General features: G+C 30.2%; 2 protein-coding genes across 3 annotated transcripts; both read right to left on the bottom strand.

Moving 5' to 3' along the window:
- Positions 1-72,885: 72,885 nt before the first annotated feature.
- On the bottom strand, positions 72,886-98,180 carry LOC141535267 (otoferlin). The gene is made up of 27 exons (XM_074255125.1): positions 98,013-98,180; positions 97,788-97,929; positions 97,441-97,594; positions 97,135-97,306; positions 94,884-95,073; positions 94,613-94,818; positions 93,519-93,687; positions 92,012-92,205; positions 90,821-91,135; positions 90,392-90,730; positions 89,518-89,661; positions 89,293-89,427; positions 88,975-89,136; positions 88,519-88,782; positions 88,222-88,438; positions 87,752-87,996; positions 87,506-87,577; positions 87,079-87,213; positions 86,205-86,349; positions 85,027-85,156; positions 84,117-84,451; positions 83,827-83,957; positions 83,026-83,213; positions 82,624-82,859; positions 78,066-78,238; positions 74,025-74,125; positions 72,886-73,066 (listed from the first exon to the last, which is right to left on the bottom strand). The coding sequence occupies exons 1-27, from the start codon at positions 98,178-98,180 to the stop codon at positions 72,886-72,888; spliced, it is 5,043 nt and encodes a 1,680-aa protein (XP_074111226.1).
- An 18,705-nt stretch (positions 98,181-116,885) lies between these two features.
- On the bottom strand, positions 116,886-130,548 carry LOC141534660 (LIM/homeobox protein Lhx9). 2 transcript variants are annotated; one of them, XM_074254144.1, is made up of 6 exons: positions 130,243-130,548; positions 125,966-126,286; positions 122,254-122,427; positions 121,977-122,191; positions 118,164-118,399; positions 116,886-117,404 (listed from the first exon to the last, which is right to left on the bottom strand). In XM_074254144.1, the coding sequence occupies exons 2-6, from the start codon at positions 126,262-126,264 to the stop codon at positions 117,129-117,131; spliced, it is 1,200 nt and encodes a 399-aa protein (XP_074110245.1). In that variant the 5' UTR covers positions 126,265-126,286; positions 130,243-130,548; the 3' UTR covers positions 116,886-117,128. The 2 variants fall into 2 exon arrangements, with proteins under 2 accessions (XP_074110245.1, XP_074110246.1); XM_074254145.1 differs by lacking the exon at positions 130,243-130,548 and having other exon boundaries at positions 125,966-126,436.
- Between the last annotated feature and the right edge of the window lie 5,574 nt (positions 130,549-136,122).

The following is a 136,122-nucleotide window of genomic DNA, read 5'->3' as shown; positions in this document are numbered from 1 at the left end:
AAATTTTATATTTTGTTTGAAAAATTCTCGAAATTCAGAGAAAAATTTTTAAATTAATTAATTTTTTTGGCATCTTAAAAGAGTCTTGGTTTGTGTCACGTTTAAGATCTTTAACAAACGATTTTTTTAATACTCTTTTAAGATAATTTTTTTCTACACGAGTGATAATATTAAATACTACTAACAATTATGATCAAAGCTGATAAATCATTCAGAATTTGGATATTCCCAAATGTGCCACAAAAAAAATAATTAGTGAATACAAGCGAAAGTCTACGTTGCGTGTACTGAAAAAAATATAGTTTATCATTTTATTTCAGTAATGTATGTGGCATATTGTCCTCGGGTGTATGGAAAAACATTCCAGTATCCTTTTTCTTTTTTTTTCAATTTTTCATAACATGCATTATTGAATTTAAATAGCAGTTTCATTTTTCACTCATTTATAATAAACTTATGGTTAGTTATTTTATAAAAAAAAAAAAAAAAAAAAAATAAAAATGTTTTTATGTTTGAATTGTTTTCACACATGTCGGAAGCAATCACATACTATCGTATAATAAAATAAAACGAGTTTTAATTTAAAAGTACAATTACCGAGTAGTTTAGTTGGGAGCATAGCTTAGCGAAGTTATTTGCGAGCCAGCTAACTGGAATTTCATCGCAATACATACACTACGATAATTTTATTTTTTTAAAAAATTAAATGTCGACGATTTTTCACATAATGCTATTTCCTAAGCCTTCATTTAAATGCTTAATATTTAAATGCTTAATAATTGTAAGCGACCGTTCCTTTTTTTCATACAACATTATGAATTTGATTTCTTCAAAAAATTACGGAATAAAACGAATCTTTGTTAATTTATCATAAGTTAGTCTATATTGTTATTGTTATTTCTATTTGACAGCTCAAAATAATAATAATAATAATAATAATAATAAACCTAATGATGTAAAGGTGGAAATGAATCAATTTTTTACGTTATGTTATGTTATTTAATTGTTATGATTAAATCATTCCTATTTATTTTATCCCTCAATAGTATAAATCTGTTTAGATATTTTAGAAGATGGATGATGAAACATCCGTGCAATCCAATTTTACCGCTTCTCACATTAATTTCCTCGAATTTACTTAAAAAACAAGAGGCTATTATTGATTGGATTGTTATAGAGAATTAAATAGAAACAAGAGACCAAAAGCGGATACAAAAAACAAAACGAAAATGGAATAAAGTGCGATTCGATATTCGGTGAACATTTTTCATGTCATCGTTTTTGACAATTATTTAAATTCATAAACATTTTATTGATCCTTGTTGACAGATTACTCAAATTCAATTATTTGCTGATATTTTTCTTAAATTTACTTAATTTTACATATTTTATACTGCAAACAATTGAGAGTGAATAAATTTTCTTGGCTCGATAAAATGTGACATTGTTTAAAGGTTTTGACTTAATTAGAGAAATTTTTTGTCTTTTTAACTTTGCCCGCTCAGAAATGAAAATTTTTATATTTTTAAATAACATTGATTAAAATTTTTTGACATAATCAGATAGTAAATATTCTTCATTGTAACGATTCCATTGTAGAGAGGCTTCGTCAGTTTCAGTTTAAAATAAACTTTGATAAAACTTTAGAAGGTTTGATTTAATTTTTCATTTGCTTTTCAATAGCTTCTTCGATTCTATTAATTTAATTTCAGAAAAGTATTTATTAAAAAATTTCCAAGCAATTTTAGATGAAAATTTTTTAACATTGAGAAAGATTGAAACCAACTGAGCTGAAATCTGTTTCAATGTATGCAGTTGCGTTCGTCTAATCATAAGATAAGTCGCCATGAAGATAAAGATAGAACTAATATAAAGATGAATAAAGAAAGAGAAAGAAAAAACAAATGAAATGAGTAACATAACCGTAGGAGATTCTCGTGTCTGTTTGTGATGGTCTAGATGAGGAAAATTGCTCGGCTCTTTCCTGGAGTAGTGAAAACCACGACGAAACAAAATCTCAGGAAATGGTTAATTTTTTTTTTTTTAACCATTTCTGCTATTGTTGTCGTTTTCATTATTATCATTATTATTTTTAAGATTTTTTACTTATTTTCTCTATGCGTATGACGTTCCATTATTGTCTAACCCATATCTCTTAAACTTTTTATCATCAAATTTATCAAATACTCTTGGACAAACTGCTTTTATGCCTGTCTATGCGGACCGAAGTGGGCGAATTAATTCTTAAAACGAAATCAGATAATTATATTGATTTTACAAGGGGAGTATTACATTTTATGTCTTTGAATTTATTACATTTTTTAAGTATTCAAATTTAGTTTTTCATCTCAACTTTTATGACTAAAATAAACATTAATTATAAATTAAAAAATAAAATACAAAGTACACTATGAAAAAAGCTATTCTATCCCAGATACAAATTTTTGATAAAAGAAAATTATTTTTAAGAGAATTGATTCCCATACAAAGTTCGAAAACCGGCCCTCGGATGGTCCATCGACGGGCAAAGGATACTGATTGACTGATTGACGGCCGATCATTGGCGACTTTTAATGGCCCACGGACGGCTGAATGTCCAAATGATAACAACGGCCCATTAACGGCAGTTGATTATCGGCCGATTGTAAAAAAAGTTATCGGGCCGTTAATGGCTTATCATCGGCTGAGTATGTTAAAATAAAAAAAAAAAAAACTAAAAATTTAGCCGATATGCTGTAGAATTTTTTATTCCTATAATCGTATTGGCGTTATGAAGTCAAGTAGTAGAAGATGTAGCACAGGAGCGTCGATCCTAGTCGGATATTCCGAAAAAATTTTAAAGGTTAAGTCGAAGTGGGAATCGAACCTGGTTCGTCTGCGTGAAAGTCTCGATCATTACCGGCTGCGCTGCATGCTGGAATCTAACTGAAAAATTCTACTTAGCTATTTGAATGATTGAAATATATTTTATTACTGCATATAGAGATTATGAAATTTATTAGTACTTAATTTTGTCGATTTTTGTATAAAGTTTTTAAATGTCTGAAGACGATTATTTTTTTTCATTCTAAATTTAATTTGCACCAAACCTATTTAGGCTAATCCCTTATTAGAAAAAGAGATTCAAAAAGATTACCTCAATGTAAAGTGTATATCTATGTAGTAGTAAAAATAAAATCTTTTTCAATTTTTTCAAACAATTTTAATCTTTTTAAATCTCTTTTTCTAATAAGGGACAGTTGATCCTTCCAATAGTTATATGTTTGTTTCAAAAATTATGCCATCCTTTTCTCAAGTCAAACTTCGAAGTCACATTTTCAATTTTTATTGTCTTGTTTTATTTGCTCATTATTTTTGTTTAGATCTACGATAATCTTGTATAAAAGTTTATATATTTTTTTTTATTTATTTATATAAGTTTATATATAACTTCTATTTGGATCAATAATAATCTCAAATAAACATTACAATATCTTTTTAATTTTTTAAATATTATACTTCGCGTAATGCATCTCCGAAAACCCAAATTTGTGTTATTATAAAATAACAAATTGGCCAAGAACAGCCAGACTTTGGGCGATAAATGGATATTAATTGCAAAACATTAATGTCCGCAATAGACGGCGACCAGCGTTTAACCAAGTATGGCCCGTTGACATATCCCTATAACTGGCCAATCGTTGGCTGCCAGATATCGGCCGATGGTTGGGATTGTTTCCATTAACGGCAACTTTGTATGGGTTGTTTTGATTTAAAAAATATTTAAGACTCCGGAATATTAATGATAAAAAAGAGTGTAAAAAAATTTTTTTTGTTCCAATCACACTGAGAATATTAAAAATGTGGAAGTTTGCTAAAAAAATAAATGACATTTTTTTAAGATACGCCCTCAAGAAAATAAAGCTTTGAAGCCAAAAAGGCGTCTATAAAAATAAATTTAACTAAATATTTATAGCCAAAAAGTCAAAAATTTTAATTCTTCAATTTGAAAATTTTTGGAATTCTTGTTTGAAAACAATAAAGTTTTTTATTGAGTTTGTGAAATTTTTAAATGAAAAATTTTTCTACTTTATCATCAATTTTTTTCTTTTTTGATACGCGAATGAATTTTTTGAATTAATTTCGACTGAATATCTCGAAGAATACAATAAGGATTTTTTTTATCAGTTTACCGCAATTGCAATTGATTTTTCATTTTCTTTTTTTTATGGTTGCATTTTCTGATTACGGAGTGAAATATCAGAGTCGAAGTTCGGAAAATGGATGTGATTCATGTTATAGAGGAAAAAAAAAAAAAAAAACGAAGTGCAAAATTATTCATGATATTGGATCGACATCATGGAAAATATTAAAATAAAAAATATGAAGAGATTATCCGTAGTCATGGCCACTGAGGAGTAATCTGGTGGCTTTTATGTACGTTTTCTTATTCTTCTTATATCAGTCCTATCCTTGATATGTTACTTTTTTTTTTTTTTACGAATCCGAACAAGATTCTATCAATTGTTGTCGCAAAATTAATCATCGCGTCGATATTATTTTCTTTTTTTCATAAAAGTGACGTATTAATTTTTTTTATCATATAAAATGACGGTTGAATTTTTTTAGCCATTTATTTTTTTCACCCTGTCATTGGCATTTAATTATTTATGTATTTATTAATTTGAGGATAATTGATTGCAATGTTATTTCAGTTTTCGCGGTTTCACCGCTCAAAATATTGTAACACGACATCGTTATTCCTTTATCGTAAAAATAATTTATTACAGGATTTTAAAATATCTGAATTGTAAAGCTACTTTTCATCAGCGGCGGATATGGCGCTTGTCATATGACAGCAAATCCTGATATCAACAATCCGACCGCATGATATACACGCTCAAATGCTCACTCATCTGTTTAATCTTCTATAAATAAATTAAACTCCTGATAAAAAAAAAAAGATATTTTGTTTTAGTAAAAGATAACAATAATCGCCTCTATTGTGAATTTTTGATAATTAATTTTAGAATAAACGAATTTTTTATCGAGACTGTCAGAATGAAACAGCCAAAAATCAATAAACGTCACAAGTTTAATGAAAGACTATTGATTACTTTTTGTTTTTACTTCTATAACTGAATTATTTTGTTATTTGTAGTTCCTACACTGTAAAAACAAAAAAAAAAGTAGACTTACGGAGTACAGTTTTGAAAAATTAATTTTTTATAAAAAAAAATTATTCTATAAAATTAATTATAAATAAAAATTTTCGACTCATTTTTAATGATGTAGAAAATAACAAAAATCTGAGGATTGTTGGTATTCTTAAAAGTCGGTATGTCTTGAATCGATTTTACCACGATAAAGAAATTGTTGAGTGAATATATTGAATTATATTTGAAAATAGTCAAAAGCTATGTTGAATTCTTAAAATTCTTGAATTGCCAATTTGTTTTCTTTATCATTTTTGTTTGTTTGATTACGTTTGTAAATTTTTTAAATGAATTCGAACTGAATGCTTCAAAGCATAAGAATAAACTTTCGAAGAGAGTATTTTTCTTAAATTGAACAATTTTTTTTCAGTGTGCATTTTTTACAATTTAGGAATTTAAATAATAAAAAAATTCCACAATACTGTTTTAATACGTTCTATCATGAAGTATAATAAAAAAAAAGTTATTTATTTTTCTTATATTTTTATTAAGAATTCACTTTATTAAATTTTTCAAAGCATACGCGAAAAAAAAAACTGAAGGAAAAATTACAAATATCACATAGTAATCCAGGATTAGATTTTAATATCTACTTTCAAAATGTAAAATTATAAAAGTGAAGATATTAACTTTAAATGTCTTATGCCGGATTAAGATGTGACAATTTTTGCAACAATTTTTGTTTCTAAGCACAGTCTTGGCTTGAATCCCGAAATTTTTATAAAAATAAATCAAAATTATTGTATTGTTTGTAGGACACTGTGATTGTTGCCTTTTCGGCAATTATTAAAAAATAATAGAATAACCGTATGAAAATTGCTATTACTCAATTTTTTTAGAACAAAAATAAAAAATAAATTGTTGAATAACGGCTTGCAGGTTTTAGCTTCTGCTGTACGATGTATGTACAAATAGTATAACGAAAAAAAAAAAAAAAAATGTGATGTAAATAAAAATTCAGCGCGAAAAAAAACATGACAAACATAAGATTTGCATTCAAAGTGTTGTATAAAAAAATTTGAAAACAATTGGTCGTTTTTAGTACATGTTTTGACAATTAACTTGTTCAATCATGAAACAACGACATTCTCACTATGAAAATCAATAAACGATGAGGGAATACACAAATTGACGGAATGAGCATGATAGAGTGAATGAAAAGGAAGGGAGAATGCCGGCGGGGGTGCAGTAGAAGCTTATGGGGGCGACACAAAACAGCCAGGGAAGAGAAGAGAAGAGAAGAGATGTCCCATATATATATATATATATATATATATATATATATATATATATATATATATATATATATGGATAGAATAGTGCAGTAAAATTTCAGTGATAGTTTAGTGAAGGCGTATATGTACATAAATGTTCGTATCGGCTTTATATGTAGAGAACATTGTGAAACGCATAGGTGAAGAGACACAAGAGCGCGTTGATTGCAGAATCTGAATTTTCACCAAGGGAGTTTAGAATCCAGCATCAGCCAAACGATTAAATCTATTCTCGTAGGTTGGCAAAATTTTAATCGATCAAAATTCAAGAAATAAAATAAAACTAACGCACGTTTAATTAAGCAAATAAAAGCGTTCTCAATCAGATACAATCAAAGAGGAGGAGCTCTTTTTGAATAAAATTGGGCTGCTAGTTTTGATAATAGTGTGTGCACGCGCGCGCGCGCGTGTGTGTGTGTGTGTGTGTGTGTGTGTGCATTGACATCGAAATAATTGCCGAGGGCAGTAAATTCTCAGTCGCGAAATAGTTTTCTTTGGAAATAGATGATTAATGTATATCTTATTTGTTTAATGCCAATTACTCAGAGAAGTTTATGTTAGCAGTAACCACTTCCTGACTTTAAGCTGTATTGGGTTCGTTTAAGAGCAAATAAATTAAGCGCCGGAAATACTAATTTAGAGGGAAGTTTTGGTAAAACATGATTAATAATTAGTTAAAAAAAAAAAAATATTGAGATTCAATGTTCTTACACTTTTTATTTCTATTGAGGTCTGAAACATTAAATGCTTTTTGAGTTTTTTTTTTTTTTTTTAGAAAATCAAAAATTGTAAATTATTATTATTATCATTATTATTGGAAAATTTCACCAGTTTTTTTTAGTTAGTGATTTTCAGTTTTGAAAAAAATGTAGGATTATCAAAAAATGAAGATTTGCCATATCATGTTCTTCATGAAAATTGTACTTTGTGTACTCGATATTGATTATCATATTTCACCCCCTGTATTACGTTTCAGAGAGTTTTATTTTTATTTTACCAGGAAATTTTTTGCGTGTAACTACGCTGTGAATCAATATTGGCGAAATTTCGTTAGCATACTCGATATTAAAAAATTTTCATTCGATGTATATCCCTTTAATAAATATAAACTAAGAGAAATAGTTTTCTTCATCAAACACATTCACATAATAACAAAGTACAAAAAAAAAAAAATGTGAGACCAAAGGTATTAAAATTTTAAAAATAAATTAATGTAAAATAATTGAAAATTGTACATGAAATGTTCATGATTAAAATATGATTAAAATAAGGGGCATGTAATAAAAAATATAAGCATATGTTGCATGCATGTACGTAAACGTGCAATGAACATATGAGTGTACGTATACATACTTAAAGTTAAAAAGAAACAAAAGTAAAAGAAAGATAAAAAGCGAGACAGTTCAATTTTAGTCGTTTGTTGTTTCCTACACTGCCCATGGGGTATCCCCTTGATTAAAGACTCGCGTCGCTTTGGTATTTGTAATTACCAGGTTTGTGTTACTTGTACTTCTTGAAAAGCTCCCCTTTGCGTCGTATTACTTGTTCATTCTCATTTTAATTCATTCATTTCTCTCAATTTCTTTTTTTTTTTTTATATTTACTTCACTTTCATTCAATTCAAATTTATTATTCAATTTTTATTTTTACTTTTTACTCACGATACGTCTATCATAAATTTTTATTGAAGTAAAAAAACTTATTTAAGTACCGGCGAATATAAATATTAAATAACCAACAGAGGAATTAATAATGAATTTTTTGTTAGAAATATCGGGAGCGCGTTGAAGCATTTCAATGAATTTTCAAGAGAAAATTAATTTACCTTATTTCTTTTATTGAATTCATTTTTGCATGAATATTTTGAACTAAATATTTTACTAATTTAATTTTTGACTGATTATTAATTGGATAAATTTAGTAAATGAGGTTGTTTGGATAAAATCAATGTGAACAAATATTAACGAAGGTTGATTGTTACTCACAAATAGTTTGGTTTAATATTTACAAATATTCCCCGGAGATAAACAGAAATATTTCGGATTATTTTGCTGTCATTAATTTAATTTCAAAAGTTAGTAATGGTTTGAATTATTCAGAAGCTTTGATTCCATCAAAACTTCTGGCAAATAATAATTATGAAATATAATAATTTTGTTATAGAACAATTAAAGAAGTGATGTAATTATTTAAATAATTAATTCATGGACATTGCTATTTAAACTAGAATAATTGAAGTTGGGATAACAAGAAGAGATATTAATGAAGTACAAGACGTTTTTTTTGTACTTCAGAGTCTTCATAAAAAAAGGTAATGAATATTAAAGGTTCATTATTTGCTGTAATTACATTTACGTAGGAAAATTGAATTATTATAAGGCCAAATTTTGCATTGGAAAATAAATTAATAAAATTTTTTTAACTTCATTTTGTTTATTTCTAAAAATTCACGGTCTATTATCCTTCGAAGATCCTGAAATTTTTGACCCATTAATAAGCCACCCAGATTTTTGATGCGCATATCAAATAAACATTTTGTCATACAACTGTCATTGCACATAACACATGCCATCTAAAGCTCGGTTACATCAAAAACATATAAAAGGAAATAAAATGAGCTTGGAATATTTTTTTATTCTATACATTTTTGACAATCACGTGACACTGTAATCGTGCTTAAAAGAATTGAGGTCAACACAAAAGTATCACGATATTTTAGTTTTACAATATATAACATATATAGAAACCGCTAGACTGGTTTAACCTACTGGATTTTATTTTCTTTATTTCCGTTCACTCTATGTTATCGTTTTTTTTTATTTTATTTAGTTTATTCCTTAAGACAACGGAAATTTAATCTTTATTATTTTGGCAATACAATCGCTTCTGGAACGAATCGATCCTTTAAAGTTAACAGAACAGGAAGAGGCTGGACTAAATGGACTAGCCAAGAGCTACTACCAAGAAATTTCAACTCTCTGTGCTCGGATTTTGATTTAAAATTTATAATATAAAGTCGATTTATTTCAATAATTAAGTGCATTATAAATAATTTTAAAGGATCAATAGATTATTTAGAATCGCGTAAACCAAGCGCAAAGCGGGTGTGCTTTATTATCACTGAAGATTTAGTAGAGTATGCTCATCTTAAATCATCTACCACTTTGTACGCTACTAACAAATTCTAAGTACTTTTATATTGAGAGGTATTTGATTTATAAACTGAAAATCGATTTAAGAGAGATTTTTTGAAAAATTTTGCCGCTTTCTTAGGTTGCGCTCTTACTGCACACCTTACAACGCGAAGCGTTTGAAGTTTTGTTTTAGTCTCAGCTTGTCAAGGTTAATTTGATTGATGTTGTTAATTATTTTCATTATGGAACTAAATAAGACCCCAAGACATATTTCTTTGACTCAAAAAACTTTCTTATTAAAAAGTTTTTTTTTTTTTTTTTTTTTTCTAAATACGAGTGTCAGGTTGATTAAAAATTTTTTTCCGTATATATAAATATTCTTTAAGATATCGATTGACAAATAAGTAATAAAAGAAGTATATACCTATTTGTAACGACTAGATATCTGAATACTCCCAGCACCCAACTTAAAAAAAAATAATAATAACAAAACTGTTTTCTCTGTGGTTTATTAAATATTTTTTCCATTCTTTTTATTAACTTGGTTCATTGCTGATAATAACAAGCTGTTTTATAATGTTAATAATCCATTTTCGTTATTTTCATTTTTTATAACAATTTTTGTATTAGTATAAATTTTTCGTCTCCAATATTATAAGATTTATGCTACCCTCATGTCTAGCATACTTTTTGTTTAGTTCATCATTTTTTAGCTTACCATAACTTATGTATCTTGCTTTAATACTATAATATAAAATTCATGACTGAGTTGAAGTTGGTTAGTATCGAAATATATCGAAATATCGAAAAAATATGGTCCCCGATTCCTTATTGGTCGAAATTAAGGCGCGCGTATGCGCGCAATTTGAATTCCTAGTACCTTCTAAACTTAGTGTTGTACGATTGTAAATTCAAGCGGTAATGAGATTCGGGTTCGTTTTATTTTACAACTTGATCCTCTACTCCAAAGTCTTCTAATCCTTCTATTGTAAAATATTTTTTCCCAAAACGCATTTGTTTTTAATTGTTTTATTGCTTTGGTTTTTTCCTCGGTTTGGAGTATTAGTCATTTGTACATCTGTACATCATATTGGCATCTAGTTATCTAAGTCCTTTCTCTCTCTCGATATTTTCTTTTTTGCTTGAGTCCTTACTTGTACACCCACTTTTCCTAAATTACCAATCAAGGGTCTTGTATATCTTTTACTCCACCCTTTACCCCTAGAAGATCTTAGCAGTACGAAAAATTTGGAACTTGTCATCAAGTTCAACTTCTGATCAGAAAATCAGTTCCTCTTAACAGAGCACCGTAATAGCATCTAGTATTTTTGTTCAAGACGTACCGTCTTATTACCGTTTAAATTACTTTATAACTTTGTTAATTTGCCTCGCATTTAATATTTTTATAAGTAAATTTTAACTACATTCTTGTATAAATTCATACAAATAAATTATTAGTAGAACGTTAATTTGGTCTACTAACTTTATCAATTAATGTAACCTGGAGCTTACAACTCCGAACTCCCAATTTTAGTTATACATTTTTGGTAAAAATACACAAGCATCGACTAAAAAGTAATTTAAGTTCTGTTGGGAAACTTTTTCATTCTACCAATTCGATTATTTCCATGGCTATCGAGCGTAGATGACAAATACCTTTTAGTTTATGTCCAAGAAAAATGTCTTTACTAAAGTTTATATAAATAAAATAAAAATCCATCCGCTCGTTTGTAATATGACATATATTATGAGACAGACATGATAAATATGCTCCACGGAAAAGTATGAATATTAATGTATCGCATGTGCTGCGACGAAAAACAGTGTTATTGCATTCTGCGAATTTTTCAGGCATTTAATTTTGAGAAATATGCGAATTTCTGCTGCAATACTAATATTAATATTTATACTTTTATTGATGCAAATAAAAATATAACCTGGAATAAATTTGGTTTCAGATGAGAAAAATGTCAAGAATTCTTCAAGTTCAACGAAAGCGAAAATGTAGAACGTAAAATGTGATGGAGAAATGATGCAAATGCGCTTTTGATTGAAACAGACAAAGAGTAGTGTGAACTTAGCTGTTTCCTCACCACTACGGGGATCAGGAACAAAGCTAACTGATTATTCATGGTCTCTTAAGGACGATGAGAAAACAAGACCGCGATTTTATGTCCTCTAAAGTAACTTTGAATGTATAAATGAATAGTTTTATAGTGAACAAAGGCACAATAAATTGATATTGCTTTCAGTAAATGTGCAGCTTGCTCGATTTTATATTAACATTAGCTGTGAGTTGTAATTAAATTTTATATCAAAATTTTTTGAGTATTTTAATGCCGTTTCGTTAATTTATATTTATGGAAGATAAACTTCTTATAAAAAATTTAAGATTATTTCAATCATTATTGGTTCATAATTAAACATGAAAAAAGAAGATAATCTTATAAATTTGATTCGTCGAGAAGTAAAAAAGTACTGAATTGTAATGAAAATTACGGCAATAAAAGTTTGAATATAAATACGGACATTGAAGACATTAAAAGGGAACAAACACCCTTCTTTCTCCGCGTAATGACGCAATTTAGAAACATTTAGACTCGATCTCCCATTGAAACTTATTTACCTCAATAAACATTTATTTTATTGACCCTTCTTCGCCTGATGTAATCGAAATGTTCCAAGTAATTAAAATTAAAACGTGGTTTTCATTTTTTTTACAGTTATTATAAAATTCTGCCCTGAAGTCATTAAAACTAATTTTATCAAAGTTAACTGATTTTGATTTATATACTCTGTCGTCTGTAAAATTGATTGTTGTGTATCATAATCAATGTCCTGACTGTACGATTAATAGTTTGTTAATTAGTTTAGAGTTTTCTGTGCCTAAATTTGATGTGATTTAATTAATTTTGAAACTAGACGTTTGATTTATTAATTTATCAAAATTAGGAATTAATTAATTATAAAATTTTTCGTGTAGAAAAAAATTGTTTTATAAATTTTATATAAAATTCCCAAACGAAAATAATAATAAAAAAAATAAGATTTTTATAACAATCACAATATATTCAATTTAGTATAATCTGTAATCCGGGTTTAAAGTATAAAAAAAATTTTATAAAATTCGATTCACTATTTTTTATTTTTTTTTTTATACTTTTAAAAAAAATCTATAATAATTTTATGCCAAATAGATTATAAAATATTAAAAATGGAATATTTTAAACATTTCCTAGTAATTTTTTACCGTTTTGAAAATTGTTTCCATCACAATTTTATAAACTAGCCACTTAATGTATCACCAGAGAGTTTACATCAACATGGCATAAAATTTATTAACTGGAGATTCCAAATAGTAAAACGTAAAATTTATATATTTTACCCAGACCGTAAAATTAGAGGTGTCGCTGTTGAACTCCCTCATTTTTGTATTCTGTGGTAAAATCACCAGTTGGTTTTCATTCTAATAAAATAAAAAATGAAATACCGACAATGCACGTTTTTAAAATCATGTAACGCTCTTTAATTATTAATTGCCGAGTAAAAATTATATTGATCAGATAAAAATATTAGTATTCACATTTCATCGCGGAAATTGAAATCACTGTTAGAATAAATTTAAACCTATCATTAATTCTTTCGGTGTAACATTACATAATAATATTATACGGGTGAAGTAGATAATTTTATTCAATTGAAATTTCCAATTTTCATCCCCTGTTTCCCTCATTGTTTTTTTAAATTATTTTCGAATAAAATAAAAATTTTATTTTCTATTAATTTTCCTTCGATGTTAATTTCAGATAATATAGATAATGGTTACATTTAATGCTTAATAAAAACATTTAGTAAATGAAAATGAAATAGATCCATATTAATGTAGATGTAATTTACCTTTGACGTTTCATCTGGGTCACCTACACCTTTTTCAGGTGAAATCGGTGGAATTAGGGGCTGCGTTGCCATTTTTCATAAATATCAATTGTTTATTATAATAATAAATAACACTGTGTTCATCACTGTCTGTTCGATTTTTAATAACATTTAATTTAACCAAACACTTTATTAAATGCATTTTTAATTAAATAATATTTTATATATGGCAGTCTAAAATAATATTTATAAATTATAATATTGTCTTTTATTTTCTATTATTACTATTAATATTTAATTTTATTTATTAGCTAATTATTAATTATTTTAGTAATTCCACTAAGTTAACTACCCAGTAATGAATAAATACTTTTGTTTGTAATGCTGTTAAAGAAATGTATGATTAAGAATTTTCGTTAAAATTCAGAACTTTTTAAGATAAAAATTTTTTGAATTTATTTTTTATAATTAATTTTTCTATGAAAATTTTAATTGTATCTTAACAAAAACTAATGAAAAATTATCCATCAAATTTATCAAAAATTAAAAAATTTTTAAATCGATAAATATAAGAGATAATTAATTAAAAAATTTTTATAAAAGTTAAGAAATTCACATGAAAATTGTCAAAATATAATGACATATCTGTAATCCTTTTCGAAGTACATTATTAGCAGCGGATTATAGTTGAGAGTCTAATGATAATGATGAAAAAAAATAAGACTGTACTATACACTGAGATATAATATATATAATAAGTAACTATAAGGGTAGATTTAAAGGCCAAAGTAACTCTGATTGAGGGTAAAATTAATAAGCAGTAATAAAATATTCAAGCATTGTTGGAAGTTAGATCGATCATTGAATTAAATAGCGTGGATTTCACAGAAATATGTCTAGTGGCTTTCGTGGTAAAAGTTTATAAAAAGAAGTTCCTATCTCTTTATTCATCGGTGGACGTATGATGATTTCACGTAAGAAAATAATTATTCAAATGGGGGTACGGATAATGGAATTTACACAAAAACCTTTTCACAGTAAATACACTCAGTCTATTGGTATAGTATGAATTTCATAGGGACATGCAGACTAGTTTCTGCGGTGCGGTTTCGACACAAAAATCCTCTGAAAAAGGTTTAAGCTTCTCATTTGTCAGCAGATGCACTAAGAAGTTTTCTCACATAAAATTTACACTGTCAAAAAATCGGCTGAGGATTTTCCCAGCGTGAGTTTGTGATTTAAAATTGTTTTTTTTTGCTCAGTTTTTATTTAAATTCAAAAATTTAATTTAATTTTAATTTTAAGGGCAATAATTTTATTAAATGTGTCGGTAAAATTAATTAACATCAACGGATTTTAGTTTGTAGAGTAAAAAATGATTTTTCAGGCATATAATTCAATGACACTCAATAAAAAAATTTACTTTTGCAATTTCACTTGATTGTAGAGCTCTGCAAAGCTTTTCATCTCATAAATATTCAGAAAATTAAAAAACGAATTTTTTTTTTAACGTTTAAAAAAAAGTGCGCTTCAAAAATTTAGTCGAATCAAATTTCTAATAAAATACTAATATTTTAATACTATTTCTTCCTCTTTAAATAAATATACATTATAAGCTTATTGCTGTAATATATATATGCAAGTTTGTAATGCAATTTGTTGGCTATTATACTAACTGAGAATTCTATTGATAGCTTTAGTGACAACTTTAAATACATAAACACTACATAATACTGTAACATTCGCATTTCATTGAACTGACCAATTTATATTTATATTAAGCTTGCATAAACATGCGCATACAAATTGTTCCAAAAGCCGTCAATTTATTTATCATTGGGTTAATTATTGACTATTATCTATTATTCGCAAACGATTCCAAAATTTAATATCCTGTTTCCGAGTTTCTAATCCCTAATCCGGATTGTGATAAAATCCAACATCGGCTTTGTGCTTCAATTAGTCATTATTTGTACTAATATTAATTAATTTTTTACTTCATCCGTAATACTGCAGCCATTATAATATTTGTAATAATAAAAAAATAAGGATAATAATAAAGTCAATTAGACTTAAATAACTAGAATACAGTTAATACAATTATATTACATTACATACATTGTATGTGTATATAATAAGTTTATAGGATTATTAATATGCCGTTTCACTGTCGTATTATCTGTCTTTCTCATTGACTTGCTTTCTTCTCTCTACTCTTATTCTTAGTCTCATTCTCATTCTTATCGAGCTTTATTCGTTATTTTACATACCCCAGTTTTTCTAACGATCCTTAGTCTAACCTAATTTTAGTTTCCATAAAAAATGACGCCGCATTTTATTCTGAATAATGTTATTCAATACATTGTAAATTCAATCCATTTTTTTCGTGTACTAGAATTCAAATTTGCGCGCGCAAGCGCGCGCCTTACTATAGCGTTTACATATATTTTCATGCTCATGATATATTCGACCAATCACGTTACGAATAGTTTGATGCCACATACATTTCATCTCAATTTTATATAAGGATTACACTTGTGAATAATGAAAATTTATATGCATGAATATTTTAGTATGACTTTTTTTTTAAGGAATGAGAAGTTTTGAGAATTTTTTAATTAATTTTGGGTTAATTTGTGAATTTTGGAATTTTTTTAAATTCATTTTTTTTTTTGAGAAAGATCTTTTTTTTATTGTTCGCAAATTTTTTGTCCCCAGAAAAAACATGATGGTATTTTGTAGAATTTTTTATTTTGATAAAAATATTTTTTTTAATTCCGAAAATAATGACTAAAAATTTCTAAAATTGAATAAAATTTTAAACAAATTAAAAATGCAATTTATAAGTCAAAAAATCAATTTTTTGAAAACTTAATTTATTATTTAACAAAATAAAAAACTCGAGAAAAATGATGCTGTTTAAATTATTGAGATAACCATTAATTAATAATGAAATTCCAATCGCAAAAAATCAATTTTTCACGAACTTAATTAATTTTAGCAAGCATTTGCGTTTGACAGACAGAAGATTAATCATAATAGTTCTGTAAATTATATAACAAAGAAAATTATATATAATACACCTGAGTACAGCACAATCTACAGTCAACAGTGCAATAAGAATTAATAGCATGGACGGACTAAATTTCCAATAAGGTATGTGAAGTGTCATGATTAATAAGTCGAGTATTGTTTAATTGAAATACCTTCTCCGTCGACACGGTTTAATAATATTCAAATTATTCATCGATTATTTAATTATATGAAATTTTATAAAACTGTGCCGCAATTATTATTGTTCGTAATTTATTCAATCGTTAAATCCGAGAGCTTTATATTGCTTTTATACAATCTATTGTGGGTGTTGTAAATAATAATAATCAGTACGTATTTTCAATAATTTTACATCCATGAAAATGATTGTTAATGTTGTGTAATGAGATAATTATTCATTAATTGCGTAATAATGAATTATTTAATATTTCAATAAATAATTATAATTTCAAGGTATTGCGGAGGATTTTATTTTTCTATTCAGTAAAAATTTTAAAATGAAATAAAATATTTCAGAGCGTTAATTGTTAAAAGTTAATTACAAAGATCTAAAATGTACACGAAAAAAAGTACTGTCAATTTAGGAGCTCGCCACATCGTTCCATCTTTTAGAATTAACATAACTTCGCACTTTTATTATTCAATCCACTTAGTCCGAAAAAATTCAAAAAATTAATCTGCTAAAACCACGCGCGCTTTATATAGTCGCAATTAATTAATTTATCAAATATTTCACGGATAAATTTTTTAGGGAATTTTTTTTTCTCTCAAAAAGAAATCAAAATTAATCAATTTCAAACATTTTATCATGTTTTACGTAATTAAATCTAATTTCTAGTTTCATTTGCAACTTTGTTAAGCTCAATCGCGTCAATAAGATCTAAGCTCAAGTCCGTCAAGGCAGCCTTAATGGCAAGTCCATTGGCATACTCGAAACTATTACCTATTATAGAACACTACAGTGCATACGAGTTGTTTCAGTCGTTGACAGAAATCAATACATCGAATTGTATCTTTTGTGTATAGCATTGATGTTGGGAATTTGTTTGGAATCATACTTAGTTCGCTTCGTATTAGATGCAATTAAAAGTTATGCAAATAATATCCATAGAATTCAAATCTTGTCTCCCAATTTTGATATTCGTTCAAACAATACTTTTTTTCTGTACATATAAAAAATCTAAATATTCTTGCTTTATTTTTTATATGAAAATCAATTTTTTCCCGTATTAGAATTTCATTTTCCGGGGAAAAAGATTTCAATATTGAAATATTCGTTATTCAAATTATAAAAAATTGGTGTAAAGTCCACAGAACGACTCTGTTATTTCAATATACACAGTTGGGTTGATTTTCATGTTAAAATAACAGAAAATATTGAGTTTAATTACGGATCGAGATTGACAATGACACAATTTATTTAATCGCTTTTTAATGAGAAATGGTTTTAAATTTTCATTTAGTAATTGAATTTTAATTTGTAGTTAATAAATCAATTATCGATCAATTTTATTAGCCAAAAAAAATTGTTAATTTAAGAGTGAAAAGTATATTTGATTTCATTTTTTACTGAACTTATATAGTTACGAATTTTGGTTAAATTGTCAACAATATAAAATAATAAAGAATTTAAGAATTCTCTTATTGAATTTTTTTTCTTGACTATTGTAGTCTATGATAATTTTTTAATTGAGATACAAGGATGCGAGTTCGAATCCCACTTCTGACATATTTTTTTTTATTATTTTTTATTGGTTTATTTATTAAAGAGCCTTAAGTAAAAAAGTAAATTCTTACTGTCAAAAATTCATACAGTGCAATAAAAATTTTTTAGACCATTAAATATTATTTTTCCGTGAATTCTCTACATCACCAAACATTTTATCCTAAGACTGTTATTATTCTGCGAAGGAAATTCATTATATATGTAAATGACAAATATAAACCTCAATAATATTATGAATAGAAATAATAAACAAATAGCAACCCGATGAGATCTAAATTTGAGTAAAATAAATAAAATGAGATAAAAATAAATCTTGGTAAGTGACAGAAAGATCCGTTCTCGGATTGCTAGTATGAGTTGAGTAGAAATGAAAGTATTTGCATCGAAATCACGTCCGTCGGTCAGTCTTAAATGAATATACGTCTGTTAAAATCCCGTAGGAGAGACTAGACCGATCGTTTGTTTTATTAGTTTACACTACTCGACGAAATTAACGTCTGTTTTATTATTAAATATGTGTATTAGTGAATTGTGTAAGATCTAATTTAATTGAATTTGTTTAGGGATTTATCAACATTAACACTGTCCAATTCACTTGATAAAATTCACTCATCACTTTTTGCAACATATTTGAGATCTAATAATAATTAATTATAATTACTCCTCAAACGTAAAAATATATCATGTGTATTAACTACAAACAAAATGAAAATAAAAATCAAACACTATTATTAATTATTTAATGATTTATATTATAAAAATAAAAATAAAAATACCATAACACTTTAGATTCTCGCGAATCGGAAGAACAATTATTACTCGTAAGTAAACATATTTTGCACACTATATTGTCTACTTGAAGGCTTTTAACAGTCGTCAAGTGAAATTTTTTCGAGGCACAACTCTCCGATGGTACCTCGTGCCTCGTTATTTTATTCATTTTCATTTTAATTAATTAATTAATCCACATCATAAATAAAAGAAACAAACAAAAACAAAAACCTATACATTTTATCTTATTAAAAAAATCATTTTTTCCATTTAGTCAGTTTGTACTTGAAATTTAATTTCCACATTATTATCGGAGCTTATAAACAGGAAAAAGGTTCACATTTTAATAATTTACCCGCACAATCATGAGTCGTATCACTTTACTCGATAAATAATTAATGAATATGAATTATTAATAATTAAAAATTAATAAAAATACTGGAGACGGAATAGAGCGTCCGCGAGCATCGACGCTCCCGACAGGACTGCGCTGGCGGTGACTAGTTCTTCCTTTCCCTTCTACCAGACTACTGTACATACTTGCCCACCCTCTAAGTACCCCTCCCTCAGAATAAAACTAGGAGACGAACCTCCCTCGAGTCCCTTTTTATTTCTCAACCCTTTTGCTGGCTTATACACTTTCTTACACCCTACACAACAATTTTTTTCACTGCCATATTATGTTCTCCTCGGTTTATTACTTTATTTTTTACAGATCTTTGTGTGTAATAATATTTCTGAAAGATATTTTTTTTTATAAATACTAAGGCTTTTATTAATATGCTCGTTTAGTGGAAGGTCTTTTTATTGTTTGCTTTTTATTTATGTTGTTAATAATAAAAATTCATATTAACTTTTGTTTTATTTTTATACTACTTTTTTTTTCTTTTTATATTAATATGAAAATAAGTATAGTGAAAATAGCAGATAGCGAACATGCTGTAATTATAGTTGGTACACTATAATTTCATTGATTTTTATTAATATGGACTACAATGTCTCTGCTGTAATTATTAATATGGACTACAATGTCTCTGCTGTAATTATTAAGCATGCTGTACTGTAATTTAAGTTGTAAATAATAGAAACTGTTTCTTATAATTTTGTAATTTTCACGCATAAAATTATTCACTGACAATTTTAACATTTTTTTTCAATTTACAATTTTACATTTAATAAAATTATTTTTTGAAAGGCTTTTTAATTTTTATTTTTAAATAATAATAATAATAAAATTGATAAATGATGAGAAAGAAAATAAAGAAACTTCAACAAATTGTCACATTGTATCCAACAGTAAATAACTGATTGGTTTTTATATAAACTTCGATCTCGGAATAGGCGCCCTAAGCCCTAAGCTAAAGTCTGACCATGTGGGGACCATGACCACTACGATGACGCGCGTGGATGATTAATCGATGCATTGAGTACAAATCTATACTACATACGCTCAATTTCCTGCTTATTCTTTAGAATTTACCTATTTTTGTTTCTTTTATTATAATTTATTTTTTGCCTTTTTTGTCTGCAATGAAACGTATAATTGAACCCGAGCAATCTTTTTTATACACTGCTTTTTTTCTTCGGTTTGCTGTTGGTTTTTTGAAAGTTTATTTTTTATTATTTAAATTAATGTCGAATGAAAAGTAATTGACATTTTTAATAAATTTAAAATAAATTTTTGTAGTTTAAATAAAAAAAAAAAAAAAAACAAAATAATTTTTGTATAAAATTTGGAATAAAATTTTTGACTAACCAAATGGAGGATAAATTACAAATTAAGAGTTTGTAAGTACTTCAAATGATTAAAGCCTAATATTTAACCGTAAAAGTGGTTGGTAGCCGAGGATCTTTTTAATTGGAGACCGGAAATTTGCGTGAGTAAACAGCCAAGTGCTTTCGTGCGGCTGTTGTTTAAAGAGCTAGTAAAAAAGGCTTTAGAAGTGAAATGAATGTATAAAAGTTAAAAGTAACGTCATCACAAAGTCTCCGTGTAAATGTTGATAAAAAAATGAATGAAATAAAGTAAAGCTTTCTTCCGTACATAACCAACCTTTATTGTACTCAAGTTAAGAGTTTAAACATTTTAAGTATTTTCTCAGGATGTACAGCTTTTTAATTTGTCTTGTAAATTACATGTAAAGCACAAATATTCGTGTCTAGTAGTCTGGTAGTAATAATGTCGCTGTACAACGTCTAGTACCTACAATCTATACTACAATATCTAAAAGAAAGACGATCGCGTAAAATGTAATCGTTGCACGATTTTACCATCGTTTTTATTCCGGCAATCGAATCAGTGCCGGGTTCGGATTTTACGTGCAAATGTTTCTGTGTTACTTAAGAATTCTTAGGTTGTCTTTACGTACAATTTAAAGAAGATACTCGTTTTCTATATAATATTAGATTTTTTTATACTTTTTTCCACGATATCTCCTTTTGAAAGCGTAAAAATGATAAGAACCGATTTCATGAATATGAAGAAAAGATCAATTTTAAAGCTCAATAATTTAATATCCTTGAATTTTTTTTCTAAATAGAGTAACACTAAATTTTTCCTAAAATAAATATAATAATACCTTCTGACTAATCATTAATAATTAGTTAAAATAACTTTATTTTCCAAGTATTTATAATTGGCTCGATACTAACGGCTCAGTAATTTTCGGTAAATACATTCTTCCACGTAACTTTTCGTGACTTGAGAAAAAGTAATCCATCGATCGCGTTTTTACCCTCTTAAATTAACGAAAAAAACGTTGTTTGTCTTGAGATTTCCAAAACCTTAATTGAAAAATTTAACACTAACCCTCAGTAATATTTGTTTTTTTTTTTTTTTTGAGACTCAGAGTACTTGAACAACTGCCAGAAGCAGCTTTTCAGCCCGGAGATAGCAATTTCTGTAAATTATAATTATTTGTACCTGACAATTAAACTAACAACCAACTAAATAAATCAAGCTATCATTCGCTGTTTATTGAAGATGATACCCAACACTAATAATATTATTCGTAAATTGGATTAAATAGTTAATTATTAGTGAGTGATAATTAGCAATCAATATAAGCTGTGTATTAGTACAGCTATTAATAGTGATTATTCAAAGTCTCAGCACTCAACTGTTGCATCTTGCGTGTATTGTTGCGATTACTAGAATTCAGTAATCGAGATAGAACTAACTCTCATTGGCATGAACCAAGTTTGATGTTTGCTTCAATAGCTCAATGTTCAATGTTTAATGGTAAATCTCCTGAATTCTGCATAGGAGTACTGCCGAGTACCAAGAATGGTTATATTCTAACTCCGAGGATACATAAATTTTGATCAACGTGACAAAGGTGATTGATTGATTGATTGCTACGGTGGCACTTGATGAAACTATTGACTTTTTTCTCAATAGCAATTCCACGCCTCAAAGTGGCTGTGCTTTACTTTCACAAATTCAAAATAAAAGAAAATATCTGACACTTTCATCATAAATCACAAACCATAAATCATTTCTTGTTTCTGGTATTGTTATTATTTTTGTTACAATGCACTGACTTGTAAAAAATGTCAAGTTGTACAGAGGACACTTCAATTCACAAACTTTGTGCCACTGAAGAATTGTTTATAGAAGAAAGGTTTGAAAAAATTTTAATTGGAAACTTTCGATTTTGACAGAGACGTCACTTGGGCTTTAGTACTGATGGATTAAAATAATCATAATTAAAATTTGAAATAATGAGTTAATTGATTTATTTTGCATGAATCATAATGCATGAGTATCGAACGGAATGCTTGTCAAAATTTTATGGTAGTGGTTGTCATCGAACCCTTTTATGACCATCCGGGGTATAACAGTGCAGCGGCACTTAAATTATTCACCAAGATTGACAATAATTTTTGATCATTGTTATTCGGGAAACAACCATTAATATTACCCGTATGAACGATCTCTCATAATCATAATTATTAATCAGTATTAACTGTTTATGCGTAGTTAGGTGAAATTGAAGATTATATTCAACGCTTCAAAAATGTGAAAAATTGATCATTTTCAAAATGAAAATTTAAAGTACATTTACGATCAAGTTCACAGTTTTTAATTATTTTTGTGAACCAGTAAAAAAGAAATGATTACTCAAGAGATTAATTTTTTTTTTTTTTAATTAAAAAGATGAATTTAAATTTTTCAGCTGAAAATATTTTAAAGACTCTTGAAAATATAACCCACAATTTTTTTAAACAATTAAAAAAAATTTCTGACGGAAAATTCAATGTGAAAAAAATTCCATAAAAGTTTAAAAAAAATTTTCAACAGTATTTGATAATAATTTTTATTATTCATTCCTTTCGCAAATTTAGTTCATCTGAGTTTAAATTTAAATGAGTTCAAAGTTTCAATCTGTTATTTAAAAAAAAATCACATGACAAAAACGCATTCTTTTTTTTTTTTTTGCTGAACATTTTCTTCTGAGTAGCTAATCAATTCAAATGATTAAATCAACTAAAAGGGTGTATCAAGTCCAGTTTTGATTAAATTATAAGATCGATCGAGCTAGTATTGAGCAAAATGTAGCTGAATAATAAAATTCGTACGAATTTTTTTTCTATACAGAGCGCAGATGATTTTTTTTTACACTAAGAATGAGGATCAAAAAAAAAAGATTTAATTTACAATTATATCCGCTTGAATTCGAAAGATATTAAATTTTAAATATACATATGATAAAAAAGTAAATAATGAATCACAGCAATAAATATTGTGCACTTGAAAAATTTTAATTTAACGAAAGTAAATAAAAGTTATTTTAAAATATTGAAAGCGTCAGTAAACAGAATGATAATTTAGTTTGACAAACAACTATATACGATGCAATTTACATATCAAATTTAAATGAAATCGATGAAAACGCTACCTTCAGGCTCATCGAATACTTTTACAAGCTTACCGGAATAATAACTTTAAAAAGCCCTTTGTACAGCTAAAATAAATGGGACGTTATGAAAAAAAAATAATAATCAACACAAAATTAAATTTTGTTTAAAGTTCAATAAAATAGAAAAATTTTTTTTGGTAAAATTATTTCAGTGCTATTTTAAGAAAATATTCAACGTGCATAAAATTGTAGTTGCAAAAAAATAAGTATTCAACATGCATGGAATTGAAAAACTTTTCGGTGAAAAATTTTACTTTTAATATAAAATTTTCTAAACAAATAAGCATAAAATTGATTTTTATTTTAAGTGAAAAGTTTGAAATTTCTGTCCGATATAAATTTTTTCTACTGCAAACATTTCTCTAATGATTGGTATTAGTCATTTAAATCCATCGATATACTCATATCAGAAGCCTGCAGTGTGTAAACGTTGTCTTTACTCAGATTGTAAGCTCCTTAATTTGAATAATCACTCAATATCAATAATCCTCGCTGTCAATGTTTGCTTCATCGGTGTAACGGTAATAGTTACTCTTGTATCTCAAGTCAAGATAAACCAGTCATGTCGTTTAACATAATAAAGCGCAATAAAGATGAAATTTATTCCCAGGGTGTAGAATTTTTTTTTTCAATCTTTTGGTCGGTAATTTTAATGTTTAAAATGTAAATGAAAAATGATGCATACTAACACGGTCAATATCAGTCATAAAGATAGAAGAGATGCTTATAATGTTTGTTTCACAACTATAATTTTTATTGTGAGCAGTAGAAATATACTTGCAACATAATTTGAGATAATTGCAATCTCAAATGAGCTTTTTATTATCGACGTACAATGAACAATGTTAATGTTTTAAAATGTTTATCTACACCGCAATATGTCCTTTTTTTTAATAAAATTTATTGCATCGATGTCTTGTCAGATAATTTCTACGAAAATAAGTTGTCTATACAATTCATATTTTTTAATATATTGTTGTTGCAAAGAAAACGATATAATTTAACATACACTGTACAATAAGTAAATTTCAAATTCTATTTGAAGTCGGGTTTATAGTTCATTTTCTCCAAGAATTTCTCCGACACAAAAAAACTAAAAGTAAAACAAAGAAGATACTTCGATTATTCTATTATCTAGCGAAGTACAGAGCGTTTTCTTTATTTGTTTTAACTTCGTTTGTTGAAAGTCATTTTTGAACAAAGTTTCCGTTTATTGTACAAACGCAACAAGAATACTATTTGTCTAATTAAGTGAGAGAGAGAAAAAAACTGAAAGCCCCGCTGTTAAATAAATATTGCATTTTTCTCAGACCTCGATTTTTATATCTTTGTATAAAATAAAATCAGATGAAGAAAATAGCTTGTATTAAAAATTGAATAAACTGGAACTATTTTCAAAAATTCAACCATAGAAAATTTTAATTTCACTAAAAAAATATCTATGATATTTGCGTACAATAATTTCTATTAAATAAAAGGTTTTACTGTAAAGAAAATCCTCTGGAATGAGATGGAATTCTTGCTTTTTTAGGAAGTAATTTTTTTTTTTTTTTTGTAATAACTGTAACTATCAACGTTTATTTTAACCGAAAATTTTTTCCTGGATCCCTAATAATAATAAATATTCTCCCGTCTAATATAAAGGAAACTATCGCCTAGCAAAAGCTCTACTGTTTAAAAAGCTTAGATTATGTTAATAGTATTATTTAGAAGATAAACATTTCAGATAGAGACAAAGGGAGGATTTTGGTCGTCCTTGTTTTACTCTGTAAAGAAGAGTATATTTATAACGTGTCATTGTCAGAAGCGGGGATGAATTTGTTTTTTGTAGAATTACGCAATATAACAGACTAGACTCTCTGGTAGAACTGAGGGGATAGTATGGCTGGTTGAAAACTAGAAATGTTATATTATAACAAGTTTGAAATATGTGCATTCATTTTTACAAACGCTCCCGTGGATACGCATCTTTTTATGCTTTACTCCCTGGATAGGATTTTTTTATTTTATTTTATTATCATAATAACACATTTCCTCGAGAAAATACCCTCAGAAGATTGGATTTTTATTAAAATTACAGAATGAAACTTTTCCGTTAAATAATTTATATATTGTTCTTCGTAATTAAATGTTATGTTATCTTTCCATTTTAATTAATCCGCGGAGTTATTGAATAATTTTAATTTTAATTTAAAATTCTGGGTTAATTTAAATTTATACTCAGCAATATCTCTGATGAAGACGAAAGTTTCTACTGTGATTTTATAATTTTGCTTTAATTAAATAGTTTTTTTATTTTATCTTTCAACCGCTTGCTTTCGAAATTTTTTGGATTACATTATGTGATAGTAGAAGTTTATAATACCTGACAGTACGATGCAGTAATAATTAAAATAAAATAAAATAGACAATAATAAATAGAAGAAAATGATGTAGCTTCAAAGCCAGTCGTAAATGAAAGCAACGAGCAAGAGACTTATTTCTGAGCCTTCAGTTGTAACAAAAAGGTATAGTAAAGCCGAGATAAATAAAAGTATGAACCTAGATCGTAAACTTCGCGAAAATGTGGATTGCAGGTGTGAAAATGACTTGACTATAAAAAAATTTTGAGGTGAAATTGATCCGCGTTTTTACAAATGTCAGAAAGTTGGCGTAAAATTTGGAATGTAATGATCAAGTACTCAAGTCAACGTGAAGATCTCTTTTTTATGACTACACTGAAAAATTAAGCCATAGGACAAAATTTTTTTTTATTACTCATGCGGAAAAAATAGTACCTTGAAGCTCGCTTAGCCCGATAAAAAAAAACTAATTAATATCAACTACAAAATACAATTTCTTCTCCTAAAAATTTTTTATATTTTCATAAATTGTAATTTTTCAGCGCCCATTTGTCGCGGTAATTGAATCACCTCCGAACAATCTGATGCTTCACCTCTATTTTCGCTTGCGAGAATTTGCTTCTTGTCACATTTTTTTCCCCGTTAAAAACACGTCTACGCCTCCACGCCGGAGACTCGGTAAACGAAGAAGGGTGAGTGGTAAATTGAAGCAGAGATATAGACATAATATAAGACGGAGATAGAAATGGATCGCGGGTTTGCTACCGTACAGATATAAAAGATTTCTTCATTTAGCATTACCGCCACATGACACCATCCTGCTATTGTTATTGTGGGAAGCAAGGCTAGTTAATGTTGAACTCAATACTGTATAATACATAATGTATAATGCATTACATTATCGTTTCGTTAGATCTCATTTGCACGTTTACGCGCTGTCGTCGGCACCAGGTCAAACTATTAACAGAACTTTTGACCCGCTGATTTTCAAATACCGCGATAATGTCAATAGAAAACTCCATTTCGATTACGCTTTGATACCTTTCCTTTGTAGGTTGTAGTTGTTGTTATTAGTTATGACTTTTTTTTCATAAATCATTATTTAAATAACTGTTAATTATTCCTTGTATTTAAAAAACGTTCCAATGTTGCTGTCTACTCGTACTCACTGACAGAAACCGTACTATCTTTGTCGTATTACAAAAAAATTAAAAATTATCAACAATTACGATGATAAAAATTCTATAAAATTATGACAAATGATGAGTAAGAGCTAAATGAGAATGTAAGATATAATATTTAATCTGATATATAACCAGTGAATCAGTAGTTGATTTAGAAAAAAATTAATAAATAGTTGAAATGGCTTTTCGAACACGTAGAAGGTGTAGACTTCTTCAGAATTAGAGATCGTGAACTTGAAGATGTGTTTGCACGTGATATGTGGAGGTTTGAGAAGGTATGTGTGCTATGCTATCAGGGGTTTTATTGTCCGGATATTCGCGTCCAAGTGAGCGATTCTCGTATCGATATATCTTTGGTAGGATATGGTACGTGACGAAACTGGTAATATTCGGATACTCGGTACAGGTGTTAAACGACGTGTCAACATATAAAAAATATTTTTATTTATATACTAAATATTTTCATTTATTTACTATTTAAATTCTATCTTTTTTTTTTTTTATCAAAAAGTTATCATATAGTTGCGATAGCTATGTTACGAGTTTAATAAGAAAACATTTAAGAGGATATTCTGGCCATTTTAAAAAAATAGTAATTTTTTTTAATAAAAATTTATATTAGTATTTTTATGATTGAGAAAAATAAGTTTTTTTTCAATAGTTGTGGGAATAAATTTTTTAATTTAACGTAGAGGAAATAAAAATTTATTACATTTGAGAACTGATGAAAAAAAAAAAGCGAAAAAGTTGTAAAAAAAAAAATATTTGATGTCTCCTTGAGAAAAAATATTTTGGTGAACATATGACGTCATATCAAAAAATTTGCTGGAGGGAATTGCTTGACTTTGATGATATTCAAATATTTCACAACAAAAAAAAAATCTAGTCTAAAAAAAATTGCGGACATAAATAGAGCAAGAAAATATTTTTACATTTTTGCACTATCGAAATTGAGTTCCACACCGTTGACGAGTTGATTTGAGAACAACGTGAAAACAATGGTCGACAGATGTGTAAATCACGAATACAACATTTTTCATCAACAGCTGTGTCTAACTACCTGAATTTTTCTCTCCGTGCAGAGAATTTACACCGGTGATAAAATCCAAACAAATCAGAAAGAAAAAAAGCATACCGAGTACCGACAACCGTGAATAGTAAAACAATCTGCGATAATTTTAGTCAGTTAAACCGGCAAATTACCTGACTATTAAAAATAAATGATTCGCGTAAACCATTTTCTGCGCGATTGGGCCCGGATTGGCCCATTCAAACGTTGTACGAGTTAAAAGCAATGCAACTTTAAGCTTCTACTCTAGTAACTATGAAAAATTTAGTGCGTGGCTGCTTCGAGTGAAATACGATTACACCCAACTCCTGCCGGCCTGCAATCACGTTTTACTCCTTGTTGCAAGATATAGTGTCTTAGATCAAGAAAGGTACTTTCTTGGTGCACTTCAATAACTTGTTAATCTTTGAAAGCTAACTCTGACCTATTCTACTTGATTTATGGCGAAGATGATGCACCTCATATTGATGTTTTATCAGTTGAGTAAATATATCCTAACCGAAAAAAATTCTGGTGTTACATATGAAGAAATAATGTTTTCTGAGTAAGGTTTCTGTGTTTATGTTTAAGTTTGCAATGATACTTGGAATCACATTTTCACCGATGGAAGGCTTGAATTATATGAAAATATCTGACCCAAAGCAATTGATGGAAAATTTTTTTTTGTAGATTTTAAAAATACTTTCGGTTCAAAAGTTTATACATATTATAAGATTAATAAATTGATAGATATATTTTATAAGAAAATTTCAATTTGATCTATTTTGGTCTTGTTATATTTAATTTTTATTGACGCATTATCAACGAAAAATATTTTTTTTTAATGGGTTAATTTTAATGCCATTTTTCACCAATTAAAAAAAACTAAACTCCATTCACAAAAAAAAATTGGCATAAATATTAATTAATATTTCACCGAATGATAATAACGAAATAATAAATAACGGAGAAGCAGGATAGAAAATATCGGACATTTGAAATTAAGTTAGATTTGACGTTTCAAATGATGTTAAATTTTTTTAGCAATGGCATGTTGTCGTCAAGATTCGGGCCACGTCATTTTTCTTTATTCGCCGTGTCATTCTTTGTGTGGCAACGCGATCGATGCTTTTATTGAGCTGAAGTGAGAGCGAGACCGATGGAGATGAAGTGAGACAGAAGGTTGGAATATGATGAGAAGGGATGGATGTTGGTTGGCAAAGTCGACTGGCACGATGGACAGAGGGATAAAGTGGTTTAGACTTGAGAGTGAAGTTTCCTCTCTTGGAATCTCTAATAGCCAATAGAGTGTGTGTAAATGTCTGCATAAAATGTATACGTGAATATATGAAGACATATATATGTGATACTATTCATTCGTTGCCACTCATTTTCCTCTAAATCTATCGAAAACTCTTCCTTTCTTTTTTTTTTTCTTTCTCATAAACTTCCAACTTCACTACAACATCAGCACTTTTTTTTATTTTTAAATTCAATTATACGACACTCATTAAAATTGATATCTATAAATTAAAACTCTTCATAGTCTACAATACCGTTAATTTAAATCAATTATTACCTCCCTTAAATTTTTTTTTAGAAAAAAAAATTTTGATTTACGAAAAAGACTTGCAAAAAAATTTTTTCAATAAATTTGAACTGAATAAATAAAAAAATTATTGAAATTTTCAAGAAAATTTTATAAAATTCACAAAATAAACAAATTAAAAAAATTCCGAGATTTTTTATTTGAAGACAATAGACGCAATTTACGTGATAAGTCAAGTGTAACACACAGAGTCAAGATGGGACCTGCATGATAATAAACTGGTCTTTGAACTAGAGTAAATTATATGCGCACGTGTGTTTGTGTGTGTGTAATACATAAGTGAAAGAGAAAGGGGATGATTCAACAGATACGTTGATAAATGAAGTGAGATAGAGTAACGCTCCATGTACAACGTGACTTGTTAACTATTAATTTATGCAAATTGATGCACAGTGAAATCACGCACAAACAATAGCACTTTTAGGAGCCCGAGCACGTGAATAAATTGACTTTCAGTTAAAAGACAATATTTACGTGTGTTAAATACTAATTTCGACTACAATCATATATTAATTACAAATTTTTAAATACTGATACCCTTTCTGTATTTATCCCTTCGAATAAAAAGTTTTCTGACACGTAGATTTTCTACCCGAGCTTGGAAAAAATTTTATAATTTACTATATATAACAAACTTGATGAGTTCTAAAATTAATTTAATTTTCTACAACTTACTCGAAAGTGAAAAAAAAAAAAAAAAAAGTTCATTATTTTTTAATTAAAAATGAAATTGCAATGTTTTTTTTTTTTATTTATTGCGATTTTCCGGCCAAAGTTTAGAGAGTAAACTTACAATATTATATTGACATAAAATAGATGAGATTATTTTTTCATATGTATCAAACACTTCAGAACATTCTGCTTCAGTAGGCTATGAAAGTTTAAACGAATTTCGGCGGATATCTTTAAATTTGAGTTGACATTTCCGATATGTGATTTGTGAATAATTCAGAAGCTCGAATTATTCAATTTAAAATATGAGTTCTCATAAATACCGAGTACACAAAAAAAATTTACACTTTTAAGGGGGATAGCCACTGTAAAATTTCGGAAAAAAAATTTTTTTTTTTTTTTCATTAAACTGAAGTTTATATATTCAAAATTATGTATTTCAAATTTTATAGAAAAATTCCGAATAGTTTTCGAGTTATAGTCATTTTTATAAGAGCGCGTCGATTGACCGTTTTACGCGCGGCGCTTCGACGAAAACGTCGCCTGCTCGCTCCGTCTTTGATTCGTACGGGTTGGCGATTGTTTTCCCTCACGATTGTCAACCGTTACAATTATTTGACTTTTAACGTATATTTTTTCTTATTGTTGAGATACTGTACCTCATAGTTTAGTTGTTTTGTATGAATACACACTCGTTCTTTAATTTATTGAGTTTCTTAGTGTACTCGTTATTGTTTACTTACTTATTTTTTTTAAATCTTCTGATCTTTTTTTTTTGTTTATTTAACAAAAAAATTTGTTAAATAATGGATCGTAAACAAAGTAAAGTTATTAAAAACGAAAGAAAACTGCCAAACGACAGGAAAAAATTTAATCGACCGCTCAACAGATATGAAACTGAAAAAAATACTTGTCTCAGTAAAGTTTACATCACCACCACACTTTTTACACGATACACAGCCACTTAGTAAATTAAATATCGAAAAAAAATTTATAATTTTGTAGCTAATACTCGAATCAATTGTACAATCAGATTTTTGTGATAATTTCCTCTTGGAAGCACTATCACGTCGTTGAGAGCCAGTATTTTTTTCAGTTTCATATCTGTTGAGCGGTCGATTAAATTTTTTCCTGTCGTTTGGCAGTTTTCTTTCGTTTTTAATAACTTTACTTTGTTTACGATCCATTATTTAACAAATTTTTTTGTTAAATAAACAAAAAAAAAAAAAAGATCAGAAGATTTAAAAAAATAAGTAAGTAAACAATAACGAGTACACTAAGAAACTCAATAAATTAAAGAACGAGTGTGTATTCATACAAAACAACTAAACTATGAGGTACAGTATCTCAACAATAAGAAAAAATATACGTTAAAAGTCAAATAATTGTAACGGTTGACAATCGTGAAGGAAAACAATCGCCAACCCGTACGAATCAAAGACGGAGCGAGCAGGCGACGTTTTCGTCGAAGCGCCGCGCGTAAAACGGTCAATCGACGCGCTCTTATAAAAATGACTATAACTCGAAAACTATTCGGAATTTTTCTATAAAATTTGAAATACATAATTTTGAATATATAAACTTCAGTTTAATGAAAAAAAAAAAAAAATTTTTTTTCCGAAATTTTACAGTGGCTATCCCCCTTAATCTAAGAAACTTATTAATTAATAATTCGTAATTCCACATTTCGGTGAAATTTAATATTTCGATGTAAATTATTATCACACTCCGGAAAATTATAGGAAGTAAATTAATAACTTTAAAATTTAGTGGAAGTATTCAGGTATTTCATTAAACATGTTTATGCTTATATTAGTTCTGAATAATTAAATGCTTTGAAGAATTTAACATATTCGAGTTGAAATTCAAGTCTTGTGTTTATATTTGAGTTAAATAAAGTTCGTTTGAAATTAGACAAATATTTTGCAATATTTAATTGAATATTAATTTGAATTTTCTTTAATATTCTTTAATAAATAAAGAATCACTTGACAAATTCAATTCTTATACATAAACTCCGTATAATTTACAACCTGAAACAATTTACACGCACTTAAATCCAATGTATCACTTTCCGCTACCAAAAACAGAGAATGATGGATTGTCGGTGATTAATTTGATGTTTTTTTATTATATTAATAACCAAGAGAAGCGTAGAAAAAAAAACATTGAGTCAGGTATTTTCTCTAAGTCAATAAAGAACAGCCAATAGAACGCGGGAAATTTACCCTCTATATTCTTTCTTCTTTACCATCAAAAGGCAATAGTATAACTAAAAGAGACAAGCCCCTTTTTTTATTGGTTTCACTTTTAACGCTGAGTGTTTCTATTTTTTTTGTTCTATTTCTATTTATTTATTCTTTATTTAGCTCGGAAAAAATGTCACGATATCACAAATCGCGCTCACCGTTTTATTCTTAATCTTTTACTGTAGATTAAAAATTTACGATGATTTTTCACGAAGATAACTTCAATCAATAATTTTAAATGAGCCAATTTAGGAGAATCATTGTGCATAGCTGATAGGTTAGATAAAATAGTTAATCTTTTATTGGATTTTCTACTTTATTCGACTTGAAACCGATGTTTAAATTATTCGATGCTTTAAAAAATATAAATTTCATTATTTATATTGAACAATAAAGGAAACGAAAAAAAATACGCAGATAAATATTTAAAATATAAATGAAGGGTTTAATAAAGATGAAAAAAACGGGGGAAAAATAGAGCGTGGAATCGACATTTCTTTAATCACAATGACGTTTGATAAGTGAAGGAAGTTTTTGCTTTTATATTTATTCTTCATTGACTATCCTCTTAGTTATCAACGCTCTCATAACTTCATTTTCACCCGGCACTTATCGAGAACAATTGTGCAGTTGAGTGAACGTGAAAAGTGACCATAAAAAAATTCAACCATCAATTTACTCAAACTTTTATCTTTTGTTCTAATTTCAATTTTTTTTTCTCAAAAAAATTAGGAAGACATGATAATTCAATTAATAATCCATCATCAAAATAAATAATCAAGCGTCACTAAAGTAATTTTTTCTTTAATTAGTAAAGCTTCACAAACAGAAACATTCGGGTAATTCAAAAAAATTGATTTTGTTTTATATAAAAAAATTTTCTTCAAGCTAATCAAATTTAATCATAAAAGCTTTATCAACTATCAAAATTAAATTCACTTCCACTATTTTTTCTTGGCTAAAATTACATCCACAGAAATGGAATGAAAACGTATATTTATCCGTGATGGATCTTAAGAAACTTTTAAAAAATTTATTTACCATTTATTTAACCGATTAATATCATTTGTTTGCAAATATAGTATTACTAATGCATTACAAAAGGTATGTAAGTGATATTCGAAAATATTCCCCTCGGATCCACTTCTGTGTGGTGGAAAATTTGCGGATACCATGTACAAAGGATAATAGCTCGTACTTTCGCGTGACTCTGACACTTCAGAAAAGACAATTTAGGTCAAGCCCATAAAATTTATGTGACAAGTTGAGCTGCATCAAAATATCAAGATCTCATTATCTTTATATGAATCTTGTTATTTTATTGTGCCGTTTCTCTATAAATTATGTTATACTTAAATTTGAATTTGAATAATATAACATCGCAATAATATTGTTCCGTAACTTTGTATTTTATCTGAGTGAAGTACCGAATTAAGTAAACAGCGTATTTTTCACCAAGTGAAGATCCCTTCAAGAATATCATAAGTTCAATTTAAAACTGTGGAATATGATAATACCCCTCTTGAATTTTACATAGTAATGTTTTAAAATTTATGACCTTAAGTTAGTGTCAAATCAAACAAATTCACTTTTTTATACTTTTAGAAATTTACCACTTAGTTACTTTTTAATTCTTCAAGTTCAAAAAATTGATAGTTGTTCAGAACAATTTTTTTTTTATTTTTAAATTATTTTTTTAAATTGACTTTTAATTTTTTTACTTCTTATTCTTGAAAATTATTAATTTTCAAATTGGGAAACAAAAAAAAAGTCAGTTTTGTTAATTTTTAACTTTTTAATGAGTAAAAATGATGTACAAAGTAGATCGACAAAGGAATAGCTTGTAGCTATCTTTTAGAAAAGTATCGAAAAGTTAGCATTAAAGCGATACATAAGTAGTTAATTTAAAACGAAAAACGTGCTTAGCTTAAAAAAATTTATAAAAATTCAAAGATCCAGCTTATTCACTCTCTTAACTTTCTATTACTTAGTTACAAAAGTTTCTAGCTTAGCCCGTATCCGGTAGCGAGAAAAGTAAAGAGAACAAAGCCAGAAATAAAAAGACGAATATTTAAAGTCCTAACTCAAAGTAAAACTAAATTTCCATATTCATGAATTTTGTACCTAATTAACAGTATACCTATTCACATAAGATTTTAATGAAATACACGAGTGTTCTTACTTCAGATGCCTTCATGCAAATATTTAAAATTACATACAATTTAAAATTTTTCAATAGACATAATTAAAGCTGAATTTTTTGCAACTCTACTGGCTATATAAACCCAAAAGTTTCCCGTTAAATAATTTTAGGATGGTACAAGTCCAAGTAAATTGTATCTGCGCTCATGAGCTTGTTAATAATAGTGTGACGAAGCTTTTAATAAAGAGCTTCTTGACTAGGAAATAGTTGTAAATAAAAACGCATCAATTATTTACAGTTTCAGAGATGCCGAATGATTAAACCTTTCATGAACTTTGAACCTTTATGAGGACAAAGTTGTTGTGTTCTACAAATGTCAGACAGTTTGTAAACATCTTTATCGCGGCTCGTCACGAACTACTAATGTAAAGTATCTTTTAGAAGCTTCAAGCGGATGTGAAGAAAAAACGATAAGAATTATTTCCATTTTGGCATAAAGAAAATTTCTATATTGTGACTTCTTGAAAAATATAGATATAGAATTCAATATATTTCTTGTCATTAAAATAAGTAAAATTATTTCAATTCCTTGTTTTTGATCATCAACGAAAATTTCCCACGAAGAGTTAGCATGACGGTTTGAAGCGTGTTCTTCTGACTTTTTTCTTTCCAGTGATTGAAGGGTAGAACATTTGATCGAATTTGAAGTACGGTATTGTGAAAAGGAAACTGATACGATTCTAGAGCAATTTTCTGAGGCATTCACTTAAAAAGTCTATTCGAATTTCAAATCTCGGAGTATTGATTAGTTTGTCCGTATGTTTAAATGTATGTAATCACAATCATGACTCAATTTAAGAGACGAAATCGATTTTTTTTGCATAAATTTGCATTATTTTAAAACCAAATTATGTGAGATTAGAGACGAGTATGGTTGCGAATTCGGTTTATCCATTTTTATGACTTTAAAGACCGATCATAGCTTTTTAAGCTACAAAGCCAGACAACTCTGTGTCAATTCCATCCGAAGCTTTTGCAAATATTCTACCATAGTAATTTACTCAGCCGATAGTCGCTCGAACATCAAGAATCAGCATAACTGCGACTTAACACATCGATCTGTATATCTCTTCAAAATAAATTTTTTCCTTTTTATACAGTTGGATTCGATATTTATATATCCTGTTGAATTAGTCACTGAATATTTTATTTTTTTATTTCTACGTTGTTTTTTGGTTACTGGATAACAATAATCTGATTTGAGATTAATTCAATTTATACACATAATGGAACATTATAACATAGCGCATGTTGAAATTTTCCAGATATCTGCCATGAAATAACTTATCATTAAACCTTTTAACTTCATTAAAATAATATCAAATTATATACACAATACTAATTAACAAACAATGAACAATAAACAAGTAAACAAAAACTAACTTTAACAAGTATAAATTGTTCCATGTAACAAAATTCAAAACTTGCTAATTATCACCTGATTCGATTACCTAAAATAGAAATATATAATTTAGGAAGAAGTAATTTTTTAGTTAACTTCAAATAATTTTAATCTATTTCATTCAAAGAAGTATAATTATAGATTCACAAACTAAAGATATGAATTATAGAACACTATAATAATGGAGTAGATGTAACCTTTATGAAAGCATGACATATGAATAGATTAAAATATCCAGATAGTATATGTCAATAAAAGTAAAAATATTAAACTCTTTAGAGCTTATAGTCTAGCAGTGATCGTCAACTAGTTTGTTACTTATTCTGCAGTATTTATAATATAAAATTAGCAGTCACGTGTTTATTTTTAGTTTTACTAGACAAAAACTTTTGTAGAGTCAAAGTTCAGGTCTTACATCATATTCTATTAATATACTATTATTATTATTGTTATTATTATTTTTAATTGACAAAATTAAATTATTTAAATTTTAGTAACAAAAACCATCAATTGTCATTTCAAAGATAATTTTTTAAATAATTAATTATCTACTTTTTTTTATAATTAATTAAAAAAAAAATAATTTAGATCGTAATCATACAAATTTTTTTATTCTTCGCTTGAATTTAAATGAAATAAAATTTTCGCATAGGGCACGATGTGCAAAACTAGTGCTCACACTCGTTTTGTTAAAAAAAAATTTTATTCTGAAGTTCTTTCTGCGTTTTTTTAATCGGTGCAATCATTTGAGAGTCACTGCACTCATGCTTTAGTTATTTTCCGCATATATAACTCAAGGCCAGTAATCTAACCCTTCTTACTGCAAATTATACGTACTCGGACCTATAAAGAGACACTGGAAACAATAAATTTTTTTTTATGCAATTTAATACTACTGTTAGTTTATTTTCTTTTTTATGCAATCAATGTCACCGTTTTAATGTAATTCGCTATTATCTTGCAAAATTTGTTTGCATAGATTAAAAAATATTAGTCCTGTTGCATAATGAAATTCAAAACTTAAACAGATTCGGAATTAAAAATTTTTAAAATGCAAATAAATAATAAATTAAATTAAATCACTGTTAGAATCGTGCTTGTTTACCATATCAGTGTAAACCTCAGAATAAGGAACTACATTGATTGTTCAAATACTAGAGGTATTTAAATATTCAAAACATCAAATAATTTAAATTGTTGGATATTTAACTCAAAGATCGAATCAAATCCTAAATTTTAGTGCAAAAATAACCGATGACTCTAAACATTAGCATTTCATTTTTGAGCATCGATTTACTGTTGTGAAACTTAGTAATAAATTGTAAATAATCCAATACGTTATGTCCCAGTCCTTCGTTTTTTTTCTGTCAAACTTAAACTAAATATTCTATTCTCACGAACAATAGAAGAATTTATTTATTTAGCGATTAAAAATAGATAAAATACAAAAGTTAATAAACTATTTCAAATCCTCATATAAAGAATGGTCAATTATAACAGATAAATTTCATAGGTTAATACCCCTTTTATTTTATGGTTTTAATTTTATAAACTTACGAGCTATTTTTGTACGATATAGATGGACTCTGCTAGTCGTGGAAAATAATTTATCGGGTAAATAGTAAATTTTATTTTATAGACAAATGTTGCAATTTACTACTAAGTTTATGTTAACGGTATCACGGCAGAACTTTGATAGATAGTGTAAATTGTGATAGTGATAGTAGATAAATTGTAAAATGGGGTTGATTTATAAAATACGACTTTGATTTTTCATTTCGTTATTGTTCTTACTTACTACGATTACAGACATAAAATATAATGGTTTCAAAAAATATTTTTTTTCAATAATTGAAAAAACATTTTTTTTTATTAATGCTATGAACTTTTTGATACTGTAAATGTAATTTCAATTTTTAATGGAAAAATCTGAAACACGGTTGACCTTGCACTCTCTTAGTTGTTTAGGCATGGTGATGTTCGCATCTGAGTCCGATAGAAGTGTCGTTGCGGTTCTGCGGAAACAATGTCCGGAAACTAATAAAATTATTCTCTTGGTTTAATTAATAATTAAATAAAAAAACCATGTTAAAAATTAGGTGGGAAAAATAATTCAATTGTAATTAGCTAAAATTATGACGGTTCGATTAAATATCTAGTGAAATACCAGCTTCAACCACTATAATTTTGTATTTTAAAAAGCGATACAGAGATTGAATATCAATTGGAATGAAAATCATTAATTACTAAATCTGATACTTGTAATTATTTTAATTAGTAGGTGAAATATAACTCTAGTGATTAAACTGGTCATGAACTTTTGGTACTACTTTTCAGTATTTGATATAAATTAATTTTATTTTACTTTTTTTAATACGTTTTAGTAAGATATTAATTTAAAATCTAACAACTGAATTTATTAATTATAAATTTAGATTAATTATTAATATTATTATATCTTTTTATTATACAACAATTGAAGTGAAGGTAAAATTAATTTTGCGTCTAAATTACCCGCTGAGAGTTCTTGAGCCCTAATATGTACGAGTGAAATTGCCTTTATCCAGTTGGATTTCTCGTTAATCCCTCGCGAACTATAAAATCAACCTTAAAGGATTAAATCTTCCTCCGAGAACATTAAGGGAAAATTTATAAAATTGAGTCATCTCTGAAACACAGCATAAAAGTGACATTTAATACTTTATTGCGTTAAATTATTCTCAAATCCTTTTAAATACAAATTAAGGTATAAATAAATTTTTTTTTATTTCTCAAGAAACAAACAAAATTTTTTACTAAAGCGTGAAATATTAGAGGCATAGAAAAATTGTGAGATCTTGTTTGCAATTAATTTTATGATCTTTACAAGTAGTCTTTTGAAATTTTTTATTTAAATGAATTCTAAAAATTCATAAACATTAAATGTTTTAAAAAAATTATATAAATTAAATTGAGTGGTACAAAAGTTTACCCCAGTTACAGTTACAAAACTGTGGAGTTGATTATTTTTTTGAATTAAATTAATGAAACTACTGACAATTACTGAAAATTATCAAATAAAAGTGATATACCCATCATTGAAAAAACATCTAATTAAAAGCTGGCATAAATTCATTAATAAACAACAACTGAGTAAAATTTTACGCTATGCGAGAGTTAATCATCAAGTTTACATAAAAAAAAAAAAAAAAAAAAGTGTGAACTGACGTGTAAAATTCCAATTCCAATTACAAGAGTTTCCTTTCAAAAAATAAAAGCAAAGTAAAGAAAAATAAGAAGCACTTCATCTCCAGGCGTTTCACCTTCACTCATACTAGTGGTTGGTTTGAAGTAAACTCACCGGCATTACCATCTACTCGAGTAGTGTAGAGTACCGGGAAGGATTTATGTACACAACCAATTCACTGGGTTACGTAGTCAAGAGCAACTTGCCCCTGACTGCATACTGCATACGTGAGATATGAATACCACCAAAGACTAATGAGTACAACATCATGAATTTGAGTAGGAGTCAGTACACAGAGGGGCATTCGGTCAAGATTCAACATACATATCGTTTATTCCAATTATTCTTATTTTTATCTTTGTTTATTCTTTACATAAAAATACGTGACTTTTGAATGTCAATTCGAGTAAACATTTTTTTTTTCTTTCATCTATTTTATTTTTACGCTTTCAAAAGTCTGTTACACTTTAGATTTTACACTTTTAGATATTTTTTTAGCTCAAAACAAAAGCTATTGTTGCTAACTGGTGTTTTGTGTAGAGTCTTGACACTCGAGGTCAAAACTAGCATTCGAATTATTACCAATATATTGACCCAGTCATAGATCATCGAATTCCTCTGACAGAAAGGTTAAAAATATACTTTGTATTGTTGGCTATTTGCCAGTACGTATATTCAAAAGATGAGTATTTATAAACTCAAATTATTATGCCTTATTTAAATATAAGGGAAAAATTATTTTAGTGCTACGAGTGTTGCTGTTTTATGATTATTAATATTAATGATCATCATCATTATTTTTGTTAGCTCATTTGAGTTGTTATGTAGTCACAGTTGTAAATTATTGTAGCATGAAATTTGGATTTATGATTCGAGAGAAAAAGCTTAAAAAAATAATTTCGATTTATTGCCCACTTTAAGTTGGATTAGCGGACTTACATTCGAAAATAAACAAATCTACGTAAATCTATGAAAAGAAAGTAATCAACGCAATATTTTTGAAGTTTTTGGGGACACTTGATATGATATGACAACTTTTTTCGTTTTGATCTCTGAAAAGTGTAATTTAATGCCACCTTTTTTACATTTATAATTTTTTTTTTCATAATTCTGGTCATGAATGATGTTTAGAAAAATTCATAAAATTTTCTTAATCGATATTAATTTTTATCAAAAATTTTTATTCAACTATTTTGTCACAACTTTTAGATATCTCATATCAATAAATTGAATCTTTGAAAGATTTATTTACCATCAACGTAAAACTTCTGGCAAGAATGCAAATAGGTCATTTGTCTGATTCACAACGTGTCGCATAAATTAAATTTTGTTTTATACTTAGTCTTATTATCAACTAGGAACTAAATGGATCAATCACGAGCTGCACCGAATTAATCCCAAAGACATTCGTCCTTAACTTTGAATAATTAAAGCAGAACAGTATTATTGAAAATATAAGTGCTAAAAAAAGACTCGATGTTGAACTTACAATCTTTTGCTCCGCGTATTAATTAACTGAATATAAAAGATCAAAGGCCATTGATGTACATTAATAATTTTAACTATCTTTAGATGCTCCTCGACTGAGACTAAAAATAATCTACGAAAAAAAAAAGCATGTTAAATCGATAGTAAAGTCCAGTGAAGCTTAAATTTATGGAACGTATTCACTGATGACTTGTGGTCAAGATAGACTTCATTAACTTGTCAATTATAGCACGTTAATATATCTCGACATTCAATTAATTTAATTTTCATGGTGTATTATCGAGATATTGAAGATAGTTGAATTTTATTTTATACATTTATTATAGGGCGTTTAATTTTTTACTAAAATATGTATCGCGTTCGTTGGTAAATTTTTTAAATGACAAAATATAATTTCAAAGGTTAAAAACATTTCTTTTTATATTATTTAAATTTAAATAAAAAAAAAAACTTAGTCGGGTTTTAATACATACAAATAAATTTGTTTAATATTATAATATATGTAGGTTGACACTTTCAGTATTAGATAAACCGCACCATAGTTATATTGACTTTATTACATTGCGGTTCCTGCCTTTATTAGGCGGTAATAATGTTCACAACTATGGCCAATGATTATATTAGGCGGGCTATTTATAATTTAATTATTGATTTTAGATAAAATTCGAATTTTGTTAAATTTTTAGACAATATTATTATTGTTATTATTATTATTAAAAATTGCAAAACATTTTATGAATGAAATCATTCAATAAAAATAAAATGCAACAATTTAATATTGACATAAATATAAAACGAAATATTTAAATATTTAAAATCTCTGATATGATATAACATGTCTAATGAATGTTTTACTTCTCATAGAGAATAATTGATATATAACAGATAGTCTCTTTGCTTTCTACTTATACTCTCAGTTTTCTTACACAGAAAATATACATCCTAAAATGCATATTTCTTTCAATATTATTTTTACTCTCCGGTATACCGACAAAGCTGCAAATATCACGAAACTACTTTGAATTTAAACGCTCTACAAAACACACATTCAGCAACACTCAAGATGAGAAAGATGTGTGCATCAAATAATATTGACAATCAATTTATTTTATTTTATACCTTCCATTTATTTCTTTTATTTCGTATTCACATTTTCATTATTTATTTATTTGCACTACATCAATCGTGTTTTTAATATTTATTACTGATACGGTAAACGAGTTAATTGGATTATATAATTTACAAATTCTCTTGGATCTTTCATAGAAAAAGTTTGGTTAAGATCTATTTATAAATCTCCTCGCACAAGTCTCTCAACGTAAAACGTCGTTTAACGCTTCAACTGTAAATCCTATGTCACGGTTGCTTTAATTATAAACGTCGACACTTTACTGTGTATCTAATAGAATTTTAGTTATGTTTTACGTTTAATCTATTAATATTTACAATAATAATAATAATAATAATAATAATAATAATAATAATAATAATAATAATAATAATAATAATAATAATAATAATAATAATAATAATAATAATAATAATAATAATAATAATAATAATAATAATAATAATAATAATAATAATAATAATAATAATAATAATAATAATAATAATAATAATAATAATAATAATAATAATAATAATAATAATAATAATAATAATAATAATAATAATAATAAGGAAATGACTTTGGCCTGCTGTGATCACTAACCGCCTTGTTGTGCGGAGTGGTCCAGCAGTAACGGATGGAGCTCAGGCTGGGCCCTCGGAGAATCGGACTCCGGGGATAACCCCCCTGAGCATTTAATAACAAAATAATAATAATAATAATAATAATAATAATAATAATAATAATAATAATAATAATAACCGTAATAATAACCGTAATAATAACCGTACTCATCCCTAAAAAGGGTGACTTGACCGACCCAAAGAACTACAGGCCTATCACTTGCTTGAATGCGATTTACAAGATTTTTACAAAAATCTTAAATAACCGTATCTTGCAGGAGATAGAGCCTGTGTGGCAACAGATATACGAACAACGTGGCAGTAAACAGGGCGTGTCAGGTTGCAAGATCAACTTGTTGGTAGATAGATGCGTCATTCAAGACGCAATCTACTACCAACGCAACCTGTCTATGGCCTGGATTGACTACCGTAAGGCATTTGACTCAACTTCACATGAGTTGATTCTCTATCTGCTCAAATGCCTCGGAATCAATCGCCAAACAGTGGGATGCATACAACGTACGATGCAGCTCTGGCGAACGCGTTTTCACATAGGAAGTGGAAATGCATTGCACGTAACCGGAACTGTTCAGTACAAGAGAGGCGTCTTTCAGGGAGATTCTCTGAGCCCTCTGTTGTTTTGCATCTCACTGCTGCCAATATCTGTTGCCCTCCGACAAACTCGTGGGTACTCTGCGGGGCTACCGAGTGATCGAGTATACTCGATCACTCACCAACTGTTTATGGATGATCTAAAGATATACAGTGCCAACAAAGATCATCTACAAACGGCCATCAACATCGTAGCAGAGTACACACGAGATGTCGGAATGTCTTTTGGGTTGGACAAGTGTGCGGTCGTACACCTGGCGAAGGGTAAGTGCTCTGATACGGGTGGAGATGTCGAATTAGTCGATGGGAGCGTCTTAAGAGAATTAGACGCCGGAGAGTTGTACAGATATCTAGGGATTGAAGAGCGGCAAATGCATGCCGTCTCTGAAGTCCGAACAACTCTTCGCAGTGAGTATGTTAGGAGACTCCGGAAGATCTGGTCATCAGAACTTTCCGGCAAGAACAAAGTCTCAGCTACTAACATGCTCGCTGTCCCGGTCCTACTTTACTCTTTTGGGATCCTGAAATGGCCTCGAAATGAGTTGAAAGATCTCGACATCAAAACCCGTAAAGTCATCAATATGAATCAGAGCATGCACCCTAATTCATCAGTCGCCAGGATGTACCTCTCCCGGAACATCGGAGGGAGAGGATTGCAGAGCTTGGAGCGGCTTCACGATCGTTTGGTTCTGGGTTTAACATACGAGGTTGCCAATTTCACAGCAGACGAGGACGACTTCCTGATGCAATTTGTTCATAGTCATGAAAATGCGCGGAAGGGGTCGTTCTTGTATAAGGCAGCAATCTACGCGGCAAATACCTTAGGTCTCGGAGAAATAAACGCTCTCATTGAACTCCCGAAAAAGGAGTTCAAGAGCGTCGTCAGGATAGCCGAGGAAAAAAACTCCTCGGTGAACACATGGACAAGTCCATGCACAGCGTGTATTTCAAACACGTCCGTGACCATGGCTTGTCCACCCAGCTGACATTCTCCTTCTTGAAGTCAGCTGGCCTGATGTCCGAGACCGAAGGGTTTATATTTGCCTGCCAAGATGGTGTAATCAACACTCTCGAATACCGTAGCAAGGTGCTCCAGGCGCAGCTTCCGGACACGTCCTGTCGGACGTGTAAACAACATCCGGAGACGCTGATGCACCTTTTGTCGGCATGTCCTGTGCTGGCAAGAGGTGCCTACATACAGCGTCACAATGCTGCCCTGCGAGTACTCTATTATCATCTCAGATATAGCTGCGGTATCGATGAGACACCAGTGTTGCCTTATCTGCCAGGAGATATTCCGCAGGTTGTTGAGAATGACAGTTCCAAAATTTATTGGAACATACCATTCGCAACAACCCGGCGGATTGACCACAACAAACCTGATATTGTGCTCTTTGACAAGGCTACTCGTGACATTTATGTCATTGAGTTTTCGGCCCCAGCCGAATACAATATCTCGGCCAAAGAAGAGCACAAACACCAGATATATCAGGATCTCCTGTTTGAAATTGGCAAACTGTACCCAGGTTACCGTGTCAAGCTCGTCGTTTTGGTTGTCGGCGTCCTTGGAGGGATGAAACAGTCTTTTGTGTCTTCACTTGCGAAGATACCGGCTTGCAGTTCAGCAGCCGTGTCTCTAGCAGTGCGGATGCAAAAGGCTGTCATTTTGGGATCCCTGCGTCTACTTAGGCAAATGAATTTGGCCTGCTGCACTCACTAACCGCCTTGTTGTGTGGAGTGGTGCAGCAGTAATGGATGGCGCTCAGGCTGGGCCCTCGGAGAGTCGGACTCCGGGGAAAACCCCCCTGAGCAATTAATAACAAATAATAATAATAATAATAATAATAATAATAATAATAAAACTGTAGAATTTATAATTTTTTATCACTGAATAAAATATTGTACTTGTTTTCCCTAAAGATTTTCCAAGTTTATAAAGCCGACTCATTTCTATGTTAATTAATGCCTTTAAAACTGACATCTACCCTCCATAATTTTTTCTATTGTTACATTGTTATATCTCTGTCATTCGTACAATTGAGACCTTAAAAATTGATGCTCTGAATCGATAAAAATTAAATATTAACAGAAATATACATACCTAAACATAAAAAAAAATTTCTTATATCATCTGCTCAGTTCATTATTTTTTAATTGAAGCAATCATCATTATTTCTAGTCTATTATTTGCAAGCATATAATTAAACTCACATTTAAGATTTAAATTTAGATAATAAATTAAATGAGAACAAGAACGAGTCAAAAGTTTTAACAAATTATTTTTTTTAAACTTCTATCATTATTTGTTGTCATGATAATACAAGAAGGCTATTATGTAATAAGACGAATCACAGTGGTAATATGTTAAAGTAATATGATTCAAGAAAGTAGAAGGTACTGAAAAAAAAGAGGAATTCACAAGTTTATAATACAAAAGTATTTGATGAAAGATACATGACGTTTACTTGTATTTAATACGAATACTCAGATTGTAAAAGCCATTAGTGAATATGCGCATGGAATGTATATCGCGATAAATCATGGCCGCTTTGTGGGACCGTACGTCCGTGAATTTATATCATATTAGATATGCTATGCAAGTCTATAGTTATACATATATGTGTGTAAAAAGATATTAGTCTACTGTGATATGTGATTAAAGTTATATTTGATGCCCTGTTAATGTCAAAGCAAAAGAAAATTTAATCTCTTAAGCTTTGTGTCTGGGTGAATAATTTTTAAAGATATGGAACTTTAATTTTTTTACAATACATAGCTTCTGTTTTTTTGAGAACTTTTGGAATCATGTGAAAATTTAATTATAAATAATTATTTGAATACTCAAGGAAGTGAAGTGAAGTTAAGGAGCTAAATTTTTAAATTTTACAAAAAAAAAACGAATTAAATATGATTATACATTTGCAATACAAGCTGCAGACCAATTGACATCTACATTAAAATTTTTACCGTTAAATCTTTTCTTAACACATTATGTAAAAAAAATATCTCTGTTAACAAAACTGAGAAAACTCATTTAAGTTTTAATATTGCTATTATATTTTTTTATAAAACTTTTCTTTTTACAATTAAAAAACAATTTGCGTCAAAATAATTCTCGCCAAACATATTAGCATTTTTAATGAAAACTCCAACTTTCTATTTAATTAAAAAAAATAAAAATTAAAATAAAAAAAAAATCCTCACCATAAAAGAGAAAATTTAATAGACATAATCCGATATTTGAATAAACTAGAATCCAATTTTGTAAACATAAACACAATTTTTTTATTTTCATTTTTATTTATACAAACTTTTAATACTTAGAAGATTTAATATGCTTTTAAGTATCTACGCCTGATGAATATTTATACACAGGCACTATTTATAATTACGTAAGTTAAAAATATAACAAAAATATGAAATTTACGAATATTATTTATCGACAAAAGTATTTTTACATTTTTAAACATTCTTTACGTACCAACTCCGAGTTGAATATACATTTTTATCTGTTCCTTTATATATCTGTATTACGTGTCTATAAATCCGTGAGTTTTTTTATGGATCATAAAATTTGTATGTGCTAAATATATTAATTGTGAATAAAACGTCACTAGACTGTAATAATTTGTCGATATAAAAAATTTTGTACTTTTTTCTCGTGGAAAAATTTAAATTAATATTTAATCACGGAAATAAATTTAATTAAGCCTCAAAGCTAATAAATTAAATGAATAAAAAATGTCAACAAAAATATAAAATTTATAGTTATAGAAACTATCAAGCCCATGCAGGCTCCCTTGGCCATAACGCATTTGAAAGAAATTTAAGTTACCCCTGTTTTTAGGTGAATTACCTTTATGATAAATATAAATATTTCAAACTGCTAATTTTACTGCGCTTGAGATTTTTTTTTTTTTTTATAATTTTACGGTATGTTCAACTTTTGTGACAAAAATTGAAAAATTAGTGTCAGTTTTGATATATCTCTGCTCATTTATCATGCTTGACAATTGGCAGTTTCTAGCGTAATTCCTATTTTAAAAATAAAAAATACAAAATGTTTATGCTAAACTCATGTTTTACTGTTTACTCTATTGATTGATAGCTTTTGAATAATTTGACGTTTCAAAGTAAAAAGTAAATATGATGAAGTTTTTATAAGTAAATATGAAAAAGCATTGATGATATAACTGCAAAAATTTAAATAATTATACATAAGATTTCGAAAGATTTAGTACTTTTTAATTAAAAAAATATTCTTACAAGAAGAATATAAATTTTTGAAGCATTCCTTTTCGTGTAATGTAGAATAACATTTTTTCCATCAAGATATTTTTAACTTGCATATTTATAAACGTAAAAACAAGTATGACAGGCCATTTTTTAACTTTCTTCTGTTCTTTTTTATATTTTACTTTCGACGCACATACAGATGTGGTGCTGTTGAATCAGTCATTGTCATTAGAGATTTTTTCACTAAAATCTTGACCTAGTCTCGTCTGAAAGAACGCATTTTCAAAATCACACCGGGGTAACGCGAGAACAACTAACTAAGTACGTAAAAAGTAAAGACGTACAAAATGTGTAAGCTTTTATTTTTATTAAATACTTTTTTTCTACTTTCATCTTCAACCTTTTTTCCGACCGTGCTTCTCCACTGTCTGACCATTCAACGCTCGGATCTGTTTCCACTGGAACGTGAGTCACATTTTCAGTTCTTTTTTCATTGGTGCGGGCTTTCTACTCATTCAAGCGAGGGCCATTTGATCTCCGAGTACAAATATGATAAGGAAAAAGAACAAAAGTTTTAAGAAAGGTGGAAAAAAAGTCATAAAATTCGCAGAAAAAAATAAACACTCGATATAACGTTGATTGCTACACTCTTGGTTTACTTTTTTGATTTATTTGCACGGGAAAAGAAACTTTATTGGCAGAAAAAAATATTGTTTGGTGTTACTTGGGAGTATTTGAGACAATAATGATGAAGAACTTATTCATTAGTATGCGCTACGATGTTCTATGGTCAGGAACGTGTGAAGACTTAGTTATTGACAATGAAAAAAAATCTTGATTCAATAAGATTTAGTTCTTAAAGTTTTGATTTAAGATATTGGGTAAAATATTGAAGATACGAAAACATCATAAGAAACTTTTTTTGTAGAAAATTTTATTCTCTACAAAAATGATTCTCATCATTTTTTTTTTATTATTTTTCCTTTATCTAGAATCTTAATTTAAATGTAAAAATCCAAAATATTAATAATTTTGCGAGCTCATACTATATTCACAAAATTTATTCCATCAAGATCTATTTATAATTTAGAAGTTTTCTCAAGAAGCAACAATGAATTATTAATTACCCATACAATTAAAATTCAAGAGCTCTCAAGATGCGTGATAATTCATCTAGAGTTTAAACTTAACGGAAGATCCTGTCCATTAGGTAAACAAATAAAAATTTTAATAATTCTCTTGATAAATTTAATATCTCACAACAATGAAAAATAAATTTAATAGCATTGGCATCATGTATTGTCTGAAGATTCATTAATCTCAATTCATGTAGTACGTATTGTAGAGAGTATAAAGTTCTGTTCGTAGATTCAACTTTCGACGCTGGACTAAGCTTGTATGTGTGAGTTATACGTCTGTACCTGTGAGTGTGGTAATGTTGTATGTATGAGTGATGTTCGGTGAGCTTCAGTAATAAGTAATAAAGGAAACTTGGCTTCCATGGAAACACAGCACACTGTGTTATGAAGTATTAACGCTAAGTAGTGAGGGGAAATAAGATTGCATTTCACAAGAGGAACGTATATTATATTTCGAATTGTGTTCGTTCTTTCTGCTTTCACGTCAGAATCATAATTAGGTATTATTATTAGATATATCAGGAAAAGCTAGGGTGAAATCCGTATAGGGTATCGGTGACAAACTGGAAATTGAGAGAATAACTGTAAAAAAAAATCATTATCATTTTTTATAATACTTCTGATACGATCTATAACATAAAATATGATATGAGTGTACTAGACAATAAAGATTTATGGAATTTAAAACTATTCCATTAGCCCGTCAGTAAAAATAGGGAAAAATCATTTTAACTTTTTTTTTTAAATCTGAATTATCAGGAGCCTTTTTCGTAAATTTTTGTAGAAAAAAAAAATTTCAAGTTATTTTTTTTTTTTTCCGAATTTTTGGGAAAAGAAAAGAAAAATTTCTCGATAAAATAATTTTTTAATTCAAATCTAATAATAAAATATTAAAAAAATTTAAGTTAATTAAAAATTAAATTTATAATCAGTAAAATCTAAATATCTTTAAAACTATATGAATTCAAAATTATTCCGATAAAACCATTAAATTAAAATTTTCGTTAAACACATAACTTTTCAAATAATTACTTCTGTTTATTATAACAACAAAAGATAAATTTCTTATATATGTAAAATAAAAATAAAAATGAAAATAAATTTTATCTCTAGCATACCAAAATAACCATAACAGTAAATATTATTTTGAAACAATTTTAATTTATAGAATCAATCTCCGATATTTACTTAGTGTCCCCATTTTATCGTCAAGCCCTCCCTCTACATTATATTATAAAAACACGCCTGTGTCATCCGAGTCATTATTTTTTTTTCACTACCCCTTGAGTTTTCGTTCGTACAATGCATAACGTCGAGTACATAAATTATTTATTCAAAAACTGATTTTCTACCAGAAGAGATTAATCTGGAAAATTTTTCTGCTGGTTCAAATCATTTTTTTATCTCAACAAAATTTTCATTTTAAAATTGTAAATAAAACAACTCTAGTAAAAAAAAAAAAAAAAAAAAAAATCTCAGTCACCCTGCAGTAATTTTCGCGGAATTTTTCAGCCGGTGTACGCCGGGAATATGAATTATTTCGTTCGGGCTCCACTTGCGTTATGTGAGACTCAAAAGAGAATAATTCAAGACTCTCTCCACACTGAAACCATTTACTCGACCCCTGTATTTCCTTTTCTGGACATGTGCGTGATTTGATGCTTGATGATTGAAAAAGTTATATAAACGCCATATCGTCTATCATGTCTCTGATTAACTAATTAATTAACTCCGAAAATCAATAGTTTCGTCGTCTAAAAAAACGAGACAGGGAATAAGTAGGGAAAGAAAAGTATCCTGAATCCCGGAAATGATCTTTTTGCATTTGAAATAACATAATATGCCACATGAGTTTAGTCTTTTGTTTCACTCTAGCATTTTAATTCAAGGCATGCAATTGGCCTTAATTGGATTTTCTCCTATTGTAGATTAAGGTATGTTACATACTGTTCACGTGCTTAAATTAATGAATTAAAGTTTCAGATTACTTGAAAATATTTTTTGGTTTTTAATTCATCAAAGTTCATCAAATGTTTTATTAAAATTTCAATTATTCGCAAATTTGGGGACAAAATTTTTTATAATTTACAGATTGAAAAATAATTAAGTCTTCAATATTTAAAAAACTTTTTAGATCGTGCAATAATTTTGATTATTATTAATTTTCCAACAAATTATTTCAAAAAATTGAACGATGCGTTCTAAAAATATTGTAATTTAAAAATTAAAAAAAAATATTCTGAAACAATTTTTAGATTTTTTTACAAAAATTTACGATTTAAAAAAATTTTCGACTGATTATTTTTGATCAATTGAAATTAAAATTAATTGTACAACTGGAAAAGTAAAAATTATTTATTAAATCGTACTAATTTGTTCAATATTTAACAAAGAATAGTAAATTTCAATTTCGCGGTTGAAAATTATGAAACATTATACGCGTTAGGTTTATTATACTAATAATAACTATTAGATGATAATTAATTGTTACGAAAGCATATTACGAGAGTGTAAAGGGTAATTTATGGAAACAATGTTCTTCCCTTTCCTTGAGGAACAAGTACTGCAGATGTTAATTGAATTCTACTTATGACTAAGTAATTTTTACTGCATCATAAATTCTAAAACTTGGAATAAGAAAATTTACTAGTTACTAAACTTCATTATTTTTCGGGTTATTTTCGTCTGTTTCATAACTAATAATCATAAATTAATTACTTTAAATTACTCGAAATTCTATTTGTAAAATAAATCATTTTTCTAATGTCAAACCCATTTCATTAAATTGCATTCAATCCAATATCATCCTAGCACCATTTAACCGTGTAAAGTCATTAAATGCTACTAATTTTACTAATTACTCCAATCACGTAAACTAAATGCGCACATTAAACTGTTATTTTCTCGCTGTTTTGTCATAAAAAAATAAAACGAAAAGCCTTGCTATGATTTACTCAAATTTTCTCTCGGATTTTTTAACTGCTATAAATTTAACTCCCCTAAGAAAATTTCACACTGGGATTTGAATAAAAAATTCGTTTCTTATCCCTGAGTAATTCATATTTACCCCACAAATTTTTACTATTTTTTTATATTGTCTATTTATTCTAAAATATTGCACCAAAATTAACTGTTGTATTTTTTTTTTTTTTTTTTTCCAAGTCAAGAATATCTTCTATTTTAACAAACGCAAAAAAATCTATACTTGATCTAAATAAACTTTTCTGTCAGTCAACTGTGTAACTGAAGTATGAGTTCTCACTCGAATCATATAGAAAAAAAAAAAAAATAAGTGTCTTGTGGCTCAAAAAAATTAATAATTATAAATCATCATAGTCATAGCCATTTACGTATTATTAGAGATAGTAATGGAACATAGTACAATAATAATAATAAAATAAGAATTCCAATGGGAAGTATTAGCTCGGATACACAGCTCGCGTTATGATTAAGTTACACGCTATTTGTCATTCAAGATTATCGCGTGCCACCGCGATGTATACCAACGCCACGTGGATAACGTATGGAAACACCGAGTAAATAATGTACACCAGAATCTAACAAAACATTCCCATTAATTATTAAACTATCCTTTCGTTAACTTTCGTCCGTCGAACTGCTCCCAAATTTACACCGTACAATGTACAAACAAAAGTACTAATAAAATATTTAATTATCTATTGTGGCAATGATAATAATGATAATGATGGTAATAATAATAATCGATAAATCGATTAAACTAACTGCATCCAGTGAACAAACTGTACAATTTTTTATAAATTATCTTACAAAATATACACCGTAAAATTAATTTCTTGGCTAAAGTGAATGTTTCTAAACTAAAAATTAATAACTAAAATGATAGCAGTCTTCAGTTATCCTTACCCCAATGAATCATTGAGAAATTTCCTTGACTTTAAAACAATCACCAAGTAAAAGCACGAAATGATCCACACAATGTTTTTAATGTCACTTAACTGGAAAGTATTTTTATTAATTAATCCACGATTTTTTTTTTTTTTTTTTGGTAACAATTTTTTATTTCAATTGAAACTTTTTAAATCAACAAAATAAAAAAAAATATAAAGGGGAGGTGTGGCATAAAACGTACAAAAGACGTGTGTTTATATGAGCGTAGAGACGCGCTCGGCGTCAGTAAAACGCGTTCGCGATGCAACCAACCCGCACGGCACACTGAGGGTAGAAACGTGGTTGCCCTCGCGACGCAATCGCGAAGCTTCGTATAGACTCGAGTACTTTCGATCTTGGGTTACCCAAACTGTCGTACTACTACTGTACTACTATACTATACCGAGCACGGGACACGACAGCAAACAAGGAGGATTGATAGGGATAAGTGAAGACGGGAACAACTATATAAAAATATATAACTGAACATATATATATATATATATATATATATATATATATATATATATATATATATATATATATATATATTAGAATAGCTATAAGTATAGTACTAGCATAACACGAGTTAGTGGTCTAAAGTTCGAGTATTATGAGTACAGTTAAATGACTAGACTCAGTTTAGTTGAATGTGTTTGTGTTGGATTATATGTATGTATGTATGTATGAGATTAGGAAGTGACTGAGTAGAGCGCAATGGACGGAGGAGAAAAAGCACATGAGCGAGTATAAAGTGGGGACCGGCGAGCTTGTAGCAGAAGGGGAGGATAGGAGGGTGGGAGATAAAGAACCGAGTGTCTGTAATTGTAAGCTTATAACGAGCATTTGTGAATGCGAATACAAAGAGAACTTACTGTATTGTGTATAATGTATGTTGTCTAACTAGTTACGTCGTCATGACGATCTTTACTCAAAAATACACATGAGGAACACGCTTCAGATTATATTCAGATACTTTACTTCCTCAATTAAAGCTTCTTTTATTTTTATTGGCGTCGAAGTTTTAATTTGTATAGCGGTTCGATTTTAAAGTTTTTGTTACGGAGGGTATGGATCAATTATGGAGTTAGGTTATTTTTTTATTGTTTATTGGGAACTATAAATTGAAGATTATTAGTGAGGATCGTGGAAGAAAAATACAGAAATGATTGAAAATAAAAAATTTAATTATCTTGTAAAAATTTTGTTAGTAATTGATACGCAATTTTATAAAATGAGAAAAATGTTAGTTCAAAGTCAATAATTTTTTTTTTTTTTTTTCCGTTAAATGAGAAAAAAAATTTTTTTTTGTTATTGTAATTCTAGATATTTAATTTTTTTTTACAAAAAAGTTATTATTTTTACATCTTCAATTTATAAGTTATTTTTGTCATTTTTGGTAACAAAAGATTATTAACAACAATTGATCTAAGAATTTAATTAATTCGTTATTATTAAAGAAATTAATCAAAATTGTTATAGCATCATAAATTAAATTAAGTTATATTTATGTATTTATCAATTTACGCCCTAACTTTGCTGATGCGTAGTATTGTTTATATCAAGAATAAAGTAATAAAATAATAATTTAGATCAATATTATTTCAATCAATTACTTTTAATCGATTTTAGGAATGATCCAATAAATTTTCATTTTTTTTCTTGCTGAGACAATTACGAACAATAACAGAAAATATACAAGATGATACTTTTTATCATCGTAGGCTATGATTCTAATGATCATTTATCCAGAGATGTTTGTTTTAAATTGTACAATGAGAGCAGTATGAGTTAAATTATCATAATTTTAAAACGTCTAAATGTTTATTTTGTTTTCACTTCAATAGAATTGATTAAAAATTTTTATTCAAATTTCATGTTTTCTTTAGCGGACGTTGAAATATTTAAAAACAAATAATAACGCATGTTCGTTGTCGTAAACAAATAATGTACTTGCAATTTTATTAAGACTTTCAGTCTACGCATACTGGTTGCATAAAAAAAAAAAAAAAAAAAAAGTAGAGAGTGATAATTTATTTTAGCAGTTTTCAAGTTTATTTTTACATTAATATTTAAACGGTTGTGAGAGCTATAAATATTTTTTTGGAATTTAGCACAACACGGAGTGATCAATCAAAGTCGAATTTATCGAGAAACTTTTTTAGAAGACTCTATTTATTTTTTATTTTTTATATTTTTATTACGTGAAGAATCAATGCGAAAAAAATAAATAGAAGCAGATGATTATTTATTAAAAAAAAGTAAAAAAATAATAAGGTGATAATTGTGCTGTGAAAAATAAATTTCTCATTAATTAAAAGTACACTTTTGAGATTTATTTTTCGCAGTTACTTTATCAAATCTCTCTATGCTCTTGATTTAATCAGTGATTATTGTATTGATTATATCATTATCATTATTAAATGTGTGCTAAAATCAACCCTATTAAATTATTTTGTCTGAAACAACATTAAATGTATCGGTGAATATTCTACCGCTAACATTGATTTTATTCCAGGATTTATTTTATCATACGCCAAATCTACTACATTATGTACCGCCGTGAATTATTTATAGATAGAAAACATTTAAATTAACTGAACTAGTGGCAATACTAACATCATTTTTGGATCAAAATTTAATTTTTCACTCGGAAAAATTTTACGAAAATTTTAATTATCAGAGAGAACCAAAAATAATTGAGATTTTAACTGTTGAATGAAAGGAAAAAAGGTCTAGTACTTTTAAATTGAATATCAACGTCGATCTGATGAGATTTATGTTGACTTCAGTAAACGTAGATTATCTTAGATCTTAAATGTATAAAAGATTTTTTCCATTAAGATTCTGAATTCCATTAAAGACTACAACTTTTAATTTTAACGAGTTGATAATTCAGCTTCTATTCTGGCTGTAGAGGCCTAAATTCATGAATCTAAATGATGAAAAAAGGTGAGATAAAGTGGATTTAGGTCTCGAAAAATCGGAATGGTTATTTATTTTACTTAAAACCTTCTCTGAGTTAAATTTCAACTCCTGACAGTTTATTAAAAAATGTGTGTATCTTCTTGTTCTGTTGTAAATTTTCATTTTCACTAAAACCAATTTGGTTACATCAATTTTTTTCGATTTAACTACAACAACTAATTTTTTCATATTAAAATAATTTTTTTTTTTTTTTTTTTTTTTTTTTTTGAGGAACTACACTTATGAATAATTATTGAATTTTTTTTAAATCGTGTGAAAAAATTAAAATCTAATTAACTACATAAAATAAAATAATTACTTTTTCACGAATTTTACAAAATGTGTTACTTTCATGACAGACACCGGAAGTTTCTAAAACTGTCAGAAACATATCAGAAATTCATGTAAACTTCTAAAATATGAAATAATAATAATAATAATAATAATAATACCAGTAAATTTTTATTTAAAGACATAAATTATTAATACTTTTTTTTTTCGCTAATTATTTCATAATCAGAATTATCACATTTTACTTTGTAGTGATTTTAAAAATTTTTTATTGATACAGAAAAAAAAATTTTTTTCTATTATCTGTCGTCTATTGTCAGAAATCCTGTTAACTTCTCAGCGGACTATTTCCTAATCAAAAATAGTGCAAATACGATAGAATTTCGAATAATTGATAACCGAGTGAAGTCAAGGACCTCTGTATCGAAAAACGGATTAATAAATGAAATTTCTGGCGACAGCAGGAAATTTTTAATGTGCGCGACTGTGACTAAATTCTGTCAGATTCAATACAAGTACATCCATAGCACTTTGCATAGCACGGCACGGATAACTTGCCCCGCGATTCAGAATTATATATAGCGCATAGCAGTACGTGCACAGTGTGTATATGCATGAATTTAAAAATCGATCTTGTAGCTTGTAGCTTGGGACTATTGAACCAGAAACCCGAATTGTGTATTGCACGTATGGTAGACTCTACAATCCTCGGAAAGGGAGACTGTTGCTATAGTACATTCACACCGCCGACCATATATATATATATATATATATGTATAGATAGATATATACCACGAAACGGTATTGTCAGACGAGCACTATATCGGTGTGAGATAGAGACGCGAATTTCCACCGAAATGTTAATGAGAAGGAAAGCAGATGTGGAAAATAGAGTAAGTGAGATGATAGTGTTTAGTTTGAGTGTTAAACCCCAAGAAAGAAAAGGAAGAGTAGAGGAAGAAAGAGAGGAAATCCATGCTAGTACTCTCAAGAGGAAGGGGTACGAGAACATAAGGGAGGAGTTGCGCTCGCGCGAGCTGAGTTCATTGACCTTTTGACAGCAACTCGTTGGACTAGAGCACACACGCGGGCGAGAAAATAGCTTGCTGGTCATCTTTCACGGTTGCTAAATTTTCCGTAGACTATATTTACATTTTTTATCACTTTAAGTCTTTCAGTCACTTGTTTTTATTGATTATATTTGTAATCTAATTTTTTTGATGAATTTTTATTCAATTTTTTTTATTTTAAGAAAGTTTAACAAGCACTTGACACTTTTTATATTCTTTTTTTTTTTCAAAAATTAATTTTTAAAAATAAACATTCTTAAAATTTTTTTTCTGATAATATTTTACTTTTTCGCGCATTGAAAACTTTAATTAAAACTTTCAATTAATTAATAATTCGACTTACAAATTTAAAATATAGCTATTTTTTATTCCTAACAGCGTTAAAAAATATGAAATTTAAAAAAAATGCAAAAGTTTTGAATTATTCAAGGCGCAAAAAAATTAAAATTAACACTTGTGAGTAATTATTAATTTTTCAAAATATTTACATTTACTTAATTCGCAAAAGTTTTTAAAACAGCATCAAGTTCTTTTTTTTTCTCTTCAGTATTTTTTTAACCTGGTAAAATTTATTACAAAGTTAGCGATAAAAAAAAAGTAGTGAAAGTTCAAAAGTAGGACTTACCTGTTTGCGGTAATATTTATTTTTTTTTTTTTTTTACAAACTAATTTTATTCAAAGATTGTTATCAGATGCACGTTTTTAATTTTTCAAAATACATACCAGAGTGATAATCTCTCCTTAGAAGGTAAAAAAATATTTAGAAAAATGCTCTTAGTTATGACTAGTGATACATATAATTCAATTATTTCGATACACGCATAAAATAAATTATAAAAAAACATTATGTCATTCATAAAAAAATATTCTCGTATTTTATAAAATTTGTCCATTGAATAAATTTTAATTCGAGAGTTATAAATATTTATAAAGTATAAACTGCAAGTTGAGACCAAAAAACAAGTTATGAACCGAAATAACATATTGTCAGATAAAACATTCGGAAAGAAGGCGAGATGGGAATACTTTTTTCGCTTTTAGTTTATAGTTTCTGGCAGGTTGTCAAAGCGAAAGAGCGAAAGCAAACCGAAAAATTCAAGTAAAAGTAAAAAAGCACTGGTTGGTATTCACAATATCGAGAAAAATAGTGCTCTGAGTATTTATTGTTATTATTATCTAATGAATCTGTGAAAGAAAGTGATAACTGTCATCCATCCAGAGTACAAAATAGAATAAAACACTTATCATTTTTTCGGATTCTTTTTTGTCCTGTTCGTATAGTGAACTGTTTAATTGAATAGCGTAAATATTTAAGCCCTGGGCATCAAAAAAAGATTGTTCATTAAACTTTTGATCTACCGAGTTTTTACTCTTGACAAACTGCCAAGTACTTGGGATATAAATTCTGGCCGATTTCCGAAATAAATTTTAGATTCCTCGAATTTTTCACGCTTCACTGTGAAATCTGTGTGTTTTTATTTTTTAGATTTACTCGACGGTGATAGCTTAGAATCGCGATTTGATTTCATGATCAAGCAGTCAGTAAGCTTATAAGTTTAATTAATTAAAAAAAAAGTCCTTAGTTGTACATTGGCTTTTGAATTATTGATTTTCATATTTAATTAAATTTATCATGCAATTACAACTACTAATTGCAGAGAGCCTCGTCGAAGCACTTGAAAGGTATATAGCCATTGAGTTCCACAAAGTTCCAAAGAAAAGTTTTATTCCCTTATATTTAGATAACACCGGCACACAAAAAAAAAAAAGTTGTCTGTACTTGGGACGCGCCACATATATTCCCATGTAATTTGACCCGCTGAACCCGAATTTGAGGTCCGTTTGGCCCCTACACCCTAGGATTTTGAGAAAACTGTAAAAAACCGAAAAAAAACGGGAAAATTGGGGGTTTTGGTGATTGAAAAATTTTTTTAGATTCTAACTATGCATGATTTTCATGTATTTCGATCTGCTTTATACTTATCTGAAGTGTACTCAGACCAGCAGCCATTAAAAGTCTAAGTAAATCCCGAAAAACCCATGAAAATTGCGAAAAAAACAAAAATTCCCAATATTGTGATAAAAAAAAATGTATTGAGCTAAATATATGATGATTTTCATGTAGGTTTATCGACGACATATAAATCTCCAACTTTTATAACTCAGACGTCTCGAAAACATCAAACAAATGTGCAAAAACCCCGAAAATTGGAAAAAAATCAAATGTAATATAATAAAAATCGAGTTATTATTCAAAATAAATAAAAAAAATCATATCATTCGATCTGTGGTGCATAAAAAAAAAGTATTTCGTCCTAAGACTTAAAAAAAATTAATTTTTTCGGAAAATATCATCAAAACCCTTTGGATTTGAATTTTAATTCGTTCTCCGCTTATATCTCACCCTTTTATCTTCAAACGTCCTGCATAAAGGGTTTCTCTTTCGTTTCCTCTCTTCTTCGGGTAAATCTCTCTTCAGAGTCCAACAATGATCTACCATCATATTGACATCCACTCATGTTTTGATGGAATGTTTCTTCTCTTTCTTCACTGAAATTACCAAGATTTTCAGGAAAGTGTGAAAGATGAGATTGTAAATAGTGCAATTTTGTATTCACATTCCCTAAAAAATTTCGAGATACTTCCTTAAAACTTCCCCAAGCTGCTCTCTCAATCTTGTGCATCTCATACTCAAGATTAGCATCCTGGAATTGAGTCCGAATTTGGGGTACATAAAAATTCCTTCTTTCAATTTATTGTCACTTATAGCTGGAAATTTTTCGTCCAAGTACTTAACACAGTTGCCATTTTTATCGAGAGCTTTGACAAAATGCTTCATAAGGTCAAGCTTGATATAAAGTGGTGGCAGCAAGTACTTGTAAGGATTAATGAGAGATTCTCGCATAACGTTGTGAGAACCATGATTCAAATTCTTTCTTGTTGGCCGTTCTTTTCTACTGTAGGGAATTTTCCGATCGTGACTATCCTACAAACATACAAGAAGGGATATATTGTGAACCAGATTGTTGGCTTAACTAGTGTAGCAATTTTCAGATCACCACAAACTTTTCAATGATTTTTGGTCAAATGAGCTACTGGAGTCGGTGCTTTGAGACTTCGCTTAGACAAAGCAATGAAAAACTTTCACTCCTCGTCCTGAAAGTGTTCGGCTTTAACTCATCAATCAAACTTCTTACATCTGAACAGTCCACTAATGAATTTTCGCCGTTTTAAAAATGTTATCAGATTTTTTTTTCCCTATCACGATAAAAATAAGCTGTTGTATTTTTAGTTAATAAATTTTTTTTTCTTTAAGCTGATGTTTCAGGGTTTTCACTTCTAGGAACTTTTTGGGCTCAGAATCGATTTCTTGCTTAAATGCTTGTGCCTGTAACCAGGGCACCTCCACGTGGTGACGGCGGGCAACAGGACCGTCTGGCATAGTCCCTGGGTTAACGGCTTGAATGCCGTCATGGCAGGCACAAGTAATAAGTGTTTTACGATGCAGGGACCCGGAATCCTAGTATCGGCGTCTGGTCAGAGTGAGAAAGCAGGCTCGCAGGCGTCGTCATCAAGTGACTGCAGCTCTTCATTAGTGGGTGACTTGGCTTCTGAAGCGTTTAATATGACAAGAAGTGTCTCTCACATATGTAACAAAAACTCCAATTGCTTCTGTTACATATGTGGAGAATTTGAAGTAACGAAAAGTCGTAGATCTTTTTCAAACAAATTGAAAAATGTCTACGAAACCTGCTTCGGTATCCAGATTACGAACTGGGAAGCAACTTGGGTACCACATTCACTTTGCAATCGGTGTCACACGATGCTTACTCGTTGGGAGCAGACGAAAAGTAAACAGTGCTTGAAATTTTCAAAACCTGTGATTTGGTCTGCACCAACGAGTCAAAAAAACTGCTATTTTTGCACGACGGAAGTTTCAGGTTTTTCTTCGACAACCAAACATAAAATTCAATATGCCAACGTAACATCAGTTGTGCCAGCAGAAAAAGTTTTGAATGTCGAAGAACCTGCAGCTCCTGAACCAGTGAATGAACATGAAGAGATGGAAGTTGAAGATAACTTTGAAGAAATCGATCCTGAACCCGAAGAGATCCATTCTGAGGATGAAGAATACATCCCGAGTGGTGTTCCTAGAAGTAAAGACCCTGAAGTCTTCGATCAACTTGAATTGAATGACCTTGTACGAGACTTAGGACTATCTAAGGTAAAAGCTGAACATTTAGCCTCAGCTTTAAGGAAAAAAAATTTATTAGCTAAAAATACAACAGCTTATTTTTATCGTGATAGGGAAAAAGAGTTCCGGAAGTATTTTACAAAAGACAGCGAAAATTCATTTGTGTACTGTTCAGATGTAAAAGGACTGATCGATGAGTTGAAGCCAAACACTTACAAAGACGAAGAATGGAGGCTTTTTATTGACTCCTCTAGGCGAAGTCTTAAAGCTGTGCTTCTTCATAATGGAAACTTATTGGCACCGATTCCAGTAGCTCATTCGACTAAACTAAAGGAGACTTATGACAATTTACAGGTTGTATTAGATAAAATAAACTATTCAGAACATCAATGGAAGGTTTGTGGTGATCTGAAAATTGCAACAATATTGCTAGGCCAACAATCAGGGTTCACAAAGTACCCCTGCTTCTTATGTTTGTGGGATAGCCGAGACCGAAAGAATCATTACATTCAAAAAGAATGGCCAACAAGAACAAATTTGAATCCTGGTTCTCACAATGTTACGCGACAATCTCTAATTGATCCTTCCAAGTACTTGCTGCCCCCACTTCATATCAAGCTTGGCCTTATGAAGCAATTTGTCAAAGCTCTGGATAAAGATGGAAACTGTTTTAAGTACTTGGGCGAAAAATTTCCAGCTATAAGTGACGCTAAATTAAAAGAAGGAATTTTTGATGGACCCCAAATTCGGACTCTATTCCAGGATGCTAATCTTGAATATGAGATGAACGAGATTGAGAGAGCAGCTTGGGGAAGTTTTAAGGAAGTATCACAGCAATTTTTAGGGAATACGAAAAGTGATAACTACGCAACTTTAGTTGACGAGTTGTTATACAACTATAATACTTTAGGTTGCTTAATGAATACAAAATTGCACTATTTACATTCTCATCTTTCACACTTTCCTGAAAATCTTGGTGATTTTAGTGAAGAGCAAGGTGAGAGATTCCATCAAGACATTAGTGTGATGGAAAAACGATATCAAGGAACGTGGGATGTAAATATGATGGCAGATCATTGTTGGACTCTGAAGAGAGATTTACCCGAAGAAGAGAGGAAACGAAAGAGAAACCCTTTATGCAGGACGTTTGAAGATAAAAGGGTGAGATATAAGCGGAGAACGAATTAAAATTCAAATCCAAAGGGTTTTGATGATATTTTCCGAAAAAATTAATTTTTTTTAAGTCTTAGGACGAAATACTTTTTTTTTATGCACCACAGATCGAATGATATGATTTTTTTATTTATTTTGAATAATAACTCGATTTTTATTATATTACATTTGATTTTTTTCCAATTTTCGGGGTTTTTGCACATTTGTTTGATGTTTTCGAGACGTCTGAGTTATAAAAGTTGGAGATTTATATGTCGTCGATAAACCTACATGAAAATCATCATATATTTAGCTCAATACATTTTTTTATCACAATATTGGGAATTTTTTGTTTTTTTCGCAATTTTCATGGGTTTTTCGGGATTTACTTAGACTTTTAATGGCTGCTGGTCTGAGTACACTTCAGATAAGTATAAAGCAGATCGAAATACATGAAAATCATGCATAGTTAGAATCTAAAAAAATTTTCAATCACCAAAACCCCAATTTTCCCGTTTTTTTCGGTTTTTTACAGTTTTCTCAAAATCCTAGGGTGTAGGGGCCAAACGGACCTCAAATTCGGGTTCAGCGGGTCAAATTACATGGGAATATATGTGGCGCGTCCCAAGTACAGACAACTTTTTTTTTTTTGTGTGCCGGTGTAATTAGCTTAAAAGTCAATTTTTAGCAACTTAAAGCAACTTAAGTTTCGGAATCAGTGTTGGGTATAGTTTGAAATCCGTAGGGAAAAAAAATTGTTTAATTCCAAAGATTGGTTGTATAAGGTAATGGTAGAAAATTTTTCTACGGAAAATTAAAAATTGATCGGCTCAAAAATCGTTCATAGATAAAAAAGTTAAGTTGATTAAAAAAATTTTCTAGAACCAAAAACACAATTTTAAAGAGTTTTTGTTGAATATTGAAATTTTACTTGATAAAAAAATTTTTTTATTCGATAAAAAAGGATAAAATTTGTTAAAATTATGTTTTTGGTCCAAGATCTCTTCTCTCAAATCAAATTGATTTTTTAATCAACATATATTTGAAAAAAATGCACGTAAAAATTAGTAAAAACTAATTTGTAAGAATTAATCTGCTCATTTCTATTTTATTGGTAAATAAAATTGTTTTCATGTTAATAATTTGTAGAAACTTTGCATAAACTTCATTTTACAACTTAATTTAAAAGTTAACTACTTTATGTCATCCCATTTTATTTCTTAACGACCCCTAATTAAAAGCAAAAAACTAATGAAAATTTCCTCCCCACATACTTAAAGTTTTTATGATTTTTTCTTCACCCCGACCTTTTTTTAATTGAATCAAATAACTTAGCTATTAAATCAACAAGTACCTTCCGAATTACTTGTTCATAAAAATCATAAGTCACGAGTTGAATTTTTTACGACTACTTAAAAAATAATAATGAACCATTGCTCGGAGTTACTTTGGAATGGATGGGTTATTTCTCTAACACAAGCTTCTTAATGATCACAAAAATTGAGTATCGCAAACATCTGAACATCTAAAACCTCATAAAGCATTTTATCATCTCGAACTAATAATAATAGGATCATCCCAAATAATTGGATTTGTAAAGCAAATCTTGATGTTTTATGAGAAATTCTGGAGCTCTATCAAAATGTTAAATTGGCAGCAAAAGCTCAAGTACATAGCGTATGATTCTGACCGAATTCACATTTATTTTACTCTACAAGTAGCATTACTTCTGCAACTTTCTATACTGAGAGGGGCAGAGAGAGTGAGAAATAAAAGAAAATGAGGTAGAAAGAGCCAAGACAGAGTAATGGTTCACCCAGCACATATCGGGGTTAGCTAGTGCTGCTGGTAGTAACAGTAATAGTAATAGTAGTACTACTCACCTCGGTACTTTCAAACTCGTTTCCTCGGTTCTCATCCTAGTTTCAAGATTTTCAAAAAGTCCGTACTATCCTTCCAAGTTCATTCGGCAAAGAATTTTCCTTAGTGCATATTGCAAACTCTTACAAGCAAAGCTTGAAAGACGAGCATGAGTACCATCCTCTATTTTAGAGTTTGAATTTTTATTAAAAATTCAACCCACAACATCTGTATTTAAATGTAAGGTATTCTTTCATCAATTATAATGAAAACTACTGAAAAATTTCTCAAAAAAGTTTGGAAAATCTAAAGTTTTTTACTAAATTTTTAGTCACGCTTTTTCGATTCACTATTATTGCTGATCTAAAAATTTTAATCACATCAAAATCACATCAAAAATTTAGTCGTTAAAGCTTTGATGAGAAGTTTAAAGATAATCCTCCAGAATTAAAGATGCAAACTTAGAACAGTGTGCTCTAGAATAGATTCTACTCATCTCTATATATTTACTAGCCTCGAGATATCAATTTCTTGGTGCAGGTGTATCATCTATGTATAGAATTTTTCTCATCATCTATTATGGAATAAATTCCGAGGAATACGGACTTTATTTGGACACCTATCTCACATGACAAGATGAATTTGTATGTATAGAAATGGAGGTTTGAGGGGTGATCCGCATCCGCTAGTCATAAAACAAAATTTTTCGCCTCTATTTTCATCTTACAACTTATTTCTATCACTCGATGTCTTGATCGCACTTTGCGTCGAAGATAAATGATGTATGATATACATTGAGCCTACTCAAAAATTGATTTTTCTCCGCAACAGCATTTTCTGATTCGAGATATTTTTTCACGGCTCATCGTTTTATTTTTACCTCATTTCCCGTCAGTTATATTATCATGCAAGTCTCGTTATCATCATGTGGGATGAAAGTCTCAGAGAATTCGTAGCTGTTGTTTTTGAAATGCCATGCAAACGGTGTGGGAGTAGAGAGAGATTTTCACGACTATCTACACTAGAAAAAAAAGCAACTTTTATTAGTCTTTGTTTAAAAAAATAATTTTTATGGCTCGGCTAATATTTTTAATTTTTTTAAAAATGTTTTCAACACATTTCGCTAAATGTTATTTAATTGTTTTAATACTTAAAGTGACAAAGTATCGATAAGTTCCAGAGTATTAATCTTCCTGAAATAACTTTTCAATTTTTTGCAATACCTAGCTGGTGAATTTGTACAGGATCGAATAATTCTGAGTTTAACGGCTCGGAACTATTGGACTGGATTATATGTCTCATATTTTCTGATACACTCAACTTGGAATCTTTAGAAATTCTGGTCATGCTTCTTGTGTTATACCTTTCTTTGTCGAAGAACGTTTAAGATTTATAAATACCAATGATTGGCTCTGAACTTATTGTACGGCAACCATAAAAATAAGTTAGTGTTCTCCACCTTCAATATGAAGTACTTCAATGGTCTTCATCATTACAAAATAAATAGCTATAAAAAAAAAAAAAAAAAAAAAAAAAATGTAACAAGAACAATCTAAAAGTTTCAATTTTAACATCTTTTTCAATCAATTCGGAAATGATTCGAGTTTTTCTTAAAAATCTCCAATTAAATTTTTAATAAAAAATGAAATCAACATTTCATCAAGGTAAAATTTACCAAAAATTTAAATTTGTACATTTTTAACTTTAATTTAGTTTTCTGTGCGTGATCTCTAATAACGGCCTTTAGATTATGTTTAATTAATTTTTTGATTCAATCTTACCACTAATTGATTTGAACATTTCGTGTTATTCTAAACGAGGGTTCAAATAATTTCAGAAAATAATTAAAACTCCTATTGTTCTATCCATAACTTAATTAAAGATCTATAACATATCAATTTCTAATACATACGTCACTAATTAATCATAATAATACGGTAGAGCGAAATCCTACGGAACTTTTTTGACACGTAATTATAATAATGATTAATCGAGGCCAGAAGAAATTCATTAAAAAATAATTACGATATCCTAAAATAATAAGAGTAGTTAACTTAAAAATAATTAACCACAATATAAAAAATGATATCATAATTATCCACGCGAGTTAGAAATTCTCATTAAAAAGCGGTTCATTATTTGCTAAAATTTTACTAATTGTCATTATTTTTGTGCTTATTCTATAAATAAATTATCCAGACAGTTCTTAAATAATTAAAATAAATCTGAAATTATAATGGCAATAATGACTTATCAGATTGTCGACGATATTATTGAAATTGTCTAATCGGATTAGTCGGATCTCGTTTATATTCTACTTATTTTTTAATTGAATAAAAAATTAACGAAGAAGTCCATTTTCTTCTAATTGTCTTTGAGGTAAAAAAGAAATAATAATTGATCCTTGAAAGAAATGTTTTATTATAACAGATTACTGAATCAACTCTTTTATAAGTAATCGACAAGAATCTTAAAAATTTCCTTTGAAGACAGAAAACTTCTTGATTTTTTTAAAAACTACATTGCAGGTAATTTTACAAATAAAAATATGACCAAATTGTAAATCCTCAGATAATTTACAAACTTTTCCAATCAAAACTTTTATTTTCGATGGTTAATTTTGATCACAGCAACAATAACAATAAAACTATAGTAATAGTAATAAAACTACCTGCTCATTAATTAACAGTTTAAAGACTTTAAAACATTTGAATTTGTTGCGTGATAGTGCACTTGTCATTGGGGTTGCTTAGAACCCCATTCACTTTGGTCTGTTGGCCGTAAGCCAGTTTTTTCATCCCGACAGTTTTTTGTACTCTTGTCACTTTCCACAACATGTCTCTTTTTCCTGGTCAGAATGGAAAAACTGCTTTTTTACGCATAATAGATAATTGACAGACGTGGCTGTTACCATCCATAAATAACTCTTTCAATTTATTTTCATAAAAAATCATCAAAAAACTCTGATTGATCTCCAATCACTGGCTAAAAATACCTAAATGACCTTTTTCTGCAATCGTCTTCTCGTGTTCTCGTTATTATTTTTCTTCATCAATCAAGATTGTAGTTTTTACAGCGTTCGTTTGTAATCTCTGCAAATGTGTGTTTAAATTTTGTTATTGTCTTCCGAACTCTGAAATTCAAGATTGAAGATGAGAAAAATTTCTGTCGCGGACTTTTCTACCATTTTCAATCATTTCAATGTATTTTTCAGAATTGAAAATTTATTAGAATTTAATATCACTTTTTTTTGGATCGGTAGTTGTGAATATAAAAAAAATGATAACTACTGGACGAAAGAAATTGTCCCGAATTTAAATATATTCTGTATATTTAACACTAAATTAAAAACGTTGTGAGTAAAAATTTTCGGCGTGATAACAGATCATTAAAACACTTAGAGCCAAAATTTATTATTCTAAATTGAAGTTTCTTAAAGTGTGAAAGAGATTGCAGAAAGAGGAAAGATTGGATTTGCGCCAAAAAAGGAGACTGTTAATCAAATAACCGGATACAGGATACAGGAAAATATATTGCGGCTATTTTTTATATTCTTTCGGCGAGTACATACTGTAAAAGAAAGGGTCTGACAAAAATTGTACGTGAGGATTTAGGGATCGAACAAAGTAGGTAACTGGGGAAAGTAGGCAAGGAAGTTGAGGAGACAATCTGCGATGTCGCTATAATAGTAACCTAAAACTGTCGAGTATAATTAGAGTTGTGCCAGGCTATTCGGGGTGGCACGAAAGGGCCATTGCACGCGATATCACTAAAATTGCTATTTCTTTTATTTTCTTTATTACTATCATCATTACTTTATACTTATCCTGCTTCTACTTCTTCTTTATCATCATCCTTATTATTATTATCATCGACTTCGTCATATTATTATTATTATTATCATTATTCTTATTGCTATAAATATTTATTTATTTATTATAGATTTACCAGAGACTCACTTTTTTTCATTTTGTTATTTTTTAATTAAAAAAATAAGGTAAAAAAATTCAAGTCCAAAAATAAATTCAACTACACTTATACATTATTTCCTCGATCAGATCATTAAAAAACTACCATCACGTAACCCGAAGTATCGATACTTTATTTTTTTAATTCCCCAGCGCTAATTCCACTGCGAGTAAAAATGATCTAACTCGTCAAATTTTATTAGTGTCTTCTGACAGCCTGTCCCTTATCTATCAACTATAAAATTACATTTTAATAAAACCGTAGTCATCTCATACGTCTTTATACCTTCCATTCGAGTATGTTTTTTTTTTTTTTTTTCCATTCATCACTCGAGTACGTTTCAGATCTAAATTAAAGTCATAGGTAATCCAGATGTCGGTACTTTTAAATCCGTTGATAACTAAATAAATATAAAAATATCGAAAACCATAGACATAAAATAGCATTAACTCGACAGTTGTATAAACTGCAATTTAAATGAGTATATCTATTTTACAACATTTAAAATTTTTTTGCAATGCTTTTCTCGCATGGAAATAGGATCGATGTGCATTAATGGATACTCAGGGTAGATTATCGTGCCTTCCTCAGGTGTAAAACGTTGAGTTATTGATTTCTCTGTTGGGTCACGTTACTACCTTTCGCCTCTACTGCCGCTGACTCCACTAACCCTCTAACCCCAACTACTACCATAATATACAGATATGTATGTGTGTGTGTATCCTATGTACGACTAGGACTCTTGTTCTTGGCTGCAGAACCTGCGAAACAACCTGCACCCTACATAAATGTCTACATTATATTCCATCCAGCGTCCATCCGCTAGTTGTCAACAACACATAACATATGACATGTATTATCGAGTATATAGTAAATACATATGCACCAATAGTGAGTATTTGGCTATTCAAAATTAACCCTTTCTTCCTCTCCAATCATATTCAGTGTTCTATTTACCTATTGTCCGATGGTTTGACACATGTGTAACCAAAGTTATGTACATATGTATGCTTCGTATCCACACATAACGCTTTGCATCAACGCCCGTTAAATTTGCATTTTCGATTTTCAAACGTCACATTCAATCTGAATTTACGGCGTCAAAAATTATTCACTTCGTGTCTTCTTTCACTTATTCTGCTTGACTGCGTTTGATTATCAGTGGTGGATTGAGTTACGTGTGCATGTTTGAGATTGACTTCAAAAAAGAGCTTCTCACATCCTTGGATGATTTATTGTACATGAATCTATGATGCTTGATTGAGTGATAAATTTTTTGTGACAAGAATTTTAAATGTTGTTTAAATCACAATGCAGAGTATTGAAAAGAGCTTTATGCTCAAAAAATATTTCTTCCTTTTTTCTATAAATTATTTCGCTAAAAATTGAAAATTAACAAAAATTTGGGAGTTTTCGATTTCACTTTGATTTAAAAAATGAAGTTTTTATCAGAAGCTTTAAAGCTCCAGAAAGTTTATCTAAGGATTTTTATTTTATCGCAGGGTCATCTTAAAATGGTTCAAACGATGAAGACGTGCGACAAAACACTTTAAAGGGTCTATTGTAACTTAGATCTGATTATATCTTAAAGTGAATAAGACGACCGCCTTCGAAAATCTTTAAAAAATAAAAAACGAAAAAATTGACTCAAAATATTTTTTTTCTTGTTACACTCCCTTTTATAGTGATGCTTAATTACTGTTTATTGCTTTCCATTATCTCAATATTACAAATTGTCCAATAATTGGGAACCATTATCAGTCAGAGAACACTGACTCAAGTATTGGACCATCGAAATAGACACTCTAAATAATAACCATGTTCTACACTGAAAAAACATTAATTCAATTTGAGAGAAAAATTTTTAAAGCCACAAAACTTTGACGAATTTAATTTTTTTGAATTAATAAATTATTGAATTAAATAAAATTAACTTAAATCAAGAAAAATTTCTTACTTCAAGAATTTTTCATCTTAATCAAGTTAAATTTATTCCCAGTATATTATTTACTTAAAACGATCGATTCAATTATAAAAATAAAAATCTTACTTTTTCCATTTTCATTGAAATACGATTCCAGGGCATTGGTTTAATGAAAAATTCATTTTTTTATCTAGATTAAATTTTTTAGTCTTATTGAGTATTGTATTCCGCTGCGTCAAAAAAAAATAGCTGAGTAATTGAATAGGAAAAATTGAATAACTTTTTTTTTAACTCAATACCAATATTTTTACTTTTTGTCCTTCTATTCTGCTCGAGATTTTTATTAGATTTTTTCTAAAGACACAGAGATGACGGAAGTAGAAGTCTTGGTGGAAATAATTGTATAGAGAACTGTAATTCAGCTTGGAGGTATATGTGTGTCGAGTAAACGTTTAAAGTGTTAAGGTGGTTACTTCATTATTTTATCTGTTTTGTGAAACTCGAATATCAAGTTTTGCAAGTTTCTCTAGTTATCTTTTTCTGTCGGAGCTAGATTCGCGTAGGCGTTTCGTCTCTGTGAACGTGAACTCAAGAAAAGGTTACGGTTCAACACTTTGCAGTGTGTACGTCAAGTTTAATCTCTATTTAATATTGTCAAGTTATGACTCTACCCCGAGTCGACGTTGTGCCAGAATTATTTTCCCTGGCTTTAGTTATAAATTTAAGTTCTGAATAACTTAACAACTTTTAAATGTACTTAACTCAATAATGAAAAACTTTTTGGGATAATTGTTTTGAAAATTTAGATTTTGCGTATTAATTATTTTAACTAAGTTTTGATTAAAAATTAAAAAAAAAAAAAAATTTTGATTAAAAAAATTTTTTTTAATAAATTAAAAAACATCAATAGTAAAAAAAGTACAGTCTAAAGTACAAAGCATAAAAAAATCAAATGTTTTTCAGAAAACATCTATTCAAATATTTTATTATAATAATTTTATCGAAAAAAAAAAAAAAAAAAATGAATAACAATTATTTTACTCTCGAGTAGTAAAAAAACTTTTCGACCCGACATTGATATAAATTGATATGTCCGGATATATTGTGAGACCGTAATTTTTTTCCGAGCTAAATATAACGCTTCCAGACAATGTAGACCATCAAGTGTTCACTCCGAAAGTAAATAAACTCACAATAGCGTCTGACATTACGATTTCTGATAATAACATATTTATAAGTAAACTAAGCTACTAGATGACAGCGCAATCACGTTTCTCGCGAGTGCTCGTCGGGCATGGGAAGTCTAATAATAAAAAAGATAAAACATGACCCAGTCGATAAGGTCGAGAAATATTTAAACAGAGGGTCTCTCTTAAATTTTATTTCACTTGCCTACCCCACTTGCGTTCTAATGATGTGTTTCTCGTAGCTGACTGGGCAGAAAATAATTGTAGTTTGTATGGCTGAATGTCATGTGTGAGGACCATTATCATCATACATGTTCTTGCCTTCAGTAATTTCACGAATGTAATCGACTTGAAACGTTAAATTAGACGCAATATGTTTTCTTAATTAATTGAGGTTCTACAAAGCGATGAAAATTTAATTCGAACACTTGGAAGTGAAACAGGCAGTTTATGATCAAAATTTACCAATCCTTTAATCTTTTCGATGCTGCCTCTATATTCAAGTTTTAGGCATAAATAACCACCAAGTCGCACCAGCTAATTAATTATTTCTTCGTAAGTTAGTCAAATCCATAGTTTAACCAATGTTACTAATATACAAAATACTGACGAAAGTGGTTATTTAGCCACAAATTCGCCAACTTTGTCAATAGACTATCCTTGCTTTAGACTAGCTTCTACTAAAATACATAGAAGCTAGAACTTTGAAGTGAGCTTCGGTGTATTAACACGAAAGTAAACAGAGCGGGTAGTGACCTAATGTTTATATTTCCTCAGTTGAAATTAATTAAGAATAAGACGATTATATTATCTAGTTTCTTGAAAAAATCATTTTTTTGAAAAATGTCTAAATTTGGATAATAATAATTGCGTTTAATATAAATGATCTTAATAATCTTAAAAAGTGATATTAATTTCGTGTTATAAATTATAAAATTGCCTTTTCACGAAGAATAAAGCTTTATGATAAAACCCTAAAAGTTCTAATATAGTGGTCTCATAAATATTTATCACGCATCTTCCTTAGATTTTTTTATTTTTGCACGCTAAGTCTTGAAAATTAATGACGATCTTTATCTTGATCAAGATACTGATCATACTGTTAAAAAATACGAAATTTATCCTTGAAAATAAGTTGGCAGCCATTTAAAATCGAGCATAGATTAATATTTCAACTGAGAATAAAATAAATAAAGCTGATGCAAATGTAGCTTATTCAGAAAAATTCAATTTATTTAATTATTCAATTATTTGTACATAGTTCATTAAGCACCCAATATTCGCTTAACGAGATAACCGGGGAACGCATAGAGGGCGCAGCAAAACAACAGAATGAACAGGAACGTTGAGCAACAGCAAATCATTCGCCATTTGTAGTAGCGACAGACCACAAAGCAGAATGCTTTCCAAGGATTACGAAACCAGGAAAATGAGGTGTCAGGCCGGCTAAAATAAGCAGAATAATATTTAATTGCAAGTTAATATTCTTACTTTTAAATCCGCTTAGAAACCCATTTCAGAGCTTAATTTATAGTTATAGTTTTTATTTATGTTTTTTGCGTCTTATGTTTTATACCGTACGCGTTTAAAAGAAACACGTGTCACATATGTTATGATCGAGTGATAAAGAACACATGGTGGCGACAGAAATATAAATTACCAGTTTTTTGAAGTTGAGAAAAGTAAATAGAATTAAAAAAAGTACTTAGTAAGATCAATAAATAAAATTACTTTACGTAAGAAATTTATACATTTGTAGCTACTAGAGAACGGGGAACTTTTACATGCGTGTTTACGGGAAATTGAAAGTACTCAGTGACTAATAAAAATATTATTCGTTGATATTTATCTCGTAAATTCAATCGAACGATGATTAAATGAAATTTATTGAATTGAATCAATCATATGGTGACAATCTGTAAATTGAATTCTTAATTGAAATGTTCTTAGATATCACATCTGTAAAATAATATTTTGGATTTATTAGACCTACTCTAAACTTTCAAAATATTGAAAAAAAAAAAAAATATTTGATTCTAGATAAATATTTTTTATCTAAAAAAATTATTTTAAATATGAAAAAAAGAAAACAGTGGCAGATTATTATTTAAATTCCAATAGTTAAAGACCATTAGCGAAATTTTCAAATTTCGAGACTTACAATAATCAAAATCAATTCTGACAAATCTGAAAAGGCTCTTTTCAACTGGCTTTGACGTTGAAACTTCAAGTTTTACTGCAAGTGACATAATAATCTGTTTTTTATGACCTATGCAATTTTTTACGATTTTAATTCAGTAAGAATGTAATGTTGCATTTTTTATCATCTCACTGAATTTCATCAGAAGTAGTGAGGGAACGTATCAGATAAAATTTTCTATTGTCTGGACAGATTTAAACTTACTCTGGTGGCGGAAGAGGATCAGGTGAATCCCAACCTTTTCCCACGGGTTTCTCCTCGGCTTCTGCAATAGGCACCAAAGTCATTTCCATCTCCACTTTTCCCTGTAATATCATAACATGGTTATTGAGCAACTTCGGAATATCAAGTTGCAAGCCCAAGGATTTAGCTAATAAAAATAGAATTTACGTTTTAGATTTAGATACCAGATCAGATTTTCTATTTTTGATAAGCTTCATGATGCTAACTTTCGACAAATAAAAAATTTAATCTTCCTTACTGTAAATCAAACCGAAACATCAGGACAACAATCTTTACAAATTATGATAATTTTAACCGCTTCGCTACCTGCGCGTACAATTAGTGGTAATTAATGGTCGCTATTAAAAGTAAGTGAGATATGTGTTGTGTTGAAAAAAAAAAATAAAAACAGAACCAGCTGAGAAAATATATATCATAATCACAACAAACAAAGTTGACCATAAAAATACACACGTATGATTGATTTTAACGTATAAAAGAGATAGTGAGCACGAAATGGCTAGAATAGGTGTGCGTGACGACTTAGTTTTGTTGTTGTCAGTGCTCGGTCTCTAGGTTCGTGACTGCGGAGACCTAGGACGAGTTTTAATTCAGAGCATCGTCTATTCTATTCTACTCAACTCTACTCTACTCTATTCTACAATATAATGTAATCCCACTACACTACTTTTGAGAATGTTTATAGCTCGACGAACAATCTATAGTTTATTAACTGAACCTTGTTACTACTATCCTTCAGCCGGGGGCTTTCTCTTTGAACATCTATGTAAGCGATTGACTACCCTAGATTGACATTATATTTGTGTGGGATTTCAGGAATATTGATCTCTAACTCACTTTGTGTCAACGTCACCGTTGTTTTCAATGCTTTTCTAGGCTTTTGGCTTATACTTAAGACTCTGCAAAAAACTAAGACAAGCCGAGTGTGTACGACCCTCAGATTTAAGTACATGTTGATCTTTGGCTGTTGGTATTAGTCAAAGACAAACATGGCCATAGGTACACCACTTTTGTTCCCGTTAATTTATCGCTTTTACAGAAATGAAAAAGCCTGTGATTAATCGAGGATTTTATTTCGTTCCTTTTCGCTAAGAATATTAAATATTTTCACCAATATTTCTTATGAAAAACTTCAATCTCTTTCAAGGAGACACCTGATAGTGGTATGTTAAGTCATATTAAAACACATTGAGCTGGATATATTCATTTATTGTCATATCAGTCATATTTTGTCTGGTTCTTCTTGAAATAACTTTTGAATGCGAAGAATTATCGAATTTCTGTAAACAAATCTGAAATTTTTCTAAACCGAAAATCGCCTATCTTTCTATTTATCAATTCATCTTTAATTCTATCTGTCTGATAGAATTTTACTAAATTACATTCGTTCGGGTGATTTTGTAACTTTTCAGTAGATTTGATAAATTTATTTCTATTTTGGATGCCGAATATTTTATTTATAGCAACGATTGAATTTACTGCAGCTAAAAAATATAGCACAGTTTCGCCAAGAACTAATACAATACAAAAATGAATTTTTCATTTTTACAACATACCATAAAAACTCTTCGAAGGGTTTATTTTTACAGTGTGATGAATTTTTTTATTAGATATGATTCAAATTCTTGAGTTAGTGAATTACGGTTACGAAAAATGGCTACATTTTAGTATAAATCATAAATTTCCTTTAGAATACTCAAGCATTCTTTCGAGAATTAAAAATCATAACCAATTCTTTATTGAATCTATAAACATTGAAATAATAGCAATTATATAAAGACTTTATCGAAATAAAGACTTAATCATTAACCTCTTTAAACAAAATTAATCCTGAATTTTTATTTCGGAATGTCTTTAAATTAATTTACCGTCGTTTAAAACGATGAAAAGTATAAATGGCCGATCATTAGCTTCCATTCGTTAAGATTCATATCTCTTAGCTGTCACGATAAAAGCAACACGCAATGGATTAACCTAAATCTTTTTGTACGGTTATGTTTATTCTTCAGATAAAGACTATTGATTTACAAAAATAAAATCTCTATAATCAGTAAAGAGTTAATTTCTCACTGGCTTAATACACTTGTTAGTTTGAGTTACAATCAACGTATTAATACGATAGATTGAAAAGCGTAATTTCCACCTTAGACTTGGAAATGCAAACTTACTTTGTTATGAAACAGAGTTCAATTAGCGAGAGCCAAGTCTCATTAATTATATTTTGAGTAACAAAAGGATTTAGTAAACCAATCAACGAGAGACGTGATTACGTTCATTGGGGTAATGGAATAAGGATCGCTTATTGGACGAATTCCGTACGTTTACTCTCAAATGGTACTTTGATCCTATACAGGTTGTATAATACCTTTCGGTGGAATTATTTCCTCAATACTAAGAGGAATGGTCAAGCGTGTTAATTATCGTCAAAGGAACTACTTCAAGATAATCAATACTATCTAGACCTTTCAGCTTTTCTACAAATTTCTGAGCTTCTACACCGCAAAAAATTTTGCGTTAAATATTTATGAATAAAATTAATACTTTTTTATGTTAATTCTCTCAAATTAACACAAAAAAATCTTAAATATTTAACACAAATTTTTTAATAAAATTGATTAAAATAAAATACAAATATTTTTTAATTTTTTGGTATATATTTTTTAATAGTTTTGGTTCTATTGCAATTTCCAAAACCGCATTTGTTCATTGTAAACCTCAAAAAAACCAACCAATTTCCCAGTTGAATTCGACATATATGCAATGGATCGAAAGTATTCGTGTTTTTTCTACCGATATTGAAACTTGATGCCCCAGTAGATCTGCTATGAAAAATATAGTGTGTTGAATAAAACGCGATTTCACACGTAAAAAGATTATGTTTTTACCACGATACTTTTTTTTATCAAACACGCTTAATGTAGAATGGAACACTATACACACGATCAAGAGATCACTATTTAAAGAAAAAAAAAATTTTTGTCGATATAAATTGATAAAATTATTTCAAACTTCCAAGTTTGAAAAATTCAACCGTTTGGCCTAAAATTGGTACTAATCCAACCTAAGAAAACCAATACTTAAAATCAACTGTAATTTATCAATAATTTCTCGCATTGGGACTTCAATCTAATCATTTTTGACCCTACATTTGTTTCGCAATTTCAACATCAGCTGTCGAAAAAATTTAAACTGTAGAATAAGAACCAAAATTAGATTATGTATTACAATATTAAATCGAGATAATGATGCAAGTTAACAAAAGGTATGATTAATCGATTAAAATCAATCTAGACATGAATGAACATTAGGATGAGCTTTGTATGAGTAGATTCGCAGAACTATCATCAATTGATGTAGACCAGTCCAAGTGCCAATTGAAACGTAACTATTGTCAGTGTGCTATGATTGACTGCTTTTGTTGTTGGATAATCCAAACAATACTGCGATTCATACATGCATCACATCTATAACCACACCACCATCGAACAACCAACAACGAGTCGTATTCAATCCCCACCGACAGCATCCAACAGCGTTCGTACAATCGTACAATATTCTATCCAAGACCACGATGGGTAGCCTATCATCATCAACTGTTTGAGATTCTTCATGATAATAATTGCCATAATTGTCGGCATTCTATAAATTAGCTACCACAGGAAGCATTGAATCACTAACTACCAATTTCTATGTTCTCTATAATTACGTTCTACCACTCACGATCGTTATCTTCAAACTTTCCCCCAAAATTTTATCCTCTCTCTGCTTCGTGATATTCTCTCGGGTAATTTGATGATCGCTAGTAATTGATGCTCGCCTTCTCGTGATTAATAATTTTGGATAAAACTAGGTTATGTTATACACGATAAATTTTCGTCATGATCTTCTTTAATGAAAATCAAAAATTTCATTGATTTATTTGCAACAGTTAGACTTAAGAATATCTCAAGGTAATTTTAATCAAAGAAGATATGTAAATTATTAATCATTATATTTTATTACCGCTTGTATAGTTTGTCCTTCAGGAGTGACGAAATTAAATGGCCACCAAGCTTTAATACGCTTGACTTTAAATAGACTGACCATTGGAGACGTTGGATCCGTGACCTTTAAAGTGCAGTTTTTCGAATTAGTACTGCCGCGTGGCATTCTTGACAAATCCATCGTTAATGCACCTAGAATATTTTAGTTTAATGATTGTTATTTACAAAGCTTTTGATAGAATTTCAAATTATTTTTTAATTTTAACATGGCAGATTAAATATTGTTTTTTTCTAGGAAAATCAATAAGAATTCAGTTTATTAACAAATTTTTACCCGGAATTTAAATCTGGATCTGCATTTTAAAAATTGTTTGAACTTAAAAAAATTTTAACTTTGGGAGTATAGAGAAAATTAGATTAATAAAAAGAAAAAAAAAAAGAACGGTGTGGCGATTTCGGGATTGAGAAAATCCGAGTAAGCTTAGGTAGAAAAGCCGCTTTGTCAGAGGGGAATAACACCATCAACAGTGCGAGAAATTCCCTTTCTGTATCTTCGGAGCCTTACTAGTCCAAGGGTGATAAGAAACGAGTGGGCGTGAGGGTTTGATACAAGGGTGAAAAAAACTTTTACTTCTTCTCAACCTAAACCAGAGGAGACATTTATAGTTTTTCAAAATAACCCAAGGGTTTCGCATTAAGAAATAAAAAAAACTATACTATACCGACATGTCACTTCACTATTTTTATTCATCATTTTTCAAGTTTTATCTTTTCATTATAAATAAAAACTTTTATTTAATTACTTTAACTCTTTGACATTTTGTCTTGTTGGTAAATATATCTTCAGTTCGTTTATGCGGTCATATTTATTTGTTAATGTTTATTCACTTACTGAGGTTAAATATTATTCAGGTCAATTATTTCAAGTGTTTTCATAAATTTGCTGGGAAAATATTCTGCTGCACATTTTAAATATTTAATCATCGGAGTATAATTTTATTTTTGTAATTAATTATTTTATAAAATAAAATAAAATAAAACAATAGTGACTGAATACATAAATTTTTAATTCTTAACGAGGTCCTTTCCTTCCAGTTGAGTTAAAACAACTGTACTAGTCAATATTCGATAAATTAAAATAAAAAGCCCATAAAAATTTTTAAAATAATAAAAAATAATTAATATAACTTAAAATCCCTCCTTTCGATCCTTCATAGAGGATTAGGTTCGAATAAATTTTACCGACTGACGCAAAACGATCAATGATCGATTTTTATATTTTAGCATTTAACTAAAAACGAGAAAAATTATACCAAATTTTAAAGAATTAACATTGAAATTATTCTGCTTATCGCTAAACCCCGATCATAAAATGTAAAACTATCGTTGTAATTTATGGAATAGAGGTAGTTATTATTTATTATTGTAGATGGGAAGATTGGAGTTAACAAATTGTTCAAGGAGTAGATGGTAGTTTACCCAGCTGTAATAATATTTATAATGCTTATAAATGTCTTACATAGTTTGATACCGATCTCTTCCACATTTTGACACAAGTGCCACGTGGTATTGTACAAACTATTACTTCAGCAATGTCAATTGATTTTCTCGATCTGTCGATTGTCTAGCGGCCTATTTTAGTCACTTCTTCGTTCTACGAAATTCCTGTCTAAATTGTTCGAAATAACTTACATTGTTACTAAAGTGAACGAAATTTTGACAAGCTAATTATTTCTGCACTTCTGAGTACTCTTCATAAAAAACAAAAAAAAATAAATCGTTTAGTTAGAGCGGAAAACTTTAAAACTTTAACTTTCTTTTCTTAATAAAAGAAGAAAAAAAAGATTATGAGAAGTGGTCTACTCACTCGATTTAATGATTTATTTAATAAATTTTTAAGTTTGTCGGATCTATAAAATATAATTTACATATCGAGGTAAAAAGTCATTGTCTCACGTACTACAAAAATAAGCAATGGAAAATTCTTCTCTGACATCAGTTGAATTATCGATTTACAGAACACATCTGCAAGTTATACATGTAAACATAACTATAGCCTTGGTGTAAATATCGAAAAAATATAATAATAAGTTAGCTTTTATTAAACAAATATTTACAAGGATTATTCGTGTATTTTCCTTAAAATTTAGAAAAAAAATAACAGAAATGAAAAATAATTTTCAGTGACTACAAGTACACCAGAATTTTTTTAGTTAGCAAAATAATTTATTATCAAAGATTAAAAATTTTTTATTTTGATCACTAAATTTTTATTGAAAAATAAATTTTCTGATGAATAGTCTTGTCGCAAAATTATCTATAAGCATATGAAGCCATAATAGGGCATGTTATAAATTTTTTTATGGTATATGAGCATGTCAGGTCAAATCAGAAATTTTTTTCAATGGAACTGACAAATTTTAATATTTTTATAAAATTATTTAAATAGAAATATAACACATAATTATTTTTAAATTGCAATAACATTGTATTATATTTTTAGCATTTTATTATGAAAGTTGTTTTCTGTATATTGCTTTTGTATATTTAATGAAAATTGACATATTACTTAGGTAGTGCAAGATCGACTATAACGAGAAAAAGAAAGTTTCGCTTGAAAAAGTTCCGTAAATAAAAGTTGAATAAAAATACACCGTTCACCGATTTGTGGTAATACTTGTAAAGGCATAAAAAAATACATTTGAATGAAAAAAAAAAATAAAAAAACTTTTGATAGAAGTACACGATGCAAAAGAAGATACAAATAAATTCTATACATTATAAAAGTTTTTATATTGTAGCAACAATTAAGATGATGAAAAGTGAGCAACGTAATATAAAATGTCGGTTATAGAATAACTTTTTAGCATCTTGGGATCTGTTCATAAAAGATGAATGCTAAAAGGCACAAACTTCTTGCATTTGACTTTTTTTTTCGCTGTCTTTTCTAGTATTTTTAACATGTAGAATTACATGTAGATCGTCTGGTTGTTCCTTGAAACTTTCTATATTTTTTAAAAAGTTTATGTTTAAAATTTAACTTTACTTTTGTGTTGAATTTCTGTTTATATTTATATTCAATACTTACATGTTGACAAAAAATCCATAGCCATAAATATTTAAATAACAAGAATCTCGTTAAAAGTTTTATTGTTCGACGCGGAAATTTACAATCCCATAACACGGCATTACTATCAACAGTGTCGACACTTTAGAACTTTGCGATCATGATCATGATGTTTGATCAAAAAATAGAAGCGCTGATTTTCCTAGTTGGGGAATTGAACGTACATGAGCCTTCATTGGTGCGAAGTTTGCTTTAACGGAAACAAAGCTCTCGAGGCTTAGGAATACTGGGGAGTTCCACGACTAGTTTACGGGGTCAATCGTTCGCAGATTGTTCTGATAGTTTCGGTGATTTGTGTCTTGGGAGTTTTGAGACTGAACTAAACGCAAGGCTGAGAAGTTTCCGAAATTCAAATGTACACGCCTCAAACTGTAAGTTACTTTCTCTGTTCAATTTTCGTTGATAATTCAAACAAATCAACATTGATTCAAAATTTATTGAGTTTCTTGCACTGATAGAAGAATTCCTTAACATTTTACAACTTTTATTCGTTAGAAATGAATCATCCTTTAGTAATCGATGATTTAATAAATATATATAATGCAATTAATAAACCATCTTATAAAAGCGATTTTTTAAATGTTCATAAATATTTACAAAAATTGATCAACTGTCAATGAATATTTTTTTAGACCTTTAAATAACAAATAAGAATAAAAATTTTACATTGATTCTTTTTAAAGGCGGATAAATAATTTTATTTTGAAAAAAATAGAGACAATAAAATAAATAATGAAATTATGGGTGTAACTAACTATAAAATATTTTTTTTTGCGGTAAAATAGATTCTTGTATTGTATTTTCATTGTTAAACGTAATGGCATTGTTCATTAAATTTAACTATCTTGAAAAAATTTTCTGATAAGTCCTGATATGGCCAATATCCCCATCAGGACACATAAAGTCAAATAAAAAATTTATAAATGTACATATTAAGATATATATACATTTTTATGTTGCAAAAATTGTTATATTTTCATTTATGATCACATCAGGCCTTCTAAATGAATTTATTGACCAAATGAACAGTTGATAAATTCTTCTATCAATGTAAATTTTGTAATGGATTCACTAAAATTTGCAAATTCAAATTTTCTTAATGGCTGCTTTAAATATAGGGTAAATTTTTTTATGATTTCTAACAGAAGACAGGGATTAGAGTTGATTTAGGTCTAAATTGAGTTATAGAAATCCTCAGCTGAAGTAGACGATCTACAGTTAAAAGCATATGCAAATTCTGGGTAGTCTTGGGGCAGCCCGCAGGTCAAATCGTTTTTCAGATTTTTTAGATTTAATTATCCTCAAGTTTGAGTTGCTAAGCTAATTTAAAGTAAAACCAGAACCTCAAGTGACAAAATTGAGTTTGCTCTGTTTCAATCTAATACATTTATTGATTTATTTTCTTTTTGAATTTTTGTCAATATAATTTTAAATAAATTAACGATATTACCTAGAAAATCGTCAGGAGAAAAATGATCGCTGTCCCAAACTTGTAGATTCAACTTACAAGGCATCTTCTGCTCGGTTTCATCTCTCGCAAAAATGGACAATTTTTTTTTGACGATCATGAGAGTCTCGGACTTGGAGTACATGAAGCGAAAAATAAATCTCCAATTAAAGTTTCCCTCGCCGCTTAGTGAATTGTAATGAACATCAGTCTTCTGCAAATCCTCGTACATGATCCACCTTAAGGGGATAAAGGTGAAGCATAAACAGCGATTAAGGTCTAGCCGGTTAGCTATTTTAAATTCAACTGTGTACTGACTTAAGTACTTATCGCAGAAAATACACGAGCTAAATGGGCTATTTTAAATAAAAACAAATGGATAGGTAGAAAATATGAATACGTTACCCCTTAACGTAAATGTCGGAGCATTTTTCCCCCGTGAGAAATTGATTGTCAACCAGCGGTACATCCTCCGTGTTCCAAATAATGACACGTAGCTCATACTCCTCTGGGGCTTGGGGAGTTATGTTGATCGGTGGCTTCGGTGGTAGGTCATCGATACGGAACATGTCCACCCAAAGCTCCAATTTGCCCTACACATCAACAGCTGAGTTAGTATCAGTCGTCAGGTGGATGCACTTTACTTTATGGTTACTAAACTCTCATCTATCTGTTCATGACTTATTGCTAGATTACTTGGTATGCAGTTTAGTGAATTTCCAGAACTTTTAATTTAAATGTTGTTGAGCTCAAAGTTACGACAAGACAAAACTTTAAAACTTTCATTGGCAATTATACAGAAGTGGGATTTCACGTATTTTCAGCCGAATCAAAAAATTTAGTAAACTATGTTTTTGTTTTAAAATGTTCTACTACTCGTTGGATTAAATTTAATTAAATTTTATAAAGTTTTTAGAGTTTAAAAATTTCTTATAATAAAATTTTAAATTTTTATCAAGGGGCACAACTAGTGTGACAGCCTAAAAAAAGGCAATCTTTGGGAAAAGAAAAAATTTGCTCGTATTTTTGTTTTTTATTATTTTCAAAATAATTTACTATAAAAATTAAAAAGAAAAAAAATTCATTAATATCTGAATTTTTCTATTTATTATAACTAAAAATAAACAAAGTTCCACTTCCGTATAATTACCATTTCATTTGTTTCACTAAACTAAAAACGATAAAAAAAAAAAAATAGAACAAAACCTGTTCAAGTCCCGGGCGCTCGGCGTTGAATAATGGACGCCTTTCAACATGTTCCGGAACTAATGCCAGGCCACAGATTGGAAAATGTTCCCAATGATGAAGTACATTCAATGCCATGCGTTCTCTCAACTCTAAAGTTGAATAACAATAATAAACTTTTTATTATTTGTATCACTCCTTATTTAAAGTTAACTTTACGAAAGTTATCACTCTTTTATTTTGGTATTATTAAAGTGCAAGTTAATATTTGAATGAAAACTTTCCGACATCCAGTCCGTTTCTCACGGTACCTCGCTCATCTGCAGTATTCAATGTCGCATGAAATGGAAATTCTTGTTTTCCGATTGTTACACCAGAGTTTGAAAACTCCGGTGACGGTAAGTTGTTCCGCTTGCAAAGGGATTCCAGGATCTGGGTGGGTTTCTCACGATCACGCCAAGCATTATACCCGGATGTGCTGTATGTTCGAGATATCCCACAGCAACCACGATGATCGCTGTAGTATCGATTCTCAATGTCGATTTCCGTTTCACCAATCAAATCGTCCGCTGACATTGCGTCCCAGTCCCACACTTGGGCTATTAGCGTGTGATCTCGAGGGAACTCTGCTTCCATTTCGAAACATCTGACGTTAGAGGTTTTCATTTAATTTTCATGCTGTTAATAATTCCTTGGAATGAAAATTAGAGATTTCAAAGGTGGAGAAATTGTTTAATTTTAAGTCTTTCGTTGCTTGTCCTCATCAAAAATTTTTTATAGAGTATTTTTCCAACTTTTCCGTGTCTTAAAAGAGCAAGCGTTTTATTAATTCTATTAATTTTTTTACACGGGTTAATTGCTATTTTTACAGTGTAGATTTTTAAAATTTTCATGACGAGATAAACTCCGTTACTTTGAAAAAATTAATTTTTTTTTAATCTCCTCATCTAGCTTATAGGAATTTATGAAATTAAAATTTCACTTTAGTACTGTTATATTTAATTTTAAATAATTTTTTTTTCGTCTAACAATTGGAAAAATTTTCTGTCATTCTGTCTTTACTGAAAATGATGACTAAAAATTTGAGGCTTCGATTTTTATAGAGATCTATCCCCTCTAAAAACAGTTAAGTTATCAACTAAAAAAGTCTCCAAAAAATAAAAAAATCATGCTGTCATCTCCTTAAAAATTTTTATATAAAAAGAAATAAAAAATATTTACTTTCCAAAAATAGGATTCAATTGATTTGGAATGTAATTGCTTTGATCACTAATTACATTTTTTCCAAGCTTCATGATCAAATATGGGTCAGACTTTCCAGTGAGTGGATCGCAAGGGTGTAAATTAATCGCTAAAAAAAGAAAAAATTGCAACACATTAATTAGCCTTTAATAACTATGGAATGCATCGCAGTCAAGAGCGATAAAATTTAGAACTTATCAATATCCTGCGGCTTTATTTAATAATTAATAAAAATTAGATAACTAGATATCACGTTGATTATAATGGCGTTAACATCAAAATAGCTCGGGTAGCGAGTATGAAGATAATTAGTGTCTCGTGTCCCATGTCTGGAAAACTAAATTTCTCATTAATCCTTAATAAGCACGAAATCGATCGATGTATTAATATACAGCACTAGGTGTGCTTACTCGTGATAAGTCTATTATGTCAATTTAGCGTCCGTGTAGATCAGCATCATCGCTGTAAGCTGTATTAGCAATGAAAAGCCTCTAATCGATAAGACGCTTGCTAATTTATCATGCACTGTTTAGGAGTTTCGTGTGAGGCTCTACATACTCTTTATAAGTTTACTATATATATTACATATTTGTGTCATACCAAGTAGAAATCGAGCTTTGAGAACTCTTAGCACATAGTGGATTTCTCTGCTTGGTATGTTAAGAATTTTGAATAGCATTCGGTTTAGTATCATACGACATGACATCATAAAAAAGTCATCATTTTTATTCATAACCATCACACACATATTGTTTGCAAAAAAAAAAATAAAATATTACACTTGTGTGTAATTAAATGATGTTAGTCCATTAGCGCTAATGGAAAACCAGCGGGTATAAAAATATTTTGTTCTTAATAATGTTTCAGCAAAAAAGAAACCTTTTCTTCGCTTACAATATTTAATTTGAAACTCTACGTTCTATTAGTGTCTTAGATATTTTTTTTTATCTCATATTGATTTAAAAAAAATTTTTCTGTGCAATTAAATTTAATAGAAAATATTTTTTTATTATCATGAAAGCCATGATTTATTTACTCTGATAATTTTTCTCCCGAATATCTTTTTTACTTCAGCCCTTCGAACATTTCAAGGCCATCAAATCCTTATCCCAAAATGTGGAACTGCTGACAAGCCAATAAAAATCTTGTAAAATTACCTCTTATGACATAGAGACGCACAATAAGTTTAACCGGCTCTTGGGGTGGATAATCCGAAAGAAATCCGTAGGACACGTCCCGTCCACTTTTGGTTTTGTATTTAGTTTTATCCAAAAAAGACCAAGGATAAATCGAAATGTGTCCCTGAAATAATTGAAGATAATAAGATGAATTATTTAAAAAATAATATTATATTCCGCATCATAAGAATATAACAAACGACTTTTATAATTAATTAATATTGCGGCTTGATGCACAGATAACAATGAAGGCGTGTCGTCAGCTCGTGAATAATTTAATGGCCGAAGTTTTACGACGCATCAGCTATTGTTTGCAATTACGATGATAATAATAGTGAAAAAGTACATAAAAATAAAATAAGTAAAAGTAATGAGAGCGAATGAATACCAGAGGTGATGATAACATTAAAATGTATAATGAGATTGGAAATGATGCTAACGATGATAAAATGTGTGATGCAGTATTATACTATTAAATTAATTAGCAGTAGGTTATATTATAAGTTATAAGGTGTCGAAGGCTCCTATTAAATGCGCCCGTGAATTCAATCGGAATCAGTATGCTTTAAATTAGCGAATTATTTTGTACTTGGTAGAGCGCCAAGTCCTCAACGCCCAGCCATTCCCAACTCGGTACTTGCGGCCGTGGAAAGGGACACTCGAGAAGACAGATGGCTGGGGTAATGAGAAAATATTTCAGTATTTTGTAACGAAAAACTTGCGAGGTTGGTAGAAAAAAAGGGAAACTCCGAGAGGTAGATTTAGTCTGTTGACACGGATGAATTCTTCCGGCGACACACATACAAAGGCGAACACAAGTACCGTTATAAAGAATTATTTAAAATGTTTGTACCTTGAATTTACCAGAGATATTTTTTTTATCGTGCTCATTGCATCCGGTGTCTTTTCCTCGCGATAGCTCGAATGTAGTTAGCTTTTCTTGAAAACGTTCGAACTCTGGCTGCATCTCTAGTTCCATCGAGTAAATCTATTTTTGAAAAAAACTATATTCTTAATTATTTTAAGAAGAAACATGTGGTGTAACATTTTTTTTTTTTTGCTAGTATCAACTAGTAAATTTTTACATAATAAATTCTTTCATAAATTCCATAAAATAATAAATATAAAAACTCACGTGTGACTTTACATTCTTTCGCAATATTGATTAAAATTTAGAGAAGCATATTTCAGTATTATTGAATTTGTTATTATCAGAAATGCTTAAACTCTAAGGAAATAAAATTTTTCAATAAAATTTTATATGAGATAAAAGGAATTACCCGAAATGTCGCAATAGGTTTCTGTCTGGGTGGGAGTATTTTATTTTCTCCAAGTTCCCGATTCCGCTCTTCCTGAATAAGAGAAAAGTAAAAGAAAAAAATCACCCGATAAACTCGAAAGTTTCTTGATAAAGTTAAAAAATAACGGATATTAGTTTGAAGATTCAATATGAAGTGAGAAGACTAAAGGATATTAAGAGAGTATGTTGAAATAAATGTACGTCTTTACACATAATTTAAATTTTATTTTTCTTTGGAAAGTACCTCGAGCGACGCGAAATATTTGCTCCACCAGTCATAACTTTCATCTTCATCTGCTTCATAATTTTCCTCTTCATCTTCCGTTTGATCTTTGCTGTTACATAAAAATTCTTTAATGATAGTCCAGAACTGCATCATTCGATAATAAAATCTTGATTTAGAGAGTTCTTTTAAACTCATCAAACTTTTCGTTCCTTCTTTTTCAAGATCGTAGCTCATGGGTAATGGCACTAAAGTTTATTAAATTATTGAGTATTTTTTTTAACAATAAGTTTTTTAGTTTAAGAATTTTTTTCTTATATGAAGTTATTTTTTTTTTTTCTACTGTATAGATCAACAAAAATGTACGGACACATTATTATATCAAAAATTAATTTTACCGATAAATTCAAAAGAAAAAAAAAATATTTTTCTTGAACTAAATAGTTTGTTTCAGTGCAATAATAATAAATTACAAATATGTTTGGAGATAGGCTTCCTTAAAAAAGACTGTCCCACATCATCATGATCGTAAATTTTGTAATTGTACTCTGTTTCGGGGATCAGTTTCTGGAGAAACATGTAAGCCATCGGGATTATACAGACACCTGCGTACTTAGTGCATCCGAATTTGCGAGTGTCATAAACTTGAATTGTGATCGGCGGGTAGTAAATGTCCTTTTCAGGTAAATCCTTGAGATTAAAATTTATTATTAACCAATATCAAAGATTTATTCACTCACTTTCGCTATAACTGAATAAGAATAAATTACCAACTCAACAATGACATGAATATGACGAAAATTGGAGAACTTCTTGGCATTCTTCATGATTTCCGACTTAACTTGAACTCCAGAGCACTCTACAATGACTCTAGGTCTATTAACACGTGCGAAATTAATTTTTTTCATGTCTCTTACTCCCCAGAAAATAACTTCCAGACGATGACTTATCATCACCGGGCGAATGTCGTGAGGTAGACTATATGTTATCGATTCCTTCGAGGGAGTCAGGAGAATATCAGTATCAGCTCCTATCTATAAATAAGTCGGATTAATTTTGAATAAATTATTTAATCAATAATCCGTTAAAATTAATTTGAAGTTTATTTGGAACAAATTAAAAAATGTCATGTTCAATAATAATTTTTTTTTTTTATTAATTTTACTTCCTTCTGCAATTTGCAGCGAGCCAAAATAAATTTATAAAAAGGTAAATAAACAACATACTTCAATAAGTTCAAAGGCTGCCAAAACACTTCCCTGGAAATCGGACTGAGTCTCGAGTTTGTACCAAATTAAAGTCGGAGGGAATTCCGGGGGCGAATATGTTTCTTCTTTAAACTTAACAACTGGGACTGCGATACATCTGCCAAAGAATTCCTTCGGCCCCTAAGTACCATCGCAAATAATCGACGTTAAAACGAGTACGAACCTCCTATACTACTATAAATTCGTAAACTCGCCCACCCACACTTTTTAACTAGCTAAGTTATTTAACGACTTGTTAGTTTTAACAGCAGATTATTTAACGGTAGTAAAACTCACGCAGAAATCCCAATCGAATGCCTCTATTATGACTTGGGGTGGCATCGACTTTATACTCTCTCTCATCCCATACAGATCAATACCAGGAAATACTAACGTCTCGTCCCAGACTGGAGCTAAACTTTGCTTGATTGTCTATAAAATATTTTTATGTCATTACTATAAATATAATAATTGCTATCATATACTGTACTATTATTATTACTTAAGCGGAAAACTATTTACTCGGGTAGTTGCTGTGTATCCGTGAAATATTATGCGAATAAATGGATCCATTAAACCCGTCGCGTCCAGACCGGAGTCAAATCGCCCCTGGAAAATGTGAGCTCGCAGTTGGAATTTCTGGAATAAAATCTCTTTTATGTCGTTCTTTTCAGGAAATTCGAAAGTTCATACGTCTTAATGATATAACAGTGTTTCTTCAATTTTTTAAAGAAAATTTATTTTACACTTGTAAAAAACTACTTGATTCAAGAAAATAAAATTTGAGGATAAAGACATTAAGTTGTAGCTATTCAACAAATTTACTGTTTCAATAAAGCACTTGACTTTTTTCAAGCAATATCCCGTAAAAAAAATTTTTTGATATGCCATTAAAATGATTTTTTTTAGAACGATTTTTTTTGGTCGATATCTATAACAGCGGCAATTTGTGCTATCATATTGTCTAATTAAGTGCTTTACACCAGTGCGTACCTGTAATTTGCAATTGTGAGATTGTATGGGTCACTAACATAAATCTTTATTTGACGCTGTCATTAAAACTTTTTTTGACGTTATCTTATAAATAACTTTTTCAGAATGAATTCTAATAATAAAAAGAGAATAGTTCTTAACAGTTTTTGATATTTATAAAACTTTATGACTGATATTGTCCTGAACCAATATAAATTTGATAATTTTGAAATTTTTAATTGCTCTAAAGAATCAATTAGACCTCTAATTTTTATCAAATTATTTTCACAACACTGAGAACAGGCTAAGCTTTAAACCAAAGTCTCCATATACCATCAAAAGTATACACTTTCGAGTTTCATCAGCAAAATTCTAAATCCGTATAAAAGTTTTATAATAAAATAAAAAAAAAAATAATTTTTACCGCGGTCGTTGTATAGTTGAGAGACTTGGGAAATAATTCCATGTTTACAGAGTGCTCGACATCATATCCGTGAGGGATTGCGCTCCAGCAAGCAGATGCAAACTTAGCATTTCCGAACCACAAAAAAATTTCAATATTACACGCGCTATAATCGATACTGTCGTCAACAAATCCATCGGTTATATCTTTCATAAATAAATTTATTCTCTGCCCGCACTTGGTTCCCCGTGACATTTCATTCTCAGCAAAAATGATTTCCGACGTCGGTAGACGCGCTAATGCCACGTGTTTACTGCCGGCTATCATCCAAATAAAAACATCCGGAAATGAATGTTGTGGCTTTATTTCCGAAATAAATTTACATGTTTACATTTTATCAAAGAATCTTTTATAGTCTCAGCATATTAAACAGAACAAACAAGGACTTACGTCTTCAGAAATCTGTCTTAAACTTGTCAGATACTTGTATGCATGCAACATTGCTATTTTGATGTAATTATTATTGAGAAGCTTGCCGTTGACATTTATCATCGTGATTATATCTTGTATGCAATAGTGACATAGATTAATCCGGTGCCTGTCCAATTTTGTGGTTCCGCCATTCTTGCAGTATATATCGGTATCCAATATAGACAAGTATTCCATACAGTAACGTTTTAATGACTCAATTACAGTGTTATAAGTTTCATATGCCGTTGCATTTTCTATGGCAATTAGTGTTTCTAATTCGCTTAGCATATCCTCCTGGAAATATGTATAATTTATTTTATTATTATTATTAATATTGTTGTCTTTAAAATTTTAATTGGGGTAATTTTGAAGTAAATAGCTTGCATGTGGAAAATTTAATGCTAAATTATATTTTATAAATGAAATTTGAAGAGAAAATATCTTTAGATTTATTTTTAGGCCAATTAGTTGTTTTACTTGGTCATAAAACAAAAGAAATTATAATCATAAAATTTGGTAGATTCTAATTATGACGTCATATTTCTAAGTTTACAAATCAGTCGATCCGAATAGGTTTGAAAATATTCAAGAATTATGCCAGTGATTTTTTACGTGAATTTTAATTATTTTTCTTCGGAGGATCTATTGCGATGAATTTTTCAAGATGACGCAAAAAAAAATCCTTCCGTTTAAAAATTAATTGAAATATTTTATTTCATTTTTTTTTTCTCATTAAATAATTCTATTTTACGATAATTTTCCGAGCTTTTTATTGTCAGACTAAATGACTAAGTATTAAAAATATTTTAACGTGATAAATAATAAATTCAGTTATGAAACATCTTATTGTACTGCACTCCCAAATGAATTTTATTAATTTAAGCACATCATTGTTCGCTCAGTCCATTATATTTCCTGCCGCTTCTTTTCTATTTTTGCACAGCTTCCTACTACCGGTTTAACATTAAAATGCTTCTAGATTAAATTAAAGGTTCACAAAATATTTTAATTGTGCTATAAGATAAAATTTTTTTTTCTACACCTTCACCGGGTTAATTGCTGTGAACCTTTATTTTCACGAAATAAAAGAAAAGGATTGAAAATAATAATACCAACACAAAAGATATTTTTTTTTTAATTAAAAGTTTTATTGTGATTTAATGTACTTACGAGGAAGTTGGCGATATATGAAAGACTGTTGGTATTAGACACTCTCCATTCCAAGTTTGGCCACCAGGATTTAATGTACATGCAAGGTTTATTGGATCCAAGTGGAAGGTAATTAAACTTGCCATCTGTCGTGGCTGTTAATCTAGGTGCAGTGGAGCTCACGAAAGCAGGACGTTTGTCGAGTATTACTTGCTCTGGATTAATTGTATATATTATTTAAATTTTCGTATAAAACTTTTATAATTAATCCACTCTGTCACATCTATAAAAGCCAATAATTCAATGATTCATTCTTCATTTAAATTGAATTAAGAAAAAAAAAATACAGCCATTCAACCAAAGAATATAAAAAAAATTTATCTGGTAGTCGAATTGGAAGTAGATTTCTCGAAGCTTCTAAAAAAGGTGCTTCTTTTCATACGTAAATTCATCAAAGTAAAGTTTGAATGTACAACAAATCTTCATTAATAAAATCAGTACTATTTCCAATTGGACGACTCATGATGTAAAGTGATGTAAAGCATCAAAGAGTGCTTTACATCAAGAAAAAAGAAAAAAAGTCTTCAATACAACCTAACCCAAAAAATTTTACAGAATCTCTGCGAAAAAAATTTTAATGAAAACATAAAATTAATTTTTAAGAACATTCGAGCGATCTATATGAAAAGATACTTATGCGCGTAAAATATTGGAGTGAGCTCTTTATCCAACTAAATTTAATTAATTAACCACCATTCCAGTTTCATAGATCCATACATTTATTTATACATGCATGAACATAGACACCGCCGGCACAGTGAGCACTAAATTCAATACACGTTTCAATGCATATACATAAATTTCCTTTATCCAGTAATTAATTCCACTCAACTATTTAGCAGTATTATATTTTACGTTATCTCGGTGGCTTAATCATTGACTATCTCAAATTATTTTTATGTGCTTCTTTACTGTCACCTTGGGAACAAATTAATTACACATTTGTGGCTTTTGTAGTTTTTTGTTATTCCGATGGTATAATTTGATTGTAACAATAGAATGGTACCCAAAAATTTGCAGCCTACTGTGAGAAATAAGGGCGAAGTTCAGTCTTTTAATTGCCTCCCAGACGTACGAGCAATCACTTTTATTATCAAGAAAATAAAATAAATTCCGTTACGGCTGCCTTAATTATAAATTAAATTAAACTGCTAAGATTTGTATCATTAAGATAGTCTGGGGGTAAACTTGTATCTTTCTAGATATAGTGCTCAGAATGGGTTCATTTAAGATTTAGGTGGTCACGTATTTACGCGAGGGTGTTAATTTTTTTTATTTCGAAAAATAAAAAATTTAGATAAATTACAACGCGTCTGTTTTAAAAGTTCTTTTTGTACGTGAATTTATGAAAGGAAAAATTTAAACGTGATTAATTAAATTTAGACAATCACAAATTTTTCTGAGTTTTGAGAATGTAATACTGAAATGCAATTAAAATTAAAATCCAAAAATAAATAGAGAAACTTACTCAATAACTGATCATAAGTCTCCATTTTTGACGGAAAAATATTACTCCCAACATTCCCGATAGTTATTTCAAAACTAATTGGTTTCCTTATGAATCTCGATCGGTCGATCATGTTGGCACCATAGACGACTCCAACCAACAAATACTCTTCCGTAGACCATAATTTGTTCTAAAAAAAAAAAAAAAAAAACGGAGCTGTTAAGATATAATCAACGAGATTATCGGTGTAGCATATAATTTAATAATGAAACTACAAAACTTAATTTTAAATCGGAGGAATTAATTATAAGTATACTTGTATTATTTTCCTACGGCGCGAAAATGTCCATCAAAAAGTTAGGGGTAGCTCCAGTTACAATTGCGTGACAAACCCTGCTTAATAGCCTATTATACTTTATTATGATAAGGAGTTTTTACGTAATTATATACCGCACAAGAATTTGAAGCCTAGACTCTTCGTAAATTACAGAGAAAAAAAAAAGAAATTGAGTACTGAAAACTTTTTTTTTTTTTTTAGTTTTTCACTTTTTTTTTTACAAAATCCCTAGATTAATTAACTCGAGTACCCAAGTTGAAGCAACTACTAACATTTTTCAAGTACTCAATTTATTTTCATCTTGATATTTAAATAATCCACTAATAATAATAATGATTATGGAGAACTTGGATGAAATATTGTTAAATAAAAACTTATTTTTGTTTCGCTATTTGTTGAAATTTATATTTTGAATTTTTTTACAGTTTTATATAGTCGATAAAAAAATTATTTACTGCAAACAACAAGAGTAAATTCAAATTAAAATTAAATTCATGATTCTGCAAATTTTAAATCAAGTAGAAAAATTCTTGATCTAAGAAATTATTCTGAATTAAACTAAATTTTACTTGACTTAAGAATTTTTCAAGATAATTAAATTCTTATAAAATGATGTTTTTGATTAAAGAATTTTTCTCTTGAATCAAGTTTATTATTTTATCAATGTAGTGACCGCAGAAGTGATTCATTATAGCCATGTTAAAACCGGCGCGATGAATAAGATTGACCTTTGGCGGGTTGTTGGAATAAATTAGCTTAAATCATAAATCTAACTTGCCTCAATAATTGGAGCCGTTGGCTCAGAATCCACTCCAGTAAAAATAGGGGCTTCTGAATCATCAATTTCTATTTTCAGAGAAAGAAGCACTCTACCTTGATAAATAGGTCGCGTATTCTGACACTTGGATACACACGAACATTCGGAACCTTCGCTGGTACCGTTGTAAAACTGAATGAAGGATGGCCCATACGTTGGCAGAAATCCTACGAATTTTCAATCAGCTGTTTGATTATAAAACGTTAAATATTTAACTAATATCGAAGCTTACCATACTCCCCGGAATTCGATAAGTTAGCGAGGTTGAGCGTGAAGGTTGCCAGTGTCTTTGAACGGCAACTATCTACTTTGTCTTTTAAAGCAATTCGAGCGCGATATGATAAAGGTGGAAACATTTCAGTGAATATTATTTTTTCGTTGAAGCGTGGAGTGTAACTCTCGGTGTGACAACTCGTTTCACCCTTTAAATGCATATAATAAAATTATGAATTATGGAAAAGTACTTTTCGGTAAGATATAAATGTTCGGATAAATCATTCGCGCAAGTGCTCTTTTTATCACCATAGAGAGTTACGGTAATTTTATGTAAGATAGATTTTTTTAAAGTTTAATTTTATTTTTAATAAATATCTTTATGACCCTTGAATAATTTATGCTACTGTAAAGTGGGATCAGTTGAATTTTTTAAATGTTACAATTTCGTTGGTAGGCGTAACATAAAAAAATTTCGGTAAATTTTAGGTACGTTACGTTTTAATGCTTCAAGTTTTATCGTTTCGGAGGTTTTCATTTTATAACATTTTTTTAAACTATTCTGCTAAACGTCTGTTCCTAAATCTAAGCTGGTTTTTTTTTAATTTTTTAAACAATAAACCTTATCAATTTTTGATAACTTCCAATTTTATTCAGCATTATTTCAAACATCAAAATTTGTATTAGGTCTCGTAGTAAAAAATTAACTTATTGGCTTAAAAAATTTTTAAATCATCCTAATTAATTGAAAAATTATTGGGTTCTCCCAAATTTTTTTGTGAATTGTCAAAATCATTATTGTTCATCCAAACATCCTAAAAATTAAAATAATTACCCAAATTTACTTAAAAATTTGGAATAATTATTTCTGTATAAAAAAATATAAATAATAATAATATTTAATATCAAACAATAAAATTATTCTTATAATATAATTAAAGGTTCATGTTTCTTGGGTATTTATTCAGCGTCTGTAATGTAATTACTTTGAAATTTAATTTACTTACAGCTACAAGAGTCTAGAATCATTAATCATTTGATTGAATAGAATATTAAATGAGATTAAAAGTAGCAAAATATCATTTTTAACGATCAAATTTATTTATACCGGTATTTATCTATAAGACCGTAGACTTTTTTAATTTTTTCCAACACATTAATCAACCGTGGGACAGATATGGTTCGTGATAGCAAAAAAGCAATAAAAAAAATGACCACATGTATAGAGTATAGAGACAATCGATTCGTCTGACAGACGAGGTAGGTGTGCAAGTAAGCCGATCGATTTTGGTAGTTGGTCAGTGTAGCAAATACAAACGAGTAACGGTGTATTTCTGACTACATAACTCAGCGACATATCGATCATTGCGGGAAATATGTGTCGAAAGATATTTATAGTTTCCGAGTAGAAATAAACGAGTTAGAAGTACTAGACTACAATTCAGCTGGCTTTAATGTATGAGAGTTAGAAGTCAAACAAGCAAATAAATATTTGCACCGGACTATGACGAATTTGTAGAAATAGCTAATATAATGAAATATCTATACGATATAGTTGTTGTTTATATTGTTTGATTGATGATATTACTAATAAATGTAATGAGTATTATTATTGCGATAAATTATGCTATTATTTCATAGAACATTTAAATTTTATTGTGGGTAGCTAATTTATTTGGCTAAACAGTTTTTACGAGGCTCTAAAGAATTTTAGTTGTTTAGATTCTGGTCTTGTTGAAGAAAATTTTTGCTCTTGAATTTAGTTAACTTTTTTATCAGTGTACAAGTGATCACTTTAAGAGAAGGAATCTTGTTTCAAATATTTTTCTTAATTTTGAAGTCTTAAAAATCAGAAATTAATTTTAAACAATTCGGTAAAAAATTAGAAACTCCAATATAAAAATATGGTTCATCTTTTTAACTTTTCGCTTTTCTCAAAAGTTGCTTTAAAAATTAAAGTCTCAATTTTTTACAATCTTAATAGTCCATCTCCTTATGGTCCTTCATTTTTTGCCATTCAATGCAGAATAACATAAAAATAATAATCTAAAAATTTAGAAAAATAACCTAAGAAAATTTTTATTACTAAAAAATCTAATATAAAATTTAAAATATTTAAAAATGAGTAAATAAAAAAAATATATAAATATATATTGAAGTTCTAAAATTGATGGCTGAGATTATCTGACGGTCATATTTTTTAGGCTTTAAATCATTTTGCCCATAAAAATTTCTATTGACGTGAATTAATATCTGTCAATTAAACTTACTTTCATTCCAGCGAATGATATTTGAATAAAAGGATTAACAATGTTATCGGAGTTCCCACAGCAATGACTCGTATTTTTACATGGTAATCCATCCGCTCGAAATACAGTAAATATATAATACGCCTTTTGACGACCTGTCGCGCAAAAATTCGCAATTGGCATCAATAGATTTCTGCAATTTATAAATAAATAAATCATCCGTTAAAATATTAAAAATATTTTTTTCAACTCTAAACAGAAAAATCTGAAAGGATTGTTAATAAAAAAAAATTTTTTTAAATGTGGAAAAAATTTAGAAAAGCAAACCCTTCGATGTCTTCTTCGTTATCAGTCTCTAGATGAGTTGGAATAGATGCACCCTTTGCATTGATTCCAATGTTACATTTGACGTACCCTTTCGGACCACCCGTAGGATCTTTAGGATTTGTTAACATCGCCCATTTGTGATAATACTCGTGATCTGTTGATGATAAGGCAGAAAATACTAAGATGAAGTCAACTTTTACCGTGCTAGAGTTAGTTCTGTCGATAATATCCACTGCTAAATTCCTCCAGATGGTAGGATGGCATGATGGTTAACATATGGTTCACATTTTTACTCAAAGATGGCATAAATTCAACCATTTTCGAAGAAATATATGTTTAATAATCACCTGGTTGGTCCCAAACTGTAAAAACCTCAAAATATATTCCCCCGTGGAATTTGAACCTCATATATCTCTTCAAGTACACAGATATCGAAATCCTGGCTTGTAGAAATGTATCAAAGTTTCCCGTATAATTAAATATAAAATACTGAGGAAAAAAAGAACATAATTAAATTAATTATTGACTTATTTTTCTGAAAATTAATTAATAGTAATTAAAAATAAATTTACTTCGTTGTAATAAGGAGAATCGGTGCGATTTCTTATTATGGTTTTTTTCTTTTGATGCCCGACTTTTACCACTACCATCGGGTTGGAATTTTGTGCTAAGTATTTAGCCTCGATAATAGTAACCGCCACTTGGTAAGTTCCGTGCTTGCCTTTTCTTCTTCTTCCCATTTTGTATGAGTGGTTATTTATCGATTATTTTTACACAAACATAAACAAAAAACATAATCATTTATAATGTTAATGAAAACATTGATGCTTTTGTTTTTTAAATTAATTTTTTTTTCTTTTAATTTCAATTTTTATTTTGTTTAAATATTTATAAATAAAATAAATATTTATTGACTACATCGATGACAATTAGTCATTTTTTTAAAATTACTTTAATTATTCGTAAAATTTCCCTATTTATTACGATACACAAAAAAAAAAGTTTCACTCTAACTGAGAAATTATTTTTAAAGATTTAAATTATTTTGGAGCAATACGTGAGTCAAAGAGGATTTTTTTGTTTTGAAGTTCTGAAAAAAAAAAAAAAAAAAAAAAAAAAAAAAATAAGAAATCATAAAATTGATTGCAAATAAAAAAAAAAAATGACAAAAAAATAAAATCAAATTAACATTTTCTTCGATCTTGGTTTAAACTCAAGATTGTCTTCCTAACTTGGGACAGCTAAGAAAAAAGCCATAAATAATGGGATCGACGTTATCGAATAGCAAAAAATGGTCGGAATAAAATAAAAAGCAAGTTGATTAAAAAAATGAAATAAAAGAAATGAGCTGACCGTGGAGCGATGGCAAATAAATAAATAAATAAACTATGATATCAAGAGAAAGGTGAAGGAGAATCTTTACGACGTCGTTAGATTTATTTCGCCAATTTGTTGATGCAGGGATGGGCGCAGGTGCGGGGTCTTATACAGTTTTAACTCGGATCGATTTCGATGGTATGTCTAAATTGGTCCTTCCAATGTCTCAAGTCTCAAGTCGAGTCCAGTCTGGTGCTGCTGAGCCCACATCTAGATCAGTTTTAAATTTTACCAGCAAAAGGTGCCGGCGATTAACTCCAACCCTTTCCATCCCCGTGCCCGCTAATAAATTAAATGTCTAAATAAACAGTTAAGATAACACATAGCTTTATTTTTCGACTTTATATTTGTAATGAAAATAGATTGATTATCATGTTTTATGTTCTATGTACGGTGATTCTTTATTTGTCGTCTGTCAGCAGAATACTGATATTGTATTACATTCCATCACTATCAAATAAAAGACATTATAGATGACAAGATGTCAAATCGATAATGACAGCTCACGTCCTCCTTTTTTATGTCAATCGATTTTAGATTTATTAATATTTTAGTTAGTATTTTTTTATTTTGTTAGTACATTATCAGCATCAAAAATATTATTTTCTAAATTGAAATCAAATTATACATTTTGTCGTTTTTTTTTTTTTTTTATACGCTGACAAAAAAATTAAATTAGTTCAAAGATAAACAAATTCTAAACCAAAAAATAATTTTAAAAACTTCAGTTTTGAATCAAGTATAAAAATTCTTGAACTAAGTAAAATTCACTTGAACCAAAAAAAATTTTTTAATTCGAGAACTTTTTGCATGGTTTAAAACAAAAAAATTTTTTATTATCATTTTTTTGATTTAAAATTTTCTTGAATCATAACTTAACATTTTTAGTAGTGTCTTTCAGTAAAAATCTTAAATTCAAAGACTGAGCTTATGGTTTTTCGCGAAACATCGACTTTTAAAAACGTTGCTTTTTTTTTTTTACTTGACTTGTTTTTGACTTGACAAATACTGAAATATTTATTTGTATCCTTTTTTTAATACTTTCATTTTTTTACCAAATATAATGAGTAAATTCGAATAAAATTATATTAAAGTATTTGTTGACTACATTACATCAGGAAAAAAAATTGTTATAACGAAAGCGGTTCATTTGAAGCAAATTTATCGTTTTTGTCATTATACATATACAATTTATTGATATACTTTATTGAAGAACCAATGTCTTAATTATTTAAGAAGTACTCTTTTGATCATTATTATTATCATTATTATTTATGCTATTAGTGTTTTTTAATATCATGTTTCAAAGTCACAAAAATATTTATTTGAGAATTTTTATATAACCCCCTAAATGATATAATAAATTAAAACTACCCAGTTGTGTGTAAAAAGTAGATATTTTTTCTCGTTAAAAATAAATTAAGAAATAATAAAAAAAGTATTATGACAAATGTTAAAAAAATATTAAATTGCCTTCATGAAAATAACTTGGTGGTAAAAGAAAACGCCGAAAGAGAAGCTGGAGATGCGTTATCGGTTTACTGTCATACTATGAGATATGAGGTATAATTTTGCTGATGTTTTGTTGGTATGTATATGTTTAAATGGTGAAGCATCAGAAATTACTTGGGACTTAAAGTTATATGACAAACACACAGGACGACACAGGAGACGGGGACACCCATGGAATGCCGACCGTAACGTCGTCGTCGGTAGCCGGCATTCTTTGTTGAAATAAATCGGCACATTTAAAGAATTTACGAAGTAGTGGTTGGTGATGATGACAACCGGTGCATGGTTTACACACATCCACACACTCATTGAGTGAGTTACGCTTGTCACTCACTAATTCGTTGTTTTACCACCAATTCATAATTTTCGAAGCAATTGATGTACTTCACTATAATTTGAAAAATCTTTTATAAATTTTGGCCATTTTCAATTTTTTCATTTTTGAATTATCAAATATCAATTTCTATAATTCTAATACTACGCATAAAGGCTTTTATTATTTTTTATGAAGAGAATCGGTGTCAATGGATGGTCATTAATAGCATGTCAACGTTAACGCCACGCTCCGATTATACTTTTGGGGTTGATTTGTATAACCAGTTGTATATAAAACTCTTATGTAAGAATGGGACGGACGATCCAGAAAACTATTATGAGCACACTGTTAGTATGGGCACGTGTCTTTACAAGTGCTAAATTGCCATCATTTGGTTTTGTTAACGGATTCAAGAAGTCTGGGTAGTTTATTCTATTCTCGTGATTACCACATTTTTATATTTATTCTATTCTACTCGGTTATTTTTATTTGCTCAAATGATTTTAGGTTTTGCTGACTGTTGTTTATTTAAATAAATGTGTATTGTATGCATACAATTTTTCTTAACAGTGATACGATTCCGATAAATAAAGTTTTGAAAGTTTGTTATTTTGAATTTGAATTCAAATTAAAAATTTTTTTTAATTCTTAGTTATAAGTAACTAATTACTTGTGAAATAATTAAACTTTTACTATCAAATATTATTAAACTCTTTCCATGTAAGTATAGTAATTAAATTATACTTTTATAAATATTTCCCACGTGATTCAGTGAAATGTAAAAAGGCTGATTTCTAGGTTTAAAACAGAGCGAATTGTTTCGGGAATAATAGTCTCCTCTATAGCACTACAGTTTTAGTATGAATAAGTGTGTATAATATATTATAGACGTGGAATAAAATAAAAAAGTCTGGACAGAATATAATAAGAAGAAAGAAAAGGAGGGAGTAGGGTCTCAGTCAGATGTAAAATATTCAAACAGATTGTAGTAATGGATGAGGTATACAGTGCGTGTTGTACAAATACGATATCGGCTCGAGAGGGTCGCGTTTGTGCACGTGATCTGCTGAAAGGATCTGAGAAAAAGAATGACCGAATTCGCGAGTACGTCAGAAAGAATGAGAACAGGAGTGAGATTAAAAAGAGAGGGAGACCTGCAAAAATATAACCAACACCCCCGACAGAGAAAAAGCTCCGGGGAGCACGCCTGCTCTCGTTCCCTTAACACTTACCAGGGTTAACTTACATACCTAACTACTAATACGACATAACATACGTTTTTTAACTTCCCACAATTTATTATTATTCTTATATTTTTTTTTTTTGAAATCTTTCATTTTTATCGTCAAAGTTTCATGATTTTTTTAGAAAAAAATTTATGTGAATAACATAATTTTTTTTATCGTAATGTCACGAAATAATAATAATAATTATTATTATTATAATAAAATGACGGAAAAATTGACTTTGCATATTGCTAAATAAATCGCTGCATTGAAATCGTGGGAGGATTATCGCGTGGGAAATTACTCTGCGTTTTTAACCAGCGCTTACAAACATATACACATACATACATACGCACATTACCACTTGGGCACGGGCACAAGTTTTGACTGTAAAACCCTCGGTTTGCTTACACGCACGCGCAAGAGCTTAGGTATTCGCGTGTGTGCGCGCGCACTCGCGTCAAATACGTTCATAAGATGAATCAGAAAGCCGGCTTGAATGGTTCACTCAGTAAAAACCTCTTTGTACTCGTTAGCGTGAAATCACATCATCGAGTACCCATCAATTTTATTCAAAACGATTATTCGTGCGTGTTCAATAATAAAACCACTGAAAGAATTAATCGCCATGCTTTTCGACCGCTGACTATTGATTTTTACCGACGATTAAAAATAAAACAATAAATGTTCAAATATTTCGCAAAAGCAAATCCATCCACATTCATATGCATATGAGTCGTTAGTAATCACTAATTATTATGCAGAAAAAAAATTTTTAATTTATGGAAAATAGAAAAAATTCTTGGCTGTATCATTTATAATAACAATTGATGACATAATTATGAATAAGAAAAGAAGAAAAATAAGAAATACCAAAATCAATGAACCCTCTCTCGACACATGGATCAATGATTTGAAGACATGTCGTGGTGTGTATGTTTGGTCTCTTGAGCTCGGCAACTTCTTGAGTCTTGAGTCTTGAGCCTAACAAGTCGACCTGTGGCCCCTCGAGGGTGGTCGTCCCCGGGAGGTCCCGTGATCACGCGCCCGGTATCGGCTGCTCAGACACGCCCGCGGGTCCATCATTCCATCATCATCTCGCGAGTCGACACGCCGAGTACTTGGCTATTACCAGCTCTGAATCTACTCAGGTCACAATTAAGACCTTGAGCCCAACCAATACATTAAATTCAATCCATCTAAGTTCTATTTTCATCATAAATTAATCATAATTTCGCATCTCTCACCCCTCGGAATAGGAGCTGGATAAACCAGAGAAGCGGTTTGTTAATTGCTCAAAAAAAGGGAAAGCATTGAAAAAGTAAAAGTGTGCCAACAGTCAAAGTGGAGTTGGAGCTGTTCTCTTGACGGATTGAGATTTGTGAGACGGAGATGGAAAGGCAGCAAAGGAGAACAAGGAGGAGCAGACGTAGGCTAAGTCAGACGTAGTCAAGAGGAGGCCGTTAACGAGGCTCAACTCTTGAGGTCGGTAGCCTTTGCTAATTAATGAACCAACGAATACTCTCATTTTCTTCTTTATTCCTCTACTTCTGCTGAATAATATAATATACATATATTTTCTTCCTTCTCCACTACACACCTATTCACTGATCCTCTCCGATTCTCTCATCTGGCCTTCCCTTTCATCCACATCTACATGTGTACATTTAAAGGCCTATCCTGAGAAGGCATAGCGGCTTTTTAGAGGCATCACACAAACTTGGTCTTACAAAAGTATTCCAATTAAGAGCCGCTGCACATCAGAGACTGTCCTGGTGACCCGATTTCTTTAATGCTACACCGAGATACTGCCCAGCAAACCAAGAAGGAACAAAACAAACGAAACAGTTCCTCAGGCACATCACCGCGAACCCACATCAATTGGGTGCTGGTCGCTGGAGAATAGGCATGGGCTCTCTTTCCAGCCCATGGAATCTAAATTAGCAAAGTACTTCTTCTTTGTCAGACAATCTGTTCTGCGATTAAGGTGGAGGTGGCGGTACCAGTAGCAGTGGCAGCAGCAACCGACGAAGCCTCATGAAAAAAGGTTAAACTCGTTTTCGTTTTCGTCGCTAATTAGACTCGTTAAGCGCCACGGTGTAGCCATAATCGGGCAACTTCAGAGTCTCATGGTGAACCAATGCCTCCTAGCTTAGTTCCTCCCCGTCGTCCAGTCTTAAAAGGTGCCTTTTCGTGAACACTCTCACTAAATGATCGCATCCCTGGTCTTTAATATCAGCTGGATGCTTCATTTCTATTAACTATCAGGCTTACTTACCTTACAATTAACTAAATTCTTTAGAATTGATTGTGGTGGCTACGGACTGATGATTAGACAGTGACAGTGATGTGAAAAATCGCCCTTAGAGGCTAGGTGAAGACAGAAGAGAACACACTGATACTTAGTACGAGAGCCAACCAGGATTTTTGTTAGTTGAAAAGAATGGATTGATGTCCCACGATGATTCTTCGGGGTATCAAGCACTGAGCTCCGTAGCCTCGGCCCGGATAAAACACTCAGTGGGCGGCCATATTGAATCGTGATAGAGACCCGCAATTAAGCCCGAGTAGGCCACCCGGACGAATGTTAAGATAAGGTAAGTTTGCGCTGTATGCATCAACACAATGTATGGATGTACGCTTGCTGGTGGTGGATCCTTGCTGGAGCTGACCTTTCCTGATGGCCCAGCGGAGGATAAACAGTAAAGTGTTCTCTATACTTCCCAAAGTGATCACCAACAATACGGGTTAGGTCACGTTCACCAACTATTGGGTGGGCTTCTTGTGTCCTCATATATATAGATACATATCCACATTACCACATTATCACTGTGTTATTCTGCTCCCAAGATTGGGAATCCAATATTGCCCTAGATCATTCTCACGGTAGCTCCCCTTCACCTGTCACCTGTTCTGGGAAATCCCAAAACTTTTTCACGGGCTTGTTGACGTATAAGTTGTCATACCCGGCTACCTGAAGAACTTGGTCCAAAAATAATGCTCGAGCAACTGAGGAAGATCATAAATAAGGAAGGTATTATTTTCACCTGTGCTCAGTTACGATCAGATAAACGAGGGCTTGGCTCCCTGGTATGCAAATCGCGAGACAACTAATGAAGATTAAGAATCTGAGTATCTTCTCTCGGCCGGGAATTGAAAACACTAAATAGGGAAAGGATGCTGTATTGTTTTTGTCCAAGCCTCCTTCTCTCTCTTTCTTGTTTGATCTTCACATCATGGTTGGTGGATCGGCTGCTTCTAATGTAACGTGAGGAAGTGAGAAGGTAAATTTTATAAACATCTTATTAGGAGTGACTAATACCGATTCTCCTTAGAAGGTTCCACGTTCGAGGCATTGTTTCGTCGATTGTTGATAGCGTGAGACCTCCTCGGGTGGTCATCCAAAGGTCTCATTTAAATAGAATATATATATTTATAGTTATTTTGAGCTTAGGTGATCTTGCACCACCAGTAGCACCTAGGCATATCGAAGGATGTGATTATACGGTAGCTATGAGAAATTTCATGATCCAAGGTAGCAGCGGTCAGTTTGCGATGTCTATAATAACCTGATGTTGAAATAGGTGATCGTCGTTCTGGCACCTTTTGAGAACGCAAAAATTTTTCGGCAGAATGCCTCAGGCCACTTAAAAATAAATGATACTGTCACAAATCATTGTTAGGTCTAAGTATACGTTGGGTCCGAGAACTAGAAGCAACACTTTGCTGAACGTAATTCTGGAGAAACGGTTTCATTTGCTTCAAAGTTTAGTGTATAACGAAGCCAATTAAAATTACTTTGACTCTAGTGATATTTATGTAATTCTTGGTTGCGCAATGAAGCGGATTGTTGGAAGTTGGAAGTTAATTCTGATATTGACCTGGATATTAAGATTCCCTTGGTTCGTTCTTCATTCTGGTGATTCTCTTTGAGATACAAAGGAGGCTGTGAGAACCGGGAGTTAATGCGAGCCAAAGGGTAGAAGGGCTTAGCTTATTGAAATGTAGACGGAGAAAATACTGAGGATAATTTTGCATGAGCTTACGAAGAAATCGCCGGACATAAACAAGGCGTGTGTAATGATGCCGCGCGTACACCAGCAGAGACCGATCTCTCTGATGTATTTATATCTTATCGGATCTCCGTCACTGATCTATTACCTTTCCACGGGTGATTGTCTCTTTACCATTGAATAGCTTCTGGAATCTCCTTATTCCCAGCTTCATATTATTGTATTACATGTTTATGTGGGGAATAGTTACTTACTTTGATAAAAGGATCGTCGAGGATGTAGTACAGTGGGAACGGTTTTCAATTTTTTTTTTTTTTTCATTAGATAATTGAAGTCATAAAACTTCTATGGATAACAGTGATAATTAGAATCTTTTTGATAAAATTTGAAAAATATAGCTATATATTTTTATAGTTACGAATTTTCAAATTTTCGATAGGAAATTTTATGCTCCACACATTCGACCACAAAAAATGTTTTCATAAATTTAAAAATTCTTCCTAGATCCAATTTTCATTCTCTAGATCCCATTATCTATTCGACCCTTACAAATTCTTAGGATATTGATGCGCGTTTCTGCTACTAGTTTCTAGCGATTTTAATTAAATTTATGCCACAAGGGATTCGTGTACCTTCTCTTTCTGGCTGTCCTTGCGCGGTCTATTAGACAGATGTAGACCTCTGAATTTTTCTTAATTAGGTTCAAATTCTTCTTTCAAGACTAAATTCCTGATTTTTAGACAATGATAACTTACTTCCTTCAGTTTTGTATCTTGAAATTAAAATTTTAATGAATTAATAATAAGAAAAAGAATTATGAATGCATTTTTTAAAAATATTTTCTCATTAATCGTTATTTGCAAAAAAAAAAAAATTAGTCCAGTATCATCACATAATTTCGAATCCATAATTATTATCTCATATTTTGAAAAAATTTTTCATGACTCTAAAAATATCAAAAAAATTTTTTTAAATCACAAATATTATTAACTATTATTAAGAAATAATTAAAAATATTCAACTAAAAATAAAACAAAACTATAGTGAATAATTTTATTGATTTTCCGCAAAAAATATTGAGGCGCATGAATTGATATAACTGGAGGCTCTAAGCATAACAACTTAGCATATACCAAACAGAATATATGTATACTAACCAAGGAGGTTCGTAGATGTCAGCAATTGGTTCCACGTAATTCTTGTTACTTAACTTTTATGTATCTTTGAAGCAGGCCATAAGCGATTGTAATTCAATGTGAAACGAACATTGTCTTAAAAATAGTTAAGTAAATAAAAATAAAAATAAAAAAGACACAAGGTAGAGAGACCGTAGAGTATTTATATCTGCAGACAAACTCCTCCGCAGAAATAAAAGGAACGAACCACCTTACCTGAACTTATTTCACTCATCTCATATCCGAAGTCCCATTTAGTGCCCGGCGCGAGAGAAGATAAATCACTGAGCCATAAACAACCGATATTTCTCTCCGAATGTTTACCGAGTACGCTTTAAATGCCTTGTTAAAACAAACCTACGCCCTATATGCCCTCGAGAAAATGTCTGCAGTTTTGTCTTCTTTTTCTCTTTCTTTATTTTATTTGCTATGGACATTCGATATATCCTGGCTATGTAATACTCTTTATGAGCTTCGATTATTTTTATTCGCTATTAGATTTATGTTTGCTTAACATTTTTCAATTTATTATATATTACAAAAATATGTTGTGTATATTTTTTTATTGAAATTACTTTTATCAATTCTACGCTTGGAAAAAAAAAAAAAATTAATTTTTTGTTTAATCAAATTTCTTTGATTTTAATAGAAAAAAAATTTAATTTTAATAATTTCATAAATTTTTCTTATTGTAATTTTCAAAATCAGTTATAAATTTTTTTTCAAATTAAAAAAATTTTAATTGTTCAGCAAAATATAATTAATTTTCAATTGTTTAGTTTTATAAATTATATTTTGTATTAAATAAAAAAAACTCACGTGTTACAGTCACATATTATCGTTACTCAATGCTAAAAACATTTCATTAAATTTAACGATAAACTTTTGTCAGTCTACCATTGGAGTATCTTCATAAATAATCTAAGAAGCTTTTTTTATTAATTACCGAGTAAAAACATTTCCCGTAATTTCAGTTTCAATGTAATATCATTAAAAAAGGCAGATGTTGCTATAAACTACATTATCATTAATACTCAACTTCAAAATCGGACAGAAAATATTCTTGTTCATTTTTGATATCTTGTACTTAATCTTTTGTCTCTTTAGCTGCTTAATTACTAAAGGAAAAATAAAAAAACGCTGGCAGAAGAGTATAAAAGTTTAAGTTATTAAAAATTAATTGAATTTTAGAAAAGTAGAAAATTACAAAATCAATTTATTTAGTACTGAAACAGTGAAGTCTTTTTCCCCAAAAATTCTTAACATTTTTCTCCAATAATAAAATTATCAATTATCCTACTCTTAGTTACCATATTAACAAAACAAACACACAATCGTTAATTTCCATACTATGCTTACAACCTAAACTGTAATTACTCCCTCACTGTGTGCTGCAACAATCACACTCATTTTTAATTCACACTTAAACCCTCGACAAATTGTATGTAGTATCAGAAATACTGGATAGGATATTGATGTTGTTAATATCTAAAAAGGATATCACAGGTCAGGTAATTTAAGTATTGTGTTTATTAGGAAAGAATACAGAGGTCTGTCTACAATGAATAGTTCTTCAGGACTATCTTCTCAAGTCCTTTTTCTTAATTACTCTACCTACTACTTGGGCCTCTCATCCCACTCAGTCATACTTTTACAATGCGCAAAACTAATTTAAACTTAAAGTTCCCACGCATTTCCAAAATACTTTTAAAATTCACTCTCACAATTTTACTTACAACAATCTTACCTATCTATCAAAACATCTGCAAACAGCATGTTCGACGTACTTACTTAAATCTTATAATTTACGATACCCTAAACCCTTGGTTACAAAAGTGAAATCTCTACAGTGATCATAAAACTAAAAAAAATAAGTTACAGTCTATTTTTACAACTCTACATGTACAGCTCAATTACGATTAAATATGCATGACACGTGTCACCCTGTACTGAAAAGTAACAAAGTTCTTCTCTTTCTAAGATAATTAAACAATTTACTTTAAAAAAAAAAAAATAAATAAATAAAATAAAAAAATAAAAAACTCTAATAGATAAATCAGCAAGTATTAACCACATTATCAGCTTTACTGAGCCATAAAATGAATGAATCGCCACCGACGAAACTCGATCTTAGTCTCTAAAAAGCCTACGCAAGCACCAGTAGCAGTACCGAGCCATTAAATTATGAATAATTTCGTTACTTATTCTTCGGAAGATGTAATCAAAATAATCTCTCTATAAGAAGTATTCTGCGGCGGGTTTAATAATTAAAAGTGTACAGCTGATATATACTTATGCATCAGCAAATAATGCGTACTACTTATTTTCTTCCAGAAGGTAAAGTAAAAAATAACAAAAACTAAAAATGGAGGAACAGAAAACAGCAATAGCAGAGCAAAAATGAATCCTCCGTGTCCGCGAAAGCGTACTAACGTGTATATATATTTATGCAGAGTTTCTCGTAATGGCTTTCTCGTCCAGCACCTGCGCTGTCCTCATGGAATCCCACCGATTCGCCATTCGTAGCATTACGATAAATATCCAGCTTGACGTGCGCTGCTTATTATTTATTCCAATTCAACATCACAATAAATAAAGTTCGATATTAAAATACTTGCTACCGCAATGATTAAATTTATTTTAAATATATTATATTTAATTAAATAACCGTTAACATTTTAATTTAACGTTTTTTTCAACCACACGATGATCGATGATCAACGATCAATGATACTGGCAGTGCCGATACGCAATACATTAAAATTAACCAAAAAAACGGCATAATAATAGCTACTTGCTGGTAAAATAACGACGAAGTTGGGGAACGGGACAGAAGCGGTTCAATTAGCATAAATCGCCATTTTCGTGTCTCTTTGAATTCCGTCGCTATGGCGACCTTTGTCCAGATCGTGCTACAATGGCCACTATCTTTCCTCCCCGGCTTCCACTATTCCACCTTGCTCTTCTTTCTCTCTTATTTTTATCCTGATCTCTTGCTCTTCCTCGTCGAGGATAATCGTTTTTATTTTATTTAACTTTACTTATTCCTTTTATCTCCTTCACTACTTCTTCTTCTTCTTCTTCTTCTTCTTCAGCTCCAGCTTCACCTTATTTTACCTCTGTTGGGCACATCGGCGTCTCTTCCTGGAGCGAGGATCTTAAACAAAGAATCTGCCTCAACTCTCTGTCCCGAGAATGAAAAAGCGTAAAAAAGGGTTTGATACATGAATAAGCGATGCGGTGGTTGGATAATCCAACGAAAAAACAAAAAAACTAAGGACTTGGTTATCAGCAATGGTTGAGCTTTTATCTGGAGACGCTTTTGCAGGAGTAGAATTAAAAATTTGAACGTAGAATTTAGAAGAAAAAATCACTGGGCAAGAATTGAAGTAAAAATCTAATTCTTATTGGTATAATTTCTTGGATTCAGCGATTGGTCGGCGTAAGAATAACCAATGGGAATTAAGAGTACACAAAGAAGCTGAAACGGAATATAAAGGGACGAGATCGGGAGCGAATCAGTTTTATATACGCGACAGCAGGTTCTAACCTTCAGGGAGTAAAATGTTGCTGGAGATTCGCAGCATAGCTTTGGTATTATATAGCGGATCCGAGAAGAGTTTATAGAAACCGAGTGGAGTTTAATAGTTGTGCTGGTGAGATAGAAAGACTAAGACTGAGTAAGAATTGAGACGAAGATGGAGAAAGAATAAGATGAAGACGATCACGAAGAAAGAGAAGAAGGTTGCTGTTTTAACTGGAAATAGCAACCTACTGGATGTTGAAAGAGTTTGCGCTAAGAATGGTGGAGACATTATTTACAACGGCAACTGCAGTAGACAATGCACGGGGAAAAAGGAACCGATTTATCTCCTTCCTTTTCTGTTCTCCATATGCAACAGCATCTGCTTGTGAATCCTTATTCCACTCTCATGATCCCCTTTTGTATACTACCAGCATACATATATACATTTATACATCACGAAAACCGATAATACACCATTTCTGTAAACTTCCCACGGGATAGTAATAGATAAGTAACCTATCGATACGCTCAAGTATGCGCTCAATATCGTTATCGCTTTTTAAAAGTTTTACTTTACATGGGGTTCGCTTTTGCTGTTTTTTTTTTTTTTTTTTTCGATCATTCATTTTTGGGTTAAGCCAAAATTATCTGTAATCAGTTTATTTTAAAATTAGAAATACTTGAGTCGTTTTTAGAGATAATTGGAACTTGGACTAAATTCAATATCAGTCAAGAGTTAACTTTAATTGCTTTTCTAAAATTAGATTCTAATTATCTAAAATGACTGATAAGAATTTATTTCAGAATTATGTATTCTACTTACAACCAAAAGATGGTAACATTTTTTATTTTAATATACTATAAAAAGTTTTCTTTAGAAAAATAGAAGGTACCAAAAGAATCCTTAACAGAGAAATATTTTTGATAGGTTTATCATTTTTGACAGGATAATTATCATTTTTATTAGCAGTTATCGAATTAACCGATCCTTTCACAACCGAATAGCAATCTAAGTCATCGTCACCAGCCATCATCATTGAAATTGATCTTCTAGGAAGGTCAAACAGACCCTCGTAGATTGAGATCCCACTAACAAATCCCTGTTATGGAAACCGATGATGAATAACCTAGATAAATGTTTTGACAAATGGAATTTAACGCTTCACGGTTGGTTAATCATGTTGATAGTCCCTGAGCATAAAAGTGTGAACCAGTGATGCGGAACGGGTGCTGTATCAGGCTATCTATTAACATAATCAAGTACACACAAAAATGTGCTGTTATCGGCATCGTAAAGTAGACACTGCCGGTCAGAACCTGATCCCAATGGTAAATCAAAACCCAGAACATGACCAATTATCATTTACAGTTTACGTTTGCAAAAAAGGTATCATCAGTATGAAATGCAGGCAGAGCTTCGGCTGTAAATATCCTCGTCATCGGATTAAAAATAACAAAAACAAGCGGAAGGTAAAGGTAACTAATAGCAATGGCGATGGCGGTCTCTTATAAACTCTGAAGAGCCTGTGACCACGCGCGGCAGCTGGCAACCCTTCTTCTTGCAGACACGAGGTAAAGTTTACCTTAGTCCAAGTCTTGGTCTTGGTCTTGGTCTTGGATCCCGTCACATACGTATGCAGTTGCCGTATAATCCTCATGCTGGCTGGCACATGCTCGTATCGGGAACCGGCAGTGGTTCTTGGCGGCTGAAGAGGAGACAAGAGCAGTGAAGAGGAGGATAAGACATAGGACAGATATAGGTATAGGTATGAAGAAAACAGCCAAAGACAGAGAAGATCAATGGGCCTGGAGAGCTCTGAAGAGAGACAGCTGAACGAGTAATGCAAGTAAAAGATACCACTTAGAAATGGACAGTGGAGAGGAGATCGACACAAGTGGAACCAGCCGCCCCAATAAAAAGTTACGGCTCTCGGATTCTGTTGTATAAGTCTTGCTGTTCTGCTGTGTCCTTTTCTCTTTTATTTCCACCGTACCAGGTTATCCACAATACAAGCTAAGTATAACTCTTGGAGGAGCAGGAGCAGAAACAGAAGTTGGCTCTACTCTGGTGGATTCATCCATTCGGGCGAGGGGCTCCAAGTGCCGGAGGGATTTATTAGAGAGAGAAACCGGGCGCGGTTTACGTTCCGACGGTTGACAGAACAAAAGACTATCGACCAGATATTCCCTCCTGGCTCTTCCCTCCTGTCTATAGAACCACCAAAGTCCTGTGCTATCCAATTCTCTTTCACCTCTTACTCCACTTCTTCGATCCCCATCCACGTAGACCGATTCACTTGTTCGAGCTTCTGCCTATATACTACTTCCTCTGCAATCTTAAACTCTCTTGTACTTTTTTTTATTTTTTTTTTTCTTCTCTGCTCTTTAGTCGTCGACGAAATAGCCGGTTGCAGAGTCAAGCCCAGACCCAGAGCTCCCAATCGTCGATACCAACTCACACCCTCGCTCCAGCTCATGTGTTATTGCTACCACGCATGCGCATTCTTTTCTTATTGTCCAGGATTTTGGATTCTTTTGAAAAAAGATGGCTTGTGATGGTGAGAAAAATTTTGTTGAGAGGTTATTTCAATTTTGGTTGTTAGAACTTTTCCAAATTTTTGGAAAGAAGCGAAAAATAGTTGAATTCTATTTGTTCTTGGGGATTGTAATTAGGTTATGAATTTGAGAGTACATTGCATTGTTTTGGTGACAAAAACTTTCAAAAGTCGATCAAGAAGTCGATTTTTTCAAATTTATCAAAAAACTACATGTTTTCTTAAATTTTTTAAATTAAAATTAAAATCAATGTCAGATAAGCTCCTTAAAAAAGTCCAAAAATGATTTTTATTTAGAATTTAACATCTTAAATTTAACTCTCTTGTAAAGAGACAATTCTGCGACCATACACTCTCTGTCGGAGATTTTTAATACTGCCATCGGTAGAAAAATTATACATATGTGTCTATAGTAAATTTTTTAACGTATCAAAGCAAATAGCGCTTAAAAATAAATTTCCTTCTTATTCACAAATAAATTACTGTCAAGTTTACTTAAAAATTTGAAAAATACGAAAAAAACAAAAAAGCTATTTTTTTTTCCATAGCTTCAGCGCAAGTGGTTAACATTCGCTCTGAAAGATGGCGTTCTAGTCTGGTCTACTCAGCTGATGATCGACTCCTGATGGCTGAGATTGGATAGGCCGTAAGTGATGCTTACCTTAACCGTAGCTTAATATATATAGAAGGACGTATTCGTCTGAGTACCGTCGCGTACAAATTACCCAAAATTGATCAACTTTTTAGGGGCCCCCTTTCGGCTAAAAACTTTCGACTCATGTATGTCTCAGTCTGTATATATGGATTTGTATTTATGTGTGACGTATACCAGGATGATGTGGATGTTTTATGTGGATGTGATGGATGTATGTCGAGCGGGTAAATAAAAGCAACCGTCGCTATTCTCAACTCGAGTCGATGCAACCTCCTCTCCATGAGGTGAGGCACAGGATGGGATGATGAAAATACCGGTGCGCGCTTTCTTGCGCGGTACATCAAACGAGGACGCTGACGAATCGATCCGGGAGGTTTAGGAGACCGAGGTTTTATCGCAGTCCAGACTACAACAAACTATACTACTTCCATCGTTTCATACGGACTTCCATACGCTGAATTCAGCTTTCTGATTTCTGGTCTGGTTGTTGTGTATACCATTGGGATTTATGATTCCAAAGGATTCCGAGGGAGATGGATTCTCTGTAAGATACTACCAACCCACCAATACTCTCTTCTCTTTCTCGTGGGAACACATTTCACGTCGATAAAACTTGAATTATTATTGTACACGTTTTTTACTCACCTCCTTTACTTCAAGAAAACGCTCAAGTATTTTCAGTGATTCATGGAAAAAACTCCGATCTGCTCGTATGTGATTATGTATGACAGCTTAGATCTGAAAAGTTACCTTGTGTGATCATATATGATCATATCTGTTGATACGTGACCTTGCAGAAAAGATTTCTTCAGAAAAAATACTTATATAGAGCTTTTTTTGATCATAAACACAGATATAAGTATATGTGATCACGCATGATCAATTACTGTGTGACTTATCTATTAATTTCTGATATTATAAATAATATATTCTAAGCTTGAAGTGAAAAAAAATTTTTTGAAAGCCAAAAGAGCATATATTTGAAGTTATACGCTTTTTTAGCTTATGGAAATTGAATATTTATTGATCTAAAGCCAAAAGGGCAAATTGATTTTTTGTGCCATATTATTTTTATTTAAATTAACTTGAATCAAGAGAAAAATTCTTGGACAAGAAATTAATTTATTATCAATTTTATTTCTTGTCACAAAAATGTTCATTTTTTTCAAAAGAAATTTTTTCTCTAAGTGTGATTGACTAAAAAAAAAAATCATCAGACAAAGATCTGACTAAAAATGAATATAATAAAAATTGACAAATTTCAATAGACATATGTAATGAAATTAGTGTCAACTCTTGTAAAAAATATCTCCTAATAAACCTGTAATAATAATATTTATACACGTATGTTTTTAGTTGTTTATTTATTTATTTGAATTCATTAAATATTAACGAGTGTTTGAATTTCTTCATTTCGTTGATGAGTCGCGGCTTGGCCATCTAAACCTGCATATAGATTGAAAATTAACTTATATGAGCGCCGACAAAATATACGGCAAGTGGTTCTCACTTTAATATACACACATATATAAATATATATATTTTTTTAAACTACTTCTCGTGTGATGTTGGCATGAGAGTCTATACAGATTCTCGCGTCTATATATATATAAAATATATAACGTATATGTTTTTAGCAAAATGAGCAAAAGACACGCCTAACGTGTCCCTAGTCATGATCTTAGTCTTAATTTTTTCAGTGATCGTCTTTGTCATGCCCGTAGCCGTGGTCGTGAAATCATCAAATACCTAATTTGATGCTAATTAGGATTCTTGTGCATTTAAACACCCAGTTTTATATAAATTATGTATACTCCTCAGTTTTAAGTTCTCTGTGGCATGTGGAACGTATTGATAATATATGTTAAGACTTTAACATAAATAAATAATTAAAATATTTAAAAAAAAGCCTTAAAATTTCGATGGATTTATAAAATTTTATAATAGAAGTTAGGAGTAAGTTAGACGGGTATATTAAGTCATTCAGGCACTTGTAGGATACCGATTGCGACATTTCGTTTACATTTAATCAGATTTTATCGAGTGACTGATGTAATCAAAGCATACATTACGACAACTGATTTACATTTTAAGTTTTATGCGTTTACTAGTTTTGGTTTGTTTTCAAAGGTAATTAAATTAGCTGCACTTGATATTTGTTTGTTTTAGCACTGAAGTAATAGAAGTTAGTTAAAAATGTTTTTTCTCTTTATTCACATATTTAATCATTAATCACTGAACTAAAAATCATTTTTGCTATCAGATCATAAATCAACTAGAAAAAATTAAAACGTTTTGTTAAAAAGCTTTGAAGAAAAAAATTTTCACATCATTGAAAAAATGTTTGCTTTCATTTACAAATTAAACAAAATTCCTCAAAATACATCGACTTTCTTCAAAAATTTGTATTTTAGTTTTATGAAAATTAATTTAAATTCTGGAAAAAATTTTGTGGTTTTATTAAACTATTTTCTACAAGGAAAAAATGAATTGATGGTCATAAAGATTCAAAAATATTTTCGTACATCATTTCAATAAATTACTAAAATAAAAAAATATTTTGTAAATCCAAATGTGCATGCCTTAAGCGCTTGAATCTTACGTAAATTGATCAAAGTAAAGTTTTCACTAATAACTATTAAAAAAAAATTTTAGTATTAAGTAAAAACACAAATAAATTAATTTTATTTACAATTCAATTTTTAAACTAACTAAGGAGTGTTAAAAAATTGATTTTTTCAAAAGTTACCGTGTTTACTCTTTCATAAAGGCTTCAAAAATCTACATTGTGTACCATTAAAAATTTTTTTTATTGAGAAGAAATTTCAATTGATCGATTTAAAAACGATTTTTATGGTTTTAGCGATGATTTGTATTTTTAACATCGCGCTTAAGGCATACAATAAAATCAAACCATCTTAAAAAAATAAACTCCTACATCTTATCTGATACTTTGGTAATCCGGATTTATTAAGTACTCTTATAATTACTTATAATTAATAAATTAATACAAAAGAGTGATAATAATGATAATCATAAATTCTACTTAAAATGACTTATTATTTATTAAATAATATCCATCTAATGACTAGTATTCCACAGATACATAAACCTAATCAAGAAATAAATTATCATCAGTAATAATAAAAATAATACTAAAAAAATTGTCTGAAAATATAGGCATGGAGAACCATTCATTATCCGCAAGCACTAGCACCGTATCGTTCATATCAGTAATTAAGTGTCTTCGCCCCTTAAGTCTTTAATTAATTAAACAATAAAAAAAACAGACAGCAGTAGCATTCGTATCAATTATTATCATCTCCGACAGCGTCAATAGAGATCCGAAAAAGAAACCTGCGAAGAAACGGCCGAGTGAAGATGGTGAAGTACATGTATGTTTTCCAGGGAAGTGCCCGGCTGACTGTTGCTGTCAGCACCAAGAAACCCACCACCGGGTCCAATATTCGGAGAATTCCCCGTGGACGAAGGAACCGGTGTGCCAGGACATCCAGTTCCATTGGCGTTACCACTAACATTAATGCCTCCGCTACCCTCTTGCCTCATTATGTTGCGCCGCCATTTCGCCCTAGCGTTTTGGAACCAAACCTGGGCAATGATTTATCGATAAATCTCTAAGAGTTGTCTTAACCCGAGTCAAGATATTGAATTTGTGTCAAAATTTTGTACTTTTGGATAAAATAGCGCTAAAAAATTTTTTAGATGGTTAAAAAAATCAAGGAAAAGATTTTTATCATTTTTTAGTTATAATCTAGTCATTAGCTGTAAGTTTTAATGAAGTAGATTGATTTGTTCGGGGCTTGATGAGTAGTTTGCAATATATCAATGCAATGAAAAAATGCCTGCATAGAATTTGACTCTAAGAAAACATTCTTCTGTTTTTAGACGATAAAAATATTGATAAGAAAATTTATTTGACTTAAGAGAAGAATTTGAACCAAGAACATCATTCTAGAAAATTTTTTTACTTTGAATCAAGCAGAAAAATTTTCAAATCGCGTAAAATTGCATCGTTTAAATTTATAATTCCACAAAAATATACAATTTTCAAATAAATATGTCATATAAATTGTTAAATTTTATTGTAAAAATATTTAAAACAATGAGTTTAATCTTATTAACTTTTTTTTATTTTGTACTTAAAATAAATGAAATTTTTTTGCCCAGAAAAATATTATTCTTGAATCAAGATAGTTTTTCAATCCGTGAAAATTTCATTTATTCTTCGAAAAATACTTAAAATTCTCAAAATTTTCCTATCATTAAATTTTAAGTCTTGAAGCAAAAATACACAAGCTCAAAATTTCGACTCGGGAAATATCACAAATGAGTAAATGTAAATGGTACCTGCAGAACGCGCTTAGAAAGTCCGGTCTTCTGTGCAAGTTGCTTTAGGTCTTTTGCGTCCGGGTTCTGATTTATCGCAAAGTAACTCTTCATTGTACGTAATTGATGGTGCTTAAAGCTCGTCCTCATACGTTTGGTGCGTTGACTCTGATGAATTGGTCCCGGGGAACCGACTGATGTATCATATGCGGCCAACGATTCCATTGAGGACGACAATTCATTGGGATGCATAAGTTCTGAAAAACGATTCATTTTGTATTCAATAATAATTGATTCGCATAAACTACCGGTTCTGCGGTTCTTATTGCTTATGTGTGTATAAAATATCTGTATCTGTATATATATAAATTGTTTTATGTATTACACAATTCAAAGGGGCAAAAAGTAACAAAATGAAGGAAGGCAACAAGGCAAGATGCCAGTGGATGAACTTGGAGCCAGAAGCAAGCCAGAAATGATGAAGCCTTTTATTGTTATGTGTTGAATCTCGTCAACGCATATCGCATTTGTACGCAGGAAACGACTAAGCACGTGCTCTGGATGAACCATATTACAAAACATGCTACTTCGAGTGTTGTTTCGTCTGTTTGGTTTATTTTCAACTCGCTAAAAAGAATAAGTACACCAGTACTCAGGCAGCTGGTTCGTCGGTCACACAAAAAATAAATAATAAAAATAATAATAATATTAAATACGTACAACAGACAACAAAATGTCCAGTGCATTGACGAACCAACCGGATCGATTGGTTTCAAGTATAACGGAATAATGTTTTGTGTCCCTGCAGACTGGTTTTCAGACGCCATTACCTATTTCAGATACTTTTAAATCTTATTGATTATAAATCGGACAATTGGCTGTTATGTTCGCCGAGTCTCTATGCTTTTTGAATTTTAGTTTTTCATCGATGTAATATTATTATTTAAAACGAAAATTTTGTTAGCTGTTTAGTTAAATACTTGAAACATTTTGAGACAATTTTATTACGAATCGTTATTGATATCGATATTCGAAAGGAAGTAATAATATTGTGTCGGAGATTTCAGGTTCTTATAATACCCGGAAGATATATGGGGGCAAAAAGTTATCTTTTTCATTAATGAACGTTCAAACGTTCCAGTGAGTCGAGATATATAGTTTTCTACAGAGGAAATTGAAGGAATGCAAGTAAAAATGGAAACATTTGAGTAATTGGTTTGTTAATTAAAATTGATTATAAAAAAATTTACAAGTATTGAGTTTTTGGAAATGATTTCATGCTAAATCATCCTCCTTTTGAATTCTACAGATATTTTGCTATCTTTTTATACTCAATGAAATTTTTTAACCAACAACTTAGACGAAATTTTAACGAATCAAAAATATTATGTTTTAGAGTGGTAAAATTTACATTATTTGACGAAATTTCGAGATTATTTGAAAAAAAAAAAAAAAAGAATATGTCAAATTTTTGATACAGTAATTTTTCTCGTTAAAATGAATAAAATTTATTAATTGTTTGATGTTATCCTCGAAATTATTTTCAAGTGTGTTTTATAACATTAGCAGAACAATTTCAGGACAGTGATCTGAGACAAATCTCACAACCGCGACATTGTGATAATGAACCGCACTTAAGCATTCCACGTTGCTGGCCGTGCAAAAAAGCTTTTTAAAATTGAAGACCGCGAGTTGACTTAAAAAGAAAGCTGAATCGGGCGCCAGTTTAAATTCGCCATTAAACGCAACGGTTCTTTGGTGTTTCATCAAAAGGTGTATGACTTCCGGTTAGCGAATCGAGAGACTAAACAAAAAAAGCATCGAACAAGCGTCTTGTGTGTCGCATACCAAGTTATTCCGTCAGAATGTCTTTTGGCATAAGAAAAAAAAAGGTTAAAAAGGTGCGCAAGTGGGTAATTAAGCTTCGACTATTTAGCGATCGCGACATCAATTCGGGATCATCAGCAGAATCAGCAGGGGGATCGATTGCGCTGGCTTCGGATGGGGCACACGCATTCCGTAAAACGTTTGCTTGAGACACTTGATGATGGGGAACGGATACCTTAAGAATGAGGTCACAATTTGTCACGTAAACTTAAATTGGGAACGTTGGTTGGCTGCGAGATGGATGGTAACCTGGTTGGTTGCTTTGTTCCCGGTTCTCCACTGGGTTCGATAGGGACCGGTGCAAGAAGTTTACAAACCAGATAATGGTGAAAAAGAACTCCAAGACAGAAGAACTTGAAGAAAAAGAAGACAAAGAAGAAGAAATAAAGTTCGGTTCTTAAGTTAAGTAAGGGAATGTAGGTATCAATGTTCGCCGGCCATTCTGCTGTTAGTGGCTGGGTATTGGTCCGCGTCGGCATTCTTTTCCGGGAGGGAGCGGCCAATCGATGCATCTCACCGTCGATACCCATCTGTCACTGTCCCCGCGGGCCGTAAAACATACGTTTTTCTTATTATATTATTTTTATTATTTTTATATCCCTTTATTTATCCTCTTAATCTTTTATTCCCTTAAGCCTCCACGATATATAACAATCCCGATCTCATAATTCGATCCTCAACCCCTTGGCTATTGCCTTTTTTCACCACCGAGAAGTAACACATCATGGTATTAAATAAATATCAATAACTGAACCTCAAAATGTAATGCTTCATTATTATTTTGCGCTCAAAAAATTGCTATAAAATATAAAAAATTTCTGCAGTAAAAATTACAATGTTACGATCGTAATTTTAACTGCTACTTTTTCCGTAACGAAATTTTTTATCTATAGAAAATAATGACCAATGACTAATCCCGATAAAATGTTATGGGTTATGTTATATTACATTGCGATATGCTTTTAATGCTTGGATAAGAACAGAAGACCAAAGACTAAGACTAAGGACTCATCGGACTTTTCAGAGCAGAGCTATGGGCTACAGGGTGGATTATATACGACTAGTAGGTGAAGAAAGATACGAGCGCAATGAGACTAGGCGAAGAACAATTTTATAGCTCGTGGTAATAAATTCCTCTAACTCGTCTTTACCAGAGATTATACTCCTACAGCATCAACAGTGTGTAGTGTATAGTGGTCGCTCTTTAATTGTCGGGCGATTATAAAATAGCTGGGAATGACGTGATCGGAGTTTTCATCAGCTATTTCTGAGCCTGGGTTTTTTAAGACGCTAGTTACTGCTTCAATTTAACATTTCGCGATTTGTGGCTCTTTTTTATACGGCCACGCTTTTCTTGGAAACACAGAATCTTTTGATTTCTCCTTTTTTAATGTCTTGCTATGTAGTTTATGATTCGCGGGATTGAATAATTTTTTCAATCGTGATTGTTGCAGAAAAACAACTGGAAGTTGGGCAATTAACGATGTAAGGGGGAAGGGGGCTGGGGGTCGGAAGGATTCAAGGGTGAAAGTGTAATTGCCCTGTTGATGCTCGAGTACGGGTGAGTATTTGAATTTGCATTACACTCGACAAACTTTTCAACCGTTTTGTTTGTCGAGTTGTAATCGTAGTTTCAGTTGTAGTCGTAGTTGTGTTTCATTAATGAAATGTAAATACATTTTATTGCAAGTAGTTCAAGTTGGAGTGCTGGTGCTCGTGAGTAGAGGTCAGTGTTTTCAATTAGTTTTTGTGTATGACCTGGAATTATTTGTTCTTCGTTATTCATGAGAGTTTTTTTTTTATTGGAAGGGTTGAATTTTAGAAAAAGAAAAAAAATTGTATTGTTACTCTGTGGAAAAAAATTTTTTTATGGCTAATTTTATAATTTCCTTAAAATAATATCAAATCAAACAAAAACTATAGTTTCTTTGAAATAAAAAAAATCACCTGCAGCCAGTCGCATCGAAACCGGCAAATCAGACCTCGAAACTTCTGAAAGTTTTCTTTTCCGTGGCCTCCCTTTTTGCACATTAGCAACGGAACTTTGCTCATTAGCACTGTAGTACCCAGTGAGGGATGACACGTCCGGTGAGCCGAGGTCTTCAACGCTTCCAGCGGTGTTTCCGTAGTCCGCGACACAGCAGATTAATTCATAGTGAGGCCTAAAACCACGTCCCACAATTTTCATTTTTGATCATCATTTATTCCTAATAACATCAGTCACCTGCAGTAAACAAGTCCATCACGCTGCCCAAAGTGATCTCCCTTGTTGAGAGGGACCCCACAGGAAGCGCAGACAAAGCAGGCGACGTGGTAAACCAATTCCCGTGCTCTCATCACCAGTTCTGTTGCGGAAATTCCAGCCCGACATCTTGAGCATCTTGAGACAGCAAACAGCCTGGAACAATGATAAATAACAAATTCAAATCATTAATCAAAACAATGCGATGTTGATATCAAAAATAATGATAAAAGGCCTCGCTAAGTTCTCAAGTTGTCATTCGAGAGTAAAAACAATTTCTTACTCTATTTCGAATAGCACTCCGATTGCGCTCTTGGCTCTTAATAACTCCACATATACAGCACAATGCAACCGCAATACCTCTCACGTTTTTACTGGGACCTGGTATACAAATACTCTCTTTACTTTTAATCCCACAATCTTGTGTCAACTATCGTAGCATATAACACAATGATAATAACCTCACAAATAAGATCTGACATTATTTGGTTTTTCGTTTTTATTTTTCCATTTTTTTTTTGTGGCACAAACGAGCCCTGCATTTAAATAGACCAGCTCCTTGCTTTCACCTCTTGCTCCACCTCCCCAGCCACATTAGCCAGGGCCTTGCTGACTATCGGGTAGCAAGGTACCCCAGAAATGGCAAACAATGCAACAGCTCTGGATGATATTTTTCTCCGGGAATATTTTAATACGACAATAACAACAGAAATAATAAAATCCAGAAGCTGAAACTTAAGCTGGCGTTGTCCCAAGTCGCGGGCTTGTAATTCTTGGTATCGCAAACAAACCATCGTATAACCGTTCGATTCACCATCACCGTTCCCTGAGGTAAATACACACGCAAGCATACAAACAAAGGATCTGTTTTTAGTTATTTATTTAGCTTTTTTAGTCTGTTTCGCTGGCTCCAGTCCGCAGTATATAATTCCATGCTTCCTTCTCTCTATTCATCCAAACAAAGTACGTGCGGGCCAACGCGGTACTCCGCGTATCGTGTAAATATATATATATATATATATATATATATATATATATATATATATATATATATATATATATATATATATATATATATATGTGTATGTATGTACTGCAGTGTACTGGATACTGAGAGAACTCGAGAGTAGTCAGTACTCTTGCATTGCATTGTTGCATATTGCATGGAGTGATATTGTTTTATGCCCTAACGAACCAGATATACCTAGGGTTATTTTTATAATTATTTTTTTACTGAGAAGCTGGGGGTGATGCTTTTAATTTTTCATTTTCAAGCGGGGATTTTTAGATAAATGTCGGGTAGATTTTGTTATTTTTATTATTATCAATTTTTACAATTAATAAATTAATAATCGAATAAATTGTTATTTTTCACAATATTCGATTGATAGAAAAATAAAAATCGGTTCAATTAATTTTAATTAATATGAACTTAATTTTTTTTTTTTTTCACTATGTTGATATTTATTTCGTAATTTTGTTCTTTGTTTAATTTAATAAAAAAATTTATTATGATTATTATTATTATTATTATTATTATTATTATTATTATTATTATTATTATTATTATTATTATTATTATTATTATTATTATTATTATTATTATTATTATTATTATTATTATTATTATTATTATTATTATTATTATTATTATTATTATTATTATTATTATTATTATTATTATTATTATTATTATTATTATTATAAATTACAAGAAATTTGAATAGCGCTAGTGACTAACTTTAAAGTCCCATGTGTTTCTATTTTAGGGATGAATTATCAATAAATATAAATGAAAATCGAATAAGACCATTGATAAGTATTATCTGCAAAATAATTATCTCCAGTAATTTGAACACACATTTACATAATTATTCGAATCAATAATTAAAATTTTAACTTGCATGATTGAATCAGTTATTGATCATTAAAAGGCTGTATGATGATAAGTTAATAATTTAGTTCTCGACAACCATCACACGTATCCTGATCTCTGTTGATATCATATTTAATATATACGAATAATCATTATTAAAGTTTTCTCAATACCATCAAATTTCCCAATCAATAAATTAAAAATATTCATACAGTACCATTGATATGATTTCTGTTAATATTGTGGTAAATAGTATTATTTACAGAGTATGTATTTACTGGTTAATAACAATTATATATATTTACCATAGAGCAATTTTTATTTTTTAATTTATGGCATTATCGGTAATTTTATTCACGGATAGTCATTAATACCAATCAAAAAAAATAATGAAAAAACCTATTGTCATCCCAATGGAGGATAATTACCACTAAATAGAAACTCCGTAGAGCAATTTGACATGAAGACAGTCGACAGGTGATAAAGTAGGGAAAGTTTGATTAATTTAAAATAAAGATAAAGTTTTATCGTAAATAATCGGTTTGACGTTGATGAGAGACAATAGAACAATCAAAATAAAACGGATCATTCTTTTGATTTTTACAATATTTTTTCCCCATTTGTTCAGTTAGTTAACATTGTGATTGTGACTTTCACTTTTAGAGAAAAATTCTAACCGGTACAGTAGAAAGATAAGAATAAGACTTTTCCTGTGCATCTGAGATTAAGTATTTGTTTTAGTATTATAAAGAATGTGCGATTGTATACGACGTATGTAATAATAAATCAAGGGATAACGAGACCGGCTGTTATACAGGACAAGAGTAGCAACAGCCAGTGCTTCTGCTTCTCAAAGTCCTGAGATTTCCACGTCAACTACCGAGCAAGTTACGTCAATCAAAATTTTTACTTTGTTCACATCGTCTATCGTATGTTACATCATTCATTCGTTACTTGCCAAGGTATTTACATTTTACATTACGTCATTTTTTTATTATTTGCTTGTCTAGTGTTGACTGGAGAAAGAAAATTATTTTTTTAGTTTTAGTTTAAATTTATGGGTGAGAATAATGGGGATGGCTTTTTTATTTTTTGGTTTTTTTCGAATAGTCTTTAGTGAGAAAGAGATTAGCGAGATAGTAGACGAATCTTAGAAAGGGAAGATGGCCATTAGTAGACATTTTGTGTGGTCCCCAGAAGGTATATGGTATATGGTTTATAAATGTATGTATGTGCCGTATTCGTATTCGTATAAGTGACGATACTATGCAAATTCAACACTACCGCAATAAATACCGAGATGGCGGATGTGTGTTGGGGTATAGAAAATAACGCTCGAATCAGAAGCAAGCATTTTGCATTAATTCTCGGTTCCTCAAAGGACACCGTAATTTGCTGTATAATATTACGGTTTATTTTTCTCTTTTATCTCCTCAAATATTTCTCTGGAAATCGCGGACTCGAATCTTTGTGAAAAGTATTAGTATAGGTATCTGGAGAGAGATTCTATTTATGAGGAAATGTAGGATAATGCAGAATGATGTTTTCTGAGGATGATAATTGGAATTCTTTTTTAGATAAAGAAAGGAAAAAATCTTTACTCTGGAACGAATTTTTGAGAATCAAGAAAATACTTTTTGGATATTCTTGAATCCAAAATTTTGTCTTGTTTTTCAGTAAATTTAAGTTCTTGAGTTAATTTTTTTGATTCCAGATTTTTTTCACTGATCAAAAAATCAACTAAATTCAATAAAAAAATTTAATAAAAATATTTAAACCGTACATTAAAATAATTTTGGACAATAGCATCAAACTGACCTGTAATAATCTTCTTTGCAGTAAATATTGCCATCCCTTGAGAAGCAAGTAAGCTCGGCAGCCAAGGGAACCCGGCAATGACAGCACCTCAGACATCCGCAGTGCCAAGCGCGGTCGGCCGCCTTGAGATACCATCTTTCCGCGATGTCTCTTCCGCAGCCGCCGCAAGCGAGTCCGCCAGCACCACCCACGACCTCCGAGTGGACTCTGTCGCTCTCATTGATGTTCTCTCGTCTGCTCGGGGTCATGCAGTCCCCGCCTGGGGGTGTGCTACTTCCACAACCCACTTCCTTCAGCATCACGATCCGCGGGTCCTACATTCTGATAAACATATCACGTAGTGATAATGATAAATAATCAGTCATCATCCATCATCATCAACATTATCATCCGTCTGTCATCACTCAATCATTTATCTCTTAATAGATTATTATGTTTCTTATTAGATAATGAATTATTTTACACACTCATCCTCTTATTATTACCAATTCAAGTACACAATATTATTATTTTTATTTTTTTTAGTGTGATGATGGTATAAAAAAATAAAAAAAGCGATAAAGATCATTTAATACAAAAGCAATTAAGAAATTAAGGATAAACATGATAATAAGATACCAATTAACGTTCAATGTGTAATTTAATCTTATATGATGATATCGAAACGCTTGGAAGGATTTCTTTGCTCTTTTGAAAGAACGAGAGAGAAGGAGAGTAGAGGAGCTACAGCAGCAATAAGAGTTACTTCCTGAATGTACTAAACAGCTGTAATGTAATATAATGTTGTAAGATCTTACAGCGGAAAGCGAGCGAAATAGGACGACTTTTTTTTAAGTAAAAAATTATTATGTCTCCAGATTTTTTTTTGCTTACAATTTTTTTTATTTCAAATTCAAAAGTTATATAATAAACTATTTGCAATATAATAGAATATAAAAAAGATTCCTGGAAATTTTGAAAACATTCCAAAGAATTTTCTAGTCTCTGATTGATGTTATTCAAAGTATTTAAATTTAAAAAATATTTGATTCTAATTTAAACAATTTCTTAAACAACCAAATTTCAAATTTATCAACTACGAAAATCAATTTATCCATGAAAAAATTTTCCGGATCATCTATCTATAATTTTTAATATTTTGTGATATTTCTTGACATTAAAATTGGCTATATGAGGCTTGAAACAGTCATGTGTGCCCGTACATAATTTTTTGATTAAAAGTAGTACTGAACCTTTCCACCAGATGGTGGAGAGTCGCTGAATTTTTTCCTTACTAGAGAGTTAATTCTTAGCCATTAAATTATAAGACAAAATTTATTTTTCATTAGAAAATTTTTCCGCGGGTAAATATGACTTGAAAAAATTTTACCAGTTATAAGTAAGCTATTAAAATGATGGTCAAAGTGTCGGTCAAAAAAGGAAACCCAACAACAAGTAACAAATGACCCGAAATGAGTTGCTAATTAATCTAAATACAAAAAGGGCCTTAAATGGATCGAGTTGAGAGTGTCAAAAAAGAAGGACTTAACGTTGCATCGAGAGAGGGAGATGTACCTCTTCGCGAGGAAGAGAAAGATTTAAGAGTAGTAAAGGACGTTGAGTTATCGCAGAGACGTTTGCCTTGGCTTAGCTTCTACCAATTAGCTACCTCGTCGATTCGAAACTGAGCTACTACTCCGGAATCCATTCATTAACGGGACGCCGGTCACGAATTGTTTTCATTCATGGATTCTCGTGCGTACCCGTCTACCCGTACCACACTCTAGAGAGTAGTATTATATAGGCTCGAGCACGCGCCTCTGAGCGTGTCCTGAATGAACCAGAGACCAACCGACCAGCAACCAACAAGACACCAATCTCTTTCTCTTACATATTAGCTCATCGTCTTCTTCTTCTTGTCTTTACTTGTTCTATCTCTCACTTACTCCTACCCCTCTCGAAGCCCTCGCTTCCTCCCTAAGCTCCCGTCTATACCTATCCACCTATATCCATTATTCTATACACATATGCTCATGCAAGTTCCCATTAACCTGGACGTTAACGCGAATGACTTTGTTCCTTCGACCAAGATGATACGCTCCATGATTTCTATCTTCTCTAGAGAATCATTCGCAGTACTTTGCTTCGCATTACTCTCCACCTATTAGTTAGATATGTTTATACAAAGATTGATAAAAAATTAATCTTTAGCCAAGAAAATTATTAAAAAAAATTGGTTTTTTTTTAAGAATTTCTCCTGCGCAAAATTTTTGATTTAAGATTTGTTCAAAAGTATCCTTTTTGCGTTAATTTAGTAAATTATCGAAGACAAAATCAAAATTTCGCCGGCAGATGGCGTTTCAGTAATCACAGTCATCCATATTGGTGATTCAACTTCCAGTACTCCATTATTATTTTAATAAGTAAGTACATTGAAAGACATTTTCTTAAAACTTACTGTTATATTCCGGTAATCGTGGGACGAATAGCACGACTTAATAATTTGTCGGCAAGTGTGATAATTTTTAATTTTTTTTCAACAAATTTTGCCGTAGTTTACTGTAAATTTTATGAAGTCTACCCCAAAATAAATAAATTTTTTCATAATTTTTATCTCAAAAATGGTAATAAATAAAAGCACCGCATTATGACCCACGATTACAGTGAATTTGTTGATTAAGATTATTTTTTATTTAATTAAATTTTCCTGACATCAGAAATTAGATTTTTAAAGGTAAATAATTTATACTGTAAATATAGTTAGATAAAACTTGTAATATCTACAAGTAATATTTGTGTGATTAATTTTAATAAAAATTTGTGCTTAAAAACAGAACAATCATTTAGTAATTTTTGATTATTTACTTATTATTATTAAACTTTATTTAATTTTTATTTTATGTTTGTTGGGTAACCTTAGGAGCTATTGATGAAAATTTTGTCGTTAAAAATAAAATTAACTTTTGTGATTAATGAGTAACGCTGAAAAAATTTATATAAGTAAAGTTGTCTCTCAATATTTCCATCTCAACTTTCAAAAATTTTAACGACCAACTTTCTTGTACTTTCTCGGCTATTTTATTTATACCTTTCTCTCATTTCTATATCCAACGGAGGCCGAGCCCTCGAACCAGAATCTAAAACAAGTAGCTATTAGTAGCGGCTACGGGTCAAAAATTCCAGATCTTTAAGCTTAAAGCCTGAAGAATAACCATCATTAAAATTCATCACATTCTTCCCGCCCCCTCTCTCTTTTTATTTTTATCAAATTTATAATAATTAATTAATAATACTAATAAAACTATAAATCAATTTAAGAATTTATCAGATTAAATAAATTAACAATTTTTATACAACACATATGTTACCATAACATACAAATATATATCAAATTTTATTAATTTCTGCACAGTAATTTTAGGAGCAACAGTACTAACTTACTTTTTAGGTTGAATAAAATTTAATTGTTCGCTAAAAATCATATAATCATTGACTAATACTACTTAATATCAAAAAAATTCTATTTTGAAAAAAATTTCAAATTTTTGAACAAACAAATCAACTAATTAGTAAATTTTTTAATGATGTGAGCTCGTAAATACTTTAATTTTTTATGGATTTATTTATTAATTTAATTATCAAAAATTTTAAACGTAGAAAAAATTTGTAAAAAGTTTTATTTTAAATAGTAAACATCATTAACTATTCTGGAAAAGTCCAACATAAATAAAATCGTCGTTATTGTTAAGAAAGACAAAAAAAATATTATTTTTAATATTTAATTTTGTTTTTTTTTTTTTTTGCCAAAAAAATGCTTGCAAATTTTAATTTCTAAATGCAAACTAAACAACTAAAAAATTCTCGTGACTAATAAACAAAATAAAATCCATAATTTATAAAATTAGCAGTCAGATAAAGACAGACACAAATAGTTGTGAGATACTGAGACGAAAGTCTGAGCGTTGTTGGTCGTCGGTCGTCGCTCGGTGGTTTGATTACAACGTAAACCTCAACATGAGAGATGACTGTCGACGATTGCACACATATCACACTTATACCATATAATACCACCATACATTTATACATTTTATATATTTATCCATTTTATACACTTTATACATGGATAATATTATTATATAACCGTATAATTTCATCATTTATTCCTCGTTCTTCCACGATCAAGAGATAAGATTTAACGACTGAAAGCGGCGGCTCTTTAAATCTTCATTGTTCTCTCTTACACGGATTATGTATCGCTAATCTAATTTAAATTTTTAATAAATAATAAACAATTTTACCTCAGCAGTATTTTTTTTTATTCTTCCTCATCAATACTTTTTGATAATCCATTGCTTCATATCCGATAATTACCAATATTATTCCGCTAGTTATTTAATTACATACTCAACCACCATCACGATTTTTTTATAAATTTTCACTTTTTAACTTCACTCCAAAAAATCAGTAAATAAATTTATTTATATTATTTAGTACTAGGATAAATTTGAGTTGTATGTTTATAAATTGATCGTTGTACTTTACTTGACTTAATTTTATATTATTATTATTGTTATTATTATTATATGTAATTAATAAATAATACAATAAGCAATAAATAATAATCGTTTGAAGAATAATACTGGGATAATGGCTAGGAAGTCGCCGCCGGCGGTAAATGTCAGGATGAAAGAGAGAAGAGAAGATTCGAAGGCTAGAATATCGCTGACGGAGCGTCGCTGCGCGCTAAAACGGGGAGGGATTGAGAAATTCTCAGGCCAACGAGAGGGTTGTGATCATGAGGGGAGAGCGTCGCGACGCTTGCGCGCCGTTTTACCTCTCCAGTTTTAATTTTCACCGGTATAAAATAAAATAATAAATAATTATTATATTTACTTAAAAAATAAAGTCAAGTGTGTTAAAATTTAAAGTAAGTAAATAGAAGTTTATTTTTTTCCACCTTGCAAAAAAAAATAGATTATATTTTTTATTAAAAAAAAAAAAAAAAAAAATTAATAATAAAATAGTCGGTGTTTTTTTTTATTTATATTTTATAAGTAAATTTATGAGCACAATAGATTCGGCGCACTAGAAAAATATTGTAGGGCTCTCAAAGCACTCGACTTGTGGGATTTTTATGAGTGAGCGTTGGAAAGTTAGTCACCTTGATGGGATTTATCTCTAGTTTTTTTATTGGTAGTTTTCAATGTTAGGCTTACACTTTTTATGGATGTGTGTGTTAATATTCTAGTGTGTAGAGCCAGAGAGACGTGTCATTGATCGTCAGACTCACTCGTGGCTTACGTGGAGTGTGTACCTCGGATAGGAGCTGAAGACACTCTCCTGAAACCGGGATAAAAGGAACAAAAAAAAAAAAAAAGAGTAGAGTGTGGAGAGTGGAGTGTAGTAGAGAGGTGCAAGTTTTAACCTCTCGACCCGGCGAAACTTCCCTGTACCTGGATACTTAGACTCTGAGCTGAGAAGCTAGGCGCGGTTTGCTGAGCCGCTCGATAGGAGTCGCGATCCGCCGACCAATCAACCGGGTGCGAGACCGTAAAGCCGAGATGGTATTGGCCGCTCGATTCAGAGACCGTTCAAGGGAGAGCGAAACGATGTTATATTGTTACGCTGGATATTATATACTGGATGTGGATCTCCACACTCGGCTGCTGGGAAGAGGAGACATCTTGCGGATTTCAAATGTAATCAGATAGAGATGAGACTCTGCTTGGGGATTAGCGAGGAGCGAAAATAGGAAGGTTATGAGGTTAAGTGGAGAATTTTGAGGGTGTTAGGTGCGATTGAAAAATTTTCAAATTTTTCTTTATAAAAAATTGACAATTTAAAAATATTGGAAAATTGCATGAAATAATAATAATAAATTTTTGGAGTTTTTTTTCAGCAAAGTGATTCTGAATGAATGTGGATTTTAATTAAAAAAAATTCTGAGTAGTTTTTAGACTTAAATAAATTTTTAATGACCTGAAATTAATTTCTTATTCCAAATCACTAACAAAAACTTAAAAAATTTATCTGACGTTTAAGCTTGTAAATTTTTATTATATTTTTTATAAAAATTCTACAGGATCAAAATTTATTTGTTGTATCACATTTAGAAAAATAGTTCTATTAATTTTTAAAATCTCTAAAATCGACATTTTATAATTTTGAGAAGAAGAAAAAATATTTTGTTATTTTTATCTAATAAAATTAATATATAATGAATTGTGATCTTTTAGGTATAAATTACATAATACTTATATTGTAAACAATTGGACAGTTTTCTTGTTTTTTAGATTGGATTGTTCCTGGACGAAAATATCTAACCTTTAAATAGCATTTAAATGCTCGTACCCCTTATCATTATCGCAAACTCCCACTGTGAGAAATAATTCTATCCATAGAAGTATATGTACATATAAATAACAATAACCTTGAAGTGACAAAGAGAGAAAAAAAGAGTGAGAGAGAAAGAGAGAGTAGGGGGTACCGGTATACACAAAACAATACACATGCAGTTGTATGTAGAACTAGATTACATTATGCGAAAATATCGCTCGGATAAGTTATCTCGACCGGGGCAAGTGTAAATAAGTGCAAAGATATAACGGTTAATTTCCGCATTAAGCGTGGTTATCGCTAACGTCTATCCGGAGTAACCAACTCATACATCGCCGTGGGCCTTTTTTTCTCCAATGAATAAGAATTTATAATAATTCATAGTATAAATAAATACTGCTCATTGTTACAGTTAAAAATGATTCTACTTATAAAATTTGGTAAAATTTTTCTCATTACTCGACAATTTTTTTTTTTTAATGTATAAGAGCTTGATAATTGAGTAAATTAATTATTAAATTTCAATTTCATGTATTTTTAAAATATGACGTTAAGAATAGTCAGAATTAACAGTTAAAAGTAAATACATTGTACTAAAAAAAATCTACAATACGCATGTGTGGTTGTCAGTGTTGTAGAAAATAGCGATCGCGAATCCGCGGATGAGCGTAGACATGGGTATGTGCAAGTAAATGTATTTCATTATAAATTATATAGTAGACTGTAGAATATAGAGGTAGAGAAGCAAAAAAAGTGTATAACAAGAGAATGAGAGAGTAAGAAAGGAGATCACCCTCGTAAGAACGGTGGTGAATAAAAAGAGAAGGGTAAAAGAGAAAATGCGGAGTTACGGAGACGCCTCGCGGTGTCGGCGAACGAGGTTGACGTAGATAAATGGTACGTTTCACCGCAACGGACGCGTCGTAGTCCCAACGATCTTCCGGGCCTGCGACCAGAAACCAGACAACCGCTAAAGACGATCGTCGACTCGACGAGGTTACGATGCACTGCAGCCATGTATTCGTATAAAATAACATCGAGATTGTTATATGTTATATGCTACATCTTACATCTTACATGAAAATTTATATATTCCCGGATATATTGAATATATGTTAAATATATTCAATGCAGTGTACCATCATTTGAAGATAAATTTAACCATGCGGTCAATATAAATACAATTTATGGAAATATAATCCGGTAAAATATAAACGTACATATTTTTATGGTGTACATAAGGATGTGTATGCTGACTTATTTATCATATTCGGTTAATTGATATGTTCATAAAAGTATTGTTAGTTCAATTTACTTCGTTGCCATGTTCTCAAGAAAATTTTTCGAGTGAAGGGAAATATTCTCTTTAAGTAATATTTGTTTTGCCGATAGAAAATATTCTGCTTGTAATTTAAAAAAAATTTCGTTTTATAATAAGCAAATTATAACTCTAGAATACTTTTCAGAATTTTTTAAAGTAGATTTTTTTTTTTTTTTAACGAATATTTTATTTTTTTGGCTTGGGCTTTCAAGAAAAAAATGTGATTTAAGAAAATAATTTTGAAGAGGTTCTTTGTCTTGAATCAAAAATAAAAAATTATTAAATGAAGTAAAATTTACTTAACCCAAGAATAAAATCTCAGTTCAAGAATTTTTTTACTTAAATCAAGTTAATTCCTTGTCAGTGTATGAAAATGATTAATTTTTCCGAATTTTACTAATAAGTAGATATTTTTACTCAAACGCATACATCCACATCATGAGTTTTATAATAGAGCTCAATATTTCTACTTGAAGATTAGCAATAATGCAAGACATAATTATTTTTTAAACGCCTAGAAATTTATCCAGCAAATTCTTGAAATAAAAGTCTCATAATATTCTTACTTGAAAAATGATATTTTCAGAATTGTATTAAACGGAGTCGCGGAAATATACGACTAAGAGATCGTATCTACGAAATAAAACGCGTATCACCGGTTAATATCTACCTGCTTGGTATATTTAACTTGTACGCTAAGTACTTACACACACGTAATATAAACCTATATACACAAAACACACATGAATACAACTTGTATGACCGCTTAGCAAACTCGTAAATTATAAAATTAAATTAACAGATTATCGATGTAATCAATATACTGTTGAGTTTTTGTATACAATCTAATTAAATTCAATCCAAATAACAGCGATATTTACTTTATTATAACAATAAATTCAACGATGAATAATTTCAAACATTTATGCTTCATTTATAATTTATAGCTCTATTTTATTCGATAACTTTTTTTAATTTATTTTAAACTGTACAATGTAAAAAAGTCTACATGCATTAGTAAAGTTGCTTTTTAATTGCACGGCAAAGTTTTGTATTTTTCCTTATTTTATTTGGGTGCAGCAATTTTTTTTTTCTTTTTTCCTATTGTCCGTATTATTTGCAGAGTTTTGGGTCCAGGAAAAAAAAACACAAATAAACTACGGATAAGAAAAGTTTAAGTTTAAACGAGACAAAGAGGGGTAGAGGCCAAGTTGGGTCAGACTTGGTTGAGTTGAGTCTCCGGGTTATCTGATGCAAGCGCGCGAATATCTTGCTACGGCTTCCGGCGCTCAGCCCGCGATTACCCCGTCGATTGTCTGTGAACAGGAGTAACCAGAGGAAAAAATAAACTTTTTTGTTTTTTTATATAAAAATTCGACGAAAATAAATAACCAGAAGCGAACTTTAGACTCCGAAAAAAATTACCAGCCTTGCCAGATAAATGTGAGAAATTATGTATAATTAATATTTAATTACTTTCGCACTTAATCGACGTATTTATCATTTAGTAATTGTGGCAAATTTATCAAAGTGTCATTTATTTTTTAGTGGTCATTAAGTTGAATAAAAAAGTGTATAATTACATTAATTACTTCATCAGTTATTTTAAATAAATAATAAAAATAAAAATAATAATTTAGAAAAAACATTACTTGAAATTAAAAAAAATTTTTTTTATGGCCTTTTTTCCAAATTTTCATTTTTACACTAGAAAAAAAGTATTAAAACAACATCAATAAATTTTATTAATGATTTTCAGTGAAATTTATTTTTTTTTTAATAGTAAGTAGAAAATTAAAAAAAAAATGCCTTCCTCTGTTTTTTTTTTGTTTCTGGTTTCTCCAGCCGTCAATGTCTTCAGAGATTTAAAAACGCACGTAATGCCGATTAGTTGTTCCGTAAAAAAGTGAACGAATAAAAAAGTAAAAATACCTTCAATGGCAACGGCGAGTAAAGCGTGTGAATGCTAATACGATTAAAAATATATTTTATTACATTAGTATAGAGAGTTTGAGGTTTGTTGCAGAACATTAGACACTATCTCGAGCGACGCATAACTGGAGACCTTGACGTGACGACGACAGAGCTCGAAGAAGAAATGTCGAGATAACATCTGCAAAGTGTCCAACAGAGGAAGCCTACTGATACTCTCCGGAGCAGCCCAAAAGATCTTATCGTCTTCTCATCAACTTATTTTTCTCTTTTTATTTCAAACGTTCTTTTCTCTTGCTTTACTCTGTACTCTGTTTCATGATCTTCAATATAGAATCACTGCCTTTATTTTATACTCTTTATATTTATTTGTAAGTACGAGGATATTTTTATTAATCCTTGTTATTTATAGCTTAATTATAATCCGACGTCATTTCTTTTACTGAAAAATGTAATAAATAGTCAATGAAATTGAAGTTTTGAGACAGGTGGTATATATTGTTTGATAATTTTCCGATTTAAAATTTTATTTTAGTGAAGAGAATTTTTCCAAATATTTTCTTAAATTTTCCAACAATTAATTTTCTGA

Source organism: Cotesia typhae, unplaced genomic scaffold (genome assembly GCF_013202065.1).
Source record: "Cotesia typhae breed Kobodo isofemale line unplaced genomic scaffold, CoteBio_Ctyphae scaffold_13, whole genome shotgun sequence".
NCBI classification, from domain to species: Eukaryota; Metazoa; Arthropoda; class Insecta; order Hymenoptera; family Braconidae; genus Cotesia; species Cotesia typhae.
The sequence above is the reverse complement of the archived record's forward strand: the minus strand, read 5'-3'. Positions and strand labels throughout refer to the sequence as shown.

What these genes read in the sequence shown, in the direction of transcription:
- LOC141535267 (XM_074255125.1), bottom strand. Translation starts at nt 98,180, where the DNA reads ATGGGAAGAAGAAGAAAAGGCAAGCACGGAACTTACCAAGTGGCGGTT. An exon ending in TTGAATCCTATTTTTGGAAA is followed by an intron (nt 84,452 to 85,026) that starts GTAAATATTTTT and finishes CTCTAACGTCAG; the next exon opens with ATGTTTCGAAATGGAAGCAG. An exon ending in AAGGACAAACTATACAAGCG is followed by an intron (nt 74,126 to 78,065) that starts GTAATAAAATAT and finishes ATGATATTACAG; the next exon opens with GGAAAAGTGGAGATGGAAAT.
- LOC141534660 (XM_074254144.1), bottom strand. Translation starts at nt 126,264, where the DNA reads ATGCTGAAGGAAGTGGGTTGTGGAAGTAGCACACCCCCAGGCGGGGAC. An exon ending in TGCAAAGAAGATTATTACAG is followed by an intron (nt 122,428 to 125,965) that starts GTCAGTTTGATG and finishes TCATTGTTCCAG; the next exon opens with GCTGTTTGCTGTCTCAAGAT. An exon ending in GATGGACTTGTTTACTGCAG is followed by an intron (nt 122,192 to 122,253) that starts GTGACTGATGTT and finishes ACGTGGTTTTAG; the next exon opens with GCCTCACTATGAATTAATCT.